The following is a 116,132-nucleotide window of genomic DNA, read 5'->3' as shown; positions in this document are numbered from 1 at the left end:
AATTGTTGCACGTTATCCTTACATACATATTAAACCTGTTCAGCTAATTTCACCGAACTAAACATGTAGGATTTTCCTACGCATGGCACTTTGCTACAGGATGAGTTATTGTGGATAAATTATATCAATTCCTAGATGATCATCACTTAATTGGTTCTGTGGTCCGTCCTCGACAAAGTAGTCTACAAACTGAACAATTTCGACCACTTACAAAAATGCAGATTTTAATACCTACGACGACTGTGCACACAAACAACAACAGTAATAAAATTTTTAAAGTTCACGTCGGTAATGATCGCAACACTCGCAACGAGCACGCCGTTCGCCGAACCGCTCCCGGTCTCGGACCGCCGCGCAGAGCGTTACAAAATATTAATCTTATGTACATATTGTCGTTCGAAGATAAGAGTAAGAACTAACGTCTAGGGTTCGGTGTGAATATAAAAGGTGTGTCGCGAGGGAATTACCTCCGCGTGCTCTTGGAGGAGGGGCGCGAGTGGGACTGCGTGTGGGGGGTCGCGACCCCCCCCCGCTCCTAACTGGAGCACGACGCGGCCGACACCGGCGACAGCGGCGAGTCGCGCGGGCAGCCCGACAGCGTCACCACCACCTGCGGGCACGCTCCGGCTTAGAGCTCTACGTTCAGTAGTTATGACTCGCCCGCTGGCTCGGTGTACAGTGACCTGCGGTGTGAGTTCAATTCCTACCCCGAGTCTGGGTATAACATATGTATTTATTTATATATTATTTAGTATATTTATCAAAAAAATATATAGCTATACATTATATAGCATTATGTTCCTTACCTTAGAAACAGACGACCGTATGTGTATGTCAAAGATATTTAGTATTATTAGATTAGACCAGTGATTCTTAACCATAGGTCTGCAAACCAGGTGGTCCTTAGAAGCACCAAAATGATCCTCAAAAGCGGGACTCAGCGGAGCCTTACTATGTTATACTGAATAACTAAGTCAATGCCCCAAACTTCACCCCCAAATAGTCAGTCCACTTTAGATTGTTGCTCTGTTTGTACTTTGCTTTCTTTTTGTTTTAAATATCTTATTAGATAAATAAACAGGGTTGCTACTGAGCTTGCAAACCCGAACTATCATTACTTGCTAAAGAATAAATAAAAAATTTTATTACCTTTCTGCTACCAGCATGGTTCCTATGTTCACACAACCAAACGCCTTGCCATGTGCCTAAATTCAATTTTCCATCTGTGATTGGAATCGTCAGCGACGAACCTAGGAAACAGGCTTTGACGTGGGCGGGCTGCAGAAAAATAAATAAAAAATAATTGAACACTATTTAGGCTATTACAAAATATTCAATTTGAAGTTTAGAACTTGACATATCATCATCTAATATATAAAATTCTCGTGTCGCGGTGTTTGTAGTTAAACTCCTCCGAAACGGCATGACCGATTCTCATGAAATTTTGTATGCATATTGGGTAGGTCTGAGAATCAAACAATATCTATTTTTCATCCCCCTAAATGTTAAGGCTAGTCCACCCCTAAAAAATTTTTCTAATTTTTAGATTATTTATTTATTTTTTATTTTATTATGATTTGGTGTTGATAAATACATACAATCCTAAATTTTCACCCTTCTACTACCAACCCCTATTTTTAAATAGGGTTTAGCGGCAAGACCACATTTGCCGAGTCGGCTAGTATTACTATGTTTTCATTAGAACTCAGACGTGATAATTAACTAGGGGTTTTGCTTGTATTGCAATTATCAAAGGCAATGTAAAATCACGAGTGCTAAGCAGTTACAGTTGAAGTCAAATTATTATGTTATGAAGCCCCATAACCATAAAAAAATCTATTGGATATCCGAAATAAACGTAACCATTTAACATAAGATAGGTCCGCATTCTAAAATTGTGTTATGACATGTTTTATAAGGAACTATTTTATTATTCTTCTCTTACTTTCATAAATCCATAGAACTAGCTCTACTATATATCAAATAATTTGATATATATAACCGTAAGCAAAATACTATTGAAAAATATAAAATTTCATATAACTTAATAAATTAATTAATTAATTAAAAAAAAAATTAAATTCATCTATTCAATTGTATAATATGGAAAAGACAATTTAATCCATTTACCAATATTTTTACAATATGTCTGAGATTTTTTCATGCACTAATTTTATTATCATTGCTTTTATATGGCTTGATTAATTGAGATGATAAGTGGTCAATATAGAAAAAGTATTACTAATGATAAAATAGAAAATGTATATCACAGAGCAATTAAATTTTAATAAACAATAATATTAATATTGAGAGCTGGTTAAAGTTCAAGAATACATAAACTATATTATTATATAAATATCTTTGTGTAACCTTCACATTTTAACACTTGTATCATATAATCAAAAGCCTCTGTTTACATAATCATAGATAGTTAGACAAATTGTATTCTGATTCAACAGTTTTAATATTTTTTTCTTGTAGTGAAAACAAAAAAAAATATTAAATGCTTGTCATATTCATGACAAAACTATAAGTCACAAGTATAGTAACAGTCAAACAAAACAAGCAATTAAACTGTGTCAAATAGGTGCAAAAACAAACAAATGAATATCAGTAAATATCGTTCTAATTGTGTTAAAACTTTTAATGAACAGGTCAAACATTAGAAGTTTAATGGATAAAATTTTAAATAGCGAATATTTACCATATCGTCGGGACCTTCGCACGAGTGGCGGTAAGGGAGACCTTCTGGCACTATTTTGTTGAGCATCATTTCCATATCGTCTCTGACGTCGGGATCCCAGCTCTCGTTAAGTGCAAGGCTAGCCGATGTATGCATTACTGAAAGTATTATATATCCCGTCATTGCTTACAATAATCAGCTGTCTGCTAGTGATTTATATTATTTATATTAAATATGTATTTATGAATTAAATTTTTATACAATAATATTAAATATTCAAAAGTTAGCGCGAATTTGTCAATAAATTACAAATATTTAAATGGATGTGGATAAAACATCGGCGGCAAGACTAGACTCCAGGTACTCACTTTGGATGTGGCAGAGACCGACCGCAAACTGTGACAATTCGGGCACCTGCTTTAGGATCTCCTCGGTGACGAGGTGCACGCCCCTGTGTTGCGGTCTTAAGTTAAGCTTCCGTTGAAACCACGCGGATCCAATCTGAATTCCTCGATTCGAGGCCATGTTTAATTTTTAAAAACGCTACAGAATTATCGCAAGAACACAAATGATCTTACACAACATCACTTAGAACAATCCTTACACGAATTAATCCACAATTATCATAAAAGATACATCTTCGATCTTTAAATAGTGATAAATATAACGGAGGTTATAGAACAGATTCGACACCCTATTTTCTGCGGGAAAATGAAATAGACTTCAAACGAAAGAGAAAAACGATCGCCCATATGTTGTCATTACAAAAAAAAAAAACAATTTCATTCAAGGATTTTTTTTTAAAGAAAACCATCACTTGTAGTGAATAAGTAACAGTTTGTAATAAAATATAATTTTTAGTTATATAAAGTGATGTTGCGTTAAAATACACTATATTACAAAAAAAAAACATATTACTAAAACATTTAATTAACTCTTCTAATATGTTACTCGGTTTACCTTATTATCTTCACTATTGAATTTTGAATTGAATTTATAGTCTAAAAGTGATTATTTATTAATTGTTTATCTTGTTAAATTTATATATAAAGTTAAATAATTCATTATTCAAATTCAAACACCTACTTGAATATTCTTCTGGCAACACTTTCACGCACAAACTTGGAGGTAAATTCAAATCTTTATCTATTTATAATACTTTTTAATATGCGGATAAAGCACTTTTTAAGAAAATTACAGTAACTTTTAATTAGTTAAATAAGAATTTTTAACAAAAAATAGCATAATAAACGTTTATAGCAAATCTTCTAATTATAATGATCACAGGGAGTGTCGAGGGTGAACTGTGTACAAGGTGTGGCAATTAACCACTCCTCGGAATTGGGACAATTAGCTTTATTTCAACGCGTTTAACAGACGTATACTGTCTACTTTGCCCTACTTTTGTACTAACGTATTGAAAACAATAATATATAATTCAACATGGATCCTATAATGGACGTAATAAAAAATTCAGAAGAGCCCGAATGGCTTGAAAAGCAAGTAGTCGGTGGATTACGAGTATGGCAAATTATATTTCTGTGTTTAGCTGGTGTTACAACTATAAGTAAGTTGAAATTTTATACACACTAATAAATATCTATAGTAAAAGTAGCTCTGTGAGACGTAAACGCTTTTTTTTAACGCAATTTGTTTTTAGGCATTTTCATTGATTCAAAATTAAATAGTAACTTTTATTTAAAGTAATAAACATATATTTGATATAATACGAGAGTGTAGCGCTTCCTAATTTTAAATGAGAAGACTTTTCCTAGTAGAAGCTTAAAAAATAACTTACCGTTTTAGCAGCTTCCATTATAGGTAACAAATAAATTTCTAGTCGTGATGGTATGCTGCTGTTTTCGGTTCCGTATCCCGCGCACGAAGCAGCAGATCGAAGCTGATTACAAACGTCGACAGATCACTACGAAATTTAGACAACAGTTGGAGACTATTCAAGACTCTAAAATGGATACCATCTCATTAAAAGACGGTAATTTTAAATAATATTGAGCTGTTACGTACAAAAAATGTTGGATTAACTTTCATATGTTTGGGTATGTCTATATTTGTCAATAAAAAAACTACTTAATTATGGAATACTTAAATTAATTCATCTTTATGATTCCATGGAGAAGAACGTTTTCGGCAATTACTACTTGGATAACTGCATTTCGTTGAATCTAATAATTGGATCAGTTATTCAATAATTGGTATTCAATAACTACTTACCTTAAAAGTTACGGCTTAGGCTTTGTCAGCTTGTAATTATTTATTCGTTTTTTTTATATTTAGATAACTTACTAAAAATTTACTTTACACACATTTACTTATTTTTTTATTAGAGATGGTACACAGCACAGAAAGTTTTAAAAACAAGAATGAAATATAATTATAACGGCCAATTATCTACAACCGCCAATCCGTTAATATTAAATTAACAAACGTGAAAATAAGAAAAAATAAATAAACTTAATATCATATTAAACTAATGAATACCCTTGGAAAGTTTAAATTACAAAGAATTAATGGTAAATTTGGAAGTTAATATAATAATTTTTTAATATAATAATTTGTATTGGCCATGCAGGTGTTTGCTGTGGTCTGGGTGTTTGTGCAGTTCTTGTGGGTCTCCCCACCGAGCCTCGAAGAGCTCGTTAAGCCGTCGGTCCTGGTTGTTATCATGTACACCTGATAGCGATCGTTATTCATAGTAGGGAATATATCCGCCAACACTCATTGGAGCAGCATGGTGTATTAAGCTCTGATCCTTCTCCTACATGGGGAAAGAGGCCTATCCCAGTAGTGGGATATTACAGGCTGAAGCGTAATGTAAATTAGTACACCTAGTAACAAAATGTTCTATCTGGTCCCTTTCGTATTTTACAATACTCTATACTTAAGGTATATATTATAATATTTGAAAATACTAACCGTAAGGTAGTAAATGGGATAAAATTTTAAATGAGTTCTAGACAATTTTTAAGCAAGCAAACACTTTATTTATTTATTGGGTTTTGTTAGAAATTATTTTATTAGAAATAAATATTATGGTTTGACTTTTGAAAAACTCAACTATCAAGGCAGTGAAACATAGGTAGTATTGCAGTAGTCGGTAGGTACAAAAGCTAGTAAACGCTAAGAAAAAAAATGTGTAGGTATTTATTACCATTACTGTTAAATTTATGAAACATTAAGATATATGGTATACTTATACAATTCTTGAATATAAAGAAGCAGTAACAGTGCTGCTTTCATAACGGCCTACTTAAATAAAAATTAGTTCACCTTTAAGTTCTTCTAAAAAAAAACATTAAACTCGCTGAGGTGGCTTTTGTTAGATAGTGTGCCAGATCGCTGTCTCTCGTCTCTTGAGTTTTGTTTGAAAATTGGCACAATGTCAAGTGACAGCCGGCCGCCGACTCTTTGTTCACGGAACCACAATGACCATTTATGTTTATCAATATGGCTGGTACTACGTGCAGATTTAAAATTATGGATCTCACGATAAAAAAATTAATTTCTAAAAATATTAAAAAAAAAACCATATTTATATCGGTTAAACGTTTTCTTTTTTTTTTGACAGAATTTAAGTACCTAACATTTGTGCTTATCACTTTTGTTGTTTTGTTTCGATATTCGATCGGTGCAGGTAGTACATACTTACCTAGGTTTTTGTTATTTGTATTCGTACACATTTTATTTCTGTTCTGGATAGTTGTGGTGGCTGGTGGTGTCATTTTAGGTCTCCTCGCACACGTTAAATCCCTATAAAGATCATTTTTATCAGGTTCCGCACCCAGCAGTAAAATAGGGGACGGATTAAAATCCAATATTTATCTACTTTTTTTTTAAATTTGTATATAGGAGTTGATACCATAGCCTGCAGGCCTAGCATGCGCGCCACGACAAAATTTTGTCTACCCCTTTTCTCGTATTATCTCTCTATGTCTACAGTAGCTAACATGCGTGCACGCGATATTCTTCTCGTTACGTCAATAGAAGAGATAATCATTAAATTTTAGTGATCTGTGATATTTATCTCTACGGAAGCTAACATGACATCGTAATTTTGTCGAATTTTGTCGTTTTAGGAAGAGAAACTTCTCGTTTTCAATATTATCGACGAGAAAGACGATAAATAAAAAATAAATAAAACCGGGTGCCTATTTTTTGCATACCTTGGCGTTTCCCTATTATAATTATATAATTTCGGTATACGAAGAGCGGGAAATGCGAAAAGTCGAGTGAAGTGTGCCATATAATGACACAAAAAACGTATTTGCGCCCTGTTGCTTCTTATTCTAAATAATAATAATAATAATACTTTATTTCAGACCAAAGTATAAGTCCATATTGGGTTAGTACAACAAGACAAGACAAAATTCAGAATAAAAAACAAAACAAAATTGTATTAAAAAAATCAATAAGTAAAAATAAAATTAAATAGAATAAAGTAAAATCAATAATCAAAAAAAAAATTCAAAAATTCAAAAAAAATTAAAAATTAAAAAAAAAAAAAAAAAAAAAACCATCCGTGATAGAATTACAATTATCTAATGTGCGACAAGATATAAAGCACAACATGAGCATATTGTTTTACATATATAATTAAATTCATTTACTTACGCCGTTTTATTTTCCATATTAGATTTTTTAAATTAGATATACACTTTTTATCTTAGCCAAAAGGCCGAGAACATTGTTAAATAAAACATGTGTCACTCGTTTGAAATTATACAAACGTTGGCTCATCCCGGTTTGGCACGATTGGTCAATAACCTTGTAAATTCAACTTTACGACATAAGAAATAAGAATGATATTCAGTTGTGATTATGGTTGATAATGTTTCTCTACTCGACAAGGCGAAGTCTTCGGAAGAGAATTTTGTCTCTCGTAGTGCGCATGTTAGGGTAATCGAGAAAATACTCGATGTAGACATTATCTCTCTCTCTCGTCAAGAGATATCTCGTTGTATGCATGCTAGGCCGGCTGGTAATGGGATGTTTACAGCCTTTTTTAAGTTCAATTATTACAACTTCATTTCTTTAGGTAACGAGAAACAAGAAATTTGAGTTTTGCTGAAATTAAGTCTAAAATTCTTATCTTGTAAGTTGAGTAACTACAAAACTAGACCAGCAGGCCTAGCATGCGCGCCACGACAAAATTTTGTCTACCCCTTTTCTCGTATTATCTCTCTATGTCTACAGTAGCTAACATGCGTGCACGCGATACTCTTCTCGTTACGTCAAGAAGAGATAATCATTAAATTTTAGTGATCTGTGATATTTATATCTACGGAAGCTAACATGACATCGTAATTTTGTCGAATTTTGTCGTTTTAGGAAGAGAAACTTCTCGTCTTCAATATTATCGACGAGAAAGACGATAAATAAAAAATAAATAAAACCGGGTGCCTATTTTTTGTATACCATGGCGTTTCCCTATTATAATTATATAATTTCGGTATACGAAGAGCGGGAAATGCGAAAAGTCGAGTGAAGTGTGCCATATAATGACACAAAAAACGTATTTGCGCCCTGTTGCTTCTTATTCTAAATAATAATAATAATAATACTTTATTTCAGACCAAAGTATAAGTCCATATTGGGTTAGTACAACAAGACAAGACAACATTCAGAATAAAAAACAAAAAAAAATTATATTAAAAAAATCAATAAGTAAAAATAAAATTAAATAGAATAAAAGTAAAATCAATAATCAAAAAAAAAAAATTCAAAAATTCAAAAAAAATTAAAAATTAAAAAAAAAAAAAAAACAATGCGTGCGTGATAGAATTACAATTATCTAATGTGCGACAAGATATAAAGCACAACACGAGCATATTGTTTTACATATATAATTAAATTCATTTACTTACGCCGTTTTATTTTCCATATTAGATTTTTTAAATTAGATATACACTTTTTATCTTAGCCAAAAGGCCGAGAACATTGTTAAATAAAACATGTGTCACTCGTTTGAAATTATACAAACGTTGGCTCATCCCGGTTTGGCACGATTGGTCAATAACCTTGTAAATTCAACTTTACGACATAAGAAATAAGAATGATATTCAGTTGTGATTATGGTTGATAATGTTTCTCTACTCGACAAAGCGAAGTATTCGGAAGAGAATTTTGTCTCTCGTAGTGCGCATGTTAGGGTAATCGAGAAAATACTCGATGTAGACATTATCTCTCTCTCTCGTCAAGAGATATCTCGTTGTATGCATGCTAGGCCGGCTGACTATCAAAAGTAAGACACCATCGTTCTGTGATAGCACAGGGCTTAAATATTGTAGGAATTATAAATTGATCAAAAGACGATTAAGTAAATAAATATTATTAAATAAATATAAGTATCTTATAACATACACACACGGTCATCTGTTCCTAAAGTAAGCAACTTAATGCTTGTGTTACAGGTAACAGCCGACTGTTATAACTATATAATTATTTTTTATTATACATAGAAGTAATTCATATATAAATACAAATATTACACCCAGACTAAGGCGGGAATCGAACCCGAAACCCACGGAACAGAAAGCAGGGCCACTACAAACTGCGCCAACGGGCTAGTCAATTAAATTGATGTTATAAATAATAAGCTATGAAATTTCGTAGTTATATAAAATGAAACTAATTCATGCGTGTTTGATCCGTACTTAGTAATAACTCAACTTTATTCTTATAAAATCTATTTTGCAAAATGAATAATACCAAAACATTAAAGACATTTAGATGAAAAAAGAATAATTAAGATATACACATGAGAAATACAGATAAATTGAAAACCTCCTCCTTTATGAAGTTGGTTAAAATCATTATGTAAAGGTACCTCTAATAAATAATAAACAAAGATTTTTTTTCACATAAACATAATTATTAAACTTCATTTACCTAAACAAAAGCTAACTACCGTATTTGCTTTGCCAATTATCATTCAACTGTTTGCTAGTACATAATCTTGATAAGATCTGTCGAGTGTCGAGACGTTAATACACAAGTATTAATTGTACAGCTATTTACATTACATGCTAGCCTTGGAACTGTTGCACGAAAAAAGCCATTCCATGGAGGAAGAACGCCAACAGGGATCACAACACAGCTCGCTAATGTCGCCGCAACAAAGTAAGATTGTTGAACCTAATTAATAATTACATAATAATATAACATGAATAGTAAGATATACTTAGGGGGACATCATTAATTACGTGAGCTCAGAATGGGGGAGAGATCCTCAATATCAAATCTCCTTTAAACTGAGAATGGCGAATATCGAAAATTTCACATCAACTTCAAAAAATATAAAATATTACAGATATTTAAAAAAATTATATTGGTGTTCATTTTGCCCGCAAAATTAGGTGTTTAAGTTTTGCTTTGAATTTTATTTTATTTAAATAAATTAACTATAGTATATTTGAACAATTTATTTCCAGTCAATATATTATATTCAGCGTCAATCTCACGTAAGGGGGGGGGGGGGGTTCCCAGGCAAATCTCACCTAAGGGGTGAGGGGTGTAAACTGGACGAAAAAATCTCTCACATAATTAATGGACGCCCCTAAGTTCTATTTATTTTTGGTGATCCTGATTTAGAGCTATTTTTAAAAAGGAAATACATAAATATATTTTTAAGATTAACTAAAATCGTAACTTAAGTTAATTAGCGGGGAAAGCAGAACAATTAGTGACGTTTTAAAATCTTCCTACTGTTTAAAAGTACTAATAACCATTTTTCTTTCACAACAAAAAACAATAATGTCTTGAAAGTTATCGTTTTTACCAATATTATAACTAAAAACATAGTTTACTCAAACAAAAGGAGGTACCTGTTACCTTTTTTTTAGATGAATCGTTAAAATCGGACATATGCCTGTATAGTTTCAGATTCCTAGTTAAGAAAATAAACTTGTATAGCTTACCTAATTAATAGGTAGATATATACTGTGAATGACAAAAATGAGGAAACAAATGTACTTAAAATATAATTCGCAGGTTCGCTGGAGGCTCCCTACCAGACCGAAGCAAGCCAGAAGCCCGAGGCACAAACAGCTGGTCTTAACTTCGTAAAATTTGCAACGAAAGTGGCCAATCTATCCAAATTGTCTCAAACAAAGTCACCTACATCACCTACTACATCCGACAATAAGATGGAGTTTTAGGTTTCTTTAAGAAGTATAAAACTCAACGATTAGTTTAATGACACTGTTAGTGCATTTTTCGGATTTAATAGATTTCTAGTTTAGGGGCATGAACTTTTTTTTCACTATTAATACGTAGAGTTATAATTATTATTGTTGTCGTAAGTCATCAAAAATTTTACATAAAATTATAAATAAGATCAATTTATAAAAAGAGCTTAAACTGCCGAAAACAATAAATACATTAATTCATTCCATTGTTGCAAAATAAAAGAAAATTTATATAACCAGTGTAGTTTCAGAGTATCCTCTAATCGTGATTTGATTGAGACACGAGTTATTAGGTACTAAAGTTCTACTGTATTAATATTTTTGACCTAAAATTCTTTAAATATTTTTTTTCTACGTTATGTTGTCCGAGTACTTCAAAACTGAGAGATCTTAAGCGATCAAGTAGTGATGAAGTGAATGTGGTCTCTTTATCAAGCTCACGTGCCATGTCTCACTTTAGAGACAAAAAAAACATTTACAAGAATATAGACAGTCGAGGATTGAGCAAAAACTAAATATAGAATTTATAGTCGAGGATTGCGCAAAAACTAAATATAGAATTTCATGATCATAAAAATTGAATATTATCTCTGTCAGATTCACCTTAAAAGTCCACTTCAATTTCAACCTTATTTCAATTGTCGTTAATTCTAAATTTTAAATGTTTTTTTTTTTTTTACATATACTTATACCATATTTTCGCTATTTCGCCAAAGATAACATTTCCATCGTCGCTTCTTTATAGCTATTTGCTTGGGTATAATTCACTAAGTTTTTATAATACAATATGACAATCAACAAACTTAGGTATTAAATTTCCACAATTACATAGATTCATGACATAGCTAACGTTGAGGCAGTGGCAATCAAAATCTTAACATTTTCAAACGCATTGACGGTAATATCTAGAATAATTATTTTAAAAGTATGATTAGAATTGAAAAGGTATTGAAAGGGTAATAGACAAAAATTAAACTTTTCTTTTTTAGCTTAATTGTCAAAGTTGGTTCTCAGACGTGTTTTAATGGTAGTTGTTTTATACTATGTAGTACTTGTATTTGTGTAACATTACAATTGTCGGTATCCATTACAAAGGATAATGAATTTCCAATGGAGGAAAAGAAATTAAGAAAATTATGAATAGACAATTTGCATATTAATAAACGTCATTGGTTGACGCTGTGTGGCTACGGCATTAAAGAATATAGCCGCTCCCTCTCTTCCTTTTGGTGTCGTAAGAGGCGACTATGGGATAACACAGTTCCACTGCCACCTTGGAACTTATAAAGCCGACCGATGGCGGGATAACCCATCCCACTGTTGGCTTTGAAATAAACAAGCCGAAGACGGGCAGCAGCGTCTTAGGTGCGACAAAGCCAGCTCTGCGGTCACCAACCCGCCTGCCCTTATAACATTGGTACGGAGGCAGAGGAAAATTGTATAAAATCGCAATCTCTCTGCCTTCACCCAATTTTCTACTCCAACTAGCCTCTTGCTGAGGCCTGTAACTAATAATTCATCGTAATTATTACAAAAGCGACATTAAAATACAAACTGTGTACCAAATTTATTTAAAAAAAAACCCGCCTGCCCAGCGTGGTGACTATGGGCAACACATGAGTTCGCGCCAAAAACGGCGCGAACTTGTGAGACTTGTAGGCCTATGATGACTATGTCTAGCAGTGGACTGCATGATGATGATGATTGGTTAATGGTTGGTGTGAAATATGTTGCTACGTGTTAAAAAATTGTTCGTTGGGCCAGAGAGTCACCCACAATTCCCAACACGAGACTACAAGAGAGAGAGTAAAAAAAATCCTACAGAATCTTAATCTTTTTTTTCAACAACTCACAAAATCAACTTACACTTAAGCAAAGCTTATACCATAAGAAACTACAATGACTCACCCACAATAAATTGCACCCAGATCTTAAGACGGCGAGAGAATCCAACACAACACAACTACCCCCTAAGGTGCACCGCAACGAAATACGATACGAGGGTATTCCAAAAAATTAAATCAATCGCCTAGAAAAAGTAAATAGCAACGCTAATGCATAACTGTGCTATTATACATCAGCAGGAACGAAACTACGTGCTATTAAAAATATATGCTACAATGTAGTAGAATAATCTCCTAGGGGCCATCCATTAACTACATGTTTTTAGCAAGTTTTTGACCCTCTACCCCCCTTTGTGATGTTTGATTAGTCTTTAGACTAAAACCCACAAAAAAAATCACGTGTATTTTTTGTGTAAAGTAAATTGTACTTTTAATAATGTAATATTTAAATACAGGTGAAATCTGAATTTAAAAAAATAGAAATCGTGATACAATTTCTAGATGGACATCAAGATTGCATTATATTAGTTGTTTTTTTTTTTTTGTTAAGACATTGCACGTTCAACAATAAATCAATACTGGTGATGTGAATTATAATATTGGAAACTGTTCCGGTGATGATTTTCGAAATATGTGCTATTTATAAAAAAATATTATATATCCATTACACACACATTACATATTTGTGTCCATTAAAATAAATAAATAAAATAAAAATAAATAAATATCAATATCCACCACCATTTTTTTTTTTCAATCCCACCGCATCTTTCGAGCATCACGCGATTAATGGACGACCTGCCAATTGTAGAAAGTAAAGTATCATCGACGATATTTCTATTCATTTTCTTCGTTCATTATAAGTAAGTCTACTATTTCAAATATTCTAGGATTGTTAAAAATTAATATTTCAGCACAAACTTATTAATAGCCCTAACAAATCTTGGTGTTACATACGTTTTTTTTTTTCTTTCGGTCTATATTTACCCATTCGTAAGTACGTGTATCCAAAGTATCTGGAATACATTTATTTTTCTAAAGAATATAACAAAAACTTCAAAATATTAAAATAACAAATCGGTACAAGTATAAGCTCAGTGCTTATGTTATATGTAAGTAGAAAAAGACAATGTTAATGTCATGGACGTAAACGAAAAACATAAACATAAAATTAGTTAAGAGCCATTTCACAATTTTACGCTCTGCAAGTTTAGGTAAATTTGGTCGCATCGCGCGAGTCGTACGAGCCGCGCGATCTTCGTGCTAGTACGTATAGTGTGACAACCAAAAGACCATCGTGATCATTTTCTGATGTATAATAAAAATTATAACTATGGTATAAAATGTTTTTTACATAATTAATTTGTTAAAAATTTCAAGTATGTTATATAACAACAGTCAATAAATTTAAAATAAAATTAAAAAAATCAATTTTATGAAACAATTTTTTTAAATTGATTTAGTTTTTTCAGTTTACGAATGAATCTAATATTTATGATATGAATAAAAAAGCATTTAATGACATCGACACCGACAAACATATTAATTAACAAATAACAAGACAAATAGATTGAAATGCCTATTTGTATTGATAGTGTGAGAAAAGAAAATTAAATTATCCATTTGTTTACAGAAATTATCATTATATTATTTTACAGTCATTTTCGTAATATGTTTATTTTATTTATAGTTTATTATGAAAGTATCAAATGCGTTTTATCCGCTATAACAACAGGCGCTTGGCGCGTGTGAGCGAAAGAGACGGCTGCGCAGAATTTGGCGTGGACCTTACCTCTAAGAGCGCTAGCGCTCGACTGATTTACCGGGCTTGATGCGTGGCAATATATACTATCTTTTTATTATTTAATATAAAATGTATTAAAAATAATTACATCTTTTAATTATTTTTTTTGTATTCCTTAATGATGTAAGTTTACTTTGATGAAGATAGTTCGTTAAAATTTCTTAGTTTTCTAAGAGAAATATCGCTTTTAAAATTGTACTTATTTGGAAAATATTCGTAACTTTAAATTTTTTTTATCGTTTAATAGAGATACAAATGGAATAAAAATCTATGATAGTGGACAACAAAATTATATTCCACATATTATGATATTTTTTTAAAATGGTTTCAACGTAGAGGTTATTGAAAAGTAGGACTTCAAAGTATACATTGCGACCGTTTACCCAGGGAGGAGGCTGATGAAAAGGTTAATAATTTTATACACATAATATAAATCAAAATTCTGATCTGACTATGGACTACAACAAAGGTTGCTCTATTATATTTCAAGAATATAAATTACATTATTGCATCCAACACTGAGATTAACGACGTCAAAATATTACAATTTCGCGGATTGTTACCGATTTTTGTGAAATGGCTCTTAACACGTTAAACGCAGCCTTGATTTTTTAGTTTTTCTGTTTGGGCCATGGGGGGCACCATGTAGTGGACACACAATTTTTCCGTTGGTGCCGCGGGGGATATTACATGACTCCGAGCTAGAGTCAACTTGAAAAATATGTCTTAGAAAAATTTGTCATATAGTGTAAGGAAAAATAAGTAAGATCTTTAAGAGGCTCCCCCTTCTCAATGACCTTGAGCATTTAGACTTTGCCACACCCCACCCACCCGCACTTCACCTGATCAGTATTACGTAAAGGTTATTAAACTCGGCCATCTACCGGCTCTAGCTTGTACTACTTAGGACATGCGATTGATCCGTTTTCTAGACCAAGAGCTTGCGTACAAGTTGTGATCATCCATAATTATTATTTAATTTTCTTCTTGTCGTGTCGATCATTTAGGCTATAAAATTATATTAATTACTAGTTGTTACTTGTTGTTCAGTTCGCAGTTATAAAATAAATAAATTTCTAAAATAAAAGTAGCCTAAGTTATTCCTTACTATATCGGCTATCTGCCAGTGAAAGTTCCGTCAGAATCGGTCTAGCCGTTTCAGAGATTAGGCGGAACAAACAGACATACAGACAGACAAAAATTGTCAAAATGCTATTTTTGTGTATGTATCGTGTATACATCCATATGAATTTAGTAAAAAGCGGTTATTTTAATATTAAAAGCAGCCGCTCCAATTTTATTTGTATAGATATACTAAATTTATATTTTATTCTATTATCGGCTCGGTGAAGATCGACTTTAGGTTCGGATCTTAGACCACAAGCTAAGCAGCTTTACATTTACACAGCTCAAAATTAATAATTTAAATTATTTTTTTATTTGAAGTAAATACAATTGCAAAATTCAACAGTAAGTCTGTCTACCTGTTACATTTTGATGCCTATCTTGGATTAAAAAAAGTAAATAGATTTGCGCGTAAGCAAGAGCAGCGTGCGATGACGAGCGACACAAGTTCCCCGTACAAAGGCCTCTGGCCGTCTGCCGCGGGCCGCCTGTCGCCCGGCAAATAACCAAAAATTATATTTTTACGATTTTCTAATAAAATACTGCACTTAATAAAAAACCCTTCTGTAGAAATATTAAGTACAGGATTCTTAATTAATAAAAAAAATATTCACCATTGTAAGTAGTAAAATTAGAAAGCCTATACGATTTTTGTACGCGAAAGGTGGTTCAGATAAACAATTATTTCTCTTTATTTAGAGAATTTTATACAATTATCTTACAGTCACATTAATAAGCTGAATCCGAGTTACAACATATATTTATTTGATATTTTTAACGTAACTTTAACGTATACTTTATAGCACATGAAAACGGCCGATTTTGTCTGGGAGCCCCTTAATAATGGGTATTACCATACGATAAAAATCGTACCATACCGTATGATAAAAAGTTATCATAATTTTTTTTTGTAAATAAGGACTTTTAAACTGGCTCCATAGACTAAACAAGTGAGGCCCGGCCCAACTGGTGAACCCCATGGCGTTCAACGTGTTAATTATTTACTATTTAGTGAGTATCTATGTATTTACCCTCGTGAAATGTTTCTTTTTCTATTCATTTTCTTAATTCATAAAGAACTTACAAATATAAAAAAAATTTACAGATGTTCAATGTAATATAATTGAATTGTGTAGAAGAGTAAATAATTATTTGTGATAAATTACTAATTTAAGTGCATTTGTTTGTAACATATTTATATGTTAAAATCAATACATGTGTAAGACTAGAACATTTATGTAAATTTAGAAAGTTAATTAAATGAATAATTAATATTTCTTGCAGTAAGATGTTTTCTTTAATCTTGAAAATAAAAAATACATCGGGTTTTAGATCACAAGAATAATTACATATTCACAAATAGCTTCAATGTCTGCAATTTACATAATCTTGTTTTAAAACTTACAACAAAAACAATGGTCAAAATTAAGCAATAACTTTAAAGCAACATTTAACTTACATTTTATTTTATAATACATAAATAATACAATCTTGCAAATAAAAAATCATAAAATTCAAGTTAGCTACAGTTTAAAATAGATAAATTGTTTCTAAATGCTCCATTTTATCTCATTATTAAACACTCGCGTTCAAACTTGTCATGTTTATTAGTTTGTCACATTATTTTTAAGTTATATGACTTAGTGAATAAGTGTTTTCCTTTGACATCGCAACAGATGACTGTAGTTAAACATTTCTCAGTTCACGACTCGATGTATACCTAGCATCGCGTTCTGTTATTTCCTTAACCACTATTATTTTTGAATAAATTACTTTTCACCTTAAATGCACGGAGCTTTTCCTTATGAATTCATTTGCCTTTCGATTAGGACAAACTCACTAGCTATCAATATTGCTTGCGAGTAATATTATATCGATGTTATGACTGATAACTGCACATTTTATCCACGCAATTTTTTCAATGCGAAAATGCATTGGTCAAATACAATAAAATTAATTTAGCAAAAATTAGACTCGCATTAATATAAATACAAATTTGAACAGAAGTTACGATCGAATTGTACATTGGATACATCGTATCGTGATCTACACTAGCGACACTATTCAATCGAAACCGCAGCGGTTCCTAAACCGAATTAAATCCATTTTCTTAAATAAGGCCATTACAGTTTATCATCGAGTCAACCTCGTCTATGGAAGAATGTGTTGAGAAATATTTATACACTTTCACTTACATATTAATAATTGAATGGGACCTACCTAAAACATAATACACTTTATATTTTATTAAGTTATTGTTCGTATTGCATAGCTATCAAATTAATACGAGACGAGTGTTTTAAAATTATACAATGAATAATTCTTAAGTTTGTGCATGATACCTGTCTCATCTGGGTGTTTTACATTTTTACAAGTTAGTAAATCGAAACAATTACAATAGGCTAGATTTTATAATACATATTGCCCTACGTGATAATCGTTAACTGCCACTTACTGTTAATAAAATTACGTAAAGGTAAAATCGCTCCGACGGACGCCAACACGGTCTAAATAAAGGTATATTTGTCTGGGGTACTATTACGTTAAAAATTAGGAACCCAAGTCACGACTGTCGCAGTGCTTTCACTATAAATAGAACTATCTTTATAATAAAGCATAATTTTGTTATCAACAAGAACTACGGCAACATTAATTATTGACTTCGCTATTTTAGGTTTGAAGAATCGATAATAATAAATATATTTTGTCACAATGTGCACATTTCATTCAGCGAACGTAAAACGCTATACATACATACCGAACATTGAGCATAACAATTGGCAATTTAAACTCTTAAAACTGCAATGAACAGCAAAAGTCCACGTGTCGGACGCGGATGGACAATGCGGATATGACAAATGAACACGAATCCCATTATCTAATTTGTATACAGTCCCTCAGTTACGCGGTGGATACAGGAAATACGCACATTGTCGGAGGTTCGGTACGGATAACGCGTCCTCGCGGGTGGAGCGGCCCTGGCCCGCCGGCGCCGCGCTCAGTCTCGCCTCACGAACGTTCTCCCCCTGCAACACGACAGAGTTCATGATTCCCAAATTTTGTGACATCACATATTGTTTTCTAATGTTTACGCGAATTTCACTCATTGAAATGAAGCAACTTTTCCGGATTTTATCGCCGTTTATTAACGTTTTTGCTGTAAAGTATCCGAAACGTCGAGCATCATTTCAATTTGTGACATCACATTTTAAAATATATGTAATTGTTAGTATTAAGACGTAATATTTAAATCATATACCTATAAACAAATAGTTTAAATTGAAATATAACTAGCGTAAAAACTAGTGGGTAAAGGTATGGAGTGCATCAGAACTATGACCAGCTATGACGAGGGGGGGAATCAAAAAATCATAGCATTCGTGTTATTTTTACATTAGTTATGGATGGCCCTTTATGAAGAACGAAGTCTATGTTATAAATGAGAATGTCATGAGCAGTAAGTAGCGCGGTGGCGCCAGGCCGCGGTACGCACGAGATGGTCCTGCGCTCGGCGGGGCGCGCGCCGGCGGCGGGCCGCGCGCGGTTCAGCACCTTCAGCAGCTCGCCCGCCTTGGCGCGCATGCGCGAGTGCACGTACACCTGCCGACACACTCACTGCATACGCTGTTCTTATATCGCTTACAAACGAGAAGCATCGCTAGCCTGTTGCGGACCCTACCCCCGACCCTTCCGAGGACCCGTAGCCATCTTATTTACCACAGGAATACAACACTGCTTGAAAGCAGTATTATTTATCTATGATCTCTGTAACTACCTCTGTAGTGTAGTGGTGCGTATAGTCGCCTAAAACCTGACGGTTTGCAGGTTCGATTGCCGCTAGGATTGGATATTTGTATTTGTAAAAATATTTCTTTCTGGTTGGATCTGTCCATCTGGGTTTCCCCAACGTGCCTCGAGAGCACGTTAAGCCCTCAGTCCCGGTTGTTATCACAGATACCTAATTCCTGATAGCGAGCGTTACTCATAGTAGGGAATATATCTGCCAACCCGCAGTGGAGCAGCATGGTGGATTAAACTCCATGGAGAAAAAGGCCCATACAGTAAGTAGTAGAATTTTCTGGCTGAATCAATCTTCTGTAAGGTCGACGGGTACTTCTCCAATCAGACTGCGTCAGATTTTGATACGAATATTTCCCGCTGTGCCCTACCTCAGTTAAATACCGCTCAAATCTAAATTTAGACAGCTTAATTGCTGTGTTTATAACATATACTTTTGAGTTAACCGAGACTTCAGTGAGTATAGTTGAACATTAAAAAAAAAAACAAACAACATAAAGGTACTTTTATATGGCGTTCCTAAATATTATTTCCAATTTAAATCAATTACTTATATTGTATTAAGCGATGTCGTACCTTAGAACACTTGATATGATAGTGGAGGTAGTCGCGGAACATGTGTAACAAGTCGATGGTGTTGTCGCGCGCCGCCTCGCACGTGTGGCGCGGGAACAGGACTGTGGACATATGTGTCATATAAGCGAATTATGTACACAGTGTAACAACATTATAATCGGATTTATTTATGTGGCTACATTTACTCACCAAATGTGACGTAACTTATATTCTCCCCTACTTTCGCGTCGGTATCCAACAGCTCTAATGGTGGTTCTTTATGAGAGAACAATACCTAGAAAGAAGATTTTTTTAGTACCAATTACCTTTGTTAACATCATTATTATTTTTATATACTACACTTTCCATAACAATATGAAACTTTTGCTAACCTGCGGTGCAGTGTGTGATGCTCTCCGACCTTCCTTTAGCTCTTGCATGAACACCTTGCCGATTACAACGTCATCTTCGTGACGGAAAACTGTAGAAAATACGACAGTCACCCGATCTTCTTGAGCTTCTACATATCTGAAAATTTTATAATAATCATATAATTTGTTTTGTGAATGTATATAAATTTTTCTAGACTGTTAAAAAACAAAATGAAAATTAAATTATATCATTGTTATTTTATACTAACAAAGTTTCATCTTGCCGGTAGTTGATTACAGCCCGTTTGTGGCTCACATCACCGTCCTCCTGCAGCCGAAAGTAGCGTTCAAAAACCGACGCAAAACAATTTCTTTTTAACAAGCCAACTTTTTTCACGATTGCCTCCCAGTCGTCAGGAATGGTTTCCAGATCAAGAAGTATTGATACATTGTAACCTGTACAAAAATATAAAATATTCTATTTCATTGTTTCATTTTGATCAATACAATGTTTTAACGAACCCTGCATGTATGATTAGTAAGGAAATTAATTAGCTAACTTATTTACAATATAAAACAGGAAATTGTTTTAACTCTCATTACAATATTATTCCTATATATCTTTCCAACAAAATAATGTTTAGTTAGGCATTATTAATTTATTTATTTTACATTATTTGTGTCTGTAAACTTTCATGATCCATTACCACTGATTTATATGTATAAAGAATATTTCTCTTTCTCAATTTAAGTCACAATATTTTCGTGCTATTGCAAGCACTAATAGTCAACGGTGCAATGACCCCTGCACTATTTTACCTATACATTATTTAATTTGATTACTACTCAGTAATTGGAAGTTTAAAAAATTAAGTGTTGATCACAAAGTATGTACTCATTTGCATGGTATTTTAATTTTGTCAAACTCTTGAGGATAATACAAACAATACCTCAATCAATGTTTTTTAGCCATTTATGTTAAAGTGCAAAGTTTACTTTATATAGATATTTAACAAAATGTCATACAGTCTTATCAGGGAATAAATTTTTAAGTACAGAATTAATCTTATCTTTTGCAGATAAAGGATTGAAACTAAAACACAATATTTCTTTTTTTTAATTTATAAATTATTTGAAACTATGCATATAGCTATAAAACTGCTGAACCACAGCGGTAAGCATTCTATTTTTATGCTTACACACCAATGGTTTGAGGGATGTCCCACTTGGGGTGGATATTTGTATTTACAAATATTTCTTTCTCGTTTGGATGTCTCTCCATGTCAATCTCTCGACTTCGAAGAGTATGTGAAGCTGTCCGTCAATTGTTGGTTTTCTGGTTGTTATCATAAGTACCTGATAGATATCATTACTCATCGTAGGGAATATATCCGCAAACCTGCAGTGGAGAAGGGTGGTGGATTTTACCTCCAATCCTTCTCCTATATGAAAGAAAGAGGCCTTTGCCCGGCAGTGCGATGTTACAGGATTGTATATCTGAAGAATTTGTTTTTAAAACACACTATTGGCCATAAACAATCTCAGAATACAATAAAAGAAAATGTCGTCAAGTAAAATATTTACATTATTTTATTTAAAAGGGATGAGTTACGACCTAATAATTACTTTTAAAATTATTAGTAATTTACAGTAAATGTTTGAATAAGTTTACAAACTCCACACACTGACATTGGGCTATGGTTGTTTACGGGATATGCAGTAATGAAAAATTTAATTTAAATACATACTTTACATAAGTTAGTTTTAGTGTTAGTTGAATGCACCAAACATTGAGTTTCCACTCCAATAAACATTTTATTGCTACAAAGTAGTAGCAATGTTTTTTATTATGATTATTATTTATATTTATTTAAATAAATATTGCCTCAGCAGTGTTTATAAATGGTTAAACACATTTTGTTATTTCTACTAATAATGTAGATTATAGCCAGCGATTAATTGTAGGTGTTGTATCTGACATTAAAAGAAAAAAAATAGTTTAAAGAACAGAAGGGTACTGAGAAAGTTTAATATTTGTTTTTAAAATTTTCAAGATTATTTTTAATATATTACAATTATTCTAGGAACTGACTTGACAAACTTAGCTAGTGATAAAAATGCCATTTATACAACACAAACAATAATCTATAAAATGACTTGTACTTAAAATTTTCAACTCACCTGACTCGGGTTCAGTAAGAAGAGATCCATAAACTCTTTTAAGCAATTCATCTGCCCCATGCTCTTCTAATTGCTTATAAAACTTCAATGATATACTAACCTACAATATAGTAATTTTTAATCACTGAATACTATAATAAAATAAATTAATAATCAATGTCTATATGTGTATGAATGTGTTTGTGTGGGCGTGTTTGTGGCACACAACAACAACATATGCTGGTTATCACTATGACTCAATGTGATAATACCGAAATAAAGTGGTCCACCTACCCTAACTTTGGTTTTATCCCCATTGACATTGGATATATGAAACAGCACACCATCAAAGTCTGCAAGTTTTACATCAATAGACTCGGGCTTTAATCTGAAAAATAATAGTTAAGCTTAAATTTAACTACTAATTAAATATAGTAACTATTAATTTCCTTGTAAAACTGTTGGCGTTGATATGACAACATCATTTGCTGGAAAGGAATCCGAAAACATTTTATAGGACGTTTCCGCAGTCGCCGCAAGTACTTACAAACAACTTATATGACTCATCAGTGCCGATATGGTGTGTAGCACGTCACTTTAGACTATAGTTTAGGGAATAATAAGCCGTGAATGCAATGACATAATGCCAATACAATTCGAATTTAGCATAATCCGAGACCAACGTGGGCCCACCCTGGGAGAATCATAGTATTTGACATTTGTCAAGAACTTCGCGAAAAAAGGGTTATAAAATCGTTTTGACATAAATTACACGCAGAACACAGCCATAATAAAGAGGTAAAATCTCAATCGTGCAGCGCTCTGATTGAGCCTGCAATCGTAATAAAAACAGGTAAACTTTCTAAGCGTAACGTACTCACCGCGCCAGTGCATTTTTATATTTCACTGTTAGTGTTTCTTCTATAATTCTATTATTGATCTCTAGCAAGATCATTATTTAACAATTAATAACCTACAGATTTTGCATAAAATTAACACTTATAGCACCTTCATTTAATAATTTATACGGATATCTCCAACGATGACCGCCCGTACATTGGTACTTAAACGACAGAGAAAGAATAGGAAGCTTCAAAAGATTGATAAATCGGTCACTTGACCATAGACTTTTTACATTCAATGAATTCAGTCTGTATTAAACTATCAGTATTTAAAAAAAATATTTGCAGCAATTAGTTTTTGTTATAAAATATTAACAATAATATGTTAAGAATTATTTTTTATGACAGTGAACTATAAAATATATATTTTTAATGCATAATTTGCTCTAATAATTTGTAATTTTCAAATGTGTTGACAATTAAAAAAATTACAAAACCACAGCGTAAAAAATAACCTTACAAATTCTTGTTTATTTTTGTTGTGTGCAATTGCAGTCTGCATCTTTAAAAAGTGATTTATCGAGCAGTAACCTTAGAAAGGCTAATTTTAATTTAACAAGAATGATTTTAATTCAAATATTAACATAATTAAAAAAAAATGTCTAATCAAGTGTCCGCCTTCGTCGCGGGCTTAAAGTCCAGAAATGTAGATATTCAGACAAAAACCGCACGAGAACTTTACCATTATGCTAAAACTGAACTTCGCGAGGTCCCCCAAGAGGAACTTACACAATTTCTTGACGAATTTAACCATCAAATATTCGAAATGGTATCTAGTAATGATGTCCATGAGAAAAAGGGTGGAGTACTAGCTATAGGTACGTAATTTTACTGAAAAATAAACTTCTGGTCGATACTTTTTTTAATATATATATTTCTTATTGAAATATTTGTTTCAGTTTGTCTCATTGGAGGGGATTGTGATACGACTAAAACAAGAATTACTAGGTTTGCTAATTATCTGAGAAATTTATTACCGTCATCTGATGTGGGTGTAATGGAACTTGCTGCTAAAACAGTAGGACGTCTTGCTACTGTGTCTGGAGTTAAAAGAGCTGAATATGTGGAGTTTGAAGTTAAAAGAGCATTTGAATGGCTATCAGAGGAGAGAAATGAGGGCAGACGACACTCAGCTGTGTTACTGTTGAAGGAATTAGCTATTGCTATGCCGACATATTTCTATCAACAAGTTTCAGGTTTCTTTGATCATATCCTGATAGCACTGAAGGACCCTAAGCAACAGATAAGAGAAGCGGCAGCAAAAGCTCTCAGAGCTGGTTTGGTAGTCACAGCTCAAAGGGAAACAGCAAAACAGTCAACAGCTAAACCTCAGTGGTATATGCAATGTTATGAAGAAGCCATGTCTTCATTTGAAGAAATACCAATAAGAGAAAAGGGAATAACAAAAGAAGACAGAGTTCATGGAGGTCTACTCATCTTAAATGAGTTGCTTAGATGCTCAAATGCTGCATGGGAGAAGAAATACACATTTCTTATGAGAAGTCTGGATACACAGAAAGATATAACAGTTTCTGATGATATTATTTTTATTAGTTCGAAGCTACACAGTCCATCAGTAAAAAGAGGCTACTTGTGTGACGGCTTTAAAACTGAAAATGTTCAGTATCCTGTCCCCATATATGAATCTGAAGTTTGTAAAAAATTATTATCTGACAAAATTGAAAGGACATGTCAAGGTAAGGAAAAAAATATAATTTTTTTATATAGTTTGTTTCATTTTTAATTCTTTTGGTATTTATACTAATTATATTTAAAATATTACAGATGTAATGTCTCAGAAGCTGCTTAAAACTCAAGGAGTTCCACAAATTCTTCTAATTATTATTCCAAGACTGGCAGCATTTAATAAAGAACTTTTCCTAAAGAAATATCTAAATTCCACAATGCATTATCTCATTACTTCAATCAAAAGTAGGGAAAAAGATAGAAACATGGCATTTACTACTTTAGGTTTGATGGCAGCTGCTATTGAATGTGACATTAAAGCTTTCTTACCGAGAATAATGGAGGTAATCAAACAAGCCTTACCAGTCAGAGACAATCAGAGTAAAAAGAGAATATGGATTGATCCATCTATTTTTGCATGCATAACGTTACTCAGCAGTGCAGTTAAAGATCTAGTTATCAGTGACATTAAAGAATTACTAGATGCCATGTTTGCAACTGGCCTTAGTCCATCACTAACAATATGTTTGAATGAATTAAGCCACAAACTGCCTTCATTAAAAGGTGAAATTTCAGAAGGACTTTTAAACATGCTATCACATGTTTTACGAAATAAACCTTTTTTACATCCTGGAGTACCACGAAGTTTAGAGCAACAGAGTAATATGAGTCTTGTGATAGAACTTCAAGACACTGCAAATATAGTTCTAGCTTTGAGAACACTTGGAACTTTCCAATTTGAAGGACAGCATAGCTTACTCACATTTGTTAGACGTTGTGCAGATTATTTCCTACAGAGTGACCAACAAGAAATTAGAGTGGAAGCAGTAAAAACATCGGCAAAATTGCTTGCAGATGCCACTAAGAGGACTGCGAAAACTCCTTCTAGAACTTTAACTATGCTAACTGCTGAAGTTGTTGGTAAAATGTTAGTTGTATCAGTTACTGACCCTGACTATGAAGTGAGATATTGGGTTTTGGAGTCTCTCACTGAAACCTTTAACACTCATTTGGCACAAATAGAAAATTTGAGTTTTCTGTTTATTGCTATGAATGATGAGCATTTAGAAATTCGAGAACTTGCTATTTGCACATTAGGCCGATTGAGTGTCGTAAATCCTGCATATGTGATGCCTGGTCTGAGGAAAATTTTAATACAATTTTTAACAGAACTAGAACATTCAGGGATGAGCAGAAACAAAGAGCAGGCAGCTAGAATGCTGGATAATCTTATTTTACATGCACCAAAACTTGTTAAACCATATATGGAAACAATTTTAAATGTGCTTGTTCCCAAATTAAAAGAACCCGATTTAAACCCAGGAGTTATCATAAGCGTTTTAAAAGCTGTAGGTGATTTAGCTGATGTTCATGGGGATAATACTGGACTCAAAAAGTGTTTACCAGACCTTTTAACAATTCTTCTTGATCTACTCTCTGATGCAAGTGCAACGGATAAAAGAAGTGTGGCCTTGTGGGTATTTGGTCAACTTATAAGCGCAACTGGGTATGTTGTTACGCCATACACAGAATATCCTAATTTAATGGACGTTTTGCTCAATTTCTTAAAAACTGAGCAACAACCTAAAGACAGACGAGAAACAATTCGAGTCTTAGGACTTCTTGGTGCTTTAGACCCTTACAAACATAAGATCACAAGAGGCTTAATTGATGGTAAACCAGATTCTAGTTTAGTACCAGTTGCCGACAGCAAGGCGGAAGAAAATAACTTTGATATGACTACGAGTGAAATGTTGGTGAATATGTCGTCACCAGTACTTGACGAGTACTATCCTGCAATCGTAATTTCTACTCTAATGCGTATTCTTCGAGATCCAACCCTCCAACAACATCATACAAGTGTCGTTCAAGCTGTGACATTTATTTTTCAATCTTTGGGTATAAAATGTGTTCCATACATCTCACGTGTCACACCAAGTCTTCTGTATGTGGCACGTGCAACTGATAACAATAATTTTCGGGAGTTTCTTTTCACACAATTAGCAAAACTTATTGCTATTGTAAAGCAACATATTCGCAACTATTTAGATAAAATATTTGATCTCATAAAAGAATTTTGGACTCTAAATAGTCCCTTGCAATCTACTTTGATATTGTTGGTTGAGCATATAGCCGTAGCACTTGGATCTGAGTTCAAAGTATATTTACCTCAGCTGATGCCCCAAATACTTCGCGTACTCGCGCACGATACTAGTAAAGACAGATGTGTAACAGAAAAACTTCTGTATGCTCTACAAAAGTTTGAAGATAACCTAGATGATTATATGCACTTGGTCATTCCATCTATTGTTAAGTTATTTGATGCATCAGACTGTCCTATTCCAGTGGCTAAAGTAGCTATGGAAACGGTTGATTATCTCTCAGATTCCTTAAATTATAGCGAACTTGTGTCGAGAATAATACATCCACTTGTTAGAAGTTTAGACACTTGCTATACTTTACGAACTACTGCCATGGATACCTTATGTGCTCTGATTATACAACTTGGAAGGAAATATAATGACTTTATTCCACTCGTACAAAAAGTTATAGTAAAGCACAGAATACAACATCAAAACTATGAACTGCTACTCTCGAAACTGCAATCAAATACAACTTTAGCTGTTGATGAGTTTTTGCAAAGTACGCGACGGAAACCTAGAAATAATAACCAAGAGGTTTGTATATTGATTTGGTACATAGAAACAAACCACTTATTTATGAAGAAAAATTAAAAGATAAAAAATTATTATTAAAATGTGGTTAATTTTTTAGGCGCGTATAGTAGCTTGTGATTCATCGCAGTCTATCCGTAAATTGTGTGTAAACGCGCACAGTCTGAAAGTAGCGTGGACTGTAAGCAGCCGAGTTTCTAAGGATGATTGGCTCGAATGGTTACGACGTTTCAGCATTGGTTTGCTTACAGAATCACACAGTCCAGCGTTGAGGTAAGTTAAATTAATAAGAACAAAAAATGTCATATTCTTTATCATCCTTAAATACATTTACTTATGTTATTTGTTTCAGGGCATGTCTGGCATTAGCCCATAACTATTCTCAATTGTTACGTGACCTATTCAACGCAGCATTTGTTTCCTGTTGGACGGAACTTGACAACTCATCGCGAACAGAATTAGCGAATGCTCTGGAACAGGCGTTGACAGCTCCTGATGCACCAGAGTTAGCTCATACTGTCTTAAACCTTGCTGAATTTATGGAGCATTGCGAAGGCGGTGCTTTACCTATTTCTACACATTTGCTTGGAGAAAGGGCTATGCATTGCAGAGCATATGCCAAAGCACTTCATTACAAGGTTTAATTTTGTTACGTTTTTATATAAGTAGGTTAGGTCGGTAAACAGGCGTACGGCTCACCTGATAGTAAGCGATTAGCGTAGCTTATACTCGTAGACATCTGCAACACCAGAAGCATCGTAAACGCGTTGCTGACCCTAAGCCCCAATTCCCCCAGGAGCTCTGGTCACCTTACTCACAACAATGCTTGAAAGCAGTATTATTTAGCTGTGATTTTCTATATCGATCGTGTAAGGTCGACTTACTACCCCAGTCGGGCTGATCCATATTTTGAGCAGGAAAAGTTAAATTTCATTTGCAAGTTACATAAAATTATTAAAAGGTTATTTTACTTTTAATAACAGGAAGAAGAGTTTCGCAATGGAGCCACTTCTCAAGTCGTAGAGGCTTTGATTCATATTAATAATAAATTACAACAAAAAGAAGCCGCAGAAGGGTTACTCGAACGTGTAATGGCACAACGTGAAGCAGGTGACACGACTTTAAAAGTTCAAATACGATGGTATGAGAAATTACATAACTGGGAAAAAGCTTTGAACTTATATGGAGAAAAATTGGTAGAAGATAATGATCACACGGAATCTTACCTCGGCGAAATGCGATGTTTCGAAGCATTAGGAGAATGGGTTAAACTATATCACACAGTTTCAAAACGTTGGCCGAGAATGAGCGATGATGAGAAATTCAAATCAGCTCGCATAGCCGCCGCTGCAGCCTGGGGTTTAAATGAATGGGACTCGATGAATAATTATGTTAACTTTTTACCTGAAAATTCTCAAGATGGAGCCTTTTACAGAGCTGTTCTTAACATTCACAATGAAGATTATGGTATCTCAAAATTATATATTGATCAGGCAAGAACTATATTAGACTCGGAGTTAACAGCAGTGGCTGGAGAAAGTTATCAGAGGGCTTACGGGGCTTTAGTTAATGCTCAGTTACTCGCCGAGCTAGAGGAAGTGATTACATACAAATTAGTTCCTGAAAGACGAGAATCCATAAGACAAGCGTGGTGGACTAGACTTCAAGGTGGGCAGAGATTGGTCGAGGATTGGCGTAAAATTCTTCAAGTTCGTAGTTTAGTCCTGACGCCGCAAGAAGATATGGCCACCTGGCTAAAATTTGCTTCGCTTTGCAGAAAGAGTGGTGCGCCACGTCAAGCTCATAGAACCCTAGTGATGCTCCTCGGTATTGATCCCAGTAAAAATCGCGACATGCCCCTACCAACCCACGAACCGAGACTAACTCTCGCTTACGCGAAACATCTGTGGGTTGCTGGAGACAAGCAACTTGCATATGATCAGTTGCAACGCTACGTCGAAAATGTTGAAACGGGAGATGCGGAACACTGTCGATTATTAGCTCGTTGCCATTTGAAATTAGGGTCTTGGTGCGAATCGTTGCTAGGTATAAATAAACACTCGATACCGGAAATTTTACGCAATTATTCAGCTGCAACTACTTTATCTTCTAACTGGTATAAGGCTTGGCACGCATGGGCATACATGAATTTTGAAACAGTTCTCTTTTACAAACATCAAGAGACTGATATGTCCAATTCAGAAGAAATTAAAGCCGCATCAGAATATATACAAACTCACACCGTCCCGGCGGTTGAGGGATTCTTCAAATCGATTAACTTGTCCCACGGTAGCTCACTCCAGGATACGTTGAGGTTGCTGACTTTATGGTTCGACTATGGACACCACCCCGCTGTTCATGAAGCACTCGTAGAAGGTATAAGAACCATCGAAATAAACGTGTGGCTTCAAGTTATACCGCAGCTCATAGCAAGAATCGACACACCGAGAGCTTTAGTAGGAAAACTTATACATTCATTATTGATAGATATCGGCAAATCTCATCCACAAGCCCTTGTGTATCCCTTGACTGTGGCATCGAAATCGTCATTCATAGATCGAAAGAATGCTGCTAACCAAATTTTGAAATCAATGTGTACACACTCAAATAACTTAGTCAATCAAGCTGCTATGATATCTGAGGAGCTGATTAGAGTTGCTATACTCTGGCACGAGCAATGGTATGAAGCTTTAGAAGAAGCTTCTAGATTGTATTTCAGTGAGCGTGATGTTAAGGCTATGTTCAAAACTTTAGAACCTCTACATGCTATGTTAGAGAGAGGTCCGAAAACATTGAAAGAAACTTCATTTAACCAAGCATATGGACGCGATCTCAATGAAGCCCAAGAATGGTGTAATCGATTTAAGGTAAGATTAATAACTTGTTTATGTCATTCAATTTTTACTTAGGTATTTTTCCTTACTGCGCACCAAAATTTAGACTCGAATAGTTAACCATTTTAAGTTGAGAAAAAAGTTTATATTATCTACTTGCCTAATATAAATAATTTTATTTTCCAAAGTATAATCATGTCATTTTTTATAACTTAAAAATTTGCTATAACAGTTGAGACTTGAAGCTAGCACAAACTCCTATCTCAATTCCCGCACATGGCCTACCGGATGTTTGCCGTGGTCTGAGGGTTTTTGTGTGTTTCTAAACTCCCGACAAAGAAGTAAATACTACTAAGGTGAAAAAAAATACGAATTACGCTCGCTCCACAGGAGTCGGGCTCCTTCCGCGACCTGAACCAGGCGTGGGACCTGTACTACCACGTGTTCCGGCGCATCAGCCGCCAGCTGCCGCAGCTGACGTCGCTGGAGCTGCAGTACGTGAGCCCCGACCTGCTCACCTGCCGCGACCTGGAGCTGGCCGTGCCCGGCTCCTACGTGCCGGACCAGGACCTCATCCGCATCGCGCACATTCAGAGCAGCCTGCAGGTAGCTAAATACTACTCTATATATATCGAGAAATTTATAAGGTTTTTTCACTTCCGTGTAAATGTAATTTTTTTAAAGACAATGTTTGAAATAAACTCAAATTGTACTGATGTTATTCCGAAGGATATTTTATCGGAAATATAATCGGTGTATTGACAATACTCACCCAACCAGGAAGCAAAAAGAAAGATACGATCCGCTGTACCAACAGCTAAGCGCTTATCCACAAGATGGCATTCTATAATAAATATTTTTTGTGAATGAAATGGAGACAAGCAATGAAAATACCTATAATTATGGAGCACAAATAACTTATAATTATGTATAAGCTTATTTATGTACCTTACGACGTATATTAATTTTATCATTGATTATTATAGGTGATAACATCAAAGCAACGCCCCCGTCGCCTCTGCATTCGTGGTTCCAACGGCAAGGACTACATGTTCCTTCTGAAGGGTCACGAAGACCTGCGTCAGGATGAACGCGTCATGCAACTTTTTGGACTCGTGAACACTTTACTCCAAGCTGACCCCGACACATTTAGAAGAGATCTGGCCATACAAAGATACGCCGTTATTCCATTGTCCACTAACTCGGGTCTCATCGGCTGGGTGCCGCACTGTGACACCCTGCACTCATTGATAAGGGACTACAGAGAGAAGAGGAAGATTTTACTTAATATAGAACACCGGATTATGCAAAGAATGGCATCAGATTTGGAGAAATTGATGTTGATGCAAAAGGTTTGTGACTATGATATTTTCTTTTTCATATAGTCCATTTTAAATGTAGTAAAATGGGTGATTTAATTAGAACGCACTAATCGCAGGATTCATTAGACCATTTTAAAATATTATTTTTGCATTATACTGCCTGTTTGTGGTGTTCGGAAGTTACTTTGTTTTTTGTTCGGACTATCATGTTAGGACTCACACTAGTGAAACAGTTATCATAACAGTGATAACCAAAAAAATATTTAATTTCACTGCACCTAAACATTTTTTTGAACATCATATCAAAAATTGTCCGCTCCAGCGGGATTCGAACCCGCGTCTCCGACTGACCGTGTCGGCGCTCTAGCCAATTAAGCTATGGAACGATGTACCCGCTAGAGCGAAATTTTTGATATGATGATTTTTATTTTCGGTTTAAGCGAACCGTGGCGCCGTCTATAGTGAGTTCTTTACAGAGACCCGTAACTATTCAAAGTTTCATATTACAATGAAAATCTTTGACAGGAGACGACACCATGCTATTTTTAATATGTACGATTTTATTTTTGTGTACCCACACATTAGGAATTCTAAACATTTTTTGAACATCATATCAAAAATTGTCCGCTCCAGCGGGATTCGAACCCTATAAGAACGTCTATAGTGAGTTCTTTACAGAGACCCGTAACTATTCACTACGTTATTAGTAACGGGTCTCTGTAAAGAACTCACTATAGACGGCGCCACGGTTCGCTTAAACCGAAAATAAAATCATCATATCAAAAATTTCGCTCTAGCGGGTACATCGTTCCATAGCTTAATTGGCTAGAGCGCCGACACGGTCAGTCGGAGACGCGGGTTCGAATCCCGCTGGAGCGGACAATTTTTGATATGATGTTCAAAAAATGTTTAGAATTCCTAATGTGTGGGTACACAAAAATAAAATCGTACATATTCACTGCACCTACTTACGTCTTAACTAATTACATATTTCTAATAAATAAATAATATAAATAAATAATATAAATAAATAGATAAATAAATAGATAAATAAACGCTTCAGTGGTCCCCAGTAGGATTTTGTCCAGTGTTGGGGGTCCGGAAACATGCACAATACAGAAGCTTTGTGCGCCCAGACCACGACAAATATCTATGTGACAAATACAAATGTCTGGCGTGAGCGGGGATCAAACCCGTGACCGCTAGCGCAACAGCAAGTGCTGTAACAGTTGCGCCAACGCGTCGTCAATAATAAAAATACCTTATACTTTACTATCGTAAAATCTTTTTTAGGTGGAAGTTTTCGAACATGCTCTTGAACATACCGCGGGTGACGATCTAGCGAAGCTATTGTGGCTCAAAAGCCCTTCATCTGAAGTGTGGTTCGAACGTCGCACAAATTACACGCGGTCTCTAGCGGTCATGAGCATGGTGGGCTACATCCTGGGCCTCGGAGACCGACACCCTTCCAATATCATGCTGGACAGAGTTACTGGAAAGTTCTTGCATATTGACTTTGGTGATTGCTTCGAAGTAGCAGTCACAAGAGACAAATTTCCAGAAAAAATACCCTTTAGATTGACTAGGATGCTTATCAATGCAATGGAGGTAAGACTTCTGATTACAAATGTTTATAAGATGTATGAAATTCCAATTTATATATTATACTAGCGACCCGCCCTGGTTTCGCACGGGTGCAATGCTGATACTAAATATACTACAGAATGTCTTCATTTATAGTGTAAAGCTAATTTATATACAGGGTTACTTGTAAAACACCAGCATCCTTGCAGGACAAGATAGCTAACATTATGTACAACAACATTTGTTCTACGACTTTTGACATAACTCAATACATTAATTAAAAATAATTTTTTAAGCTTTTACTGTACTGTCCTAACATTTGTAAGTCTATGTTTCATTGATTCGTTCATTATCGAAAGGACGACGCGACGCTCGCGCGCGCATGCACTGCTAATAATAATAATAAATAACACTTTCTCTGCCCGATAATTCTAGTTAATAAAATAATTCAAGTTAATAATATAAATTGCTTGGTGGATTTGTAGGCAGTATCACAGTATGTATGTCGCAGTGACTTAGGTAAATGTGTATGTAAGTTAGCTATCTGAATTCTGAACATCCAAAATATGTGAAAATTATTAACTTAGCTTATTATTATTATTTACCGTTTACTAAAGTTTAATTAAACCAAATTAATATTAAATATTGGTAGCTGGGTATTATTCACTTTTCATTGTTTAATGCAGGCGAATTAAAAAAGTGGAATCAGCGTATTTACAATAATTAAAAATAAAAAAAATAATTGACAATAAAATAATATTTACAAACTAAATTCCTATTACCTCTACATCGCGCACATAGCGTTCAAAATAGTCACCATCACAACCAACACACAGACCACACCTAAAAATCAGCTGTTCACAAACACGTGCTAACACTTCCGAATTCGTTTTCATTTGATAATAATCATCCTCATTCCTCACCATTTCCGTGTATTCGACATTAGAATAGCAGTACGCCATGGTTATAAAATTACTTTCGATCGATCGATACGAGTAAAATAAATACGAGTGGCACACAAAATCATATGACGCGGGCGCATCAAAGTCGCCGCACCGACTGCTTCGGCTAGCGAAATAGTTCAAGTTCAAGGGCACTAGCGCCGCTCCGGCCCTTCCTTCCCCCCTCACATTCACGCCCGCAAGTAGTAACTGTTTACCTAATATTTGGGATGCGCGTAGAGTTTATAACATTCAAACGGGAAATTAAATTAATATTTTTTTTTGTATGAAAGTAAAATCTAACAAATTATCAAAAGTCATAGAACAAATGTTGTTACTTATGATGTTAGCTATCTTGTCCTGCAAGGATGCTGGTGTTTTACAAATAACCCTGTATAGCATGGTTATTAACATAGTAACAACAACATTCAAATATGCGTCGTTAGATTACACGTTGTTACAGAAACCGTTGAAGAAATAAAGGTTCACTGCTCGTTCCCCGTAGGTGATAGCGTGATAATATGTAGCCTATATGTTAATCCGATTTCCTAATAATATTCCTCCGAAATTTGAAGTAAATCCATGCAGTACTTTTTGAGTTTATCCCGAACATACATACAGACAAACAGAAAAAAAATTTAAATACTATTTTATGGATTCGGTATCGATTGTAGATCACATCCTAAGTATTCTTTTTGAAAAATATTCAATGTACAGTTTTGAAGTTCCTACCATTTCATTAAATGTATAGATTATGCATTTTTATTACATTGAACCCGTCTTGCTATTATTTGAAGATACCAGAGGGAAAATGTTAAAAAAAAAGTAGTAAATCTATACTTAGATTATAGAGGTAACTTTAGATTTACTTGACAGTAACCTGGAATTCTGGTATATACAATATGTATTTGAAAAATGTCTTTGTGAATGAAGTTTACAAAGTAGATTCTCTGAGATCTCTATCATAAGACTTCATGCTACGATTAATATAAGAGAAATAGTAATCATAAAATTAACTAATATCACATATAATAAAAATCCAATAACAAATATTTCTCATCTCATTATTAATTCGCACTGAAACAGGTAACGGGCATCGAGGGTACCTACCGTCGCACTTGCGAATCTGTGATGGAAGTGTTGCATCGACATAAAGACAGCGTGATGGCGGTGCTCGAGGCCTTCGTGTACGACCCGCTGCTCAACTGGAGGCTCATAGACGCGGGGAGACGCTCCCGTAACGACGTAGACGCCTGTTCGTCATCAGACGCCCCGTCTCCCCAACCCAGCCGCAGTAGAGCCCTCGCCATCAGCGACATGGACCCCCCCGCTGAGACTAACCTCAACAAGCGAGCCCTGGCCATCGTCAACAGGGTCCGGGACAAGCTGACAGGAAGAGACTTCACTCACATTGATGATGCTTGCGTGTCCGTTCAGAAGCAAGTCGATTTGTTGATCCAGCAAGCAACCAGTAATGAAAACCTTTGCCAGTGCTATGTGGGTTGGTGCCCGTTCTGGTAAGGTTTTGTGTATGAGTAATTTTTATATAGATTGTCATTTACTGTTGACCTAGAAGACTTAAATACACATACATATTTGAATGTATATATATCACGTGACCTTCTATTATACTTGTACGTTAACTGCTATTTAATCGGATTATAATTAATTCGTATATACTTCATTATCATTGATTGATCATCATAATGGATAGTGATAAATATTTTATAAATCCCAATTCGTTTATTACGTACAGTGAAATTATAAATGCTAGGTATGTTTAATTACATTATACATTTATGAAAATAGCTTGTGTAAGACTAAAAATTTAAGAGCCAAGTGATAACTGACAATGTTCAAAATAAGTAACAGATAAATTATAAATAATGACGTTGAACACAACGCAATGTTGTTCTCTATAACGTAAGTGGGTGATTTGCTTTACATTTATATATTTAAAAAAAAAAAAGTTATAAAAAGTCACCAGTTTAAAATATCGTTTCGAATCAAAAAATAATATTGGTTTTATCTTGGTTCATTGACATATTCATGACTTTTTGACGAAACATCATTATAATCAGTCTCTTTTTCATGTAGTTATATAATACTTACGTATTTCATTAATTCGGATAATCATACCGAATAAAATTCTTTATTATTAATATTTAAATTGTTAAATATTTTAATATTATTATGTCATGGTGAGTGCACCTTGATGTTTTGGGTCAAGTTTAAGTCATCTCATATATAGAGGAGGTCTATTCCCAACAATGGGTCGTTATAAGTTCAACCAATCAAATCACTCACTTCATGGTTGGCTGATTCTATTGCTACAATATTAAATTGAGTTCAACCACCTATTTTATTGAATCAGATTTTATTATTAAAATTGTTATAGACAGCAATCAGAGCTTGTTCACCGGTTGCTAGTAAAATTATGTGACGTGTATATAAGAGATAAATGTACTATATATTTTTCTTCTTCGTTGTCAAATTCCACTTTATCTGATGAATATTTTTATTTGCAAACCTGTAAATCTAAAACTTGTATTTATTACTTAAGTAGAAACAGCCACTGAGGGTCTATTTTACCTCCTGATGAAAAAGCCTATAGATAAGTTATGTAGAAGATTAACTTCAACACCGTTTTATGTGCAACCTCTACTTTTATCATTAACCAGTGAGACAGGCCCACAAATTTAAAAAAAAAATTCTTCACCTATTTACTTATAGTTATTATACTTAAGGTATAATTTTTTTTATGGAAAAATATTATTGTATTATTTTTAGTCGAACGATGTGCAATGAAATGTGTAAAAATAATCTTCCTAGCCTTACATCTAAATGGGCCTCGCGATGCTCACGAACTTTACCACAGATGGTATTTTCTCACTAACATACTTTATAGCTTGTTTGTTTGAGTCCTCACAAGAAGCGCCTTCCTGTCCGATTACAATATCACCCACAGTACTATTATTTTAACCGGGGCACAGTAGGCATGCGTGTTGGCTTGGAGACACTCACACACGTTTAGCATGAAACGATATTGAGTGTATAGCACACGCGCACTATGAACTACGCGCTAAGATGAGTTGAAGAACCTATGTATAATAGCGAAATGGACCCAGATTGTAGCACTACATAACACTCACTAACGCCAAGACTCAAAGCACATCTATTATTTAAAAAGTATAGTTTATGTACTATAATCATTGTGCATATTACGTCAAAACTTACACAAATATTTAGTTATTTATTTTAAATATATATTATGTAATAGGAAATATAATGAGAGTAATGTAAAATGGGGTTTTAAGTTACTATAAATAATGAATATTCGTCTTATTTGTAAATATGTTCAATTTAATTTTAAGGATTGCTTGACAATGTTTCATAAAAAACGTGATTTTTTTCAATGTTACAGTAATAATACAAGAATTGTCAAAAAAATCAATGCTCTTCTCCATGAAGCAGCTGTAGTTCTATTCTTTTGTAAAAAAAAAAACCATAACTTATAGCCAGTCGTTACTACATAATTATAGATTGTAATCGGATTTCACCGTTTCTTAAGTGTTTTTTAAAATAAAAACGTTTTTTTATTAATTTAAAATAGACTACATTATAGTAACGTTAAGCGAAGATTTATTGATCATTTCAATATATCTATCAATCGAGTAAAGCTGTTAGTAAAAAATGGAGAAGTATAAATATTTTTATGTCTAAAGAATATGTGTATAAAATTCGATATTTTAGAATAAACGGGATTTTATAATCAATGTTAGGAAATTGTTTGTTTCTTTAGTGTTAATAATATTTTTGGTTGAATAATTTATTCCAAAAACTGTTAAAAATACACAAAATAATCTTAAATTGATATTTCAGCGATAAAAAAAATGCTTATTGCATTTAATTGCATTATAAAAGTGGATTACATATGTCGGTCTTACCGAGTAATTCTTATCGCTTTGCAACAAATACATCCTTTAAATATCAGACATCATATAATATATATATATATATATATATATATATGATTAAGATGAAATAAAACGATTTATTGATATCGTATCGTCTTTTGCAAGAAACGAGACCACTTTAAAGTACATAAACCGTGGCCGGCCTCAAAATAAGGAAGGATAAGCGGTAACAATAATTAATGTCAATTGAACATCTGGCTTGCGAAAGATGCGGGTTTGTTGATACGGATACGTTATTCGAAACTTATTTATTAATTTTGTTGTTATTTATTCTTATAGTTTATTTATAATTGACAATTTCGACGGAGAATTTTAATGTTATAATATTTTTTTAAGCCCGGGCAAAATAATTTTATTATGTTTATGTAATCTATTTAATGTACTACAACTGTTAACGCAATGTTGAAATTAGTTTGACATTCTTAAAGTCATATTACTTCTATTGAAACTACTTTGTATTGATTTTATTATTATTTCAATAACGAATACATTATTATCTAAACTGTATTAGATAACGGAAAAACAACATATATAGTTATAACAATTATAATCGAAATAATTATATAATTTTAAGTGTGTATTTGCTTCATGCATTTGTTGTATATCGGATAATATAAGTTTAATTGGGTAACGTTTGTTTTATTTTTATTTTATACTTTTCTAGCGCAGTAGGATTTTGTCCTGTATCGGGGGTCCGGAAACACAGAATACACAAGCTTTGTGCGCCCAGACCACGACAAATATCTATATGGCCAATACAAATGTCTGTCGTGAGCGGGAATCGAACCCGCGACCGCTAGCGCAACAGCAAGTGCTGTAACAGTTGCGCCAACGCGTCGTCAATAATAAAAATACCTTATACTTTACTATCGTAAACTCTTTTTTAAATTGACAAATTTCCAGAAAAAATACCCTTTAGATTGACTAGGATGCTTATCAATGCAATGAAGGTGAGACTTCCGATTACAAATGTGTAAAAGATGTATGAAATTCCCATTTATATATTACTAGCAACCCGCCCAGGCTTCGCACGGGTGCAATGTTGATACTAAATATACTACAGAATGTCTTTATTTATAGTGTGAAGCTAGCTTATGACATGGTTATTAACATAATAACAACAACATTCAAATATGCTTCGTTAGATTACACGTTGTTACAGAAACCGTTGAAGAAATAAAGGTTCACTGCTCGTTCCCCGTAGGTGATAGCGTGATAATATGTAGCCTATATGTTAACCCGATTTCCTAATAATATTCATGCGAAATTTGAAGTAAATCCATGCAGGACTTTTTGAGTTTATCCCGGACATACATACAGACAAACAGACAACAATTCTAAAAACTATATTTTTGGCTTCGGTATCGATTGTAGTTCACGCCCCAAGTTTTCTTAAAAAAAAAACATTCAATGTACAGTTTTGACTTTCCTACAATTTTATTATATGTATAGATACTAGCGACCCGACCCGGCTTCGCACGGGTGCAATGCTCATACTTAGAATACTACAGAATGTCTTTATTTATAGTGTGAAGCTAGTTTACAGCATGGTTATTAACATAATAACAACAACATTCAAATATGCGTCGTTAGATTACACGTTGTTACAGAATGCGTTGAAGAAATAAAGGTTCTCTGCTCGTTCCCCGTAGATGATAGCGTGATAATATGTAGCCTGTATGGTGACCCGACTTTTTAATAATATTCGTATTAAATTTGAAGTAAATCCATGCAGTACTATTTGAGTTTATCCCGGACATACATAGAGACAAATAGAAAAACAGACAAAAATTCTAAAAACTATATTTTTGGCTTCGGTATCGATTGTAGATCACACCCCAAGTATTCTTTTAAAAAAATATTCAATGTACAGTTTTTGACTTTCCTAGCTTTTTATTGTGTGTATAGATTGTACACGACAAATACATTACAATCAAAGCATAAAGATAGTTACGGACTGTGAAATGGAATGGGCGAACTTATGGTTAATTAGCCATTTCTTCCAGATAGCCTGGCATAAAAAGGAAAACTAATATTGAAATTGGCTAGCTGGTAGTTGAAAATAAATAAATAAAAATATAATATATATTATATCAAAAACTAGTAAAGTATGGAGTCTATAAATGTAAATTGAAGAAAAGTTAATTGAAATAATAAAAATATAAATATACATGTAATAAAGCGAAAAAAAAAACAAAAGCAGTTGCACCACACAACAATATTTAGATCGTCTCCATCTTAAGATAGTGATCCTTAACGTGGATTTTAAAATTCAACAGTGATTTAGCCTCCCTTATATAAATCTTCCAGGTGATCTTAATACTGCAGTTCGCCGAGATATATCAATTTTGCTTTTAAAATAAGAGGGAGATATTAGATTAAATTAAATAGCCCACAGTACAACAGAGAAAGAATATGTAGGTTCCGGCGAGAGCCAAAAAAACCACACACAAATTCGAAAACACGGTCAAATTTGTGAAGGCAAAATATGAACCGAAAGGCAAGTTTTTGAAGTAGCTCAAGCTTATTAAGTTGACCCTCGATCAAAATCAAAAACAACTTTATTCAAATAGGCTCCAAGAGCACTTTGGAATCGTCATTTTACAAATTAAAACTTTAAAAATAAATTATTATGCTTGTAGAAGTAAAGCTACCACCGTTTCGGAATGTAGATTCTGCAGAGAAGAATCGGTAAGAAACTCCGCAGTTACTCTTTTGAAAAATAATATATAAACTGTGTTTCAGTACAAAATTTGTAACATGTTGCATAAAATACAGCGTCACTAAGTCCACACATCTTTATCAACTATATAATCCTGCACCGAGTAACAAATGAGGATATCTTGCATCTGCATAGTCTAGAACAAATAGGAGAAGAAAGTTTACCAACATAATTTTGGTAGGGATTGGCAACGGATTTAAGACGACGTAACGAACTCAGTGCAGCAAAAGTTTTTTTGCCAATTGCTTTTAAATGATCCGACCATGACATCGTCTTCTCTAAGTGAATGCCGAGATCTCTGATAGTTGAGCAGAAGTAAGACAAGCTACCATTATAGGAAATAGACGGTAAATTGTTTATTTTTGCGACCATGACTGCCTAAAACGATGACTTTCGACTAACCAGAGTTGATACTAAGTCCATATCGCTTGATCCATTCAAAATATTTTCTAAGCTCCATATTAATTATATTGATTGCGCTTACAATATTCCCATGTGTGGAATGGCGATAAATTTGAATATCGTCTGCATACATGTGGTAGTGAGAAGAAATACAGCGAGTAATTAAATCAATAAAAAATGGAAAATGCTGCCTTAAGGTACCCCAGATTGGACGTCGTACCATGAAGAGAAACCCTCATCAAGACATATGCGTTGACAACGCCTTCTGAGATAACTCAGAAAACAATCTATCACCGACGGAGCTATGTTGAAGGAACGCTGAAATCAAGAAGAGTCAAAATTGCGAGTTGTTTATTGTCCAAAAATTGGCTAATCGAATATCATTAGTGACATTGACTAGAGCTGAATCCGTACGTTTACGGAAGCCAGATTGCAGAGGACTGAGAAGCTAGTTTTTGTTGAGGAAACGCTTTAACTGGTGGAAAAGTAGCTTTTCGAGATTTTTTGAAAGGAAAGGGAAGATGGAGATCACCTGGAACTCACAAAGATTGGCAGAGCGTTAGCTTTCTTAGAAAACAGGATAATCTGAACCTATTTCCATCCGTCAGGAAAGTTACAACTAGTGATGGCATAATTTAGAGTATGAATTAGAACAGGAATAATAATATCTAAGATGGGAACGACCAACGATAATACGAAAACGATATAGTCGATACCAACAGCATTCGGAATCACGGACAATACATCACATTCGGTGAAAGATTAGAAGATAGAAGCGATTAAAGAAAATTTAAAGTAAAGTAGAGGAAGAAAAATGTTTATTCAAAAGTTTAATTTCGATATTAACAGAAGTTTTTCGAGATTCTTTACCAACTCCTAGTATTTTGATAATTTATTTCTAAATTTTGTGCGTCGTCCTCAGTGTCGCCGTTTTTAAATAATTTTTGGATGTGGCGTCGTTGAGCGTCCCTACAACATGTATTGCAGCGATTTCAAATTTTCCTATATATTTCGCCGTTACGTTCAGTATGATTGGGCTTAAATTAAGGTTAAGGTTTGGCTTGGCTCTTTTCATTAATTAGGTAACTCCTTTAAATCCTGAGACAACCATGACACTGGAAGGTGTTTAAAAATTTTTAAGCGCGTGAGTCATACAGTCGAGTGAGCTGCATATCAAATATATCCAATTTCTTGTCTATAGGTGTCAGCGTCAAAAAAAGATGAAAAATCTATGTGACAAGCATCGTCGCGTTTGCTTTTATCCAATACCCCAAAATTACGTCGCCGAAGTTTCTAGATTGTTCTTGATTTTGGAGGACGAATTTTATACGAGAGAAAAATCAAGTCAACATAGGAAAACGCATCAGCGCAGCATTGTACGTTCTTGGAAATTAAATCAGGACAGGAGACATGTTTTATTTTTATTGCCAACTAGCTGCCCGGACACAGACTTCGTTCTATCAAAAGTTTTTAGTGTAGTGAAATTTTTTTTTTTTTTGTATTCAAACTTTCCTTGGGCTTTAATGAATATACAAAAAAATAAATTAGCCGAATTGGTTGAGCCATTCTCGAGTTATGCGCTTAGCAAAATTCATTTTTATTTATATAGATGTACTATGGCTAGTTGCTCTAAATCTTTTTTTTCTCTATTAAAAAATAAAATAATGACATTAAATTATTTTCATATATACTGCCCATTAATAAGGAAGTTGATAATGTGAAAGACATTGAACAGGGACGGTTCGTATTACTTCGTTTTATGCGCCTTGACTTTCACTTGAAATGTAAGGTATAATATCATAATGTAGATATACATAACGTAATCAATCAAAGTTTGTCATCTTAGCAGTTTATCATTTACTTACTAAAAATAGACTTAATAGGTACCTACAATATAAATCAAAGATTTTGATGTAAACCCGTATATAGGATTTACTGAAATTGCATAGTCTCGTTAGCTAATTGAACCTTTTATTATAAAACTGTGGTAGTTACGGTTTGTTTATAAAGTAAATAAGTAAATAAATAATAAATCAATAAATATTTACAACATACACGTGGTGGAGGGATCCTGTTGCCTGCAGATCCGGGACCCTCCAATTAAAGCGGCTGAAGGCTCCCCGCAGGAGTTTGGTCGGTATTGCACCCCCCAGTTCTGAGGCCGACATACGGTCTAGGACTGCCTATCCGGGCGTCCTGGATATCACTCTTAAATGGGTTCCCCTGCGATACAAAAAAAACACGGTTATCTGTTCCTAAAGTAAGCAACTTAATGCTTGTGTTATAGGTAACAGCCGACTGGTATAGGTATATTATATATATTACACCCAGACTCGGGGTAGGAATCGAACCCACAACACCCGGATCAGAATGCAGTCACTACAAATTGCGCCAATGGGCTAGTCAGTAAAAGTATAATAAATAATAATTGTGTTTGCAAGCAAACGAAGAAAAACCGACTTCAATTATATCGACAAGTAATACCTACAACGTAGGTAGACGAAAAAATAGTCAAGTAAATACGCATTATCAAAGATTACTCCAAAAGTTGTTATTAGATCTCAATGAAATTTAAATGTGACCACATGATAAACATCGGCTTTCGATTAAATTAAAAATCATTGAAATCGGTACACCCAGTAAAAAGCTATGCGGATTTTCGAGTTTTCCTCGATTTCTCTGGGATTCCATCATTAGATCCTGGTTTCCTTATCATGGTATTAAACTAGGGACTCCTTTACTCCTTTCCAACAAAAAAAGAATTATCAAAATCAATTCATAAACGACGGAGTTATCCCCGAACATACATAAAATATATATATATATATATAGATATCAATTCTACCGTATATATATATACGGTAAAATTGAGTAACATCCTCCTTTTTTTGAATTCGGTTAAAACTGTAAAAGTATAGTAGTATAAAAAAATGATATAATTACAAAATAATACTATCTTAAGAAACCTTGTTTGGACTTAGAATCGGTCACCAGAACGGTTAACTCGATTTGTAGGGAGAAAGAATTTGAGTTTTTTAGTTAGTTTTTTTTTACGAATTCAATATAATTTGTTGTCTTATGTTATTGCTGCACTATACAAACAATTAAGGAAAACTTTCAACTTTACTTTACCTCTTACAAACATTCCCTCAATAATTACACTGTTTTGTAATTCTGGTGATTACCCGTTTTGCATTGATTGCATTATTCAAACATTGTACCCGGCGTGTGGCGAGTCACTATTCATTACTTAACAAGATACTTTCAATGATTAGAATCAAAGCTACTTAATCAACTATCGTTAGTGATAATCAAACATCAGTTGACCGGTGACCGCGAGAGAGCTGAACGCCTCTACAATATACACAACGCATTTAAGATTTACGATTACATTTACGTGCTCATGGATAATTTTAAAATTGTTGATTTTATTTCCTTGGGTAAGTTTGGGTTAAATATATTTTTTCTTTATTTTCAAGTATATTTTTTTAGGTCTTTGACTGTATTATACTACTCAAAATTTATAATCACTAAGTGCACAATGATCATGCTGAATTATACAGGAAATCTATTTTTATTCGTTCTTATTACCTACTGTTACGCATTGACCTAGATAATGCATCTATTGGTAAATGCTTAAATGAAATGCAAAATTTTATGTTTATTGAACAATTTTTTAAATAACTGAATAAGAGAGGAGAATGACTCGAATAGTTAATTGGTGCAAACTTAGTGTTCAACATAAAATATTATACGTATACATATATCAGAAGGTCGACAACCTTATCTTGATTATTTTTGATTAAGGTCTTATTAATCAGTTTAAAAATATTCTTTTCAGACAACGTAGTTCAGAATTTATTGCGAAATGCATCGGAAATACGGAAACGAGCCTACTGTCCGTACTCAAACTTTGCTGTTGGAGCTGCAATTCTCACAGAAGATTCGAAGGTCTATACAGGATGTAACATAGAAAACTCTACCTTGAATCCTTGTATCTGTGCCGAAAGGACGGCTATAGCGAAAGCTGCTAGTGACGGGTATTTAAAGTTAAAAGCAGTGGCTGTGGTTGCTCATCAAAAGAACAGTTTCACGGCGCCCTGTGGTATATGCAGACAAACTCTAAGCGAATTTCGTGGTTCGAGCGGCGACATAGAAATTTATTTGTGCAAGCCATCTATGGACAAAGTCTTGTGTACAAAAATATCCGAATTGTTGCCACTGTCATTTGTCAGTTATAAAAAAGACAGTATAAATACGGAGTAAGATATTCAATAAATAAATTATTATTTTAAAAATCATTAACAAGTTTAGTTTTGTGTATACTATTAATTTGCAGTATTTTATCCTTAAACAATAATCTTGAATATACTGATATATTTTTAGACTAAAATACTGGCGAGTTTATAAATTTATCGGATGATATTATTTAACTGTAATTTATTTTTTATGCATCAGAAAACTTTTCGTTATTCTAGTTTCAAATTTTGGCAAGAAAAGCAGGAAAAAATTAAGTAAACATTTTGAAGTAAAAACCCCTTTTTATTACATCATCTTTTATTTTTCACATAAAATAAAACTTTTACACGTGTTAATAAAATGTGTCTTATAATAAAATAATACTTATTTATCTACTAGTTATTTGAAAATAAAAAGACAATGCACTTCAGTTAATCAGTCAATCAGTCAGTTCAGCCTATTGCAGTCCACTGCTGGACATAGGCCTCCCCGAGTTCGCGCCAGATTCACCCAGCCTACACCGGCAATCTTACGTAGATTCTCGATCTAGCAGACCGGAAGAGGTCCCCACACTGCGTTTGCCAACACGCGGTCTCTACACCAGGACACGTCTGCTCCAACGATCATCGGTCCTACGACAGAAGCGACCAGCTTATTGCCACTTCAACTTGCTAATTCTATGGGTTATGTCTGTTACGTTCGTTCTGTAGTGGATAGTCTCATTTCTAATCATATAATTGAGCTCTCTCAATGAGAAAAATCCTATCATTCAGCTCTCCCAAGCATAGCCCGTTCCATTGCACGATGAGCGGCTTTTAACTTGTCGGCCAGAGGCAGGACGCATTGCTCGAAGAAGTCATCGAGTTTTGTCTTCAAGCATTGCGAAATCTTCGAAGTAAAGACTCTAAGAAGCCTGGCAAACGTCGCCCTGCCGAACGTCTTCCTTCTCGAAGTTGTTTCAGCCCATTTTGATGGTATGGCCTAGGTAGACATAATCCTGAACAACTTCGAGATCGGTACCATCGAGCGATAACGATCTCGGTATGACATAGTTGGTAAACATAACTTTCGTTTTTTACAAATTTATACCGAAACCGATTAGTTGGAAGACTCATTTAGGCCGCCCAGTAATCGGCCTAGCTCCTGCAACGTCTCCGCAAAGATTACGATATCGTCGGCGAAAGGAAGGTGAGAGATCTATTTTCCGTGAACATTGATTAAATTTATGATTATAGAATTATATTGAAAGAAGTTCCAAAACATCTAAAAGGAACTAACACTTTTTATACTTATAATAAAAGCCAAAAGTTTGAAAGAACGGATAACCCAGCTATACTGACATACTGACGGTGAGACAGGGTATAAAAGTCTAATGTCAAAGCTAAATTTATTTAGTAAGCCTGATTACAATAGTTTTCTTAAACACATTTTTTTTGATCACTAATATAAATTTTTTTTAAGTGTTTCAAATTTTCTGCACAATTCATTATGTGCCTGAACATCACCACGTTAGAGATCGTCAGATATTAGATATCGTCAGACAATACACGTAGTAAATCAAAATATTTAGTTCAAAAAACAGAAAATATTTATAAATTAAAGTAAATTATAATTAAAAAAAAAACTATTTCTATCAATATAACATTTTAATAAGATTTAATAATTTAAAACATTTATAATAAAGATTTTCTTAACGTAATAAAAATAATAGAAAAAAATTTCGCCATTTTAAAAATAAATCTTAAGTTATTAAAAAGTATCGAACAGTTATTTTATTAGGATCAATTGTTGATGTGAAGAGAAAAAGATTATAAGTATAGTTTAGTTGAAAATCAAATAAATAAATAATTTATTTGATTGTTGTTAAAAGAAATCTTACACGTACATTATAAGTCGAGACTAGATGTAAACATAAATACATTAACATAAGCAACAAGTCATGAAACTTTGCAACATCAACTGTAAAATTAAACATAACCACCGTTCTTAGCCACCAAGAAAATGAGTAATTACGATAAAATACAAATAGGTATCAATTTATTGTTAAGGTTCGCATGTCGAAGGGAAAAACACCGAAAAACACAACACATACATACTCATTTACCAAAACGGACACCATCCCATATAACACTGACATAAATTTTCGTTATTCGTCGCTATCTTGATCAACAGATCAACTTGCTTCGGTACGCTGACCACCGCCTCTATATGTGGAAAGTCTCTCCCCGTTAGCTTATCTCTTATTCTATTCAGTATGGCCAAAGCGCGTTTATTGAGGTTGGATTCGGCCGGCATTTCCGGGGACTCACAGTGAAGATGGTTCCTACTCCTGCTGGGGAGGGAGTAAGAGGAGTCTATATCGGAAGAAAATGTGGACTCGGTGATGGAGTGCTTCTCGTTGTCTATGAGTCTCCAGTTGAGCAGCGGGTCGTACACGAAGGCCTCCAGCACCGCCATCACACTGTCGCGGTGTTTGTGAAGCACGTGCATCACCGACTCACATGTGAAGCGGTACGTGCCTTCTATACCCGTTACCTGCGGACAAAATTGTTTTTTTTTTCATACCAATTGTGTGGCAATCATGCGGTCCGCCTGATGGTGAGCGAATAACAGAGTCTAAAAACATCTGCAACTCCAGAAGCAACGAAAGAGAATTAGCGTCCCTATTTCCGACCCTTTCCATAAGCTCTGGGCTACCTTACTTACTAAAGAAACATAACACTGCTCTTTTATATGGTTAAAGCTAATTACAGTTTAAAAAACTTACCTCCATAGCATCGATTAACATTCTCGTCAGTCTGAACGGAATCTTCTCAGGAAATCTTTCCCTTGTCTGAGTAACTTCGAAGCAGTCTCCAAAATCTATGTGGAGAACTTTTCCCGTGACTCTATGCAGCATTATATTGGAAGGGTGTCGGTCCCCGAGGCCCAGGATGTAGCCCACCATGCTCATGACCGCTAGAGACCGCGTGTAGTTCGTGCGACGTTCGAACCAAGCTTCAGCTGATGGACTCTTTAACCAAAGAAGCCTTGACAGATCGTTGCCAGGCGTCTGAGAGAGCGTGTATTCAAATACTTCCACCTAAAAACAAAATATACCAGTAGTTCATTTAGTATTAGTACAAACAAAAGAACATTTTATAATAACAACTAGTGAAGTGTCAATACCTGGTAATATAAAAAAGCTGTAGACTTTGTTTGTTAGAATGCGCAAATTTCAGTAGAAGAAAGTTTAAGTTGAAGATTAGTACCTATATATAAAATTACTATATGACAAACTAGATGGAACGACTGAAAAATGCTAAGAATTAAACTCTATACTGAAAGCGCGCATATTCTTAGTATAATACCATTTAGTAAAAAGTTACTTTCTCACGAGAATACCTACAAAACTCTTGGGTATATATTTAGTTTACTAAAACAATATCTTTTTGTTTAGATAAATAGACATAGATGTATATATTTAGATAAGCGCGCCACAAATATATATATCATAAAACATAACAGGAAAACAAACTAATTACGTCAACACTACAACTATTTATCGTTAATCGTTACATCACTTTCATACCTTATGTTTCAACATTAATTTTTGATAATCGGATGCCATGTTCATCATGATTTGTTGTTCCTTGGTCAAAGTCAACTTATTCGATTTCTTATCTCTGTAGTCGCTGACTAGATTGTATAGTGTGTCGCATTGTGGCACCCATCCGATCAAACCCGAGTTAGGAGATAAAGGTACGACTGCATATCTCTGTATGGCGAGATCGTGTCTGTTGGTGCTGGGGTCGGCTTGGAGCAGAGTGTTCACGAGTCCGAACAGTTGCATGACGCGTTCATCCTGACGCAGATCTTCGTGACCCTTTAGAAGGAACATGTATTGTTTTCCATCTGAACCTTGAATCGTGAGGCGACGCGGTCGCTGTTTCGACTTGATCACCTGAACATCAAAGACAGTATTTTTATTTAACATGTAACAAGTAATATTCAGAGTTGTGAAAGTTTTGAGACGCTAGTGTGGCAGAATGGCGGAAATCTGGTAGATCCTAAGTGTATGAACTGCAGTAAATTCAATTCTCTAAAATTATTTTTTTTTTACAATATTGTTATTAAATTTTAATCACTAAGTTTTGCTGATTATGTCAATAGAATTATTTGAGTTAACTACTATATTTGAGCAGTTAATATATCTTAAAGAAAACATAATTAAATTAGGTCTTAATAGGAGAGTAGGTAGTAATTTTGAAAAAAAGGTTTCCGAGGCAAAGACAATTTATAAAAAATTTAAAGATATATTGAAGTGCTTACCGACCGACATATCTAAGAAATTTATTTTACTATGCGCTTCTATTGACAAGACTTATTATAAAATAATATCATACTTAAAATTATTTCACTTCGAATGACCAACGTGAGGAAAACGATAATTTAAGTCAGTTTTTTCGTGCCTAATCAGATTTTAGCTTGTGACAGCATTAATTGTGTTAATTTTAGAATAAATAATTAAGAATTAGACATATTTGTAGATACGGGGGCCTTGTTATCAGCGATTAAATATGAATTAGTATTAAGCTTAACTAACGTAACTTTACATAAGAGTGGATTAAGTATAAACGGCATAGGTGGTAGTTTAAAACCCGAATGTTTTGTCTATTTGACATTAAAATGGGAAGGATTTCATTTTAATCATAAGTTCTACGTATTAAGGAATTTACCATGTAAAGCTATAGGTATAGATTTTTTTTTTTAAATAAATAAAGGTGTCATAGATTAAAATACAGATGTACTATCTTTAAGAGTAGGTCGAAATGATGTATCTTTAACAATGCATTACTATCATCATAATTTAACAATCGGAACGCGATTTGACGTAATAAAATATTTACCTACACACGTTAATTATGATTGTGTCATATACAAAAGAGATAAAGCTAGGAATTTTTCTAGCAAGTGTGATAGCTAGGCCAAAAAACGGTAAAATACCCATAAGACTTATGAATACGACGGACGAGGAAGTAACGTTGAGTATAAATGAGCTAGAAATAGAGTCTTTACAAAACTACGACTTTTGTAAGTTTAATGTAAGTGTGGAACGAGTGCGAAAGTTATTTTCTACGCTTAACTTACATTCATACCTCGGGAAAGACAAACAAATGTCAATTGAACAGATATGTGCGAAATATTCTGATATTTTTCATTTACCAGGTGACAAACTGACAGTAACAAATATTTATGAGCAATCTATACATTTAAAGGATTAGAAAACAATATAGAATACCATTTTCACAAAAAGACGAACTTAATGAACAGATAAATGAGATGTTACAAAATGAGATAATAGAAAAAGAAGCAGTAGAAGCGAGCAGTGAATGGTTCAGTCCGTTGTTGTTAGTACCTCTAAGAAGGAAGATAAAAACGGGAAACGTCAGTGGAGAGTAGTAGTCGATTATAGGCAATTAAATGAAAGGATACAGAATGATAAGTTTCCACTGCCCAATATAACAGATATATTAGATTCCTTATCAAGATCTTTTTTTTTTCAGCCAATGCGATTTATTCAAATTTATTTTCAATGTAGTTTAAAAGATGAGCCTAAAAAATACACAGCTTTCACTACCAGCATGGGACAGTTTCAAATGTGTAGGTTACCTATGGGATTAAAAATCAGCCCTTCAGCTTTAAGTTGATTAATGACTATAGCAATGTCAGGCCTAAACTATGAAAAATGTATTGTTTACATGGACGATTTAATAATTTTCGGTAGAAACCTAATCGAACATAATAGAAAACTTAATGACTATATTGTCCAGATTACGAAAAGTAAATTTAAAATTAAATCCATTAAAATGTGAATTCTTAAAAAGACAAATACTTTATTTAGACTTTATATATAAGTACTTTTTTTGTTACCAGACCCTGAAAAGATTCGCGTAATTGAACGTTACCCGACACCGGAATTTGCGGATGACGTGAAGCGCTTTGTGGCGTTTAGTAATTATGACCGTAAATTTATTCGTATCTTTGGTGAAATAGTTTTACCATTGAATTAATAATGTCGAAAAAATGTTTTCATTCGAATGGACACCGGAATGCAATAACGTGTTTGAGTGCCTTAAAAAATTACTTTCTAATCCACCTGTATTAGATTATCCAGATTTTTCATCAAAAAACGAATTTATTTTACAAACTGATAGTTCAGGTTTTTTATAGGAGCGTGCGTAATGGCGAATGTAATGGTAACGAGAAACCGATTGCATTCGCGAGTCGAGGTTTGAATAAAGCTGAATTGAATTATGCGACAATTGAAAAGGAGCTGTTAGCCATTGTATGGTCGATTAAATATTTTAGACCTTATTTGTATGGCCAAAGTTCCCAAAGCCACCGATCACAAACCGTTGTTATATTTATTTAATATGACTAATCCATCTAGTCATTTGACAGAGTTTTAGACGTTACGACGTTAGACTTTTATTAGAGGAGTATGACTTTAAAGTAGAGTATGTCAGGGATAGAGATAATGGTGTGGCAGACGCCGTATCTAGGATAATTATAACATCAGATGAGTTAAAAGAAATGAGTAGTAAGATGGTGTGTGTGTTAACTCGAGCACAAGCGAGAAAGAATGAGAGCAAGATTAGTAATTCTTCTACTTTTAGTGATTGTAGGACTGATCAACCTAAAATTGCGGAAGTACTTAAGAAACGCAATTCAGATGTAGAGTTTATTATTTTACCTGACCAGAAACTGCGTAGTATATTAAAAAATCGAGATGAAAGCATGCTTATTTCAATTAAAAGAAATTTATGTTATTGTAAGGGTAAGAATATTATATTTGCAAGCCAATCTTCTTTATCAGTAAACTCGCGAGACGGTTTATTAAAAGAACGGGCAATTTTGTGCAGACTTAGAAATAATGGAAATAATATTAATTAAAACGCGTAAAAATAAAGCATTTATTGAATGGTTAGCTAAATATATTGCTAGAAATAGAGAAAAGAATATATCTAGAATATGTATTATAAAAGACGTTCAAAGAATATTCACAGAAGACGAAAAGAAAGTGCATCACCACTTGCATTATTGCATTGCATTTTCATATAGGTGTGACAAGAATGCTTAATAATATTTAAAAATATTATTAGTAGGCCTTCATTAGAAAATGACGTAGATTTACGTAGGTAAATGAATGGTATGTATGTAGGTAAATGTCAAAAACAGAAATATACAAAAATTCATAAAGAACCATTGTCTATCACAACAACAGCATCATCATCATTTGAAAAACTTTTTTTGGATATAGTTGGTCCTATTGAAAGGGACGATAGTAATTTTTGCTATATCTTAACACTACAATATGAGTTAATTAAATATATCGAAGCTTATCCTTTTAAAAACCAAAAAAAACTCAGAAGTAGCTAGAATTTTTGTTGAAAATTTTATTTTACGGTACGGAATTCCAACAGAAATAGCTAGTGATAGAGGTACAGAATTTGTTTCTAAAGTAATTTCAGAGATGTGTAACCTTTTGAATATAAAACAAACACCAACCATTTCTGCGAGTTGTTTCTTCTTTAGTCGAAGATCGTTGAGTACAAGTTTTTCGACTTTTTGGATAAGTTCTGGCGTGTTCACCTCGATGCTCCTGCCCGGCCTCGGGTCGACTTCAAGGGATTCCCTTCCATTTTTAAACAAACTGTGCCACTTGTACACCATGATTTTTCCTGGACAAGAGTCACCGTAAACCGATGACATCTCATCCATTATGGTCGCAACTGATTTCCCTTGCCTTGGTAAGGAGCTTTATAACGGCACGATATTCGATTTTATCCATATTTCACTTTTCACTCCTGATTATGTTGCTTGGTTGGCGATTGCTCAAAGACTAATAATCTTATATTTTTTTTTTCGAATTGTGGAGTGCTGTCGGCCCTAGCGGCCTTTACAGCGTCACCGGTGAGAGGGGCCGGGCACTTAGGCAGGCGGCCGCGAAGGAAGAATGGGAGCCCTCTGGGAGGGCTCGGGGGGAAAAACGCCCGCCCTAAGGGTGTCTCCTAGCGAGATCGCACCTCGGCTTAGAGCGTCATCGGAGTGGAGGAGGCGCTATGCGGAGCGCTGAGACGGCTTACGGACGGTCAGCTACGCGCCTAGGCGCGTGCGAGCCGTCAGAACGCGGGGACCTCGCCCTCGCCGGCGGGGGCGGTGTGTGTGTGTGTGTCTTGTGTGTGGTGGTATATATGGCGTTAAGCGCCGTGATCCTATCGTCATAATCTTATAACAATAAAATCTCGTATTTATACTAATTATGAGTCACTAAACACGTTACGATCCTAATGTGCCTATAATCACCCCCCTCCAACCCTCTCATTCCGCGAACTTAAAAACGCACCCTCGTACATATACACTTTGTCGTTCAACGTTAAAAGCTACAAATATTTGGTGTTTTTGTGTAAAATAATGAATTATAATACGAGGGAGCGTTTTTATGTTCGCGGAATGAAGGGTAAGGGGTTGAAATAAAAAAACCAAATTATTTTTCCTTTTCAATATATTCACCTGCAAGACGGACACATTTTTCAGATCTTTCAATTAATTTATTTATACCCTCATACAAAAATGTTTTGTCTTTGTCCTCAAAATACGCTGAAACTGCCTCCTTAACTTCATCATCGGTGGTAAATTTTTTACCCCGCAGCTCTTTTTTCATTTTTGGAAAGAGGTAATAATCACTCGGGGCCAGGTCTGGGCTGTAGGGTGGGTGGTTCAAAATATCGAAGCCCACTTTAAGCAGGGCAGCCAACGCAACGCGGCTCTTGTGGACGGGCGCATTGTCGTGCAAAAGCAGCACACCTTTCGTCAATTTTCCCCGTCTTTTCTGTTTAATGGCTTCTTTTAATCGCTCTAAGATTGAAGCGTAGTATTCTCCGGTTATAGAAACACCTTTATCTTTATAATCGATCAATAATATTCCTTCTGAGTCCCAAAAGACCGTTGCCATGAGTTTCCCAGCTGACTGTGACACCTTAAACTTCTTGGGGGCTGCTGTGCCTTTTTTATGCCACTGCATAGTCTTGTTTCGACTCAGGTTCATAATGATGAACCCAAGTTTCGTCTCCAGTAACAATTTGACTCAATACACCATCCTTGTCTTGATTGCAGAGGTCCAAAAATGCACGTGAACACTCTACGCGTTGTTGTTTTTGCGCCGGCGTGAGCATTCTCGGTACCCATCTTGCGCTGACCTTAGTCATGCCAAGATGATCGTGCAGGATTTTAAAAATGGTTGTATCGGATACACCAACCATTTCTGCGAGTTGTTTCTTCTTTAGTCGAAGATCGTTGAGTACAAGTTTTTCGACTTTTTGGATAAGTTCTGGCGTGGTCACCTCGATGCTCCTGCCCGGCCTCGGGTCGTCTTCAAGGGATTCCCTTCCCGTTTTAAACAAACTGTGCCACTTGTACACCATGGTTTTTCCTGGACAAGAGTCACCGTAAACCGATGACATCTCATCCATTATGGTCGCAACTGATTTTCCTTGCTTGGTAAGGAACTTTATAACGGCACGATATTCGATTTTTTCCATATTTAACTTTTCACTCCTGATTATGTTGCTTGGTTGGCGATAGCTCAAAGACTAATAGTCTAACAACAATGAAATCTCGTATTTATACTAATTATGAGTCACTAAACACGTTACGATCCTAATGAGCCTAATCACCCCCCTCCAACCCTCTCATTCCGCGAACTTAAAAACGCACCCTCGTAGCTATCGTTGGTGTGTAGAGTCTAGTTGTACAAATACTAGCATTAAAAAAACTATAAAGTCTTAATTTGGTATAACATAAGGAAACAACTAACTATTACACTAACAACTAACTTTTTTAACATAAGGAATAAAACATAACCTAATACGTTATAACATTATTTTTCAAATTAGGTATACCTACATAAAAAAAGGTATAGTATAAGAAGAAATACTTACAAAGATGTTTTAACATTCCGAAATTCGGCAGATCAGAAGTCTGGGTTACATGCAAAAAACTTTGCAACCATCATTGAATCAATTTTTGGCAGACTCGTACTATCTGCTTTTACAAAACCTTTTTGCATTTAAATAAATAAATAGGTACAAATGAAATGCACTAACGAACGAGCACAAGTATTACTCCTTGAAGTTAAATTTGATAGATGTGTACCTAGCTGTTTACAGCTCTGATAGAACTTTGTTATTGTCCGTATGACGTCATATCATGGCGGGTCGTGTTTTAGGGCACGTGATATACAGATTAAAATATACGACTTTTAATTATAATAATAATCAAACATTATAATAAAACAATAATGCGCTTTTATGATTCCAAATCAGAATATTTAAGTGTATTTCTACATAAATTTTAATTTTTATCAAATTTTATAATTTATTTTTCACTACCGAAAGTTGTAAAGTTTATTATGTATCTAAATTTAAGTATCGATTGCAAAAAGCTCAAAATGTTGCGAGAAATAATTTAATTAAAAGTAAAGAGACTAGTAAAAATAATTACGATAACTCAATTAATCCAACTATTTATAAGCCAGGTGATTTCTTGTTATTGAAAAATGAAACCGGCAGTAAATTAGATACTTTATACTTAGGACCGTATGTTGTAATTGAAGATTTGCGTCCTAATGTAAAAATAAACATGAATGGAAAAACTGTAATTGTTCATTTAAAAAAAAAAAACTATAAGGAATAGCATTTAATTTTAATTTTGTATTCTTTTAAGATAAATAATATAACGATACGAGTCCGGTCGTCGCAATCTCCAACGAACAGGATTTAAACAAATTAAAATAATGGTAGTGTATCTCTCTTTTGCATGCCTTTCAATAGCAATTTTGTACATTATTTTTCGGTGCGGGTGTTGAGGGCAGTAACCTTATGTCTATTACGTTGTTCAGAGTATTTCTTTTACCGATTGTCAAATTATTATCAAAGTGTTTTTCCTTGTTACAATAAATTTGAGGGTTGATTATTTTAATTCATATGTAAATTTGTCTTTATGCTATAAGAGGACTGTTATTGCAATCAATGGCGGTATTTAAAAAATTTCACGCTTACTATCAAAACGTACGCGGTTTACGTACCAAGACCGGTGTTTTCTATCAAATGTACTCTTAACCAATTATGATCTTATATGTCTAACTGAGACTTGCTTATTGCATGGTGCAGAAGTGATCGTAAATATGATACTTGCGGTGATAATTACGGAGGAGGCGTTCTTGTTAGCTGTGCGTCGAGAGCTATGCGTTTATAGTTCACCAACGATACCTTTTAAACATGACTCCGCGGAGGCTATAGAGGTCTTTATATCCTGTGCATCAGCCCAACAGTTGCACATTATCTGTGGATACTTTCCACACAATCGCTACCATAATAAATCGCTAACGCAATTTTTCGATTTAGTCACAGATAGTTTTCTTATCAATACAGAAGATAAATTTGTTGTACTAGGTAACTTCAATATTTCTCATGCTGTATTTAATAAATTGTCATAAAAATGATTACCCTATTATATATATATATATATATATATATATATATATATATATATATATATATATATATATATATATATATATATATATATATATATATATATTCTTTTTTGCACTAAGTAAATTTTACAATAATCATTATAATATAGGAAGAAAGGATGTGCATATCACGGCGAAGGTGGATAGGGAGCCACTTAAGTTTAGTACGAAAGTGGGAGATAAGATCATATTTACGTAAACCAAAAATAAAACGTATAGCAAGACTTTGTAGACGCTCCAATTTTCCAAGTAGCTCCTGTGTCACATCTAAATAGCACACATCTGCATAGTCGAGAATGGGTAAGAGAAGAGATTGCGCAAGCAAAATTTTGGTTTTAAATTAAGTTAGTTAATTTATCTTTCAGATCTGGTAATATGCCTCAAATTTGGAAAAAATAATATATAGTTCGCATTTGTAAAAGGGTAACAAGCATGACATAAAGAATTATATACTAATTTCCAAAATAAACACTACTGCCAAAGTTTTCGAAAACATCATTTATGATTATATACTTCCATTTTTAAGGCCCTTAGTTAATAGCCACCAACACGAATTTGTAACAAAAAAAAAACTACTGAAAGCAATGTTTGTGAATTCATTTACCACGTTGCTTCAGCAATGGATTCAATTAGGGTAATCAATTAGACGCTATCTACACAGACTTCTCCACAGCATTTGATAAGATACGGCACTCGGTCTTGATACGGAAACTCAAAGAAATTGGCATGCATGGAGACCTCCTACAATGGATAATATCTTACCTCCGTGAACGTAGCCAAGCTCTCACTATAAAAGGAATCTGTTCTACATTTATCCCGGTTACCTCAGGCTTGCCCCAAGCCTCCCATTTGGCTCCACTTTTGTTTAATTTATTTATCAATGATGTTTTAGCTATGTTTAATAATTCTGATATATTGTTATATGCAAAGGATTTAAAAAAAATCAAAGAAGTTAAATGTACCTCGGACTATCTAGATTTACAAAGGGATCTTGATAATTTTGTCAACTATTGTAAAAATAGCTTCTTGGAGCTCAATATCAAAAAATGCTTCGTTATTACTTTTTCCAGAAGTCCAAAACTGATTAAATTTGATTACCAACTTGACGCCACATTAATTTCTCGTGTTTCTGATATAAGGGACTTGGGAATCATACTTGACAGCTGTTAATTTTTAATCAACATATTAATCACGTTACATCAAAGAGCAGAGTTTAAAAACCGTTCTACAATTAACTTCTTTTTAATGCCTACGTACGATCTGGCTACGTAGGATCTGTTCTTGAGTACGTTGTACTGTACTGTTACTTCTATTGTGTGGAATCCGCAACATGCAACAAAGAAAAATAACCTGGACAAAATTTTCTCTACACCTTCTGTTGCAACCCTAACACACAGAAGAAACGAGAGAGACCAATTATCTAATATATAAAGTTCTCGTGTCGCGGTGTTTGTAGTTAAACTCCTCCGAAACGGCTTGACCGATTCTCATGAATTTTTGAATGCATATTATGTAGGTCTCAGAATCGAACAAATCTATTTTTCATCCCCCTAAATGTTAAGGGTAGTCCACCCCACTTTTTTTTTAATTTTTAGATAAATTATTTTTTATTTTTTTATGATTCAACATTAAAAACTACATACAACCTTAAATTTTTAACCCTCTACGATCAACCCCTATTTTTAAATAGCGTTTAGGGCCAATACAACGTTTGCCGAGTCAGCTAGTTTCTATATAAGATTCTTAACGGCCAAATAGACAGCACATTTCTACTTCGTCACATTCATTTTAGCTGCCCCCGAGTACATTCGCGCCAGCGAAACTTGTTCTATACTCCTCTTGTTAAACGAAACTACAAAAAACACACCTTCATACACCGATCATGCAACTTTTATAATCAACAAACATTGACCCTTTTAGCTGCTCAATAAGTATCTATAAGAGGAGTGTACGACAGAAGCTGATGGAAATATTATATATTTTTTTTTCTTTGTCCTTTTTATTTACATGCTAGCCTTTTTTTGTAAATTTTGAATTGGGTAATGGAAATTATAATATTATGGTGTATTTGTTTTGTATCTTTTATATTTTTAAAAGACCTTAAATTTTTTGTTATTTCTCTCCAAATTATTTTGCTAAATGTATTATTGTTATAATTATTAATGGAAACTTGTTTGAATAAAAATTAAATTAAAAATTTAAAAAAAAACTGACACAATAATCTGAGTTGCCTTTAAAAAGTAAAAAATAATTAAAAAAACTCAATCTTAAAGTACCTAAGTATGTACGAGTATTAATAATTCTAAAAAAATACATCGCGTTGGGGGACCTCTCCAAACCTAACAATTCAATGACAAATAGTCTAAATTAACCTAACTTAAGCAAGCAACATAGATGAATTTAAAATTTGTTACTTTAATACCTTATTAACCTTTTTTAACTTACTTTTTAAATTTCTTGTTACCTTAAAATGATAATACTTTTTAATTAAAATACAAAAAGCATTAAAACAAATTTATATTAACGTTACCCGACATTTATTACGTGCAATGTTTGAGTGAATTGTGAGGTCGCATTATTCGACAATAAGATTTATGTTTCAGTAATTTAAAAGGTTTTATTTCTCAACACATCACGCAATGTCTCATTAATCGACGTTGCGTGTGATGTTTGAGTGATGTATAATGTAGTATATACCTTAAGGACTTTTACTAACGATATTAAATGATAAAAGTTTTTAAAGTTAATATATTATGATTCAAAAATTGAATATAATCTTATTTTTAAACGATTAAAAAAGGGAAGTACAGATACACAGATACAAAGATACACAGATACAAAGATACACAGATACAAAGATACACAGATACAAAGATAGACAGTTACACAGATACACAGAGAACAGACGGCGGCAGTAGAGCCGGTACCTGCAGGTGCGTGTCGATGGAGGCGATGCGGATGAGGCGCGCGTGCGGCACGTAGGAGCCGGGCACGGCCAGCTCCTACACAGATACACAGAGAACAGACGGCGGCAGTAGAGCCGGTACCTGCAGGTGCGTGTCGATGGAGGCGATGCGGATGAGGCGCGCGTGCGGCACGTAGGAGCCGGGCACGGCCAGCTCCTACACAGATACACAGAGAACAGACGGCGGCAGTAGAGCCGGTACCTGCAGGTGCGTGTCGATGGAGGCGATGCGGATGAGGCGCGCGTGCGGCACGTAGGAGCCGGGCACGGCCAGCTCCTACACAGATACACAGAGAACAGACGGCGGCAGTAGAGCCGGTACCTGCAGGTGCGTGTCGATGGAGGCGATGCGGATGAGGCGCGCGTGCGGCACGTAGGAGCCGGGCACGGCCAGCTCCTACACAGATACACAGAGAACAGACGGCGGCAGTAGAGCCGGTACCTGCAGGTGCGTGTCGATGGAGGCGATGCGGATGAGGCGCGCGTGCGGCACGTAGGAGCCGGGCACGGCCAGCTCCTACACAGATACACAGAGAACAGACGGCGGCAGTAGAGCCGGTACCTGCAGGTGCGTGTCGATGGAGGCGATGCGGATGAGGCGCGCGTGCGGCACGTAGGAGCCGGGCACGGCCAGCTCCTACACAGATACACAGAGAACAGACGGCGGCAGTAGAGCCGGTACCTGCAGGTGCGTGTCGATGGAGGCGATGCGGATGAGGCGCGCGTGCGGCACGTAGGAGCCGGGCACGGCCAGCTCCTACACAGATACACAGAGAACAGACGGCGGCAGTAGAGCCGGTACCTGCAGGTGCGTGTCGATGGAGGCGATGCGGATGAGGCGCGCGTGCGGCACGTAGGAGCCGGGCACGGCCAGCTCCTACACAGATACACAGAGAACAGACGGCGGCAGTAGAGCCGGTACCTGCAGGTGCGTGTCGATGGAGGCGATGCGGATGAGACGCGCGTGCGGCACGTAGGAGCCGGGCACGGCCAGCTCCTACACAGATACACAGAGAACAGACGGCGGCAGTAGAGCCGGTACCTGCAGGTGCGTGTCGATGGAGGCGATGCGGATGAGGCGCGCGTGCGGCACGTAGGAGCCGGGCACGGCCAGCTCCTACACAGATACACAGAGAACAGACGGCGGCAGTAGAGCCGGTACCTGCAGGTGCGTGTCGATGGAGGCGATGCGGATGAGGCGCGCGTGCGGCACGTAGGAGCCGGGCACGGCCAGCTCCTACACAGATACACAGAGAACAGACGGCGGCAGTAGAGCCGGTACCTGCAGGTGCGTGTCGATGGAGGCGATGCGGATGAGGCGCGCGTGCGGCACGTAGGAGCCGGGCACGGCCAGCTCCTACACAGATACACAGAGAACAGACGGCGGCAGTAGAGCCGGTACCTGCAGGTGCGTGTCGATGGAGGCGATGCGGATGAGGCGCGCGTGCGGCACGTAGGAGCCGGGCACGGCCAGCTCCTACACAGATACACAGAGAACAGACGGCGGCAGTAGAGCCGGTACCTGCAGGTGCGTGTCGATGGAGGCGATGCGGATGAGGCGCGCGTGCGGCACGTAGGAGCCGGGCACGGCCAGCTCCTACACAGATACACAGAGAACAGACGGCGGCAGTAGAGCCGGTACCTACAGGTGCGTGTCGATGGAGGCGATGCGGATGAGGCGCGCGTGCGGCACGTAGGAGCCGGGCACGGCCAGCTCCTACACAGATACACAGAGAACAGACGGCGGCAGTAGAGCCGGTACCTGCAGGTGCGTGTCGATGGAGGCGATGCGGATGAGGCGCGCGTGCGGCACGTAGGAGCCGGGCACGGCCAGCTCCTACACAGATACACAGAGAACAGACGGCGGCAGTAGAGCCGGTACCTGCAGGTGCGTGTCGATGGAGGCGATGCGGATGAGGCGCGCGTGCGGCACGTAGGAGCCGGGCACGGCCAGCTCCAGGTCGCGCGCGGCGTGCAGGCGACGGCTCACGTACTGCAGCTCCAGCGCGGTGGGCGAGCGCACCTGCTGCCCGATGCGCCGCACGACGTGGCAGTACAGGTCCCACGCCTCGTTCAGGTACCGTTCCTCGTTCGTCTCCTGATACACACAGGGGACAGTTTTACGATGCGTACAAAACCGACTCACTCTAAGAAACATTATCTCTCGTTCTGTGAAAGAAACAATAGCTATATAGCTAATTGCGAGTTATTTTGCCTTCCGATATAAAACGAGATTTATATCTACATCAACAATTTCCATACCTTGTATAGTTCGCACCATCGATGAGCCTCCTGTAGATCTCGGCCATACATTTGTAAGAACGAAACTTCCTTCAAAGTCTCCGGTGGTCGATCGAGCATCGCATGCATTTTGTCGAGTGTTCTGAACATACCTCTGTAATCTTTTTCGCTATAGTACAACCTAAAAATATTAATAAGGATTAATATAATTTAAATTATTTATAGTACTATTTCTGACTTGCCATAGAACAGAGCTTACCTCGAAGCATCATCCAAAGCTGTATAAACTTGATCATGCCACAACATGGCTACTTTGATCAACTCCTCTGATATTATGGCTACTTCATTAACTAGTCTCTGTGAATGTGTACTCATAGTTTTTAAAATATAATTAGCCGCCGATTTTCGCGTTACAAATGAAGATTTAGTCGCAACGGTTAGAGGATACACCAGTGCTTGTGGGTGTGTCTTTCCAATGTCTATTAGAAGAATATGAACTAATTTAGCGACTAAGCTACGCGGGGAATCTATGCGTGCTATTAATTGTGGTATCACTTGTAACCATATTTTAACATCGATTTGCCTGACTCCTTCAAATAATGCATCATAAACTGCTGGATGATGACCATGATCGAACCATAAAGTAAGTAATCTCAAAGTGTCTTGGAGAGAGTTTCCATTTGACAAACTAATAGACTTGAAGAAGCCTTCAATAGCTGGTATGGTATAGCTGTTGATAAAATCTGCCCTCGATATCTTTTTTTCTCCAGAACCTCCAGCTATACTACTCTCTGAAATATTATCTTGTTGCTTATAAAACAAAACTGTTTCGAAGTTCATACAAGCCCATGCATGACAGGCTTTATACCACTCTGGAGCAAGAATTATGGCTTCAGTATAGTTCCTTAAAATTTCTGGTATTGACAGTTCATTAATTTCTTGAAGAGATTCGCACCATGAGCCGAGCTTTAAATGACAACGTGCTAGCAGTCTACATTGTTCTTCATTATCTGGTTCTGCTGTGTCTACAAGCCTTTGTAAAACATCATAGGCATAACGTTTATTTCCAGCATCCCACAAATTTTTGCTATAAGCTAAAACAATACGAGGATCCTGTACACGTAATAAGACATCAGGATTAGTAACAGGGTCGCTACCCAATACTGACAGGACTATTTTATGTGCTTGGCTTATTGCACCTGACTTTCTACAAAGCGATGCAAACTTCAACCAACTCTGGAAATCTTCTTGCGGAGATAGAACTAAACTGCGTATTTGAAGCATCTTTCGCCAATCTTCAACTAAACGCTGACCGCCTTGGAGCCTCGTCCACCAAGTTCTGTGTAAGACACTTCTTCTTTCCTCTACAAGTTTATATGTAACAACTTCCTCTAGTTCAGTCAAAAGCTGTGCATTAACTAATGCTCCATACGCTCTCTGGTAGCTTTCACCAACTACAGCCGACAACTCAGTATCTAATAAATTTCTTGCCGTGTCAATATAATGTCTAGACTCAGACCATTGCCCTTCACGAATAGATAAAATTGCTCGATAAAAAGCGCCATCTTGATTATCTTCAGGTATATAATCTACGTATTTTTTCATAGAATCCCACTCTTGTAAGCCCCATGACGCGGCCGCAGCCATTTTCGCAGTTTTCTTTTTTATATCATCTGTAACTGAATCCCACTGTTCGCTATTTATGTTATACAAGTTCCGCCATTCACCCATTGCTTCCAAGCATCTCATCATACCCATTTTCGACTCAATGTCTTGTGGCTCTACTTCTAACTTCTTACTGTAAAGATCCAAAGCCTGTTCCCAATTGTGTAGCTTTTCGTACCATCGCACGTGAACATTCAAAGAGCAGTCTCCATTCTTCTTTTGCATTATAACCTTTTCTAATAAGCCATTAGCAGATTCTTTTTGTTGTAGTTTGTTATTTATATGAATAAGAGCCTCGACAACTTGGGTTGAAGGATTTCTTCTATACTCTTCTTCCTATATAAACAAATGATTATTAAATTTATATTTTTGCTTAGCCATATAATTAAATTTACATATTAAATAATTCACCTAGACGTATGAAATTCGACATGGGACTTTTTTCTATGCACGTCATTTTCTTGAAGGTAAGAAACGGAGATAAAACTTTGTATGTGAATTTTTAGTGCATTGATTTACAAAACAATAACTGTGAAAATGAGGATGTAACTCTGAGCATTATAAAATTAGTGAAAAAATTATTTCAAATCTATACTCTATGATAAACAAAAACTGATAGATAATTAAAGAAAAAAAGTGTACCTTATAGTATAGAGCTTTTGCGTAGGCTCTACAAGTAATAGCAGTATCACCCAGAAGTTTAATAGAAATGGGCAAGGCCCCCTTTTCACAATGTTCTAGGAACTCGGCTAAGTTAAGCACAGCTAATGCTAGTTCGGGCACGTCGGGGACAGAGAGAGCGCGTTCTAAAGCCTTTACTAATTCAAGTCGAGGTTCCTCACCCAACTCCGTCCAACAAGACATGAATGCAGCATTGAATAAATCACTCGCTAGTTGAGGATAATTTTGAGCTAGGCTCGAACATGCTCTGAAAAAAATTAACATAGATCATATTTATGTTTCAGAAAAAATTATAATTATAGCCGAGTATAATGTTAGTACCTCATAGCAGGACTGTTTGATTCAGTGAGAAGTCCGACACTTAACTGACGTAGCCATTCTAGCCAATCTTCTTTTGATATAAGGTTGTTGACTGCCCAACTTTTACGTAATTTTTCCACATTAAGTGTCAGCTTTTGGATTGTTTGCGGGTCATTATTGGCAACGACCTGTTAAAAAAATCGAAATTTTAACAGATTTGCATTCAAATTATATAATAAATTAAACTGGCTGATTAGCACAGACAGGAAATTAGCGTGTTTATAACAGCGTCGGCCTTGCATGTTCTCTAGAAGTAACGGGGGCGACAAATATTGCGAGCATAAAGCGGGATTCGAACCCGCAACCGACGGCGTTTTCGCACTACTATTCAAGTTTAAGATTTCTACGTCCATATTTTCGATTCTAAGACAATATAAGACATTAGCCAAATAACTTTTACTTTTAGATCAGAGGTTCTCAAACTTTTTTTTTGCTACAATGACCTATTATGATTTACCCCCACGAATTAAGAAAAAAGGGAATTAAATTTTTCGGCTGACCTTTTTATTTTATTTTAGGCCAGCCGTTCCATAATTCCATAAAATAAATAATCAAGGGAAATATCCGCAATATATTTCCATAATTTTGTCCACCTGGACCACTTTGGGAAACAATATGTTAGATGGTATGTAATACTCACATCAGTTTTCTGATTTCGTAATCGTAATCTGGTTTCATCTAAGTAATCATCGTCCGAGGCGAGTGTTGAAACAACCTGTAATCTTGTTACAAGAACTACATAATTTGGGCACTGAATCTTATGTTTTACTAATATTTTGTCTATAGACGGAATATAATCAATATACTGCCGCCCCAATTGGACAATTAGTGCACAGAGTGTATTCATTGCAGTTTGTCTCAGAGCTGGACTATTTTCCAGGACTTTCGCCAAAGCTTGAATTATCATTGCCGAAAATGGTCTAAAGTTTAAATACATAGACAAGTGCTCAATAGTTTCCATTGCTAATTTTGATGTTGAAATGGGAATATTTCTTCCATCAAATAAACCAGTAATTGTTGGCACTATAGATAAGAGAACATCATCTAAATTGTTTTCAAATTTTTGCATGGCCAATAACAATTTTTCCGTCAATGTTCTGTCTTTACTATTGTCACATTTTAATACTCTTAAAATATTTGGTAAAATTTTTCGAAGGTATATTTTAAATTCGGTTCCAATAGCTACAGTGATCCGTTCAACAAGCAATATCAGCGTATTTTGTAGCTGGCTATCTGGTGTCCAGTATTCTTTTATTAAATCAAATATTTCTTCCAAATATGCCCTTATGTGTATTTTTACAACCGAGATAATGATTGATAGTTGTGTAAATAAGAACTCTCTAAAGTTATAATTATCAGTAGTTCGAATCACATATAAAAGGCTGGGTGTTACACGTGATATATAGGGAACACATTTAATACCCAAAGTTTGAAAAATATATGTCACCGAATGAACCACACTAATATGATGTTGTACCAAAAGTGGGTCACGTAATATACGCATAAGATAAGTAACTGCAATAGCAGGATAAAACTCGTCAAGAACTAATGGCGACATACTCACAAGCATTTCACTAATATTTATATCAAAATTATCATGAGTAGGAGTTGTATCAGTTATAGGTATTAATGTGGATACTGTCTGAAAATCAATTAGTCCCTGGTTAATTCTATGTTTATAAGGATCTAATGCACCCAAAAGACCCAAAACACGAATGGTTTCTCTTCTGTCTCTTGCATTTTGCTCTGTTTTTAAGAGATTGAGAAGCATATCCATAAGGTTGGGAAATTCCATATATGGTGTAACTACATAGCCAATAGCACTTATAACTTGACCAAATGACCAAAGTGCTACACTTCTTTTTTCAAGTTGATTAGGATCAGAAAGTATCTCAAGCTGTGTTGATATTAAATGAGGTAGCCACTGCACCAAAGCATTCCCACCACCATTCACTTCAACTAAATCCCCTATTGCTTTTAAAATTGTAGAAACCATAACAGAGTTACTTTCACTTTCTGTCAACTTTGGCACAAGTACCCTAAGAATAGTATCGACAAATTGACGTGTTAGCCTTGGAGCATGAGAAATAATGTTGTTCACCATTCTAAGAGATTGCTCTTTATTTCGAGATGATTCCGAGTACTGCAGTTCCATTAATATTTGAACAAAAAGTTGACGTAAGACTGGTGTTGTGTAACTTGGGTTTATATTACTCAATCGCCCAACAATACACAACGCTAATTCACTGACATCACTATTTGAGTCATTGATGGCAACAAAGAGACAGCTCAGATGCTCTTCTACAGCTAAATATTTATCAAATATTGGATTAGTGAAAATTTCTAGTACTCTATAACGCACTTCATGATCAAAATCAGAATGGCCAACTGACAACAGTTTACCTAGAGATTCATCTATTAAAGTGTTTAAAGTTCGTGAATTTGAGTATGCATTTTTTTCTATAGCTTTTATCAGCAATTTAGCCACAGTTTTTATACTTTCTAAACGTAAATCCTGCTGTTCACATTGCAAATAATGATTTGTGCATCTTCTGATAAATGACATCAATGTATTATTCCACTCAAAATCAAATGTACCAAGTGTATGTAGGGCTAAAACTAATTTTACAGCATCATGGGGTTCTACCAACAAAGCTGTTGATAGCATTAGCATGGAGGGGCTTTCTGTGTTATTGAAAATATAAGGTTTCTTTCTTAATATTAGGGATAAAATATGAAGCAATCTATCAGTTATTTCCTTTTTTAATGATGGTAAATTTTGACTTAGTTCCTTAAAGCATGTTGTCAATTGTGGACTCAGTCCAGTTCCACAAATAGGATCCAAAAGCTCTTTTATTTCATTTGCAACATTTTCCTTCATTGCAATACTCAACAAGGTAACACAATTTAACAGAGGAGTTTCTGTCCCATTTCTTTTCTTTGATAAATCTTTCATTGGCAAAGTCACTTTAATTATTTCAATAATTCTAGACAAATATTGTTGAATATCATCCTCCATAGTAACACATATTAATCCTAATGTTGTGAAAGCCATTGCCTTCTCTTTTTCTCTACCTCTAAGAAATGTAATAAGGTGATTTATTGTTGATTTTAAATGTTTTCTTGCAAATGCTTCCTTATTAAATGCTGCCAATCTTGGGATTAGTAATAAGAGCATTTGATGAACACTGTGAGATCTAGATATTTGCTGTGCCATGACTTCTGAAAGTAAGATATTGAAATTAGAACAAAATCATTAAATAAGCCTTTTGCTTAACAATTTTGATTCTTTTGTTTGAAGTTTTAATAAATCAGTCCTTTTAATGACAATAAAAAGTTTCTTAAGAAAATTGTTTTAATATGTCATTGACATTAAATAAATTCTATCAAGATTACCTTTCATTGTTTAATTATAAAAAACTCACCAACAGAAATTTTGTCATATTTTTCGGCTATTAATGTTTTACAAAAACTAGACTCAAAAATGCGAATGGCTTGATTTCTTTCATCTGAATAATTATAACCAGATAATGGGTGAACTTTTCGACTAAAGTTGCTAATTTCTTCAGATATCTCTTGTTCAGAGTCAAGTTTCTGCATTAGCATTGTGTATGTTTTCTCCCAGTTTGCATTAGAACTTCTAAGAAGTTCATTGAAAATTATCAAGGCTCCATGCACATGATCATCTCTAGATAAAACTCTTTCTCTTGCCACAGAATCAGTGAATGATGTCATAGCTTCTTCGTAGCACTGTATATACCAATGAGCTTTGTTGCTCTGTTCAGGCACTTCTCTTTGGGCAGTAACAACAAAAGCAGCTCTTAAAGCTTTGCCTGCTGCTTCTCTAACTTGTTCCTTAGGATCTCGAAGTGCTAGCATAATATAGTTAAAAAAACCATTAATATGTAGAAAAAAATATGAGGGCATAGCAATAGCAAGTTCTCTCAGAATAAAACAAGCTGAGAGCCTCTTCCCTTCATTCCTCTCTTCTCCTAACCATTCAAAAGCTCTTTTTATTTCGAGCTCAACAAATTCTGCTCGTTTAATACCCATTGACGTTGCTACTCGTCCCATAGATTTTGCAGCTAGCTCCAATATGTTCATATCATTTGTAGGAAAAATATTTCTCAAGTACTGAGCGTACCGGTTTATTCGTGTCTTGTGAACTTCAGAATCACCAGTTATCAGGCAAACTGCAATAAATATTAACCATTTAATATTAGTAATTAAGTATTGTTGTGAAATAAACTATAAAAAATTTATTAGGGTCGTGTGTATGTGAAATTAAAGTTATACAAATTACCTATAGTCAATATTCCTGCCTTCTTGTCATTACTATCAAAACTTGAAGTTAATAGATGGATTTGTTGATTTAACTCATCGAAACTTTGAGTTAAAGATTCCTGAGACATTTCTCTCAAATCCGTCTTAACAAAATGCACCAGTTCTCGTATTGCTTTATGTCTAGTTTCAGTATGCCGGGACTTCAAGCCCAGTATTAAGTCGGAAACTTGAGTGCTAGTCATCTTGTTATATCTTAAATGTGCACTATGAAATTAAATTAAAAACCTTAACTCAACGTCAACTTAAACTCTTACATACTTAATTTTATGGTTAATTCAAACCCCTTTCATAAATAATCAATCAAAAATCTATGTTATATCAAAACACCCTATTATTAGCATATTAGATGTTGACTCAAATGCACAATTACAATAATATTACTTATGATAAGCAAAGATGATAAGTAAAAAGACGCGGCTATTACGTTATTTTTATTTTTTAGTACATAAATAAACTCGTTCAGAAACTGAAATAACTTTCATTATCCATTTTGAAAATCTTTGGAAAAAGAAGATAAGGGTCATTTACACTAGCAATAACATTAACTTTATGGGTGCGCTCCACTAAACGACCGTAACTTTACGATTGTAGCACCCTTCTATCATTCCACAGAAGGCCCGTGGTCATCGCCAGCCGTCGTTCGACGTCAAAGATGACATCACTGTTCACGACCACATCGCCCACAAAATACAAGTGGGTCAGAATTGACTTTCATCAAAACGTGGCGGAATTTGGAAAAACAACTATCAATATAAAAATCAAATAAATTTTACATTACGAATATTTGTTAATATTTTACAAAATATTACACATATCTATAATTTACGCTTAAGGACTAAATTTTTAATAGGCTCGATAAGAGCAGGAACGTTGATTATGTATTCAAAGCACAGTGGAGCTCCCACCTGGAAACCGACAGCAATTCTAAAATTATCATTGTCTAAATGTGTCCCAAGGTTTTTTGACGGCATTGCGTGTAACCAGTGACCCTTTATTTGAAACAGCTAGAAGCCTGGCACGGTTTTTGTCACTTGTTAAATTTAGCGTCAAATTTTTATGAGTATTGTGAACTCTTGGCACATCCCAAAATTTTTGTTTTGTGACATCTATCACCATTAGGACTCTTTAAATTCCAGTTTTCTATTGCATTTGTAGCATCTGCAATTTGGACTGAATTTGATTTTAAGATGTCAGAACATAAACCCTTAATTTTTTAAAGTGGCATCAAGTTTTTCGGTCAGTCCAGGAAATACCCAAATTGGGATTGCACGCCTAATATACATTAATTTCGTGACAAATAAACAATATTTTAATATAGTAAAGGCAATATTAGAATTTAGAGTACCCAATTTGTCAGTGTTTTCAACGACTATGTTAATTTTTATTAAATTGTGAATGTTATCTCTCATTCGATTCGTCAAAAACGCAACAATAAATTCATGGCAATCCATGTTGAAACAAGTTTTACTCCAATCCGTGCGAAATATTCACTAACAAACTCTCACAGCTGCATGTTGTTATCACGCCACTATATTGCGACACACAGCACTCAAATATGCGTCCCACATATAAAGTTCACCTACAACGCCCGCGGCGTTTTTACGTTAGTGGAACAGCAATTTCAGCGGTCTTCGTCAATGTCGTTGCGGGCATTTACTGGAAAGCACTCTATCTGAACTCAAAAGTTGCACAGGACACGCACGCACAGGACAATGACAATTACACAAGGACAGGTCCGGACAGGAAGTTAAAAATCTTGATATGGTATCCCTCAATCGTTATGATTTAAGTAAATAGTACGAAGTACTTACTTAACACTGTTAACTTCACATAACATAATACTTAAAAATAATATCGTAACAAATGTATTTAATGTTCATTTTTTTTTTCTTTTTCATATTTTGATAGTTATATTTGCCCATGAAATATTAAGGAATTTAAATATTAATCAAATACTAATGTTAAAAATTACAATTATGATAGGCTTTCTAAATTTTTATAGTTATACTATATACTTTATAAAAATAAACTGAATATAACAGATTAAATCAGGACTTTGTTTAGGCTTCGTGAGGATGACGCGTGTATTTTCAATACTTTCTCGTCATCTACTCACAAGTATAAACGTCAAATAGCCAATCGTCTCAGCTGAGCTCACAAAGTACAATTTATTGTGTGGCTGGGCTCTAGATGACTGACTGCTTGACGTTGTGTGATTTGCTTCGTTGTTCTGTCTGGTTAAATATCGGATTTAAGGACTTAAGGAAATCTTTTAATATTTTTTTTATAATAATTCAAAATTAGATTTCAATCATGAGTGAACTCAGTCAAGAAGAGGTGAGTTGTATTTTGTAAACGGCCCTTGGCGTAGGTATGGCCAATCTAATTTCGTAACAAAACAAAGCGTTTGTGTCGTGTTAGTGTTTTACGAGTGTAAATTTTACACGTGCGCTGTTCTTGTATCTTGACAATTAAATCGAATTCGTTGCAGATACGAAGACGGAGATTGGCGCGACTTGCAGCTCTTGAAGGCACTGTATCGTCACCAACTCCTACGAGCCCCCCAGTCACTCCAGGCGCCTCAGCACCAAACGATGTCTTAAGTTCTGTGCCCACTTCCCGGTTGTCGCCAGCTCCAACACAAGCATCACGTAGCACAACAGAAGGTTCAGACAATACAAACAAAGGACAGAATTTTTCTGATACGAAAAATGATGACCAAAGTAAATCAAAAATTCCTGGGGATAGTTTAATTGTTACAGAAAAAACCGAAAACAACCTAATGGATGAAATGCCTGACACAAAAATGACTGATCTGTCACAAACACGCCAATACAATAGCTTTGATTCAATGGCTGATGACAACTTACTGAGTTGTGGTTCTGTAAGAGTATTACCCCAATCCACAGTAAGTGGCTCAGAAGTTGCATCCACCAGAGAAGATAGTACTTCTAGATCTATATCCCCTGCACAGTTTGTAGAGCCACCTGCAGTGAGGCCTAGGACTAATGCTTCTTCACCAAGTTGTTCAAGACGCTCTCTATCAATGGAAGTTGATGATGTTTCAGAACGAAATTCCCAAACAGAACAACAACAAGAACCAATGGAGGTAAAGACTGATTATTATATAAAAAAAATGTGAGGTTTTTAATCAAACATTTCTTGTCTTTAATATTCTGGATATTAAGGTTTTTTTTTTTAAATTAAATTTCAAATAAGATTTGTCTTTTATGCTGCAGCTTTAAATACTTATACATATATTTTATATTGATGATATTGTTATATGAAAGGATGAGCTGCTTAATTGGATGCATATCCACAAGCAGCTCATCAAATGCAGGACAGACAATAATTTTTGTATATAATATAATATTACATGTTCTTATCAATCTGTATTATTATTATTTTTGTAAACAAATATTATAGGTTGAATATAATGAGTCAACACAATCTCCAACTCACAAATTACAACGATCTCGGACAATTAGTTGTACAGAAATGACAGAAGAACAACTTCGACATATTATTGCTAAAATACTACAAGTTTCTTGGTCAGAAGAAAGTGCAGGTAAATATGTTACCTTTTCAAGTAACTATTTGATTTTTTTCAATAGAAGTGAACATATAAGTTGATATTTTAATAATTTACAGGAGGAATCTTTGTACCAACAGTGGCAGCATCATTACTCGACAATCCAAAATTAAGTTTGGAGGAATTGGCTTCAGAAGCTCTAATGGACGTGATCTCGCAAATTATTGATGGAATCGATCCTTTGAATCAAAGATTAAATGCTATCACTGAAACTACAAAACACTTCACAGAAGACTGCGGAGTTCTCACATCGACTGGACTCGGTTCAGACACTGATTCAGAAAAAGGGGATTGTTCTTCACCACTACCCACTAATAATATTATCCCTCAAAACAACTTAGCAGTTAGCTACATATTAAAATTTTATTCAAACATAAACCTGTACGAGAGGGAGCACTCCAAAAAGAGTTCAGAACCTCCCCTCAGTGATCTCCTACAGAGTATAAGGACTTTACTAGTGAACAATCTAGTGTTAATTTTAAGGGGGAAGTACGATCTCGAAAAGGGAAGAAAATCTCCACTGCTGCCGTACATTCTAATCGGGAATACGCCCATCGGTCTAATTCCAGAGGTCCTGCTCGCGACATACTCGGACAAGGAAGCCTTCGAGGAAGTGAGTATCGTTACGGTAGATCTTTGACACGCGACACCCCCATTCTTCACTAAGGGGATGTTCACCATTACAAATTAGGCACATGAGGCTCGAAAGGGTGGGAGGAGTTCAGAAAAACATCATAAATTATCACAAGAAATCCTTAAAAAGGTCTTAATGGCTGTAATGAGTTATCACTTATATTTTTTAATAGACAAAAAAAAAATGCTGCAACCTTATCTTTTGTCTGGGAGTTGTAGTATGATGCTTAATTTTCCAAAATGTAATCATAATAAACCTGTAATTAACGATATATTCTAAAAAATTTAATATACATCATACAAAAAAATTCACGAGACTTATGGGTAAGGGCCATAGTCTAAAATTTCATTACATATCACCTTAGGTGGTAGGGTATTAAAAAGTTGTCAAAAACAACAATGGACAACTTTAAAACTTCAATAAGTTACTATCAGGAGTTCTGGCTACCTCACTTATCACGAATGCAACACTACGTGCGTGCGTGCGTGCGTGCGTGCGTGCGTGCGTGCGTGCGTGCGTGCGTGCGTGGCTATGAAATTACAAAATACGTTACATTGATTTAACGACTCGTTAGTTAAACGGTCACGGCCGTTGCGCTGGCGGTCGCGGGTTTGATCCCCGCACACGGTACACGGTGGAGTGCGAGCCGTTCGAACCGAATGATCGAGTGCGTTATGGAGTGCGGCCGTGCAGGTGTTCGTGCCGCTGCTGATGGGCGTGCGCGAGGAGATGCGGCGCTGCGTGTCGCCGGGCGCGCGCGGCGCGGGCGCGGCGCGCGGGCAGGGCGCGGCGCTGCGCGCGCTGCGGGCGCTGTGCGAGCTGCGCGCCGGCCCGCGCCACGCCGCGCGCCCCGTGTGCGCGCTGCTGGCGCGCCTGCCCAGCCTGTGCCCCGCGCCGCTCACCACCGCGCCCGGCCGCGAGATCGCGCGCGTCAGCTTCCTCGGACCGTTCTTCGGCGTGAGTGGTCTACATTATACGACTGCGTCGGAAAACGAGCGAGCGGCTCACCTGAGTGCCTAGTGCGATTTTTATTCACAGAAACGTGACAGAGACGCGTTTATACGTGAAAATTATTTTGTATGGGAATTTTAACAGTGCAGCCTAGACGATAAAGAATAGTATACGATACAATCGATACAGAATCATCTAGCGGTAACCGCGAGAACTAGGTTGAAATCCCGAATTTCCCATACAACACGAAGTTAAAGTTTACGCCCGTTATTGCGAGACGGATTAAACGAAACTTGCACTAGGCACTCTGATGGCGAGCGTAGTGCAGTACTGGAGTTAGATAGAAGTTATCCTCGTAAATGTCCAATGACTTACTTTTAACAATTAAGAAATGACAATTTAAATAAATTTGACTTGAAAATTTTTATTAATTCAGATAATAGTTTTTTGCTTACAAAGAAAAAAAGAACTACTTTAATTACATCGACAAGTAATACAACGTTAGTAAAGGAAAAAATAATCAAGTAAATACGCGTTCTGGCGGGTACATCGTTCCATGGCTTGATTGGCTGGAGCGCCGACGCGGTCGGTCGGAGACGCGGGTTCGAATCCCGCTGGAGCGGTCAATTTTTGATATGATATAAATGTTTAGAATTCTTAATGTGGGGGTAACACAAAAATAAAATCGTAGGTATTAATAATAGCATGGTGTCGTCTCCTGTCAAAGATTTTCATTGTAATATGAAACTTTGAATAGTTACGGGTCTCTGTAAAGAACTCACTATAGACGGCGCCACGGTTCGCTTAAACCGAAAATAAAAATCATCATATCAAAAATTTCGCTCTGGCGGGTACATCGTTCCATGGCTTGATTGGCTGGAGCGCCGACGCGGTCGGTCGGAGACGCGGGTTCGAATCCCGCTGGAGCGGTCAATTTTTGATATGATATTCAAAAATGTTTAAATACGCGTTATCAAAGACACGTGACACGCACCACCTTTCGATTGAATCGGAAATAATCGAAATCGGTCCACCCTGTCAAAAGTTCTGAGTTAACGTACGTAACATTATAACATCTAACATCAGAGGTAACATAAAAAATACAATCGAATTGAGAACCTCCTGCTTTTTTAAAGTCGGTAAAAAAACTGAAGAGTGAGTGCGTCTAGTGAAAATTTTTTGAAATAAATATCATGTAGCAATTATTGATTTTTCTAACAATTGTTTGTCTAAATTAAATTTATACAAAAAATTTACAGATATCTCTGTTTGCGGAGGAAAATCCGAGGTTCGCAGAACGCATGTGTGCGACGGGAAGCGACCAAAGCCTCGCATTTGCCTTACAAAGAGAAGTGGAAGCGAGTCGCAACACATTGCACAACATCTGTCACAACATCCTCCTGTGTCCGGAGGCAAGGGAGCCTCTTCTCAAATACTTTGCCACACTCTTGCAGAGGAATGAACGGAGAGCGCAACTGCAAACTGACGAACGATCTTTGGCCGGTTAGTCATTTTCTTAAAACTAATACCTCTTTATATATGTATGTAAAAACATATTTAATTCAAGGGAAAATTTTGATTTAACATCTGCGTCGTCAATTTTCTCCATGAGTTTCGATTCGGAAAAAAATATTTTCTGTGTCATTCAACTATTCTCATAAACGTTAGAACTTTGTGGAGTTCAACAATGTAAATTCTTTTTTAATTGTCGATATTATATTGAATTAGAAATTGCAAAAATATTATTTGATTATTTTAATAGCTATTAATCAATTAATACGATACATCAACCTTAAACAATTATAAGGTATATTAATGGCAGTAATATAGTAATGAAAGTAAAAAAAAAAATGATATTATTATTTTAAAGTACATAAACATCATATCTACTTGTCAAACCAAAAATAAATAAACTAAATGTAGGTGTTATTGTTATAAAAATAACAGTGAACTAAATTATTTATGTTCAAATTGTTATTCAAACTCGTGTATTAATATTCGATTAAAAGGTCGGAACGATTTGAAAATATGTTCAACCAAAAACATTGATTAGTGGATTCAGCTAAATTCCCATTGCTCCCGTTGGTCTCCAAAAAACGAAAAAATATGCTAGTTTTAATTACTCAGCTACTGCTGCTGCTACTGCTTACTTTCATTACAAATCAGTGACGTAGTCACGAAATTAGGATGATAGGCTATTAGTAGTAGTATTAAATATATACTACTATCATATAGGCCGTACAGATATTTATGGCTATTAGATCTGGGTGTTTGTAAATGTATAATGTGTTTCCAAAAGGATTCTCACATTATTTAAGGACGTTTAATGTACGGCGTCATCGCAATAAAGTAGCATTTATAGACGCTTAAAAAACAAAACAGTTTGTTAAAGCGTCAGTGAATTATTTTATTTAAATTTCGCACACGACAAATATCTAGAATGTCACCAAGATATTTTAGTCATTCTTATTTATTTCGTTGTTTTCCAACAAATGCAGAGTCACATGAAATACAATAAAGGAGGAAAACATTAGATTTTTTTTTTTAACGATAGTTTATTAAACATTATACATATTTACTATTCACAACTTAAGCACTAAATATTTACAGATAGTTTTGGTATAAATCATGTCCGCGTGGAATTGTGCCAAGAATGCTGGCAGTGTTTCCCCGTTGAATCGCTATGCCGATTCAACGGGGTTGCGTCCCACAAAGGCGCCCGTACCTTTTCCCAGGGAACCAACGTCAATCCATCAGGTCTCTTGCCATCATTGCGACTAATTCCAGTAGGCTCGATAAGAGCAGGAACGTCGATGATGGCAAGAGCTCTTTTTATGGTATCATTTAGGGAACCGTGGCGGGAAAACCTACCTGAACTCTTGTTACAGGAAAGGCCGTGTAGTCCGAAGAATCAACCTCTTTTCCGCACGGATATCTGTGTTCAAAGCACAGTGGAGCTCCCAACCGGAGACCGAGAGCAATTCTAAAACTTTCATTATCTCAAAGTATCCCAAGATTTTTAGAAATTAATACATTGTATTATTGTGAAAAATACAATTAGTAGGTACCTAAGCCTATTCGTTACGAAAATCATAATTTTAGTTTTTCGAATTGTCTTTTACAAAAAATCTAAAAAGTAAAACAATTTTTTTTTTATTAACACAGCTTTTCAGATATTAATTTTGAAGCTAATAATTCGTCTGTAGTCTGGTTCTTATATTACGACATGATTGGTTTTTATTAAATTTTGAACTGAACAGTATCACCACCATCAATAATTCTTTTTTAACCACAACTTCAAAAAAGGTGGAGGAGGTTCTCGTGTGTTACCTCATAACTTTTTACTGGTTCTATCGATTTTGATGATTCTTTTTGTTATCGAAAGTTGGTGCTTGTGATGTTTTCCCATTTAAATTTGATCGAACCTGACGAGTACTTGTTGAGACTCGTTATCGACTATCTATGTATACGTAATACTTGTCGACAAGTGTAAAAAAAGTCGGTTTTTTTTTCCGAGCAGAAAAAAATATATAGTAAGCGGGCTTATAAGTTAATATACACGAGTGTAAAACCGTACTTATACATTCGATGTGGATAAATCAATCCGGTCATTGATTTACATGATACATCTATTCATATCAACGTATCACAAACTCACTACGTATGGAAGAAAACAAAGGATTTGTATTAAATTTACTGTCATGTTATAGATTTTTATTGGACTGTTTATAATAAAAAAAGTTTTAAATTATTATTATTAATTAAAATAAAGCAAAATAAAACTATTATTTAAATTTATTATTAAAAAAAAATCAAAATAAAACCGCTGAAACGGTCAATTTTTGATATGATATTCAAAAATGTTTAGAATTCCTAATGTGTGGGTAACACAAAAAAAAAAAAATCGTACATATTAAAAATAGCAAGGTGTCGTCTCCTGTCAAAGATTTTCATTGTAATATGAAACTTTGAATAGTTACGGGTTTCTGTAAAGAACTCACTATAGACGGCGCCACGGTTCGCTTAAACCGAAAATAAAATTATCATATCAAAAATTTCGATCTAGCGGGTACATCGTTCCATAGCTTAATTGGCTAGAGCGCCGACACGATCAGTCGGAGATGCAGGTTCGATCCTCGCTGGAACGGTCAATTTTTGATATGATATTCAAAAATGTTTAAAATAAAACTTAATATTGTATTGCGTTGTATGCTACCAGGTCTTTTTTAATACCTAGGTATATATTTTTTTATAATTAAAAATTATTCAGCCCCGTTCTGGAATTGTATGAAGCGTGCAATTTTAATTAATTGTATGAGTTCGTATTCATCAATTTTAACATAATATTCAATAATTATGAAACAATATTAACAAGCTCTTAATATTTTTTTTAAATAAGAACTTAGTACCTTCTGATATTAGCGAATTCACTAAACACACTTATATTTATATCATTATCGATACATGTAATAAAATGGTAGGAAAGTCAAAACTGTACATTGAATATTTTTTTAAAAGAATACTTGGGGTGTGATCTACAATAGATACCGAAGTCAAAAATATAGTTTTTAGTTTTTGACTGTTTGTCTATTTGTCTTTATGTATGTGGATGGATTGTGCATGGATTTACTTCAAAATTTGGCACGAATATTATTAAGAAGTCGGGTCAACATATAGGCTACAAATTATCACGCTATCGCCTACGGGGAACCAGCAGTGAACCTTTATTTCTTTAACGCAGTCTGTAATAACGGGTAATCTAACGACGCATACTTGAATGTTGTTATTATGTTAATAACCATGCTATAAGCTAGCTTCATACTATAAATAAAGACATTCTGTAGTATATTTAGTATCAGTATTGCACCCGTGCGAAGCCGGGGCGGGTCGCTGGTCAATAATATACGTGAAGCAAAAACTTTCGACCCTTTTTACCAAAATTGCGCGGACAGTGGAGTATGAAATTCCGTACACTTATGGTTTATATAGAAGAGGAGTGCAGAATGCTAAGATATTTTTTAAATTATTCATAAAAAATATAGTAAATCAATAATTAAAAAAAAAAAAAATTACACATCCTACCACCATTTTGACACACACATGCATATTCACACTCTTTTGTCGATTGTCAATGTCAGTACTCTAATTAAAAAATTTCAAAACAGGTTCTTTATTTTCATAATTTTTTGGTTTTCTTTCATTTAAATTTTTAATTATGCTCGAATTTCGACCTCTTGGCAAACACTAGTTTTAGATAAACAGAAAAGTAACAAGATTACTCTTGCGAGATACTCAACATCATTCTCATTACGAGTTTCAGTTATTTAGTATCTTAATTAAACATACATAATATGTAAATATCGGCAACGCTGCGTAGTTCGTCCTATTAGATTTACGTTTATTAACAATTTAAAATAGATTTTACGTACAAATGTCGCTCACCTCGGTAGTTTAATGATTTCTATTGGCGTCTATCCAATTTATATACTTTCCAAGATCAGAGTAGCGTAATCAACAACACGCGAAAATTTTAAAATGCGAATAGGTATATTGCGTGTTACATACGGGACGTAATCGGTGTTATTGTTTTCGCCTTAAATTTTATAGAAATTATAAAATAGATTTTTTGGCTGTAAATATTAGCTATTGCGTATTTATTTATCTAATCCAATAGAAATAAAACAATTAGTCTTGCAGTTTATTGTACGCATTAAAATAAAGTACCTCTTAATTAATGAATAATACAATTTACGTAGGCGCATTGCGAAACTGTTTTTTATTTTGAGCTCTGCCGCGAACGGTTATCCTCAAGTTCGGCAAAAACTTATTTTTTTATTTAAGATTAACATAAAAAAGTAATCGTAAAATGAAAAAGTACTCAAATAATAACTGAATACTCGACTAATTAAATTGACAAGTGAAGCTAATATATTAAAAAGCTTATAGAAAAATGCTTTCTTTTTAATTAAATATAATAATCGTTAGACTGTGTTGTAAGAATAAATAACAGATTAGTAGTGATAATTTAATAAAACTATTACAAGATCAAATGAAACGGCTTGCATTTAATCTTGAAACTTTTTATAGATTTGGCTCGAAAGAAAACCATGTCTTCTATACAAGTCGTATAACTTACTTTGTTTCTAGTGGTGTGTGAAATTGCATCATTAAGAGTAAGTAACATGATAATATTCATAGTCAATGGCATTGTAAAGTCTTCAGATCCTCGCAAAATATCAGTCATTATTACGTACGGATACGCGGAATTCACCCGGTCCTGTGCAGCATAGCATATTAAAAATATTAAAGACGTTTTTTGTAACCGGTAAACATTTTAATGACATTCATCAAGAACTACAAGTATACAACGAAAACAAACTTTAAATAGACTTGTAAATCCCCAATGTCCTTTTTTAAGAATATTATTTGGTTGGTGGTTCTGGTATTAGCTGACCGGACAGACTTCGTTCTGTCAAAAGTTAATAGTATTTTTTTTTTCTTTTCTATATAGTATTAAAACTTTCCGTGGGCCTACAAAAATAAATTAGCCGAATGGGTGTAGCCATTCTCGAGTTATGCGCTTAGCAACATTCATTTTTATTTATATAGATTAGTAAATTAGGTGACGGATGAATGTAAAATTAATAACACCATAAACAATAGTAGTTGGGTGATGACAGCTCTAATATTAAATTTACTAAAAGTTGGAATAGTAACTGAAAATTAAAAATTTCTCCAATAGCTTGTAAAGGTTCGTTCCTAACTCTTACACCTTAATAATAAAAAAGTCTCCATTTGTAAAGCTTTCTATTTTTTTTTTGTTATTGTTTTGTATAAATATTCTTAAATACATACACAATGTATTAACCAGTAGTGGAAACTTTTAGGCTTCTGAACTAATTTTAAATTTTTGTTATCAACACTGCTTGATAGCAGTATCATTTAGCTGTGATCTTCTGTACGGTCGAGGTATTTCATCAGTCGGGCTACTCGAGATTTTGACCACAATTTTTCCTGCCGTGTCCTACCTCCGCCTAAAATAAAGAAAATAAAAATAAAAGTTAGATGGCGACAGGGCCGATCCTGGCTCTATGCTAAGGGGGCCAGTAAGGAAGCCGTCGGTGTGGTGTTGCAGGCGACGGGTTCATGCTGAACGTGTGCTCGGTGCTGCAGCTGCTGTCGGTGCGCATCAAGCTGGAGCGCGTGGACGCGCTGTACACGTTCCAGCCGGGCACGTGGATCAACGTGCGCGACGAGACGCGCCTGTACTTCACGGCGCAGGAGGCTCAGGACTGGCTCGAGTCGCTCAGTTAGTGCTACTGCTATACTTTGCTAATATAGTTTTTAGCCATATGCTTTGACTAGGCCCGTAGTGTGCCCCTGCTTTCTTTCGCTTATGTATTTCTCAACCCACTTTTATTCTCTTTTAAATCTGTCAAACAATTATCCATGAACAAATTAAACAGCCACGGTGACGCTACACATCCCTGTCTAACACCTTTTTCGATATTAAACCATTCAGTGTATGCCCCGTTTATCCTCACACAAGCACTAGAATTCCTATAAAGAGATTGCAATGCGCACAACATTCACGGAAAATGCTGACCACAATTCATTCCTCATCACTCTATCATAGGCCTTTTCTAAATCCACGAACGCGCAATAGACTTTTTTGTTTTTAGCCAAACACTTTTCGGCTATGCACCGCACAGAAAAGACCTGATCCGTACATCCCATTCCATCTCTAAATCCCGCTTGTGCATCCTATACTTTTTCGTCTGTTTCATTCACAACCCTCTCAATCAACATATAATATATATATACATTATTTGTAAGTATTTCATCAGTTCAGCCTAATACAGTCCACTGCTGGACATAGGCCTCCACAAGTTCGCACAACAATGGAGTGGACTCATGTGTTTTGCCCATAGTCACCATGCTGGGCAGGCAGATTGGTGACCTCAGGAGTAGTTTTGTCGCACCAAAGACGCTGCTGCCCGTCTTCAGCCTGTGTATTTCAAAGCCAGCAGTTGGATGGTTATCCCGCCATCAGTTGGCTTTTCCAGTTACAAGGTGGTAGTGGAACTGTGTTATCCCTTAGTCGCCTCTTACGACACCCACGAGAAGAGACAGGGTGGCTAAATTCTTAATTCCGTAACCACACAGCAAGTATTTATCGACAAAAAAATATGTATCAGTCGGCTGTTATCTATAACACAAGCATTAAGTTGCTTATCTTAGGACCAGGCGAGCATGCATCCATAAAAAAAGATAAAAACGATAGTATAAAGAGCCGATAAAATCATTCAAAATTTTCTTTCAAATTAATGAACCACTTATTTAGTCATTTCAAAGATTATAATCATCGAATTTAAAGTTTTTCAAGTAAATTTGTATTGTTTTCAGATAATGATCCGAATCACGAATGGCCGGAAGCTAAATTCCAGACAGTGTGCTGGTTTCTGACCCTGCACATGCACCACGTGGCACTTATACCCGCGCTACACACGCATCAACGACGTATACGGTGGGTTTTGTACTGTATATTTTTCTAAAGCAAAATATATTACAAGATCTTATTTCTGTGCTTACGCATTTATGGCCTAGTAAGGTATGAGAATGCCTTTTTTGTCGCGTATTGTTTTAGTTTTTTACAAAACAGTCATCATATCGAAAATTTCGCTCGAGCGGGTGCATCGTTCCATAGCTTAATTGGCTAGAGCGCCGACACGGTCAGTCGGAGACGCGGGTTCGAACCCCGCTGGAGCGGTCAATTTTTGATATGATATTCAAAAATGTTTAAAACAGTAAATTTTAAAAAGTTCTGAAACCGCTTAGTTGATACAGTAAATATTATACTCCTTAAGAATCTGTTCACAATTTGGGATATAACACATCATAGAACTTTAACGACAATGTGGATAAAATCGTGGGTTCGATTCCCGCTCGGGATGGATATTTGTATTTGGGAAAATACTTTTTACGGTTTGAAGGTCTGTCTTTGTGGGTCTCCCCAGCGTGCCTCGGAGAGCGCGTTAACCCGTCGGTCCCGATTGTTATCACAAATACCTGATAGCGATTATTACTTATAGTCGGGAAATATCCGCCAAGGCGCAGTGGAGTAGCGTGGTGGGTTAAGCTCTAATCCTTCTACTGCATGTAGAATGAACTCTATGCCTGCAATGGGATATTACAGGCTGATGTGTGAATCATGATAATTTAATGTAATTCAGTAGATTTTAATCATAACGAACCATTTTCCACAGAGCTTTCCGAGATCTGCAGAAGGTGATCGAGGAGCTAATGGCTGCCGAGCCACAGTGGAGGAACAGCTACTCGGCGATCAGGAACCGCGAGTTACTGAGACGCTGGCGACGCCAGATCAAGAGACTGCACAGGTAATTGTGTTGATGGTTCACAATCATTTCAAGTCTTTTAATATTTTGCTTAGCTCTAAATCGAGATTGAAATTTTTCATCAGTTTTAATTATGAAATGTTTTAAATTACACTTGAAATTAAGATATAATGTATGTATATAATAATATTATATATATATATATATATATATATATATATATTTTTTTTTTTTTTTTTTTTTTTAATTAAAGACTTAATTTTAAAGGATCATTCGAAAAAAAAATACCTCGAGTAAAAAAAGCGTTGGTCTATTTACTATCTCGACCGGTTCATCTTTGCAACCAAATAGTCTCAATAGGTCTCGAGGACTGGTCATTTCATCGGACCTGGCTCGTTCTATCCAATTTAATTTATCAAAAGTCGCGACTCGTTCATAGACGATCCAATTGTCTCAGAAACACAGATAATAAAGCCGGTATAGTATCTCGTCTCCTAGCGACTCACAAAATGTTCAATCGTTTTTTTATATATCTAGGTCGGCAAACAAGTATTAGTTACCGTAGCATATGGACGCCTGCAACACCAGAAGAATCGCACTTCCGTAGCCGACCCTACCCTCACCCTCCCCAGGAGGTCTAGGCACCTTACTCACAACAAAAACACGACACTATTTGTCATTTGACTATGATCTGTATAATCGAGATACTAGATTATGAGCGGGATACATCCAGCCGGATCGGCGATGACCGCTCTGCTGTAATGGTGTGCGTGCCGTGTCGGCGGCGCCTAAACATCGACGGTCGCGGGTTCGATTCCCGCTCCAAGCGGATATTTATCTTTATACAAATGTTTATTTCCGGTCTGGTCGCTAGTCCTAGTGGGTCTCCTCACCGTGCCTCGGGAGCACGTTGAGCCGTCGGTCCCGGTTGTTATCTTAAAAACCTGATAGCGACCGTTAGTCACAATAGGGAATAAATCCGCCGACTCGCATTCGAGCAGCCCGGTGGGTGGAGCTCGATCCTTCTCCTACACGGGAAAAGAGGCCTATGGCCGGTGGTGGGGTGTTCAGCCAGCTAATAAGAGAGAGACGGGCGGCGCGCAGGTCGAAGCAGTGCGCGGAGACGGCGCTGCTGGACCCGGAGCTGATGCGGCGCGGCGTGCAGTTCTACGCGTCGGCGTGCGCGCTGCTCGTGCGCCAGCTGCCGCGCGCCGCCTTCCGCGCCACGCCCGAGTGGTACGTCGAGGACATCGCCGAGTTCATGCTCTTCGCCGTGCAGTGAGTGCGCTCTCGCCTAGCCTATCTCAATACATTACGCTGCTGGACCCGGAGCTGATGCGGCGCGGCGTGCAGTTCTACGCGTCGGCGTGCGCGCTGCTCGTGCGCCAGCTGCCGCGCGCCGCCTTCCGCGCCACGCCCGAGTGGTACGTCGAGGACATCGCCGAGTTCATGCTCTTCGCCGTGCAGTGAGTGCGCGCTCGCCTAGCCTATCTCAATACATTACGCTGCTGGACCCGGAGCTGATGCGGCGCGGCGTGCAGTTCTACGCGTCGGCGTGCGCGCTGCTCGTGCGCCAGCTGCCGCGCGCCGCCTTCCGCGCCACGCCCGAGTGGTACGTCGAGGACATCGCCGAGTTCATGCTCTTCGCCGTGCAGTGAGTGCGCTCTCGCCTAGCCTATCTCAATACATTACGCTGCTGGACCCGGAGCTGATGCGGCGCGGCGTGCAGTTCTACGCGTCGGCGTGCGCGCTGCTCGTGCGCCAGCTGCCGCGCGCCGCCTTCCGCGCCACGCCCGAGTGGTACGTCGAGGACATCGCCGAGTTCATGCTCTTCGCCGTGCAGTGAGTGCGCTCTCGCCTAGCCTATCTCAATACATTACGCTGCTGGACCCGGAGCTGATGCGGCGCGGCGTGCAGTTCTACGCGTCGGCGTGCGCGCTGCTCGTGCGCCAGCTGCCGCGCGCCGCCTTCCGCGCCACGCCCGAGTGGTACGTCGAGGACATCGCCGAGTTCATGCTCTTCGCCGTGCAGTGAGTGCGCTCTCGCCTAGCCTATCTCAATACATTACGCTGCTGGACCCGGAGCTGATGCGGCGCGGCGTGCAGTTCTACGCGTCGGCGTGCGCGCTGCTCGTGCGCCAGCTGCCGCGCGCCGCCTTCCGCGCCACGCCCGAGTGGTACGTCGAGGACATCGCCGAGTTCATGCTCTTCGCCGTGCAGTGAGTGCGCTCTCGCCTAGCCTATCTCAATACATTACGCTGCTGGACCCGGAGCTGATGCGGCGCGGCGTGCAGTTCTACGCGTCGGCGTGCGCGCTGCTCGTGCGCCAGCTGCCGCGCGCCGCCTTCCGCGCCACGCCCGAGTGGTACGTCGAGGACATCGCCGAGTTCATGCTCTTCGCCGTGCAGTGAGTGCGCTCTCGCCTAGCCTATCTCAATACATTACGCTGCTGGACCCGGAGCTGATGCGGCGCGGCGTGCAGTTCTACGCGTCGGCGTGCGCGCTGCTCGTGCGCCAGCTGCCGCGCGCCGCCTTCCGCGCCACGCCCGAGTGGTACGTCGAGGACATCGCCGAGTTCATGCTCTTCGCCGTGCAGTGAGTGCGCTCTCGCCTAGCCTATCTCAATACATTACGCTGCTGGACCCGGAGCTGATGCGGCGCGGCGTGCAGTTCTACGCGTCGGCGTGCGCGCTGCTCGTGCGCCAGCTGCCGCGCGCCGCCTTCCGCGCCACGCCCGAGTGGTACGTCGAGGACATCGCCGAGTTCATGCTCTTCGCCGTGCAGTGAGTGCGCTCTCGCCTAGCCTATCTCAATACATTACGCTGCTGGACCCGGAGCTGATGCGGCGCGGCGTGCAGTTCTACGCGTCGGCGTGCGCGCTGCTCGTGCGCCAGCTGCCGCGCGCCGCCTTCCGCGCCACGCCCGAGTGGTACGTCGAGGACATCGCCGAGTTCATGCTCTTCGCCGTGCAGTGAGTGCGCTCTCGCCTAGCCTATCTCAATACATTACGCTGCTGGACCCGGAGCTGATGCGGCGCGGCGTGCAGTTCTACGCGTCGGCGTGCGCGCTGCTCGTGCGCCAGCTGCCGCGCGCCGCCTTCCGCGCCACGCCCGAGTGGTACGTCGAGGACATCGCCGAGTTCATGCTCTTCGCCGTGCAGTGAGTGCGCTCTCGCCTAGCCTATCTCAATACATTACGCTGCTGGACCCGGAGCTGATGCGGCGCGGCGTGCAGTTCTACGCGTCGGCGTGCGCGCTGCTCGTGCGCCAGCTGCCGCGCGCCGCCTTCCGCGCCACGCCCGAGTGGTACGTCGAGGACATCGCCGAGTTCATGCTCTTCGCCGTGCAGTGAGTGCGCTCTCGCCTAGCCTATCTCAATACATTACGCTGCTGGACCCGGAGCTGATGCGGCGCGGCGTGCAGTTCTACGCGTCGGCGTGCGCGCTGCTCGTGCGCCAGCTGCCGCGCGCCGCCTTCCGCGCCACGCCCGAGTGGTACGTCGAGGACATCGCCGAGTTCATGCTCTTCGCCGTGCAGTGAGTGCGCTCTCGCCTAGCCTATCTCAATACATTACGCTGCTGGACCCGGAGCTGATGCGGCGCGGCGTGCAGTTCTACGCGTCGGCGTGCGCGCTGCTCGTGCGCCAGCTGCCGCGCGCCGCCTTCCGCGCCACGCCCGAGTGGTACGTCGAGGACATCGCCGAGTTCATGCTCTTCGCCGTGCAGTGAGTGCGCTCTCGCCTAGCCTATCTCAATACATTACGCTGCTGGACCCGGAGCTGATGCGGCGCGGCGTGCAGTTCTACGCGTCGGCGTGCGCGCTGCTCGTGCGCCAGCTGCCGCGCGCCGCCTTCCGCGCCACGCCCGAGTGGTACGTCGAGGACATCGCCGAGTTCATGCTCTTCGCCGTGCAGTGAGTGCGCTCTCGCCTAGCCTATCTCAATACATTACGCTGCTGGACCCGGAGCTGATGCGGCGCGGCGTGCAGTTCTACGCGTCGGCGTGCGCGCTGCTCGTGCGCCAGCTGCCGCGCGCCGCCTTCCGCGCCACGCCCGAGTGGTACGTCGAGGACATCGCCGAGTTCATGCTCTTCGCCGTGCAGTGAGTGCGCTCTCGCCTAGCCTATCTCAATACATTACGCTGCTGGACCCGGAGCTGATGCGGCGCGGCGTGCAGTTCTACGCGTCGGCGTGCGCGCTGCTCGTGCGCCAGCTGCCGCGCGCCGCCTTCCGCGCCACGCCCGAGTGGTACGTCGAGGACATCGCCGAGTTCATGCTCTTCGCCGTGCAGTGAGTGCGCTCTCGCCTAGCCTATCTCAATACATTACGCTGCTGGACCCGGAGCTGATGCGGCGCGGCGTGCAGTTCTACGCGTCGGCGTGCGCGCTGCTCGTGCGCCAGCTGCCGCGCGCCGCCTTCCGCGCCACGCCCGAGTGGTACGTCGAGGACATCGCCGAGTTCATGCTCTTCGCCGTGCAGTGAGTGCGCTCTCGCCTAGCCTATCTCAATACATTACGCTGCTGGACCCGGAGCTGATGCGGCGCGGCGTGCAGTTCTACGCGTCGGCGTGCGCGCTGCTCGTGCGCCAGCTGCCGCGCGCCGCCTTCCGCGCCACGCCCGAGTGGTACGTCGAGGACATCGCCGAGTTCATGCTCTTCGCCGTGCAGTGAGTGCGCTCTCGCCTAGCCTATCTCAATACATTACGCTGCTGGACCCGGAGCTGATGCGGCGCGGCGTGCAGTTCTACGCGTCGGCGTGCGCGCTGCTCGTGCGCCAGCTGCCGCGCGCCGCCTTCCGCGCCACGCCCGAGTGGTACGTCGAGGACATCGCCGAGTTCATGCTCTTCGCCGTGCAGTGAGTGCGCTCTCGCCTAGCCTATCTCAATACATTACGCTGCTGGACCCGGAGCTGATGCGGCGCGGCGTGCAGTTCTACGCGTCGGCGTGCGCGCTGCTCGTGCGCCAGCTGCCGCGCGCCGCCTTCCGCGCCACGCCCGAGTGGTACGTCGAGGACATCGCCGAGTTCATGCTCTTCGCCGTGCAGTGAGTGCGCTCTCGCCTAGCTTAGCTACTCGCCCGACCGATGTATACGTAATACGTATCAAATTAAAATAATCTCAATACATTCAAATGGTTCATCTCGTTCTGACCGATAACGGATACGAAATTATTATAAGTATCTGATTTGTGCAATCGGTTTAATTCGGGGGGTTTAATTTTAGATAAATATCGTTAACGTATGCGGTGTACTTTTGTGTATAATAAAATTATAATTTTGATTTTACTAGATCCTTCTAGCTTTTTAACTTTACAATGAGACTGTCTGAGCGGATATATTGTATAACGCCTATAGCGTGGCACCCTACCGTGTCTTCTCTAACGACGTATCCGTGTTTGCAGATATGTGCCACAAATAGTCGCCTACTACATCGAGGATCCAATAATAACTTGGCTACTGACGGCTATTTGCAATTCTCATCTTATCAAAAACCCGTATCTCGTCGCGAAAATCGTGGAAGTTCTATTTGTGATCAATCTTTCGTTACCGATTAAATTGAAAAACGACGCAGTATACGAGAAGTTTATGGACCACCCGATGTCGCAGACGGCCTTGCCGAGCGCTCTGATGAAATTCTACACGGACATTGAGACGACAGGGCAAAGTACAGAATTCTACGACAAGTTCACGATAAGATTCCATATTAGTATAATTCTTAAGAGTATGTGGGAGAGACCGATACACAAACAGGTAATGTGATAATAACGTAAATAACAAAAATGTACATATGCAATTGAATATGTCTGATAAGATGAACTAAAAACATCTTTTATTTTCAGGCTATTATCAAAGAATCTCGGTCGGGTCGACAATTTGTTAAGTTTATAAATATGCTTATGAACGACACGACATTTCTTCTAGACGAATGCCTTACGGTATGTACATCTTAATTTTTAATATCAAATAGTATTTATTCTTATTCTACTAATCAAACAAAACTGAAAATCTATTTTGTTTTAAACATAAGACTCGATTTGCTTACTTTTACCATATTTTAAGATCGTTTGTTGTTTTCACCAAAACATAGTTATCATTAAGTTAAAAAAATTAGTTCCAGTACTCCAGTAAGAAACAGTAAATTTAATTTTTTTTTCAAAAAAACTCAAATTACTTTTTTTTACAATTTTTTTGAATCACAATTTTAATGCAGACAAGAATCAGAAAGAAAAATTGCAGTAATTCTTTATAAATAAACTGTTATTCATTGTTGATAGATTAATTTGTTCGAATATTGTGGGTAGTTAGTAAATAAGTAATATTATAGGCATGGAATACTTTTAATTTGTATTGAAACTTTTTTAAACACTTTACTAATTGTCAAGAGAACAAAGAGAGTCCATAACAAAAATCAACTTTATTAGCGTGACAGATGGCGCTATGCGTGAAAATCGAATAATGAATTTACCAAAGATTATAACATGATCGATTCAGCCCGTAGCATCTCATTGCCGGACAGAGGCCTACTTCTCCACGTAGGAGAAGGATCTAGTATAGCCACACCGGCTTCCTCCGCTTTCTTTTCTCTCGCCAACACTAGGGACATTACTATATCTATCGTAATATTGAATAAAGTCGAGGATATAAAGAGGTAATGTCCACCGAGACATGAAGGTTTTGAGCAAGTAAAATGTTTAAGCAAACGCTCACGGCCCGCTCGCCGCCCGCAGTACCTGAAGCGCATCCACGAGGCGCAGGAGGCGGAGGCGCGCGGCGCGGCGCGCGCGCGCACGCTGGCGCAGGACGAGCGCCAGTGCCGCTCCTACCTCACGCTGGCGCGCGAGACCGTGGACATGCTGCAGTACCTCACCGTGGACATCAAGGAGCCCTTCCTGCGCGCCGAGCTCGTCGACCGCCTCGCCTCCATGCTCAACTTCAACCTGCAGCAGCTCTGCGGGCCCAAGTGCAACAACCTCAAGGTCGCATATCGCTCGCTTCACACTGCTGGCCGTAGGCCTCTTTCCCCGTGTAGGAGAAGGATCGGAGCTTAATCCACCGCGCTGCTCCAATGCGGGTCGGCGGATATATTGCCTACTATGAGCAACGAATCGCTATTACGTGTTCATGATAACGACCGGGACCGACAGCTTAACGTGCTCTCCGAGGCACGGTGGGGAGACCCACGAGGACTAACGACTAGACTGAAAATAAACATTCGTATAAACAGAAATATCCAATCCGAGCGGGAATCGAACCCCGCGACCGTCGATGTCGTCCCATACCTATACGAAAAGTAATAAGAAATTCTAACAAATATAGAATGGTAAGAAATAATGTGATGTGATTGCAGGTACGCCGGCCAGACGTCTACGGTTGGGAGCCGCGGCGGCTGCTGAGCCAACTCGTAGACATCTACCTGCACCTCGACGCGCCGCAGTTCCACGCCGCGCTCGCGGCCGATGAGGTATAGCTTTACGTTCTTATGAACCTGATTTCTTATCCAATAATTGTTTACTAGCAAACGGAAAAAAACGACCTCAATAACATCGACAAGTAATACAACGTAAGTAGACGAAAAAAATTAACAAACGTACTAGTCGTCACTACAATTTTCGAAAGTTCCTCTCGATTTGTCTAGGATACCATCATAGGATCCTGGTTTCCTTATCACGGTGCCACCCTTGGGATATGACCTTTCTAACAAAAATATTTATTAGATTTCAATTTGATTGAAATTGGATTGAAATATTGAAGCTAAAGTACGTATTAGACACGACGCAAAAACAATGTTTAATTGTGTGTTAATTAGACATGTTTCAGATCACTTTTAAAATTCAAATGCACATATAATCAATTAATTCATATATTTCGCAGCGATCTTTTCGTAAAGAACTTTTCGAGGAAGCTGCTTTACGTCTCGCGAAGTCCTGTATTAAGACTTCTTCCGAAATAGAACGATTCAAGGCGCTCGCGGATAACGCTTACCAAATTGCTGGTAAGTATAGTATATTCATTCATAGAAATATTCCTCTAAAACTGTTATATATTAGTTATAAATTTTTGGATCATTTCTGACAAAAGTCTTAAATATTAATACACTATTTATATAAAATATATAGGTTCTAAGAGTAATATTATGTTTTAGTGTCAAATCAGCAAAAGAGTGATGAGTTTGCGGATGCGCCGGAAGAATTCCGAGATCCACTGATGGATACTCTTATGACTGATCCTGTGTTCTTACCTTCAGGAAAGGTAATGTCTTTTGTGTCCGTTAGTTACATTATGTCATTTAATACACAGAAGTATAACTTATACTCATTCTAGATATTGAGAAGTGGAAGTGTCAATACTAGAATAATATTAATAAATATCAACATTGAATTATTACGATGACTTTATATACCCATCAGATAGGTAAATATTTATTTAGTTGCTATAACATTTTATTCTGTTACTAATGGCCTGTGGGTAATGTAGCTTTTTTTTAAAATCTTTATTTATTTATAGAGGGTTTATTCATACACTGAATATATCACCCTCATAGGCTCATATTAATCTTATCTACTCTTAAATAATAGTTTGTACAAGTTATACATACTTATAGGGCTATGTCCAGCAGTGGACTGCGATAGGCTGAAGTGATAATGATGATAATACATCATCACAGCCTCCGCGGACAATGGATTGCTCAAAATCACATTACACAGAAACAAATCGAACAACTTAATATTATATTTCGACTGTCCCTGTCCTGACTCCACTGTGTGTGTGTGTGTGTGTGAAATTGAAAAAAGGCACTTTACAGGAGAGCACTGAAGTTAATTTTGGGTACAAAATTGTCATTTATTGGTCTATCTGCAAATAATTTCAGATATATGCTAAACTTTTATTGACAAGGAAATGTATATGTCATTTTATGCAAAATGTTAAATTCAATACTTTATTACGTTAATCAATTAGTGTGAACAATCGAAACAGTCAGTTTCGATTATTTACTTGGGAACCATTTCACCAAAGCTTATCGAATGGGACTCTCGATATTTTACGTTGTACATATATATTAGTTAGCTAGCTGTGCCCGCGACTTTGTCCGCGTGGAATTTAACAAAAAAATTATAGTACAATTCGCAGAGTTATAAAATAAATAAATTTCTAAAATAAAAGTACATCAGCTATCTATCTGCCAGTGAAAGTCCCGTCAAAATCGGTCCAACCGTTCCAGAGATCAGCCGGAACAAATAGACAGACAGACAAAAACGCTAAAAATGTTAATAGTATACTTACCGTGTACACGTCTATATGCATTTATTAAAAAGCCGTTATTTTAATATTACAAACAGACACTCTAATTTTATTTATTTGTATACACTAGCTGCCCGGACTGACTTTGTTCTGTCAAAAGTTAATAGTAAAAATAATTGTTTTTTTTTTAGTATTAAAACTTTCCGTAGGCCTTAAGAAACACACAAAAAATAAATTAGCCGAATTGGTCCAGCCATTCTCGAGTTATGCGCTTAGCAACATTAATTTTTATTTATATAGATAATATACTAGCTGCCTGGACAGACTTCGTTCTGTCAAAAGTTAATATATTTTTAATTATATAGATTTAAAAAAATTATATATATATATATATATATATATATATATATATATATATATATATATATATATATATATATATATATATATATATATATATTAGTATTAAAACCTTCCCTGAGCGTTAAGGAACATACAAAAAAATAAATTAGCCGAATTGGTTGAGCCATTCTTGAGTTATGCACTTAGCAACATTCATTTTTATTTATATAAGATTGTATATATTTCCAGGTTATGGATAGGTCAGTAATATTACGACATCTGCTAAACAGCGCTACAGATCCTTTCAATCGACAACCACTCACAGAGGACCAACTGCAACCAGGTACATATTTGTGTAGGCAATGTGTATTTAATTTCAATAGACTTCATCTATAAGTATGACTAAACACTATTTATTTATTTTTTATAGCGACAGAATTAAAGGAAAGGATAATTCAGTGGCAACGCGAAAAGAAAGCATCAACTTCTTAAGTATTTAACGACAACTAAGTCTGATGTATATAACATATATCATATATAAAGACTAAAGCTGGATATATTAGGCTATTCGCGGACTATTGTTCACATGTATGTATGAGAGATTAGAATGCAACTAGAATGAGATGTATTTGGTACATCACCTGATTCTAAATTGTTCAATCAATTACTATGTAAGATATTACCAATAAAAATTTAACCCTAAAATTAATCAATGGTTCATTTTCGTCTAGTAAATATATTTATCAAATTAAAAATAAGAATCTGCCATGATTGATGAGACACATTAAATGTATTTTGTAAATTTCTTGTGTATTCAATTTTTTAATTCTTAATTATTTTTAATAAAGCATTCATCTTGAAAAGAGAAACAAATTGATTTGCTTTACCTACAAGTTAGAAAGAGGCCTAAATATATGAATATCATAACCACAATTAAATGTAATTGAAAATTACAAATATGGTAGCTTTTTTTTTCAAGTTTCAGTGCAATTTTTTTAAATTATAACATCTTAATTTAATGTTCTTTAAAAAGTCATAAAAATAAATATATCTTCCACTTTAGTTACATACATACATACATTAGTGGAACTAATGATATGCATTGATAAAATGATAATAATATATCACAAGAGGATACTTTATGGAATGTTAAAATAAAAACTTTATTTTCATGAAAAGTAAAATATATTATTTTATGGATTTAGTATATAATTGCACATAGTGATTTTAATTTAGGTTATCATTAGTTAATTTTTTTTGATCAATCCTCATTGTCAATGTGATTTTGTTCCTTTCATAATAATTATCAATAATCATATTATCAATGTAAATTTTTTAGGTAATAGAAGTCAAATAATCAGAACGCATTTCTATAACAAAAAATAATACTGTAAGTACACTTTATGAAATGAGCAAACATTAACAGATTTGTTTTTACATTTGGGAAGAACTATAAATGCACAGTTTCTTATTTTTCAAGTTATAGAGAATTTGTCCTGTCACTGCCACTTTATCTATTTAGTAATATAGATCAGGCATTCCTAAATTAAATACTTCTAGACCAGAGCTTTTAATAGCCTTTGAAAATGGTAAAAAGAGAAAAAAATATATAGTAGAATGATATCTCTCTTTTACTTCTTAGATTCTCTTCTTTTACAATGGGTTTCATCCTACTATAATTTTTTTTTGGTTTTACAAGATCTACACTGGTCTATTCATGGTCTCATTGTATTATAATTTGACTCTTCTATTTATCTTATACATAAAGAAAACTGTATAAAACGTTTTTGTTGATGTCAATAAAATACAATAAATATTTATTTTGTTTGTTTTCTACATATATATACACTTCAATTTATTTATTCAATAATCTTGCATCCTGTGAAACTTAATCCCTGAAATAATTAAACTGTTTAATTTATAATAATTTATTTATTGTCAATACAGATAATAACATTTTATAACCCATGTTATGAGGACATGTGGCAGCAACTTAATTAATAACTTATTATTACAAATAAGAATAAAACTAAGAGCTAGGTTTAGCTGTTAATAGCTCCAAACTAAAAATAATGCCAATTAATGAGGTAGCTAAAAAATGAGATTGCAATAAATTGTAAATCATCTAGTCATAGATATTCAAACACTGAAAAAAAAATAGACATTCAAAGACAGGCTGCTTTACATTTGTATAGAGTAAATCTAAGATAACCTTTATCTTATTGAACTGTATATTTTTGAAACCAACATCCTGTTCCGTTCTACTTCAAATAAAAAAATATCATTAACATGAAATATTTTAGTATATTTGCACTTAACTTTAAAAAAAATTATAATATAAAAGCTAAAGCCGTAATTTTCTTTTAATAATTTAAATAAATTTAAAATAAAACAAAAAATAATAATTAACTGCCATTCTTAAATCAGTCTAAGACCACAACACATATCAAGTAACTTTTTATTTTGCCTTGAAATAATTTGTTAAACAACATAAGCTCGAAATGCAATTTTTACTATACATACTATAACAATATTATCATGCATTTGTAATAAATACAAAAACTTAAAGTAATTATTTAAAAAATGACATCACAACAATCTTCGAAGTAAATTTTTATGAGACTAAAAAATCAGTAAGTACATAAAAAATATTACAGTATGTCCATTAAAACATTACTATCAAATGAATACATTTTTTTATTACCTCAAAAGGAACGGTAGTTTATTAGCAAATAGACATGAAATCATATATAACATTCCAAAATAGAAATTAAGTCTAGCAGTTTGTCTGGGAACATATTGCATAGATTCTGGACATCTAAATCTTCTTTCAATTTCAAATGCACGAGGTAGAGTGAGCATTGGCAATAAAAACCATAAGGAACAGCGAACTGAAGCAACTACAAACATGATGTATGGAGTAAATAGTAAAAATGCATATAATAAATGAGATGCTGTTCTTCCAATTAGAATAGCAAGAGTGACAATTTCTGCTTTACTGTCAGCTTCTAGGTCCCTCGTATTATTGCTATGCAGTATAGCCTCTGTATTTAGAGCCAATGGTATCGCATAGTAAAAAATAGGCCAGTCAACTCTTCCTGTCTGAGCAAGGAAAGCAAACACCACAGACACAGGTCCAAATATGACTAGAACTATAATATCCCCCAGAGCAATATACTTTAATCCAATACCCCCAGTATACAAAAATGAAGATGATAAGCCTCCAAAATACACTAGAGCTAAATGTTCCATTCTAGCTGGTGACATTATAACTAACAACACAAAAAACACACATCCAGCCATATAAAGTATAGCTCCAAGGGACACAACTTCATCTATGCTTAATATATGATCAACCAAAGTCCTGTCGTCTGATTTACGGTTATCTATTCCTTTGACAAAATCAAAATAAGTATTAACAACATTGCCGGCCCCATGTACTGGAATAATTGTGCACAACGTGAGCAGTAATGTGACCCAACTAAATCCACTTTCTCCTGGGAGACGATAAGCTAGCGCTGCTCCTAGTAGTGTTGGTAATAAGCTTCCACTGAGTGACCACGGCCGAAGTGCCAACACGTAAGTACGTACTTTCATTAGTGGGTTACTTGTTACGGTAGTTTTAAGTTTTGGTTGTTGCAATAGATTTCCATCTGCAGTCGGATTATCCACATCATCAGCCTTTTTGATATTTTCCATTTTGCCCTCGATTTAACTTCAGTAGAATAAGTTTTAACTTAGAATCGATTGCTGTATTACGGGGAATATTATATTCATTATAATATATAATATTTTTTTTTGTATATTTTATTTTATATGTATATTAAAACACCAAAGGTTCAAAATAATACATGTGAAATAAAAATATAATAGGTATACACTAACACCAAAACCTAATTTCGCTGCTGATTGGGTTATGTGTACACTTATGTCTGAAGTTGACATTACAGTATATTATGGTTGTCAATTTGACTTGAATTTGACAACGATGATTATTAAAGCTTCAAAAGTAAATACAATTTTATTAAAATTTGAAGGGGACCTATGAGTCGTTTGAATTTTGTAATTTTGATTTCAAAAATGTGTTTTAGTAATCCACTCCAAAGAATTAATGTATAGAATTGAAATAAAAGATCACTGGAATATAAAATTTCAGTCATCTTTTATACACTCCTAATGATCGGTGAATGAGCAATAGATTAATAGAATCATAGAGCAACACGGAGGGGAGTAGCCATGCACAGGCGTTCCCACTCTGTCAAAGTATAAGACCAAATGATTCTTCGCGTACAATAAAACTAGTTACAGCCGCACCGATCACTAGACTAAATCTAGTTTCGCGATTAAATCGACGCCCTACAAAAAAATGCTGATTTCTTCTGTTTTTTGCTGTAAAAAGAGATCTGACACGTCAAATTTAATAAAAGATGGCGTTACCTTTCATATGTAAGTATTTTTAATCACATTATTACAGTATACTTCTTTTAAATTTTTTTTAACCTAAAAAATAACATCTTATCGGTCATGTTTGTTACATGCAATACCTACAAGTGAATCGCTGACACCGCACATCTTCACACTTTTTAACAAATTATAATTCAATTCAATAGAGCCTCTAGCATCGAGCACTATTTTTAATTAGGATAAGTTTTCTTATAATTTCACTGTATTAATAGAAAATTATAAAAGTAATTTTTTTTTTTTTTATCCATCGGCTGTGATAAACGTAATTTGTTCTTCCAGATTTGCTTAACAACACAGGTCGCTCGCTCTCATACAATATGCGGATCGGTCGAGCGACTGATACGAGTCTATTTCCGAGAAGTTGCTGTCGCCGAGCGAGTGTTGTTATCGGTTTGTTTGTAGATAGTTATCGATAAAAACGGGAAAAGCAAAGGAGGAGACAGACATATTTCAGATTCTGATTTATTTATAATATAATATTGCGAGATTAATTTTAATATACATAGTTTTATAATATAATTGCGTTATATAGAAAACTAATACATTTTAAAAACCAGTAATAGATACAACTGTCACTGGGTTTTAAAATGATATAAACATTTAGTTTATTTTTGACATGATAATTATTGTAGATAGTTCATAATAAATAAAGTCCATCTTTATAATAACACCTTACCTTTGTATCACTCACAAAACCTAATTTCCCTAACCGAGTACTTGAACATATCAATAATGCGTATCGACAGTTGTTACAATCACGGCTGTAAGCAACTTGTCAGTGTAGTTGCAGCATGTCATTTTACTGTAATGACACAGAATGTAGCTATGTGTGTAAAAATTGTGTCTTTAATTTAGTATGTGTGAGTTTCGTAGTGACAGACTATTATTTTTGAGTAGGAATTAGTGTGCGTGTGTGTGATTTCCCTTCGCAAAAAATGACAGACAGTTTTGTATCGGTAAAAAACGCTATGCTGTGTGGTTACGATATTAAAGAATATAGCCACTCCCTCTTTTCCCGTGGGTGTCATAAGAGGTGACTAAGGGATAGCACATTTCCACTACTACCTTGGAACTTAACCTTCGGTTAGTCGCGCATTTTTTGTTTACGTGGTTGGTCGCGGTTCGCGGTCGTAGTTTGTATCTCACGGCACTTACGCACAAACTGAAGTTAATGGGTATACGCAGCAAGTATAATCCAAATTAGAAGTGTACCCAAAATATTGAATCGCTGAGATGGTTTTAAATGTTAACATTTTACATTTCTGAAACACCTGGGCTTTCAAAGATCCCGCGCGACCAACGGAGGGTTAAAAAGCCTACTGATGACGGGATAACCATCCAACTGCCGGATTTGAAATACACAGGCCGAAGACGGGTAGCAGCGTCTTCGGTACGACACGCCTGCCCAGCGTGGTGACTATGGGCAAAACACGTGAGTTTACGCCATTTTTGGCGTGAACTTGTGGAGGCTTATGTCCAGTTGTGGACTGCGAAAGGCTGATGTGATGATGATGAAAAAACGCTATAGCTACTCCCCTCCGTGTTGCTCTTTGGATAGAATGAATGGCGAATGAACCATAGAGCAATAGAATTAAATAGTTGTCAATGTCGTAATATTCTCATCAAAGAGTAAAATAACTTGCATAAACAAATTCTCATCACAGAGTACTTTATTATACATAGGAAAATTCTCATCATGCAGGTTACAATGTTTACTTTACGGTTTTAAAAGCGAGTTAAATAAAACATTACCATTAGACCTAAGAATTAATTAATTAAACATATTAAGTAAATAGAAATACAAATTAGTATAAATTTTTTTCAATTATATGGGTTCACGTTTTATTTGTATTAATTTGAAGTAGATTAAAAAATAATAGAAATAAACCGACCTCAAAACGGAGGTGAAATATTAATAAAGAAAACATCAATAAATTATGTAAGTATTTTTACTTTTTTTAAACATACAAACATACATTTTAACTGAGGTAGGGCACAGCAGGAATTTCCTGCTCAAAATTTGGAGCAGCCCAACTGGGGTAGTACCTCGATCTTACAGGAGATCACAGCTAAATAATACTGTTCTCAAGCAGTATTGTGTTTCTGTTGGTGAGTAAGGTGACCAGAGCTCCTGGGGGGATTGGGTCGGCAACGCGCTTACGATGCTTCTGGTGTTGCAGGCGTCTATAAGCTACGGTAATCTCTTACCATCAGGTGAGCCCTACGCTTGTTTGTCGACCTAATGGTATAAAAGAAAAAAAAAAAACGTGTGTTTATAGGCAGGCCTTATAGCCTTACAGGTTACAAATGTGCAGTTTAACAAATATGAATTTTTAAAAGTAAATTAAAACGTTTATCTTAACAACTCACTAAAGTGTGTCAATTACATTAAAATACTTTTATAAATATTCAAAGTGATAATCTAGAGATTATAATGTTTGTAGGGAGGAATTGTATCAATTCCGGTTTGGATGTCTGTCCTTGGGGTCTCCCCACCATCCCTCGGAGATCACGTTAAGCTGTCGGTCCCAGTTGTTATCATAAATACCTGATTACTCACAGTAGAAAACATATCCACCAACCCGCGGTCGAGCAGCGTGGTGGATTAAGCTCCAATCCTTCTCCTGCATGGAGAAAGAGAACTATGCCCAGCAGTGGGATGTTACAGGCTGAATTTGTATATGCATTATATAATATTTTTTATGAATAATGTACTTTTAATAATAGAATAGAATAAAGAAACATTGTCACAAACAGTTAAATAGTTATAGCATTGTTTTCCCCAAAAAAGCAAACATTTCATTCATTACAATAATTTTATACAGATAATAACGTTATTATAATCTTTGTAATATAAGTAAAAATTCAAATTGAATTTGAATTTAAAGACAAAAAAAAACTATATTTTTATATATAACATTTATAATAATTAGTAGATATGCTGAGTGGATGAACAATAATTTTGTTTCATGACTACTTTATTAAAATTCAAATTATAACAAGTCATTAAAAACAGTTTGTAGCTTTTACAACAGCCTTAGCTGCCCCCTTTGCTGCATCTCCGCCAGATGTAAATTCTAATGGCAAGCTGTAATAATGTTCGACGGCTCTCTGCAATACAGCATTCCTGGATAGACCAGAACCATTCCCGACTATTCTTTTTATGTTTGCATTTAATAAAATTTCTTTTGGCATCATATTGTGTATATTATCTATTAAACTATCACACAAAGATCTAAACACATGACCCAACTGTATATTTGAAAGATCGATATTTTCCACAGAAGCTTTTGTTGTAGGTGCATGCCTTTCACCCAATAATAATGGGCTTATTTTCATGTTTGTGCCTTCAGGTGCATCTAATCCAAGAGCTATAAGTTTTTCCCACACCTTCGACTGAGGTATTGGAAATCCTAATTCAAGCATCCATTGTTGCAGCATTTTTACAAATGTAGCCAATGCATTCCCTCCATTAAGTGATGCAGCAACAGCTAAATAAGTGTTGTTAAAATATGGCAGATGTTCAATAGTTTTACAACCTAAATCACTAATGCTGTCAGCTACTATAGCAAGTTGAGCTGAAGTAGATATATTTAACACAGCATCTTGCTTATTCTCAAGAGTGGCGAGTATAGAACACTGGAGATCTCCCATGGCTGCACCTACTGGAGTGCCTTCAGGGATTCCATTCCAAGAACTACTTAATGTTCCTGCAATTTCCCCACTCTTCATAACTTTTGGTAATAAGTTTACTGGAAAATCAATTGATTTCAATATATCAGTATTCCATTCATTTCTCTCTGTGTTGAAATAGCCCCAGCTAGCTGCATTTTGGTCTGATGTTATTGGATAGTCTAGATCGCAGAGCATAGCTACTACAAAATCTTGTACAGTTGCAGAACAAGTAAAATTCTTTAATTTTCCTGGTTTATATTTAAGCATCCATAAGAGAGTAGCACACCCATAACCAGAGTAACATTGTAAATGTGAGTCGGGCTTTGGTAATGTTTCTAAAAATTCTGGCTTGCATCTTGTATCTTGCCAAGTATACAATGCTGACATTTGTTCTCTGACGCCTTCATAGCGAATAACAATACCATCTTTTTCTACTTTTTCCCATGCTCTGTCAAAAAAAAAAAAAATATATATAAATTGCAAAAAAAGAATTAATTAAATTGATATAAATAATTTAACAAGTACCTACCTATTTTTCCATAAAACAACGCCGTGCATTTGACCGCAAACTCCAATTTTCTTGACGTGCCGTAAAACATCTCGAGGTAGTCGTGATACACAGTAGTGTACTGCAGATACTATTTTTGGAACATCCTGCTTGTTGTCTTCTATTCCTTGATCACTGGGAATATTTGCTGCAGTATCCTTATTCTGTTTAGCCACAATTTCATTAGTAAGGGGATTGTAGACACATACTTTAACTGAAGTAGTGCCAATATCCATTCCTAAAATATACTTTTTCTCAGACATTTTTCACTAATAAATATTTATTAAACAACAAGTTTGTCACTCGCGTCTCGTTCTAGTTTATATGATCGGATGTTTCAATCACTGCGGTAGATTCGAAACGATGTGCATGAGTGAGAGGTGGGAGGCGGGCGACGGGGCCAAGCGGTGGCACTCCGCCCGCGTCGTCGCGTCGTTTACGTGTTACGTAAAGGCTGTAGCACACTTGTATATTTCATATCACATCGAGCAGATATCTTTATCGCACGGTGAGCGAGTTATTACTTATAAAGTCAATAAATAACTTTGGCCATGACGGCTAATAGATAAGTTATATAGATAATTAAATTAAAAGATCTACGAAAAGATGACATTGTTTTGCGAGTAAGTACGCAATGTTAATTTTTGTAAAATAGTTTTTGCATAATGTTTATTTACTAATATTATAAAGCTAGAGATTGATTGTTTGTTTGAACGCGTTAATCGCAGGAATAATGGCTTAAAATTAAACGTTCTTTATGTTTTAGATAGTCCACTTACCGAGGAAGGCTATAGCTTAATATCTAAGATTTTTATTTTTGTGTTACCCACATTAGGAATTCTAAACATTTTTGAATATCATATCAAAAATTGACCGCTCCAGCGGGGTTCGAACCCGCGTCTCCGACTTGCCGTGTCGGCGCTCTAGCCAATTAAGCTATGGAACGATGCACCCGCTCGAGCGAAATTTTCGATATGATAATTTTTAATTTTCGGTTTAAGCGAACCGTGGCGCCGTCTATAGTGAGCTCTTTACAGAAACCCGTAACTATTCAAAGTTTCATATTACAATGAAAATCTTTGACAGGAGACGACACCGTGCTATTTTTAATATCTAAGATTTTTATTTTTGTGTTACCCACATTAGGAATTCTAAACATTTTTGAATATCATATCAAAAATTGACCGCTCCAGCGGGGTTCGAACCCGCGTCTCCGACTTGCCGTGTCGGCGCTCTAGCCAATTAAGCTATGGAACGATGCACCCGCTCGAGCGAAATTTTCGATATGATAATTTTTAATTTTCGGTTTAAGCGAACCGTGGCGCCGTCTATAGTGAGCTCTTTACAGAAACCCGTAACTATTCAAAGTTTCATATTACGAAAAATTTCGCTCGAGCGGGTGCATCGTTCCATAGCTTAATTGGCTAGAGCGCCGACACGGCAAGTCGGAGACGCGGGTTCGAACCCCGCTGGAGCGGTCAATTTTTGATATGATATTCAAAAATGTTTAGAATTCCTAATGTGGGTAACACAAAAATAAAAATCTTAGATATTAAAAATAGCACGGTGTCGTCTCCTGTCAAAGATTTTCATTGTAATATGAAACTTTGAATAGTTACGGGTTTCTGTAAAGAGCTCACTATAGACGGCGCCACGGTTCGCTTAAACCGAAAATTAAAAATTATCATATCGAAAATTTCGCTCGAGCGGGTGCATCGTTCCATAGCTTAATTGGCTAGAGCGCCGACACGGCAAGTCGGAGACGCGGGTTCGAACCCCGCTGGAGCGGTCAATTTTTGATATGATATTCAAAAATGTTTAGAATTCCTAATGTGGGTAACACAAAAATAAAAATCTTAGATATTAAAAATAGCACGGCGTCGTCTCCTGTCAAAGATTTTCATTGTAATATGAAACTTTGAATAGTTACGGGTTTCTGTAAAGAGCTCACTATAGACGGCGCCACGGTTCGCTTAAACCGAAAATTAAAAATTATCATATAGAAAATTTCGCTCGAGCGGGTGCATCGTTCCATACCTTAATTGGCTAGAGCGCCGACACGGCAAGTCGGAGACGCGGGTTCGAACCCCGCTGGAGCGGTCAATTTTTGATATGATATTCAAAAATGTTTAGGCTATAGCTTAATTAAAATTTTAGTAGCTATCTTTTTTTCCCAAATAATCGCGGGTAAAGCCAGTTATTTATATAATACTAGCGACCCGCCCCGGCTTCACACGGACGCAAAAACTATCAGTGTTTATCTACTATATCATTCATGTATTATACAGATAAACCTTCCTCTGCCTTCTTAGCCGATTCTCAGACCTACCCGATATGCACACAAAATTTAATAAAAATCGGTCCAGTCGTTTCGGAGGAGTATGGTAACTAGCCTTGTGACACGAGAATATTATATCGAATATTTATCGTATACTTCAGCCATAGGTAATGCGACCATTTTTGTTTCGGCTCAAAACGGGACATCGGTTTTTTAATTAGCATGTGTGTGTTACCTCATAACTTTTTACTGGGTGTCCCATTTTGATAATTCTTTTTTTATTCGAAAGCTGTTGCTTGTGTTGACTTGTTTTTATGTTACCCTTAATAATGTGTATTGGACTATATTCTAAATTTGTCCAACTAACCGTAAATATTTTGCGCCATTTCGAAAATTTTCGCTTCCCAGGGTTATCATCGGGGACACCGGGACACACGACTGAAAAACGAGACGTCTAGTCACTTTAGTCATAGGTAGCAAATTATTAACAATATTAATACATTCAAAATATCTTACTTGTTACTCCGTAACCAATTAACCATAAACCAATTATGCTCACCGACGAATAACCGATTTAGACAAATTATCTTTCTTAGGATTCATATATTTGGCGCGAGTATTACTGGAATTGTATGTATACGAGTACATTTAAAAAAGTGGCGGATTTTGGGATGATAATTATATGCGATTTTAATTATCATCCCAAACTCCGTCAGTAGTACCACCTTAGTTTCCTTTCTTACTAGTCCATCGAATAAAAATAATCAAAATCTCTGTTTTGTATTATTGAAAAGAATGTATTTTCAAATACGTTGTGTAAATAACGCTAAGTAGGTACCTATTATTATTTCTTAAGGTAACGTACGCGAAGAAGATTGAAAGTATAGCATCACGTATGCATCAACCCAAAACATTTGTTTCAATTAATTCTTGCTGTGAAAATTTTGTATGAAATTAATATTAAGCTTAAGTAAATATGAACCTATTATATTACTTGTTTTATATTATAAATGTAAGAATACAAAGTAGAGTAAATGCAACGTACCGTCACAAGGCATTTAAAGATATCACGTAAATCATAATTGTCATTTAATTACTCATCAATAAGATCATTAATAAGAAAAATATAATTTAATGTGATAAGAATGAATGTGATGATAAGGACATCTAAGATCCTATAAGAACTAAATCTTATTATATCTGTATTTCGTTTAGTTATTTGTAGGTATATATTTTTGTCTACGAAAAGACGAAAAGTTTTCCAAATGTTAATGAATCATTGAATAATTGCTTTTAGGTGAATAATAGTCGACGTGTAATAATTCATCTCCCGAATGTCAAATATATTAATAGTCACAATTTCCGAGATGTGCGCATCGAAGTAGAAATACCGATCACTAATTTTCGTAGAACGAACGTCATTATTTGATAATTAACCAATCTTTAAATGTAGGTGATTAGTAAAGTGAATAAGTTTACGTTACGTTTACGTTTATTGTAATGTCATTTGCAATAAGTGCAGTTGTTCAACAATAAAAGAAATTGTTAATTTACAACTTTGATAAATCTCCTAGTTAGATAAGAGGTTATTGAAAGCCATTAATCAAAAAGAAGAAGTAGATAAGAGGTTTAAAAAAATCGAAATGTTTATTTTTTTGGTATAGTTTCTGTTTTATAAAAACTACTTCGCTTAAAAATAATCGCACAATTTGCTTAAGTCGCTTTCAAGCATAAAGAAGTAGGTATATCTGAATTCTCGAAAAGTTTATGTATATCATTTATAAAAATATTTTTATACCTTATGTTAGCTGTAAAAATGCAATCGAATTGAAAACTTCTCCCTTTTTGAAGTCGGTTAAATATTGCACATCGTTCGTTTCGACGACAGTTCGTTTATCATACTTCAATGTCACTTTCATAAATATTTTTTATTTGTTAATTTAAATTACACAAAAATATTTCTACTTAAATAATTAGATATTAATCATTTATTAATTTTTGTCGTCATTTGTATTTCATTATTTGTCATTTTTAACCGATATAAAAAAGGAGGAGGTTTTCAATTCGATTGGTATTTTTTTCTTATGTAGGTATGTACAATTGTAAGCCGATTACGCCGAGATTTCTTTTCCGATTTAAGTAATATGATTGTTTAAATGTTCGATGCGGAATAGTTGCCATTTAAACATTAAAAAAAATATTCAGTCTCGCTCTGAAGTTTTTATTTTATGAGCATTTGTGCTAACTTGGACGATGTGTTTTTTTTTTTCGATGTAATTTTTATGTGTTTTTTTTACCTCATAACTTTTTACAGGTGTACACCGATTTCGATAATACATATTTTTTAATCGAAAGATGTTGTTTTTCGAAATGTGGTCAAATTTAATCGAGATCTGACGAGTACTTTTTTATTATCTGTACTACTGCATACGTATTTACTTGGACTTGTTTCGTTTACCTTCGTTGTATTAAGTACTTGTCGATGTAATTGCAGTCGGCTTTTTTTTGGTTTATGAGAAACACAATTATTATAGTTATTTTGTCTTGTCACAATTTTTTACGAAGCTGAATTATCTATATATCGTGTCATTATGTGGGTTAGCGTTAAACTCCGAAACTACTGAACCCATTTTTATCAAATTTTGTAAGCATCTGTAATTTGCTCCAAATTGGGAGATAGGGTAGTTTTTCTGTCAATATTTGTTGTTGCAAATTAAATGTTTATTATATGACTTTAGTATTTATCGGTTAGTTCTATAAAATCCTAATAGATTGCGGTTCGGCATCTAAGTTGCACAGATTTCCGGTAGATACCGCCGTATTTCTATTTCTAGATTATAGATGGCGCATTTGAATATAGAATTTACATATATTTTAATAAATTATAATTACTGAGTACTAGTTTATTATATTTTTCTACACTTATTCCGTTCATTTGAATGGAATTTCGGATCTGCACAATTTCTAAAATGTTTACTAAGCTATACATTAAACAGTCTCATTATGTCTTGCTACAATAAATTTAATATTTAATACAATTCACATCAAAATATTTTCTTTTGTTACAGCAAAATGGGCAGAAAAAATAAAAATGAATCAAAAAGCGGGAATAAAGACACCGACAAACCAAAAGAGCAAGTAATCCAGAACAAAATAAAGAAAGAAAAATTGAAAAAGGATAAAGTGCCTAATAATGAGCCCAAAAATTCAAAAAAAATAATTTTTGATGATGATGGAGCACCATCGTCACCAGCAAATGTAGATAATAAAACACAATTTAAAAATAGTACTAATCAAAAAGACAATGAAACTTCACGAAAAAAAGATAACAGTAATAATACAAACAAGAAAATTATATTCGGAGACGATGATAACGACCCGCAGGATCGTGTACATAAAACTGTAGCCAACAGTAGTAAGAAAAAAAATCAAAGTAATGAAGAGGAACCAAAAGATGAAGATATAGATAAATTTTGTGATGAAATAGATGAAGAAGATAATAAACAGTTTAACATTTGGGTTGAATTGTTAGAAGCAAAACTAAGTTCTAATAAAAAGAATAAATAAAGTTTTATTATTATTTTCTGTTTTCTACTAAATTTAAAACGACTATAATAACTTTTGCTATGTTACATCTAGGGTAGTAGCAATAAAACAAAAGTAAGATGTCTACAGTAATCAAAATTCATAGTTACAGTTCTTGGCTTATAGAATGTACCTATAAAATTATAATCAATACTTTCGTTTTCTAATGATCAGCCTATTCATTTTTAATTTATTGCCTAATTTCGAACATCGCAGATCTCCCAGACAGAAACTTTATACTCGTTTCGCAAACCATCTGCTTTGATTTTTTTTTTAATAATATGCATATTTCAACAAGCTATAAATTATAAATAATGAAAACCCCCTCAAATAGAATTTCACACTTCTAGATTAAATAATTTTTAACTTTTAACAAATTTCATATGTGTGTGTTTGTGTAAGGCGCGCGAAAAGTATGTAAAGAGACATGACTATATAAGAATAATTAAATAATAGAACGAGAAAGTGGCATAAAAGTATATCTGCTAATAGTTATTAAAAAATATTAAAAAGTAATATGCTAGACCTGTTTGTAATATATAAAATTAATGTATAATTAATAACCATAATATAGCAACATAATTATGATTATTCGATCAATGCGTGTTTCAAGGCTGGATCACGGTTTCGATGCCCGCATATGAAAAACATTTGTATTGGTGATTAGATAATAGTCGTTGTCTGAGCGTTTGTGCTCCTGTGTTATTTGTGTTTCCGGACCCCGACACAGGAGATTATCCTACTGGGGCCGTTGTGTTCAAAGAGTTTAAGCCGTTGAGTTTGAATTCGACCGTGTATATATATATATTATGTATGTTCGGGGATAACTCCGTCGTTTATGAATCGATTTTGATAAATCTTTTTTTGTTTGAAAGGAGTTATCCCTAGTTTGGTACAATGATAAGGAAACCAGGATCTGATGATGGGATCCCAGAGAAATCGAGGGAAACTCTCGAAAATCCGCATAACTTTTTACTGGGTGTACCGATTTTGATGATTTTTAATTTAATCGAAAGCCGATGTTTATCATGTGGTTATATTTAAATTTCATCGAGATTTGTCGATATAATTGAAGTCGGTTTTTGTCGTTTGCCTGCAAACACAATTATTACGATTCAACTTGTAACATCTGGGCTGGGCATAAGTCTTTCCCCATGTAGAAATATTTGTACAAATACAAATATCCATCTAGAGTGGGAATCGAACCTGCAAACCGTCGAGGTTAAAGCCGATTACTCGCACCACTACACCAGAGCGGTTGTTATGGAAATAATATTAGATGATATAATTATGTAACATATATTTCATTATCTAACTTATATTTCGTTTATCGATGTAATTGCTATTATAATTTGCTAGGCGTTGTCGCTATTAGCGTATGTCCTCGCGTAGTCTCGCTTATTAAAACTTGGGTTTGGAGGTTAAAATTAAATAAGACAATAATTAGAAAGTAATTTAATACAAAGTTATTATATGTCCTGGATTTAACCGAATAAAATTAAAGTTTACACAGATTTGTATGAACCAACAATTTTAACTTACTTCTGAAAATTAAACGTACGTTTTTAAAGCAATATCATCACATCATCATCATCATCACAGCAGCCTTTCGCAGTCCACTATTGGACATAGGCCTTCACAAGTTCACGCCAAAAATGGCGTGAACTCATGTGTTTTGCCCATAGTTACCACGCTGGGCAGGCGGGTTGGTGACTGCAGGGCAACAATATACCTAATATTATTTTAAAATAAAATTAAGTCATTGTGTTGTTGTCGTCGTAATTCTATTTGAATTCGTTTTTTCGGGATTTATACCATGTACCTTTTTATCTTTGAGGCTCCGATATTTCGTTTTTTTTTCGTTCAGTTCTTCCGTGACCATGGCGCATGCAACTGCGCCGAAATATCGGAGCCTCAAAGATAAAAAGGTACATGGTATAAATCCCGAAAAAACGAATTCAAATAATGTTAAGATCCATGGAAATTTAAAACAATATATCGTCGTAATTCGTCAACCACACAATTCCACAGCACCGTCCAACCCCGCGATGACAACTGGAGGCAGGAGAATTATCTGGGTTAAAAATATAATCTTCATGCCAGAGGGTAGGTTTGTAATAATGCGTACGCTGGTAATAGTACGGACTACACTGTAAATCTGTATTGTTGGGATCCCAGCAGGTAACCCACAAATTGTCTTGCCACGTGGTATTAACAGGCACCAACAGCACCACTCGTGACCGCCACGCCAAGGACTCCAACAAAATCGCACCCCTAACCTAACCTAACCTAGCCGAGGCTGAAGACAAAAGGAAAGGAAAGAGCCACACACCACTAGCTAACCTTATGCTAGCAAATTATAATAGCAATTACATCGATAAACGAAATATAACTTAGAAAATGAAATATATGTTACAGTAGATACTATAATAGCAAGAGAGAGCCAAGTTTAGGCCAAATTATTGTTTTTTTTTTTTAAACGAACCAAATAAATTTTAAGTACAAACGAGTGTGCTTTAGACCACGCGACTGAAGTAAAACTTAGGAAACGTAACTTTCCATCTTTACTAACTTATATCTCCCTCTCAACTTCCGTTTGCCTCATCACAATTTTCATAACGGTCTCGTCACGTATTCACCAGCTACTTCCTAAGTCATGCGTGCGGAAAGAAGTTTTACTTTAAAAATTGGTTTTCTCGCACAAACTTAAGAGAGCTCAAGTCTAGTCTGTTCTGTAATTCTGTGAAATGTTTGCTTTATTCTACCTTAATAAACTCATTCATCCAGATTAATGACTTCCAACAGTGCCAAATTTGGACAGATGATTTCGCCAATGTCACTTAGAATTCAGAAGACACCTTTAGAGGGCGTTCAAGTATCACGTAATGCAAATATTGAAGATTTTTGGCCCCTCTCTCCCGCCCCTGTAACGCACCTTAACGTTGTACAAGACCCCCTCCACCAAACGGTGTTATGTAATACTTGAACACAGATTTGTATGAACCTTATGAACTCTGCTTTTGCCTTCTTCAAAGTCTTCAAAAGTCTCAATTTCTATATTGGGGCGTTCCACTAATGGCCCGCAACGCATTTGACCCTGACGTTTCGATGACATTTACAATTTGACATTGACAGCTGTTTTATCAAATTCCCGCCACGTTTTGATGAAAGCCAACTGTGATCGACCTATATTTTGTGAGTGAAGTGGGCTCGATGTGGTCGCGAACAGTACGTAATGTATGACGTCGAGCGAGAGCTCGCGATGACCTCGGGTCCTTAGGGCTTAGGTGGAACGTAGTAACGGTCGCTAAGTGGAATGCGCCCAATACTAATGAAAACGTCAAAAGCGCGTGTGTTGAGTGTCAATTTGTCAAATTCAGTAAAAAACTAAAATTACTTTTTCCTTTGCCTTTCCCTATTGGGGATAAATTTTAAAACAAAAACAAACTAAAATTACTTGAAACGGACCCTGTCTGCGGACTTCAATACACTTTCAGCACTTGTCATTGGCAAAATCATCGGCCAAAAGGTGATGAAGCCACAGTCTAAAGAAGAAGAACAAGTAAAATTACTTGGAAACTATATGAAATAACTATTATATAAAAGTTTTTCGTAGAAGATAAATAGAAACTACCATAATGACAAGATTCGCAAGAGCAAAAGGTTCCAAAGCTTCTAACCTAAAATCTCCCGAAGACAGTACACCATGGGAAGTGATGAAAGAACAATTGATTAGGGCTAAAAATGAAACTGAAGAAAGCAAGAAACGAGAAGAGGTATTTATATTTATATATGTATATTTTTTGTTAATATTTGTCACGTGTTATCTTTGGAACGAAATTCCCTATGGGGCGTTGCGGAGGGGTACCTTAGAAGGCAAAAAAACGTCCGTAACGTTAAAAAAAACGTAAGAATTTTATATATAGCCTATGTATTATGGCTAGTGTCTAATGTATAATCTACGTGATGATTGTTATTATTATTACAGTTTGCTAGTATTATTTTATCATTCGATAATTATTATTAGTCATTGTAAATAAAATTAAAGTGTTAAGATAATTTTGTAAAGTAGTTTTTTGATTTTTATTGATTATAAAATCATAAAAATGTATACCCAAAGCTAATGGCGATCGTATGCCAAAAATAAAAGAAGAAGAAGAAGAAGTATACCCAAATAATTATTTCCCTTATACCTCAAATAGAACTTGAAATGAACATCAGATAGGAAATTTGTTTCTATCCTCTATGTCCCACGACATCACATGGTTTTAGTAATAATTTATTTGGGTAATTACAGTATTATATATGTTGTTGTTATATTTTGTTTTAGGCAGAACAACAAAGGATAGAAAATTATAATAACTTTCTCAAGGAACATAAGGTTCAAAAAAGAAAAGCGACTTGGTGTGACTTTCCAGAATCTAAGAGTAATGGGTCAAAACCAAAAGATGGAAACATTAAAAAAAAAGCAAAGAAAAATAAACCTTCACATACTGAAATAATTGAATCCAACTCTAATAATCTCGAGAATAATGAAAGTGAAGTGCCAAAAAAGAAAAAGAAACAAAATAAAATTAATACTTCTTTACAAGAACATCATACACAAGATGGTGGTAAGAAAAATAATCCTTCATCACATACCAACATGAGTGAATCTAATTCTCCTGTTGATAATGAAAGTGAAGTGCCAAAAAAGAAAAAGAAAAAACAAAATGAAAGTGACAGTACTTTACAAGAAGATCATAAACAAAATGGCCTTTCACCTTCTGAAGAACAACCAATGTCCAAAAATGAAAAGAAGAAGAAAAAACAAAAAACATTCACAGATGCCAATGTTTCTAATGAAAAAACTAACTTTAATGAAAAGCTAGTGCAAAATGTTGCAAATGGAGGATCCAAAAAGAAAAACAAAAACAAAAAGAATAAAAAATTTTCTTCTGAATCGAAAATAGATAAAACTTCAATTGATACCGGGGTAAATAAATCAAATCAACAAACACAAGGAGTTAATAAAGTGAAAAATAAGCATTTGAAAAATGGGGCACCGAAAAGGAGAAAACCTATAAATGACAAGAGTTTCCAACTGATCATTAACAGTAAAGAGGTTGATTTGGTAAGATTTGATGGTTTTCCAATCATGAAGAAAGACGCAGAGAGACTTGAAGAATTAAAAAAGAATATGATAAAAAAAGGCATACCTAAAAGTGAAATACAAAGGACTATGAAACTAGAAAGACGGAGGGCTGAAAAAGCATTAGCAAGACTCAAGAGGGATGTCTGCTATAATTGTAGAAAAGGTGGTCATAACCTCTCAGATTGTCCCGATCTTAAGTCTAACATACCAAATGTGGATTCAGCAGAAGGTGTCTGCTTCAAATGTGGTTCCACCGAGCACAGACAGTTTGAGTGTAAAGTACAAAATGACAAGGAATTCAGATTTGCGACATGCTTTATTTGCAAGGAACCTGTAAGTATTAATGTTCTTATATTGCGTTTTTAATTATTCTACAAATTTGTTTTGACTTGATTTTTATGTTATATCAAAAAAACTTTTCTTATTAATAACTAGCTGCTGCCCGCGACATCGTCTGCGTTACTGCTTACCCGTTTCTTCTTTACATTTCATATTTACAGAAAAATCACATAGATGGCGCTGCTTTAAAATTGTCTTGTCTACTTATCTTCTCTTATATTTTTTCTTCTTTTATATCTTTCATAATTAATTATGTTTATCGGCTTTGTTACATATATTACGTGATTTTTTATAGTGTGAAGCTAGCTTATATAGCATAGTTATTAACATAATAACAACAACATTCAAATATGCGTCGTTAGATTACACGTTGTTACAGAATGCATTGAGGAAATAAAGGTTCACTGCTCATTCCCGGTAGGTGATAGCATAATAATATGTAGTCTATATGTTGACCCGACTTCTTTATAATATTCGTGCCAAATTTGAAATAAATCCATGCAGTACTTTTTGAGTTTATCCCGGACATACATACAGACAAACAGACAAAAATTCTAAAAATTATATTTTTGGCTTCGGTATCGATTGTAGATCACACCCCAAGTATTCTTTTAAAAAAATATTCAATGTACAGTTTTGCCTTTTCTACCATTTTATTATATGTATAGATAAGTTATTTTTAACTAAGCCTATATTTAATGCCATTTTCTTTTACAGGGGCACATAGCACGCCAATGTCCAGATAATCCCAAAGGTCTTTATCCAAATGGTGGATGTTGTAAAATATGTGGGGATGTAACACACTTGAGGAAAGATTGTCCAACGGTAAGTTATAAAAGTCTAATAGCAATTCTTAAATACATTTGGTATGGACAAAAATGTATTATTAGTAATTAAATAATTGAAATTATAAAATGTTTGAATATTGAATTTACAAATTGATTTAACTATTAATTTGATAAATAAATAAGTGCTTCACACCCAACGGGTTCATTTTTTATTTAGGCAAAAAATCTTATTATATTAAAAAAATATATATACGATAATTAACTTTTTTCCTACTTGCAGGTAAAATATAAAAAAGAAGAGACGTCAATAAAATTACAGACTCTTAATGATGACAATATTGAGGATTTAGGTTATCAACCGAATAAACAACAAGTATCTCAACAAATGTCTAAGAAACCTAAAAAGATTAAGTTTTAATATGTTTATAATGAAATGTAATAAAGTTCTTGTACAGGTAATATGTATATTTTATTTGTTTATATTTCAGAAAAGAGAAAATGCTTTTTACACTATTGTTAACTTAAATTTTAAATTATCAGAGGATCTAGGACTATTACGTTAATTTTCATATTTCACAACTTTACATAAAAATATTAAATAACCAAAACCTTAGCCTTTTGGTTTAAACATTTTGTATAGTACTTTAACCCTTTCACTGCCTGAGTCAGATTTATCCGACAAAAACTTTTGGGCTCATTCCGCCTGAGTCGCATTTATCCGACACAAAACCCTGTGTATTATATATTCAATTTCTAAACGTATCATGATGTTTTAGCCTAAAATATATTTTTTTCAAAAGTTTATCTATTCAACCTTTTAATTAGTGTTACAATTCAGATTTACTATATCCAAAAAAAAAATAATACTATTTTAATTAAGGTTAATTTACTAATATTATCCCGGAGAAAGTGTATTGACTTCCAACGCCTATGTCGTATTTATCCGACAGTAGTGATGGGACATAATGTTAGAATTTATAAGATATGGAATATTCATAAACAAAAATATTATATAATATTAAATAACGTGTTGTTTTTGCTCTTTGTAAATCTATATTTTGTAAGAAATTAGCGATTTAGTTATTTTTGTACGGACAACTATAAATGCTAATTCCCAACCCTAGACTGAGTCGTTTACGCCAGTATAAGCCAGTAAAGAGCCAGCGCCTGCGTCAGATAAACACGACCGTTCATGACGTCACAACCGTATGGAATTTTCCATTAGTGTTGCGCGTGTTTTTATGATATAGTAGTGAGTTAGTAAGTTTTACGTTCGTGTTTTAAAATTGAAATGTACCATTACGACTGCTGAAGAATTAATACGAATTCTAGAAGATGATGACGATGACGAATTTGTGTCAGACGAAGAATTTGATATTGATGAAGAGATAATTATATCTTTTATTAAATTGTTTTATTTAAAAATATTGTGCTGTGAGAAACGGTGATTATACGACGACGAAGAACTAATAAATACAGGTTTAAGAACTTTATTTCTCATAAGAATTTAACATTCACTTAAAATGAGATATATTTCAGAAATCAAACAATG

The 116,132-nt window shown here is 36.0% G+C and overlaps 11 protein-coding genes across 16 annotated transcripts; 6 read left to right on the top strand and 5 right to left on the bottom strand.

Moving 5' to 3' along the window:
- Positions 1–522: 522 nt before the first annotated feature.
- LOC123660503 (UPF0047 protein YjbQ) lies at positions 523–3,419 on the bottom strand. The gene is made up of 4 exons (XM_045595566.1): positions 3,052–3,419; positions 2,705–2,841; positions 1,150–1,278; positions 523–610 (listed from the first exon to the last, which is right to left on the bottom strand). Exons 1-4 carry the CDS (start codon positions 3,206–3,208, stop codon positions 536–538), a joined length of 498 nt encoding a protein of 165 aa, XP_045451522.1. The 5' UTR covers positions 3,209–3,419; the 3' UTR covers positions 523–535.
- A 604-nt stretch (positions 3,420–4,023) lies between these two features.
- Positions 4,024–10,946, top strand: LOC123660502 (transmembrane inner ear expressed protein). Its single transcript, XM_045595565.1, has 4 exons — positions 4,024–4,250; positions 4,524–4,676; positions 9,731–9,820; positions 10,691–10,946. Exons 1-4 carry the CDS (start codon positions 4,127–4,129, stop codon positions 10,855–10,857), a joined length of 534 nt encoding a protein of 177 aa, XP_045451521.1. The 5' UTR covers positions 4,024–4,126; the 3' UTR covers positions 10,858–10,946.
- A 5,988-nt stretch (positions 10,947–16,934) lies between these two features.
- LOC123660269 (actin-related protein 2/3 complex subunit 2) lies at positions 16,935–23,624 on the bottom strand. Its single transcript, XM_045595361.1, has 9 exons — positions 23,426–23,624; positions 22,839–22,932; positions 22,566–22,665; positions 20,654–20,840; positions 20,406–20,541; positions 20,224–20,308; positions 20,035–20,135; positions 19,154–19,260; positions 16,935–18,686 (listed from the first exon to the last, which is right to left on the bottom strand). The coding sequence occupies exons 1-9, from the start codon at positions 23,497–23,499 to the stop codon at positions 18,659–18,661; spliced, it is 912 nt and encodes a 303-aa protein (XP_045451317.1). The 5' UTR covers positions 23,500–23,624; the 3' UTR covers positions 16,935–18,658.
- A 268-nt stretch (positions 23,625–23,892) lies between these two features.
- LOC123660403 (serine/threonine-protein kinase mTOR) lies at positions 23,893–36,009 on the top strand. Its single transcript, XM_045595492.1, has 10 exons — positions 23,893–24,264; positions 24,346–25,143; positions 25,232–27,814; positions 27,918–28,080; positions 28,160–28,445; positions 28,791–30,674; positions 31,032–31,247; positions 31,628–31,993; positions 33,257–33,571; positions 35,575–36,009. The coding sequence occupies exons 1-10, from the start codon at positions 24,045–24,047 to the stop codon at positions 36,007–36,009; spliced, it is 7,266 nt and encodes a 2,421-aa protein (XP_045451448.1). The 5' UTR covers positions 23,893–24,044.
- Positions 36,010–44,817: 8,808 nt separating this feature from the next.
- LOC123660385 (cytidine deaminase-like) lies at positions 44,818–46,137 on the top strand. The gene is made up of 2 exons (XM_045595476.1): positions 44,818–45,029; positions 45,431–46,137. The coding sequence occupies exons 1-2, from the start codon at positions 44,993–44,995 to the stop codon at positions 45,853–45,855; spliced, it is 462 nt and encodes a 153-aa protein (XP_045451432.1). The 5' UTR covers positions 44,818–44,992; the 3' UTR covers positions 45,856–46,137.
- Positions 46,138–47,643: 1,506 nt separating this feature from the next.
- Positions 47,644–69,844, bottom strand: LOC123660519 (serine/threonine-protein kinase Tor-like). Its single transcript, XM_045595579.1, has 11 exons — positions 69,622–69,844; positions 68,744–69,511; positions 65,959–68,540; positions 65,280–65,446; positions 64,920–65,205; positions 62,872–64,613; positions 62,634–62,793; positions 62,254–62,469; positions 49,400–49,771; positions 48,596–48,910; positions 47,644–48,363 (listed from the first exon to the last, which is right to left on the bottom strand). The coding sequence occupies exons 1-11, from the start codon at positions 69,842–69,844 to the stop codon at positions 47,929–47,931; spliced, it is 7,266 nt and encodes a 2,421-aa protein (XP_045451535.1). The 3' UTR covers positions 47,644–47,928.
- Positions 69,845–71,805: 1,961 nt separating this feature from the next.
- On the top strand, positions 71,806–94,572 carry LOC123660724 (ubiquitin conjugation factor E4 B). Its single transcript, XM_045595773.1, has 18 exons — positions 71,806–71,999; positions 72,154–72,771; positions 73,089–73,230; positions 73,314–73,867; positions 74,582–74,845; positions 76,099–76,342; positions 81,975–82,148; positions 83,246–83,366; positions 84,106–84,237; positions 85,300–85,473; positions 89,591–89,939; positions 90,029–90,124; positions 90,917–91,165; positions 91,537–91,650; positions 92,061–92,181; positions 92,332–92,438; positions 94,020–94,113; positions 94,201–94,572. Exons 1-18 carry the CDS (start codon positions 71,976–71,978, stop codon positions 94,260–94,262), a joined length of 3,639 nt encoding a protein of 1,212 aa, XP_045451729.1. The 5' UTR covers positions 71,806–71,975; the 3' UTR covers positions 94,263–94,572.
- A 1,642-nt stretch (positions 94,573–96,214) lies between these two features.
- Positions 96,215–97,469, bottom strand: LOC123660725 (ubiA prenyltransferase domain-containing protein 1 homolog). Its single transcript, XM_045595774.1, has one exon. The coding sequence runs from the start codon at positions 97,467–97,469 to the stop codon at positions 96,471–96,473; it is 999 nt and encodes a 332-aa protein (XP_045451730.1). The 3' UTR covers positions 96,215–96,470.
- Positions 97,470–100,136: 2,667 nt separating this feature from the next.
- LOC123660296 (putative uncharacterized protein DDB_G0274405) lies at positions 100,137–108,314 on the top strand. Of its 6 annotated transcripts, XM_045595397.1 has the most exons (3): positions 106,107–106,319; positions 106,362–106,476; positions 107,803–108,314. In XM_045595397.1, the coding sequence occupies exon 3, from the start codon at positions 107,807–107,809 to the stop codon at positions 108,299–108,301; it is 495 nt and encodes a 164-aa protein (XP_045451353.1). In that variant the 5' UTR covers positions 106,107–106,319; positions 106,362–106,476; positions 107,803–107,806; the 3' UTR covers positions 108,302–108,314. The 6 variants fall into 6 exon arrangements, with proteins under 6 accessions (XP_045451349.1, XP_045451350.1, XP_045451348.1 ...); XM_045595393.1 differs by lacking the exons at positions 106,107–106,319; positions 106,362–106,476 and adding an exon at positions 100,137–100,173; XM_045595394.1 differs by lacking the exons at positions 106,107–106,319; positions 106,362–106,476 and adding an exon at positions 102,787–102,964.
- On the bottom strand, positions 101,195–102,868 carry LOC123660294 (sedoheptulokinase-like). The gene is made up of 2 exons (XM_045595391.1): positions 102,439–102,868; positions 101,195–102,357 (listed from the first exon to the last, which is right to left on the bottom strand). Exons 1-2 carry the CDS (start codon positions 102,717–102,719, stop codon positions 101,241–101,243), a joined length of 1,398 nt encoding a protein of 465 aa, XP_045451347.1. The 5' UTR covers positions 102,720–102,868; the 3' UTR covers positions 101,195–101,240.
- A 3,316-nt stretch (positions 108,315–111,630) lies between the features above and the next one.
- On the top strand, positions 111,631–115,039 carry LOC123660259 (probable serine/threonine-protein kinase clkA). Its single transcript, XM_045595352.1, has 4 exons — positions 111,631–112,095; positions 112,650–113,786; positions 114,510–114,617; positions 114,861–115,039. The coding sequence occupies exons 1-4, from the start codon at positions 111,958–111,960 to the stop codon at positions 114,996–114,998; spliced, it is 1,521 nt and encodes a 506-aa protein (XP_045451308.1). The 5' UTR covers positions 111,631–111,957; the 3' UTR covers positions 114,999–115,039.
- The last annotated feature ends 1,093 nt before the right edge of the window (positions 115,040–116,132 follow it).

Source organism: Melitaea cinxia, chromosome 15 (genome assembly GCF_905220565.1).
Source record: "Melitaea cinxia chromosome 15, ilMelCinx1.1, whole genome shotgun sequence".
In the NCBI taxonomy this organism is placed as follows: domain Eukaryota; kingdom Metazoa; phylum Arthropoda; class Insecta; order Lepidoptera; family Nymphalidae; genus Melitaea; species Melitaea cinxia.
This window is presented reverse-complemented; position numbering and strand designations above follow the sequence as displayed.

Bases quoted from the DNA above. Each gene is read 5' to 3' on its own strand.
- LOC123660503 (XM_045595566.1), bottom strand. From the start codon at position 3,208: ATGGCCTCGAATCGAGGAATTCAGATTGGATCCGCGTGGTTTCAACGG. The intron at 2,842-3,051 runs GTGAGTACCTGG...TAATACTTTCAG, and splicing joins CGGTCTCTGCCACATCCAAA to TAATGCATACATCGGCTAGC. The intron at 611-1,149 runs GTAATAAAATTT...GCGTGCCCGCAG, and splicing joins ACCATGCTGGTAGCAGAAAG to GTGGTGGTGACGCTGTCGGG.
- LOC123660502 (XM_045595565.1), top strand. From the start codon at position 4,127: ATGGATCCTATAATGGACGTAATAAAAAATTCAGAAGAGCCCGAATGG. The intron at 4,677-9,730 runs GTAATTTTAAAT...ATTACATGCTAG, and splicing joins TACCATCTCATTAAAAGACG to CCTTGGAACTGTTGCACGAA. The intron at 9,821-10,690 runs GTAAGATTGTTG...TATAATTCGCAG, and splicing joins GCTAATGTCGCCGCAACAAA to GTTCGCTGGAGGCTCCCTAC.
- LOC123660269 (XM_045595361.1), bottom strand. From the start codon at position 23,499: ATGATCTTGCTAGAGATCAATAATAGAATTATAGAAGAAACACTAACA. The intron at 22,666-22,838 runs GTAGGTGGACCA...ACTATATTGTAG, and splicing joins GGGATAAAACCAAAGTTAGG to GTTAGTATATCATTGAAGTT. The intron at 20,542-20,653 runs GTTAGTATAAAA...TAAAATTTTCAG, and splicing joins TACCGGCAAGATGAAACTTT to ATATGTAGAAGCTCAAGAAG.
- LOC123660403 (XM_045595492.1), top strand. From the start codon at position 24,045: ATGTCTAATCAAGTGTCCGCCTTCGTCGCGGGCTTAAAGTCCAGAAAT. The intron at 24,265-24,345 runs GTACGTAATTTT...TATTTGTTTCAG, and splicing joins GGGTGGAGTACTAGCTATAG to TTTGTCTCATTGGAGGGGAT. The intron at 33,572-35,574 runs GTAAGACTTCTG...GCACTGAAACAG, and splicing joins TGCTTATCAATGCAATGGAG to GTAACGGGCATCGAGGGTAC.
- LOC123660385 (XM_045595476.1), top strand. From the start codon at position 44,993: ATGGATAATTTTAAAATTGTTGATTTTATTTCCTTGG. The intron at 45,030-45,430 runs GTAAGTTTGGGT...TATTCTTTTCAG, and splicing joins TGTTGATTTTATTTCCTTGG to ACAACGTAGTTCAGAATTTA.
- LOC123660519 (XM_045595579.1), bottom strand. From the start codon at position 69,844: ATGACTAGCACTCAAGTTTCCGACTTAATACTGGGCTTGAAGTCCCGG. The intron at 65,447-65,958 runs GTGAGTATTACA...TTTTTTTAACAG, and splicing joins TACGAAATCAGAAAACTGAT to GTCGTTGCCAATAATGACCC. The intron at 65,206-65,279 runs GTACTAACATTA...AATTTTTTTCAG, and splicing joins TCAAACAGTCCTGCTATGAG to AGCATGTTCGAGCCTAGCTC.
- LOC123660724 (XM_045595773.1), top strand. From the start codon at position 71,976: ATGAGTGAACTCAGTCAAGAAGAG. The intron at 82,149-83,245 runs GTTAGTGCTACT...TATTGTTTTCAG, and splicing joins GGACTGGCTCGAGTCGCTCA to ATAATGATCCGAATCACGAA. The intron at 92,439-94,019 runs GTAATGTCTTTT...ATATATTTCCAG, and splicing joins TGTTCTTACCTTCAGGAAAG to GTTATGGATAGGTCAGTAAT.
- LOC123660725 (XM_045595774.1), bottom strand. From the start codon at position 97,469: ATGGAAAATATCAAAAAGGCTGATGATGTGGATAATCCGACTGCAGAT.
- LOC123660294 (XM_045595391.1), bottom strand. From the start codon at position 102,719: ATGTCTGAGAAAAAGTATATTTTAGGAATGGATATTGGCACTACTTCA. The intron at 102,358-102,438 runs GTAGGTACTTGT...TTTTTTTGACAG, and splicing joins GTTGTTTTATGGAAAAATAG to AGCATGGGAAAAAGTAGAAA.
- LOC123660259 (XM_045595352.1), top strand. From the start codon at position 111,958: ATGACAAGATTCGCAAGAGCAAAAGGTTCCAAAGCTTCTAACCTAAAA. The intron at 112,096-112,649 runs GTATTTATATTT...ATTTTGTTTTAG, and splicing joins AAAGCAAGAAACGAGAAGAG to GCAGAACAACAAAGGATAGA. The intron at 114,618-114,860 runs GTAAGTTATAAA...TCCTACTTGCAG, and splicing joins TGAGGAAAGATTGTCCAACG to GTAAAATATAAAAAAGAAGA.